This window comes from Bolinopsis microptera, chromosome 8 (assembly GCF_026151205.1).
Source record: "Bolinopsis microptera isolate Bmic1 chromosome 8, MBARI_Bmic_1.0, whole genome shotgun sequence".
NCBI classification, from domain to species: Eukaryota; Metazoa; Ctenophora; class Tentaculata; order Lobata; family Bolinopsidae; genus Bolinopsis; species Bolinopsis microptera.
The window spans coordinates 15,819,986-15,964,164 of NC_087079.1; the positions used below are offsets into that span (position 1 = coordinate 15,819,986).

Here is a 144,179-nt window from a genome sequence, read left to right on the forward strand (position 1 = left end):
AGTTTGGGCGTGTCCCCACGTGTGCAACTTTTCGATTTTTAACTTTAAAACTAGCCTATAACACAATTTACACCTTTAAGAAGCAAAATTGAGCTCCACAACCCAAGGGATGGCCCAACACCAGAGAATACTAATTCACAACTTTTGTGTTTTTATAAAATTATTCTTCAAAAAAGCACTAACTTCAATAGCAAATATCTTTATGAAGGAGCAAGGTAGAAAACTATTCCGGTTGATTTTCGGAATGCTTGAACAATTATCTAAGGTGAAAATGTCCTCAGATTTTGAATAAAATTACTTCTTAATAGTGTAAAATCGATTTGAAAAGTTGTTACTTTGTCAAAAGTCAAGTTTTAAAAACACTTAACTTGATGACGTCATCAAGTGATGATGATGAAGTTAAATTATTTTTCAATACAATGTAAACTAAAGCTTAAACGATTATCTTCAAAACCTGTGGTTCGAGATGACTGTATCGTTTATACTTTTGAATCTACGGACACTTAAATGTAGGCTACAATTGACTGCAAAAAGCGTCTATACATACATATATATATATATATATGTATATAATTATATATCTTCACGACAATCTGTTGTAAAACAGGGGTTCCAGAAAACCCACTTCCTTCACATAGCCATGTGCCTACGCGTACTGCGTGACGCGCTTGTTTCACAACGGCGGTCGCGCGCTACTGCAAGCGAGAGGGCTCTGGTTAGAGCAACCCACTTCCCGATACTCCTGAAACATGAATTTTTTTCTACAGTCGATTTGGACAAGGTCTAGACGCCCTGCAAAGTTTCATATCTCTAACTCAATTTTAACATGGTTTTTAAGGCACCTGAATATGGCGATTTTGGGTTTTTTACCTAATTTCGTATAACATGCTGGCGCGTATTTTGCGCAAATTTCTTAAAAACCTCCACATAACTATTTCTTATTCCTGTCATCTTTAACATTGAATTAGAATGTTTTAAACTTAAATATGCCTGCTGAACTACTTTCGATGAGTCTTAATGCCTGGAAAACAATAAAGGGGATATACTAGTATAGGGGGTAAATAGTATTGTGAATATAAGGGCGACGGTAATGCTTGCCAGCATTGTGATATGCTGGTAAAATCTCTAAAAAAGTGTGTTTCTAGAGCAAAACGCGCAGTTTTGCTAGTACCGTAGTTTAACTTTAAGTTAAGTTTTTCCAAATTGTCCAACATTCAAACGACTATCATTTGGCGTCGGCGGGGCCCTTTGTTGACGGATGTTACTCGTCCAAATTTCTTCGAAGTAGCGCGCCGTTTTCTTCCCGATGGCAAGTTGCAAGTGCTACGAAGTAGCGCGCCGGGCCAAATCATTAACAATGATCTGGCCCATCGATAGCCAGCGCAAAATGTTTGCGATATTACTCGTCAGCTAGCGCTGGCCAGCGCTATCCAGCGTAAAATTGGAAATATTTTTTTCAAATCCAAGTCCAACTCGGTGCGCATATATTTGTAAAGGTACAGTTATAAACCTACATTTACAATCGTCAGCTAGCGTTGGCTTACTAGCTGGGCGGAGCTCAACTTACCGGGCGGCGCTCAGCCTGTCATTCCGCCGAATCTCTATTCTAATACTAATAGTAATAGTAATATTGCAAGTATATAGTAATATCGCAAGTATTTGATTTTGATACATTGGCATTGCGCTGGCTAGCGCTGGTTTGACCATTGTTAATGGTCTGGCCCGGCTTGACGGATGTTACTCGTCTAAATTTCTTCGAAGTAGCGCGCGCCGCTCGCGCTTTCTTCTCGAAATGTTATGGCCCGTAGCAAGTGCTACGAAGTAGCGCGCGCCGGGCCAGATCATTAACAATTGACAATGGTCAAAGCCCGGCGCGCGCTACTTCGTAGCAATTGCCGTCGGGCAACATTTCGAGAAGAAAGCGGCGCGCGCTACTTCGAAGAAATTTAGAATTAGACGAGTAACATCCGTCAAAGCGCTGGTTAGCGCTGGATAGCGCTGGCCAGCGCTAGCTGACGAGTAATATCGCAAACATTTTGCGCTGGCTATCGATGGGCAGCACTGGCCAGCGCTGGCTATGGTTTAGCGCTGGCCAGCGCTGGCCAGCGCTAGTTGTCGCTATCCAGCGCTAGTTGTCACGACAATTATCGAAAATTTATCAAAAATTTGTATTTTGCGCTGGATAGCGACAACCAGCGCTGGATAGCGACAACTAGCGCTGGATGGCGACAACTAGCGCTGGCCAGCGCTAGTTGTCGCCATCCAGCGCTAGTTGTCGCTATCCAGCGCTATACTAGTTATCGAACTGTTTTCTGCGATGGCCAGTTGCGCTGGCCATCGCAAACTATCGCGTGCGAAAACTAGCGCTGGATAGCGACAACTAGCGCTGGATGGCGACAACTAGCGCTGGATGGCGACAACTAGCGCTGGATAGCGCTAGTTGTCGCCATCCAGCGCTAGTTGTCGCGTTTTGACTATCGCAAAAGAACCGAATGTTTAAATAGAACGCCAATTTTAAATGTCATACTCATAGTACCTTACGTCCTTTGGTCCTTAGTTTTATTTATCTAGTAGTAATAGTATAATATAGGTCCCAATTCTATTTAATATTATGGAAGGTAAATATTAAAACGAATTAGCCCTAGCACTTAGCAACACCCCGGAGGTGTTTATAAAACAAAACGCCAGCACGTTCAAGGTTATATCAAAATAACCCCTCGTGCTAAAGCACGTCGGCGTTATTTTCATAATAATCCTTCGTGCTTCGCACTCTTAAATGTAGGCTACAATTGACTGCAAAAAGCGTCTATACATACATATATATATATATATATATGTATATAATTATATATCTTCACGACAATCTGTTGTAAAACAGGGGTTCCAGAAAACCCACTTCCTTCACATAGCCATGTGCCTACGCGTACTGCGTGACGCGCTTGTTTCACAACGGCGGTCGCGCGCTACTGCAAGCGAGAGGGCTCTGGTTAGAGCAACCCACTTCCCGATACTCCTGAAACATGAATTTTTTTCTACAGTCGATTTGGACAAGGTCTAGACGCCCTGCAAAGTTTCATATCTCTAACTCAATTTTAACATGGTTTTTAAGGCACCTGAATATGGCGATTTTGGGTTTTTTACCTAATTTCGTATAACATGCTGGCGCGTATTTTGCGCAAATTTCTTAAAAACCTCCACATAACTATTTCTTATTCCTGTCATCTTTAACATTGAATTAGAATGTTTTAAACTTAAATATGCCTGCTGAACTACTTTCGATGAGTCTTAATGCCTGGAAAACAATAAAGGGGATATACTAGTATAGGGGGTAAATAGTATTGTGAATATAAGGGCGACGGTAATGCTTGCCAGCATTGTGATATGCTGGTAAAATCTCTAAAAAAGTGTGTTTCTAGAGCAAAACGCGCAGTTTTGCTAGTACCGTAGTTTAACTTTAAGTTAAGTTTTTCCAAATTGTCCAACATTCAAACGACTATCATTTGGCGTCGGCGGGGCCCTTTGTTGACGGATGTTACTCGTCCAAATTTCTTCGAAGTAGCGCGCCGTTTTCTTCCCGATGGCAAGTTGCAAGTGCTACGAAGTAGCGCGCCGGGCCAAATCATTAACAATGATCTGGCCCATCGATAGCCAGCGCAAAATGTTTGCGATATTACTCGTCAGCTAGCGCTGGCCAGCGCTATCCAGCGTAAAATTGGAAATATTTTTTTCAAATCCAAGTCCAACTCGGTGCGCATATATTTGTAAAGGTACAGTTATAAACCTACATTTACAATCGTCAGCTAGCGTTGGCTTACTAGCTGGGCGGAGCTCAACTTACCGGGCGGCGCTCAGCCTGTCATTCCGCCGAATCTCTATTCTAATACTAATAGTAATAGTAATATTGCAAGTATATAGTAATATCGCAAGTATTTGATTTTGATACATTGGCATTGCGCTGGCTAGCGCTGGTTTGACCATTGTTAATGGTCTGGCCCGGCTTGACGGATGTTACTCGTCTAAATTTCTTCGAAGTAGCGCGCGCCGCTCGCGCTTTCTTCTCGAAATGTTATGGCCCGTAGCAAGTGCTACGAAGTAGCGCGCGCCGGGCCAGATCATTAACAATTGACAATGGTCAAAGCCCGGCGCGCGCTACTTCGTAGCAATTGCCGTCGGGCAACATTTCGAGAAGAAAGCGGCGCGCGCTACTTCGAAGAAATTTAGAATTAGACGAGTAACATCCGTCAAAGCGCTGGTTAGCGCTGGATAGCGCTGGCCAGCGCTAGCTGACGAGTAATATCGCAAACATTTTGCGCTGGCTATCGATGGGCAGCACTGGCCAGCGCTGGCTATGGTTTAGCGCTGGCCAGCGCTGGCCAGCGCTAGTTGTCGCTATCCAGCGCTAGTTGTCACGACAATTATCGAAAATTTATCAAAAATTTGTATTTTGCGCTGGATAGCGACAACCAGCGCTGGATAGCGACAACTAGCGCTGGATGGCGACAACTAGCGCTGGCCAGCGCTAGTTGTCGCCATCCAGCGCTAGTTGTCGCTATCCAGCGCTATACTAGTTATCGAACTGTTTTCTGCGATGGCCAGTTGCGCTGGCCATCGCAAACTATCGCGTGCGAAAACTAGCGCTGGATAGCGACAACTAGCGCTGGATGGCGACAACTAGCGCTGGATGGCGACAACTAGCGCTGGATAGCGCTAGTTGTCGCCATCCAGCGCTAGTTGTCGCGTTTTGACTATCGCAAAAGAACCGAATGTTTAAATAGAACGCCAATTTTAAATGTCATACTCATAGTACCTTACGTCCTTTGGTCCTTAGTTTTATTTATCTAGTAGTAATAGTATAATATAGGTCCCAATTCTATTTAATATTATGGAAGGTAAATATTAAAACGAATTAGCCCTAGCACTTAGCAACACCCCGGAGGTGTTTATAAAACAAAACGCCAGCACGTTCAAGGTTATATCAAAATAACCCCTCGTGCTAAAGCACGTCGGCGTTATTTTCATAATAATCCTTCGTGCTTCGCACTCGAAATTATTATCATTATATTGAAACATAATCCCTGTTCGTGCCGGCGTAATGTGTGTTATAGTTCAAGTTGATCATTAGTTGATTTGGCTTTTTATTGATTTGGTAGAGACTTTGGTATAGACTTGAATGTCTAATTTTGTTTATTGAATAGCATTTTTTCCTTTAAGTGTATCAACAATCATTCAAAACTCTTCTCAGCAGCTGTTTAAACCAAAGAACTGATAACAGATAAAATTAAGCTGATCTAGAAGTCTAAATAACTGTGAAATTGGTGATAAGAACTTGGTGATAAGAGCTTGGTAGTAAGAGTATAGCTGATCAGAACAGGTGATAAAGGTGATGGGTGCAGAGCAGAGTCACACAAGGAAAAAGGTTAACCAGTCTGAACATAGCAGTGACTCGGAGTCTTACGGCTCAGGTAACTTTAACTTTAAGTCCTATGATTCAGATACGAGAACTTTGGGTCCCAGGAGGCGGGATTCATGTTGTTGTACGAGGAGAAGGACCCGTTGTCACATGAATTTGTTAATTGAAGATGTTAATATTTAGTGGTTCGAGGCGGCAAACAGCATTCCCGAATTTAGGTTGGTATTAGATTTTATGACTTGTTTCTTTTCTCACCATCACCAATGGTGGTTAACATTATCTGACTTCAGAGGACGGTTTCTCAGAGATGAGCTCAAGGAGGTCAGTGCCAGACTTTACCCTGGCTAAAAACGTGGCACCTCCCAGCTATACCCTCGATAACATCAAGGGCAACCTGGTGAATAGTTTTATACGCATAATTATCCATAATTATACACATAATTATCCAGCTTTTCGTTGGTTCTACTCTTATTTCACTGTCTAGGTTTTAGTTCGTGATAATTTGTTATAAAATGTAGACTGTACAATTTAGAATGTAGAATTTAGAGTTGTTGGACCAAGTGGTCCAGTTAATGGACTCTTTATTCTACAACATGATATTTTAAGAAAATAGCTGTATGATCTATCTCTGTATTTATAATTATGATGATTTGTTAGTTAGAGTTTCTTGTGAAACGTTTGTCCTGACCTCAACACAATGAGAACGGATCACTTAAACGGAGGTTCCCACGGCCACAATTTCACTGCAGTATAGCTAGGATTAGAAATATCTTAATTTCCGAGTAGTTGGGAAGAACACTAAGTTTAAATATTTCTTATTTCAGAGCAGTTTGGGAAGAACACTAAGTTTAAATATTTCTTATTTCAGAGCAGTTTGGGTCGGAAGCTCTCTACTGCTCACAACAGTGACTCTTACAACTCCCGTAAGTAAACCCTTTTAGTCTTAATCTTACTCTTTAGATAAAACACATGCAGATCTGAGGGCTGATGATAATATTCAGTAAATTTAGTTAGTAGCTGATGAGTGTGAAACTGTTGAAAATACTGTTGAAACTAGTGTTGAAACTGTTGAAACTAGTGTTGAAACTGTTGAAACTAGTGTTGAAACTGTTGAAACTGAAGCAGGCTGAAACTAGTTTTGAAACTGAAGCAGGCTGAAACTAGTTTTGAAACTGAAGCAGGCTGAAACTAGTTTTGAAACTGAAGCAGGCTGAAACTAGTTTCAGTAACTGTTATTTCATAAGAATACATCAGGTGTTGTTGATAGTTGCTGCTTCATTCTGATACTCTCTTGCTATTGGACTAACTCGGCAGCTGTCTGGTTATCTTACTGACAAAACACTGTTTAAAACACTCTATTGATATATCCAGATAGACAATATCAGGTTCCGTTTAGAGTTCCAGAAATTTTCGCAACCTTATAATATACTACCTTACAAGACATACTTATGGCGGCCTAATTTGCGACGACCGAAATTTTGGCGGTCCGAAAATATGGCGAAATTGAACGAAAACCGTCAAATTTCGGACGTCACAGAAAATAAGGGTATTTTTCATCATTTTTTGTGACAGTAAGCAGTAAGGAAATTTCTGAAATTCGGTAAAATCATGTTCAAACTTGCCTACCTGCCTGCCTAGGTCGGTCCAGATGAAATTCGTGTCAACGCATGTCTCCATTTATCTCTATCACTCATGAGCAGACGTATCATGTGGGGCTCTAAACCAGTATCTTCTTGAAGGACGTCCGGAAAGGTCTTGTGTGGTCGTCCTCGATACCTTTTGCTGTAAGATGGTTGCCAGAAAAGGAGTTGCTGAGCAGGTTGGTCCTGTAGACGGTAGACATGCCCTGCAAAACGAAGTCTTCGTGTTTTGATGGTATCAGTCACCGATGGGATATTTCCGTAGAGGACGGAGTTAGGTGTGTGGGATTTCCATGAGATACCAAAGACCCTTCGTAGCATTCGTGTGTAAACACCGTCTAGTGCTTTAGTGTCAGCTTTCTTCAAAGTCCATGTTTCTGCGCCATATAAAAGAACAGACTCGACTGCAGTTCTAAAAATTTTAGTCTTGATCTTTCTAGACATGTCAGATTTCCAGAAAACATCTAGACTTTCAAGTGCTTTCCATGCAAGGCCTTTCCTGACATTGATGTCTTTGCTGGTTGAAGCGATGTAGGATCCTAGATATTTAAAGTCGTGGACTTCTTCGAGAGGGTTGCTGTTAATGAAGACCCTATCATCCGAGTTAACAGGCCGTGGTAGGTTGTAGGACATGTATTTTGTCTTCTCGATGTTGATGAGTAAACCATACCGGACTGCAATATCATTATCAGAGATACTTTGACAGAGGCGGCTGTTATCGCTGAAGCTGGGTGTGATTGTAGCTAAGTCATCGGCGAAGTCCAAATCTGCTATGTAATCACAACCTACTTTAAGCCCATCGTGTGGACCTATTGCCAGTCTAAGAATGAAGTCCAGGACGATAATGAAGATAAGCGGAGCAAGAACATCGCCCTGTATTAAGACCAGGGGTGTAGGAATGATTTTCTTCATGGGGGGGCCAAGTTCTAAATATTTTTTGGCGCTTCGCGCCACAGCCTTAATTTTTTGGCGCTTCGCGCCAAAGCCTGAATTTCGAGGGTAAGGATAAAAGGAAATTGAAGCATGTGCGGTATCGCGATTTTTCACGTTTGCCGCAACAAATGGCGATTTTTCAGATCATGGCCTCACGACAAATCGCGATTTTTTCAGTTCTTCGTGTCAGATTGCGCATTTTCCTTTAAATCTGAGGACCAAATTTGCGTATTTTCCTTCAAATCTGTGGGCCAAATATTACGTTTTCTATAATTAGTACATGAAACCGATCAGTATCACATCCACAACCTTCCGAATGTAGGTACGGACTTCAAAAAATCCGAAAAATATATTTTCGGCCCAAAATGATCAGGGTAGCATGAAACATGAACAAAAGTAACTTCCAGAAAAACTTTGAAAAATTTTGACTTAGAAAATTTTTGGTCCGAGTCATTCTCGATACGTACCTCTGAAAGCAGAGCTCCCGCTTCCGAGCTCATATTGCGAAGGGGAGGCCTGCCTTCCGAGATCGCATTACAAAGGTGAACCCTGATCGAGTCCAAAATCGTATATCGAACTTCGAAAACCAAAAAAAAATATTTTTGGCTCATAATGATCAGGGTAGCATGAAACATGAACAAAAGTAGTTTCCAAGAAAACTTTGAAAATTTTCGACTTACAAAATTTGTTTCCCAAAAATTTGTAGAAACCTAAATTAAAAAATTGGCCCTTTTTGGCCCCTTGCCCAGATTTCATGGGGGGGGGGGGGGGGGGGGGGGGGGGCGATGGCCCCCCCTGCCCCCCCCGCTTCCTACACCCCTGATTAAGACTGTAAGACTTTCATGTTAGCACATACATGTATTTTAATGCAAATTTAAACTGTATTGCTTGAAATTCAATTCGTCATTGGTGTGGTAATAATTTGTCCCAAGATGCCAGAATTTATTTATTTATTTTACTTGATATTACTTTTTAGAAACAAAATAAAGCAGTGAAGGCTCAAGGCACAGTCATTGAAATAAGCTAAAAGATAATGCGACGGATTCTATTACGACGACCGAAATTTTGGCGGTCCGAAAATATGGCGAAATTTTCGGAAAACCGCCACATTTCGTACGTTATAAATATGTCTTGTAAGGTACCTAACTTTTTACGACACGAGACAGCTTTATGTTAGGAGACTGAAATGCAGCTCTCTGATTGGTTAGTTTGTGTCACGTGGTTGTCGACTAACTTTCTTATTTTCAGCTCCCAGTTCCTACACAAGACCGGTAAGTCTCTGCATTGTTTTCATCATTTTATACGCTCGATGTAACATTGCGTTCATTTTCATACTCATCATTGTTATCAACTTATTGACATGAAATTGCAGGCTCCATGCCAGCAGATCAATCTTTGATTAAAGTTGTGATATTTGCACGTTGTTGCATACCTTGTAGTTGTTAGCTCCCCGACAATGGCTAAAATGGCGTACAGAGATAATTTAGGAATTTGTGTTCCGAAAATTTCAATTTAATGACGAAAACGCAATCCCCTCCTCGGGGAATTTTGTCAAGAATATCCAATGAACAGTATCCAAGGAAGCTGTGATTTGGCAAACCGTTCAGCATTTCCCATCATACGACTGCATGGAGCTCGCTCATTTGTCGCTACTACTCCTTTATAAACACTATTTCCCACATGCAATATGAATACTATTGCCATGAACTTGTAATTAATCCAACTTAACGTTCATTAGATTTAAGATGTGAGTTGTCCTATTAGGTAACCCGTGTTAAGTTATTAAAGGTTAATTTCCTTTAAGACTTCTCACAAATATGTCATCCCAAGTCTCACTTCTGGACTTGTTGCGGTAATTTTTGTAATCAGGACAACAATTCTCCTTGATTTGTGAGCTTCCATTTGGTCCATATAGCTGTTAGTGCAGATACTTTGGGTTAAATTAGTTCAGACACCCTAACTCATAACTACAGCTACAGTTGTGTTCATATTGATATAGTCAGTAACTGCAGAACAGAACACTGACTATATCAAAATGGAAATATAGTCTAAGTTCCAGTACTAATGAGAGTATTGGAACTGCAAGAGAGTGTTACTTGAGAGTGTTAGTAGCGTGTTGTACCGGTGACGAGAGTACTACAGTACTGTATCAGTGTGTGTCTTATAGATCCTGGGATGTACTTTGTAACACACTTTGTTGGTCGTACAGCTGTCATGTGACTACAATACTGCTCTCTGATTGGCTAGTTGGTATCACGTGATTACTTTACAGATCTGTGATCGGTCAGTGGCTGTGATTGTAGTTTGGGGCTGATAACTCCTAGTGACACATTTTCAGTTGGTCGTTAACTACGTATTCGCACTACGTATTCGTATTTAATATCCCAAAAGCTTTACAGCTTCACCTCCACTCGACTTCCTGACTTTTCATTTCCAATCTACCAGGTGCAAAGACTACAGATGAGTTACGTGATATAAGATATTTCTTACTTTCTTACTTTCTTACTTGTAACTTTGTAACAATTTAATGGCGAAAATGACGAACGCGCAATCCCCTCCTCGGGGAATTTGTCAAGAATATCCATTATCCAATATGAACAGTATCCAAGGAAGCTGTGATTTGGCAAACCGTTCAGCATTTCCCATCATTCGACTGCATGGAGCTCGCTCATTTGTCGCTACTACTCCTTCATAAACACTATTTCCCAAATGCAATATGAATACTATTGCCATGAACTTGTAATTAATCCAACTTAACGTTCATTAGATTTAAGATGTAAGTTGTCCTATTAGATAACCCATGTTAAGTTATTAAAGGTTAATTTCCTTTAAGACTTCTCACAAATATGTCATCCCAAGTCTCACCTCTGGACTTGTTGCGGTAATTTTTGTAATCAGGACAACAATTCTCCTTGATTTGTGAGCTTCCATTTGGTCCATATAGCTGTTAGTGCAGATACTTTGGGTTAAATTAGTTCAGACACCCTAACTCATAACTACAGCTACAGTTGTGTTCATATTGATATAGTCAGTAACTGCAGAACACTGACTATATCAAAATTGAAATATAGTCTAAGTTCCAGTACTAATGAGAGTATCGGAACTGCAAGAGAGTGTTACTTGAGAGTGTTAGTAGGGTCTTGTACCGGTGACGTGAGTACTACAGTACTGTATCAGTGTGTGTCTAGGTCCGGGGATGTACTTTGTAACACACTTTGTCGGTCGTACAGCTGTCATGTGACTTCAATACAGCTCTCTGATTGGCTAGTTGGTATCACGTAATTACTTTACAGATCTGTGATCGGTCAGTGGCTGTGATTGTAGTTTGGGGCTGATAACTCCTAGTGACACATTTCCAGTTGGTCGTTAACTACGTATTCGCACTACGTATTCGTATTTAATATCCCAAAAGCTTTACAGCTTCACCTCCACTCGACTTCCTGACTTTTCATTTCCAATCTACCAGGTGCAAAGACTGCAGTTGAGTTATTACGTGATATAAGATATTTCTTACTTTCTTACTTGTAACTTTGTACGCTAAATTGTACACCAAGGTAATATTGCACACGTGACACATACTCTTAACCCTACAAGATTGTAGTGTGGTTTGTACTGATCTTGCGTGTTACAACTGGTGTTAGCCCGTTAGTTTTATAGCTCGCTGTGTTTATATATAATAGCTGTGTTTATATATAATATTATATAATCGTGTTTATAGAGTTGATAGAGTTTATAGCTCACTTTGTTTAGCCGTCATAGTGTTTGTAGCTGGCTGCTGTTCTGCTGAACTAGTCCCACACACACAATCTACGTGATGAAGAATGCAAGAGCTCAATATTCTAATAAGTTGTGCAGGTTTTAATTTTCATACGCTCAGCCGTACTATTGAGCTGTATGTGCACACAATTACTACGTCCAATCATCTTCCTGTCCAATCACGTGCCAGGTTCTTCGGTGCATGGTGGAAGTTCTCTACTACGTTCCAACTCTCGATATCTTCCTTAATTGCTGTGTGTTACTCCGTTATCTTGCCTTGATAAGAACACAGTATAAGTAACCTGATTACGGATAGTCCGCTAGTAGGTAGCAGATAGTAGCTATACTGCCTGATATTACCTGCCGTTGACAACTTGTCATAGTACACTCGCCTAATAAATTGATATTCTGCCTACTCCGAGAAGTTGGTCATTTTCTTGATGCACCGTACACATATTGGTCATGTGACATGATGCCACGTGGTGTGACGTCATATCAAGTGATGCGACGTCACACGATTGATCATGACGTCACATTTGTTATACTTTCTCATTCTAATCCATTTGAGGCGAACTCCTTGTATTTCAGTATTTGTTCCACCTACTGACTACTGAATGCCCAACTATGTTTCTCTTACCTGCTCCCCCACCTTTAGTACAGTGATCTCACTTTGTAAACATGACACATGTAACTCTTCTTTGAAGGTTATATTTTTGAATTTCATACCTTGAACCGCAACTGCTGCTATTAGTGGTGGTCCGTGAACTGTTGGTGAAAACCATCATTGATTAGGAACAGCTCTCTGATTGGTTTGTTTGTGTCACGTGAGAGGAGAGTATTTTTGTGGTAATTGTATTAACACCTATACTACTTGGGCAGTATTTGATGACGTCATCTTAGTTCTTACAGCAGGTCTCTGATTGGTTGGTGTGTCTCAGGAAGACTGCTGATTGGATGGTGACAATGTTTGTTGCTACTTGCCACCACAAGCACTGTCAGGTCCAATCCGTCGCAAAATTACATATTTAGTTTTGTCTGCCTTTGTCCGGTCCCCAACTTTCAAGCATACAATTTGAATTCTATGGTAATTGATTTGAATAACAAGCGATTTCCTGGATCTTTTAAATGTGTTAAGTAGTTCAAGCTTTTCTTTCATTGATTATGATGCGATGCAACATACTAACTTTTCGTTTTGTTGTGAGTGCTTGGTGCAACCACCGATTTGGCTCCCGATAATGATATTAGTAATCCGTTATACTTTTGAACAAATTATGATGCTGATATTATGTTGAACATAATTGTCGAGTGATTGATTTGTTATACGAAATGGATCATAAATGGATCATAAATGTCATTTAACTTTTTATATTTGAATAATTGACAATGGCAACCCCTCCATTTTGTGCTCCGTAGCGCCCCAAGAATGATGAATAAAGAACCAATATTTGATATTTTGACCAACATGAAACGATCGTTAATTGTAATTTTAAATTTTAAAAGGCATGGCAATCCCTACTATACGGTTGATGAAAATATAGCGTCCGCTAACCGGCGCAATTCTTTTTTATTACACTTATGTAATTTTACAAACTTACTGACCAGACTGCTGGTATAGTTGTCAGGATGTCTACTTTTGGGTTTTGGGACTTGTTCAACATTTCATCACTAACGGACCTGGTTAATATTCTGGTGAGTTCTCACGGAGTAATTATTGATCTAATCATCTATAAGTATGTGTGGCATGCTCAAAATATGTCTCCCTGCTTCTAAATTTATCGTGCTTTTTATTAATATTTCTTTTAACTACGCGTTAAAAAAGTCGAGTTTGTGGTTGCGCTGTTAATTGAGCCCGGAACAGGACCTATAAAATATAATGAATACTAATTAATTAGTTATGAAGCTATCCGTGCTGTAGTTACGTGCGAAACGTCTAGTTCTATTATCAGTTTCTAACCTTTGCTCTGATGTTTTTACTGCATATAAGACCATGAATAACATTAGATTTAGCGTGTTATGGATATGATTGTTATGTCCAGTAGAACAGTTTGTTCGCACTTTACGTCTGTTTAATAGTAAAACGAGTTTATCAAACATATTAAATCAAAATTACATTAGTTCAACGATCTTTTCCATTAGTTCAGCGATCTTTCACGTGCACAAACCATGACTCACGTGCACAAACCATGACTCACGTGCACAAACCATGACTCACGTGCACAAACCATGATTCACGTGCACAAACCATGACTCACGTGCACAAACCATGACTCACGTGCACAAACCATGACTCACGTGCACAAACCATGACTCACGTGCACAAACCATGACTCACGTGCACAAACCATGACTCACGTGCACAAACCATGACTCACGTGCACAAACCATGACTCACGTGCACAAACCATGACTCACGTGCACAAACCATGACTCACGTGCACAAACCATGACTCACCTGCACAAATCATGACTCACGTGCACAAACCATGACTCACGTGCACAAACCATGACTCACGTGCACAAACCATGACTCACGTGCACAAACCATGACTCACGTGCACAAACTATGACTCACGCGCACAAACCATGACTCTTAGTTTGGAAGAGCATCATGCGACCTAGTATTGAGGATTACTGCAGGTGACGTAGAATCAGGCATTTATTAGGTTTAGTCTACAAAAACCGACTAAAATTAACCCATATCAGCACTAACTTGTATTCTATAGACCTGATAAACATTAAACATACTATATAACCTAGTATATAACCTAGTATTTACACCGACTCTTCATTGCTCTAATTTGCTGCTTCCATCGCTTGGTCTTGTTGAGCTCGTTTTCTCATATCTCCTGGACAGTGGACTGTGCTCTGGTATCTCCTGGATTATATTCTGGTATCTTCTTGAGTTGAGCTGGAATTTCGGTGGACGTTGCTCTGAAATTGTGGACGTTACTCTGACTTCCCTTTGAAGTATGCCTGTGTTTGCAAGGGGTGTATTTCTCCGACGCGATAAGGTTTGTATTTTTAATTTGTAAGAATTTTTAATTTAAAACGTTTTACAACAACACATTTGAATTATCCTTATATCTTACTTTTTAAACTTTATGTTACTTTACTAACATATTATCCCAAATTTCAAAACGGAGGTTTCGTTTTTTGGCATTTATCCAAGTAATATATTTAACAACAAATATATTTGCGATTTATTTTATTTTTCACCTATTTGCCGTGGATGATGAAGATGGCACAAATGTTTGACCGTTTATCTCGAATATCTGAAAAATTGTGATGATAACCTTTTATTAGATATCGCGTACGCACATACATAATTTGCAAATTGTCTTCGAAAAGTAGACTCAACCTAACATACAGTAATAATATATCACTAATAACTTACGTCATAAGGTATCATTTATATTACCATTAGTATTGATTATAAATAGCATGGATAATAAAATATGATGGGAAACAAATTTAAAAGACAGTCCAATAAATCTTGCTACAAGTAAGTTTAAACAATCATTAATACGCAGTTAATCGTTTAATCTTCCTAATGATAACCAGCATGGTATTTAAGACCAATTTATTGACTATAATTCCAGTGCGAGTGTGTAGTACTCTTAAAAGTCTATATACGTCTACAGGATATTGTTGTGCTGTGTTTCATAATCCAATCTTGAATACTCTCACAATATACGCATTACAATATGCGCTCACAAGAGGTCTAGTTGGGCTGAGTGCAGCTGTAGCCAATGCTTTGTCGACACGGTCGGTCCGGAATTAAGGGAGTCTAAATTGCAGTAATGAGTGGTAGTTACCAGAATCACTCCCTCATACGCCTGATCTACGTCTGCAACAGTTCCCCGCCTTGATCAGTCTCCTGGTTCCGCAGTTCATCTTCTGGTTCCACATTCGATCTTATGGTTCAACACTCCGTCTCCTGGTTCAACACTCCATCTCCTGGTTCAACAATCCGTCTCCTGGTTCAACACTCCGTCTCCTGGTTCAACACTCCGTCTCCTGGTTCAACACTCCGTCTCCTGGTTCAACAATCCGTCTCCTGGTTCAACACTCCATCTCCTCGTTCAACATTCCGTCTTCTGGTTCAACAATCCGTCTTCTGGTTCAACATTCCATCTCCTGGTTCAACATTCCGTCTCCTGGTTCAACAATCCGTCTCCTGGTTCAACACTCCATCTCCTGGTTCAACATTCCGTCTCCTAGTTCAACACTCTGTCTTCTGGTTCAACACTCCGTCTCCTGGTTTAGCACTCCGTCTCCTGGTTCAACACTCCGTCTCCTGGCTCAGCATTCCGTCTCCTGGTTCAGCATTCCGTCTCCTGGTTCAACACTCCTTTCCCTGGTTCAACACTTCGTCTCCTGGTTCAATACTCTGTCTCCTGGTTCAACACTCCGTCTCCTGGTTTAGCACTCCGTCTCCTGGTTCAACACTCCATCTCCTGGTTCAACATTCCGTCTCCTCGTTCAACACTCCGTCTTCTGGTTCAACACTCCGTCTCCTGGTTCAACACTCCGTCTCCTGGTTCAGCATTCCGTCTCCTGGTTCAGCATTTCGTCTCCTGGTTCAACACTCCTTTCCCTGGTTCAACACTTCGTCTCCTGGTTCAACACTCTGTCTCCTGGTTCAACACTCCGTCTCCTGGTTTAGCACTCCGTCTCCTGGTTCAACACTCCATCTCCTGGTTCAACATTCCGTCTCCTCGTTCAACACTCCGTCTTCTGGTTCAACACTCCGTCTCCTCGTTCAACACTCCGTCTTCTGGTTCAACACTCCGTCTCCTGGTTCAACACTCCGTCTCCTGGTTCAGCATTCCGTCTCCTGGTTCAGCATTTCGTCTCCTGGTTCAACACTCCTTTCCCTGGTTCAACACTTCGTCTCCTGGTTCAACACTCTGTCTCCTGGTTCAACACTCCGTCTCCTGGTTTAGCACTCCGTCTCCTGGTTCAACACTCCATCTCCTGGTTCAACATTCCGTCTCCTCGTTCAACACTCCGTCTTCTGGTTCAACACTCCGTCTCCTGGTTCAACACTCCGTCTCCTGGTTCAGCATTCCGTCTCCTGGTTCAGCATTTCGTCTCCTGGTTCAACACTCCTTTCCCTGGTTCAACACTTCGTCTCCTGGTTCAACACTCTGTCTCCTGGTTCAACACTCCTTTCCCTGGTTCAACACTTCGTCTCCTGGTTCAACACTCTGTCTCCTGGTTCAACACTCCGTCTCCTGGTTCAACACTCCGTCTCCTGGTTCAACACTCCGTCTCCTGGTTCAACACTCCGTCTCCTGGTTCAACACTCCTTTTTCTGATGCTGTACCCCATCTATCGGTTCTGCACTCTCGGAAGAAATGTTTTCATAATTCAGTCTTAGTTTACTGATGCCGATGCTGAGGAAATTAATTGGGTAACAGTTCCCTAATTGGGACTAATTTGTCTAGTTATAAGAAGCTCGCTCTGGGGGCCGGGACGGAAGGGTCAATAAAAACTCTGCGGACTTACTATTAGTAATATACACCAATCAGAGCCTCGTGTTTCCTTAGAGGAAATTTGAAGAGCTGCCTGCTAGCTTTACTACAATATATCTTTTCTCCAGCCCACCTTGGATCTCCCTGAAATACGTTCCCGTTGCACTATATATTAAACTTTGTTCTGCAGCTTCCTCTAATTCTAAACTCATGCTTTTAAACTGCTGTCTGGCCTAACCAGCTAACCTAATCTATTAGATAACCTTATTTTATGGTTATCCATAGTATTAATTATTGCGTTAACTGTACATAACGTCAGCACAGCGTAAACAGCGGATGAAGTCCGTGCTTAGTCAGCTGTCTCTTATAGTTATGATGTTCTTGGGTCGTGTCTCTTCTGGTGTTCTTGGTTTGTGTTTCATGCCTCCGTTTCAGCAGATGTCTCTTTCGGTGTTCTTGGTTTGTGTTTCATGCAGCTCCGTTTCAGCAAATGTTTCCTCTGATGTTCTTGATTTGATACCCGTGCCTCCGTTCAATAATCTCTTTTTTGTGGTTTGTGCCACATGCCTCTTCTGATGTTCTTTGGTTGTGCCACATGCCTCTTCTGATGTTCTTTGGTTGTGCCTCGTGCCTTCGTTTTTTTAAGTACGCTATAACTTGACCTTACTTGTGAGTTCTGGGGAACCGGGAATGAACTTTTAATCGTCAATATTTTGCCACTCATCGTTTTAAATTAGCTGTTTGGATTGGGCGATATCTGTCCGACAGTGACATCTGTCCGACTCAGACAGATGTTATTCTGACAATAGTTTATGTCGGATCCTACAGTACGATTTTATTGAAACTTTCCATAAAGTATGGTGGTTATAGGATGAATAATTTGTGTAAGTTTGAGCGAGTTTCTATGTGCCAAATTTGAGATATCACCTTAAACTAGGGTTGCCATTATCGGTACAATTCTTTTTATCGCGATAATCGATAATTTTTTCGTAATTATCGCGATAATATCGGTTATCGGCGATAAATTTGGCAAGATAATTGAAGTTATATTTGTCTGCACTCTGCATACTAATTATGCTCCTATGCTATGTAACCTTGTAATATCATCATTATATAGTAACAAAATGGCATGAAATTAAAAAAAAATCAACAATCAGCAAATCTAACGAATATTCATTCAAGTTACAACATAGTTTATTCAAAAAAGTCTGCTGGCGTGGTACGAAATATAATGACTTAATGAACTGCGTATTTCTTAGATAGTCTCAGTTTCCTGCCTGTTAGTTGTGAATAGGTCAATCTCCCGAGCAAGGGTATCTATCCTTGGTACCGAGTTGTCTAATGGCCTGTAAGTCCTGATAACCAGTCGTCGTTTGTCTCTTACTACTTGAACAACCGCTGGTGCAGAGACTTTAAGTTACTTCGTGATAATTCTAGAACGTTAACAGCGATACGAAGTTAAGGTTCTTTCTCTTAACATATCGTGTACGTAGACTATTATAAACTTCAAGAAAAGATCGAGAAAGTAGCGATTCTATCTTTCCAGCTATCAATAAACTGAAAGACTGAAGAATCACTTCTGCTTGAGCGAGATTTTTGTCTCTTTTACACAGAACTGATAATGTCTTTAACTAACTCAGTCTTTTCAGCATCCAGTTTTAGATTACCTAGCTCCAAGTCAAATAAAACGTCGTTCACTGCATTGCAGTTATCACTCCAACATACTGCACCTAGTGAGCTCCAACGGTTTTTGCTGTCTTGTTGTAGTCTGAGTTCCTTTCTGTGCTTCAACAAACAACAATAACTACGTCTGAGCATAAAACCTTCAAGTTCAATCCACCTACTTACTTAGTTGCGATAACGCAACCTTTAAATTTTCATTGCCACAAATTCATACACAATACACACTACACAGCACGTCAGCATACCATTACACTGTAAATTATGCTAGCACTGGGGTTTTACTCTACAAACAAAGAAACAAATTAGAAAATCTGTGCCATTTTCCCCTAATAAAAGGTGGTTGATTATCGCGATAATCCTCGAAAATTATCGCGATAATCGATAACGATTTTTGGAGAATTATCGCCGATAATTATCGGCCGATAATATCGGCTGGCAACCCTACCTTAAACACAAAAAATATCTCCAATTCGGTGGTTTGCAGTGGATTGGGCGATATCTGTCCGACAGTGACATCTGTCCGACTCAGACAGATGTTATTCTGACAATAGTTTATGTCGGATCCTACAGTACGATTTTATTGAAACTTTCCATAAAGTATGGTGGTTATAGGATGAATAATTTGTGTAAGTTTGAGCGAGTTTCTATGTGCCAACTTTGAGATATCACCTTAAACACAAAAAATATCTCCAATTCGGTGGTTTGCAGTGGTTCCAAGGCATATATCTGGAGATATCACTTCAAACACAAGAAAATAGTGCTGTCAGACAGATGTGGCTGTCGGACAGATGTCGTGTTACCGCTGTTTGAGAATTGAATTAAGCTTAGTTACGGGTAAGATGAGGTTTGAGGCTGGTCATGACTATGGTTAGGACGTAAAGGATACGAAGTAGATTGAATACGTCAGTATGTGATTTAAACGTGGGAACGGTAGAAACTGGTAACATAAAACAGTGGACCATAACTTAACTTAGGTAGTCTGGTAGTTTGGAGATGTCGATCCTGATAAAAGCATTTCTTCAACACTTGGACACCTACTACAAGGACGAACTCCTGGATCTCATCCCCAAATGGCTCAGGAAAAGTCTAGGATGCCCCGTGAGTGAGCTGTTACCATGACTACTTATTACAAATGCTATCTTACTTTACTTATCAATTGTCCGAATGGCAGTTTGAAAATATTACGATGTTTTTCATTCCAATTTATTAACTCTTTCACCAGCAGTTCTAAAATTTCTCTTCATTAAATTTAATCAACTAACAAATAAGTTTCACAACCTCAATATATATATATATTTGATCTGTTAAAATAACGCCCAATCAAGGACTACGAAGCTTGATACTAGGGCTTGTTTTACCACAGCTGTATAACAGAGAGTCCATACAGCCATCACTAAGTTAACCGACCTAATTGTCAGCATTAGGCTCGGAACCTTATTTTGGTGCAAACAACCTAATTGTGCCTTGTTAGTCCTTTAATTCTGTTTACCAACTGAACGTCTGCAGTATAGACTATTTTATAAGCGGTAATTACATATAATATTATTATTAACGCAGCAAGGCAACGGTTGAGTCGAACTATGTGCAGTAAATCTGGGTTCTACTGTAGTTCTGATTAAAATGAGACTTAAATCTAACACGTGAAGTCATGTTGGCTCTGGGATGGAATAACGCTCACAATTAATACGCTGGTTTCTTTGATGCTCTTGAGCTGTACGGTTCAGGGGGGCCAATAATGGTTAATAATTTCTAAAATGTAGCTTTTAGAGGGTCTTGATGATTCTTCATTCTAGATTTACTTTGTAGTTAGCATTGTATCGTGTTTGTAGGTTAAATCAGCAGCCCGAGCTTTATCAGCCTATAAATATTTTACGCTACCACTCGCAACATATTAGATTTAATAATCAATAAAATTATCACCTGTCGAGAGATTATAATCGAATGTTTAGTGAACATCCATGAGAGTAATGCAGTAGACAACTGTATAAGCGCTTCATCCATACCTTCTGCTGGTTCAGGTATCAGTATTGATAGGTTTACAAGGTTTACAAGGTTGATATAGACATTGCTAAACTATCCCGGAGTTGTGAGTAGGTGAGATGTGTGCACAAGTGTCTCAATGAGAGAAGAGAGAGAGGGGGGGGGGGGGGGGGGGGGGGAGGGGTGATATCGACAAATTCGTATTTTTTTCCAAAAAATGCAAATGTTCGGGTAATTATATTATGGCCAATGGCGAGATGTACTAATGTACACTTTACGAGCGTGTTAAAGTATAAGTCACGTGATAGTTGAGTGGAGTGATTAATGGTCATCCTAAAGTTTAGCATTTATATCGCAAAAGCGAGACTGACTAAGAATCTTCTTGAGAATAAACACCCAAAAACAGCGATACCCGGTACCCCCATTGTTTGAAGTGTTGATACCACAAAACTATTGAGTTGTATGCCTTGCAGCTGGATGGTGTGATAGTATCAGTATGCACATGCCTGCAGCACTAGTCTGCAGAAACCTAGGATAACAACCCCCAACGTATCCGTCCTAACACCATCACAGTGATCATGGTAGCGTGTCTCTAGTGGTGTTACAAAGCTGGTCACGTGACAGTACCACGTGACCAGTACACTTCTGTTCTGACGATATAACCTAGCAGGCACACTTCACTGCACATTTGTGGTTTCAAGATGCGTTAAAGCATATATATAGTTATATATACAGTGATATATAGTGTTATTTTCCCTGCATTTTACAACATTATCTTGCTTCTTTTTATTGTACACTAATCCTTGTTTGTACTGAGTTCGCTTGTGAAACGTCCCCGGAAACTGCCAATGATGATATTTATAATCTGGATGATTGTTGATAACGTGGTGTAATAACGTTTCGATAATTAAGATTATACTGTCTCCCTCCAATTATCTCGTGTTTAGAATTTACGTGATTAGTTTGCACTGTGACGGGTCCTCTCTCTCTACTGTGATAATATGTAACTTTACTCGCTCCTTTTCTATTTTGTCAACTAATTTGTCACAGTTTGCTACTATCCTAGTTACCAATGTTCTCCTAATGACATTAGGAGAGTTCGGGCCACTTTCTGTCAGCAGTAATTCCTTGAATTATATTAATTAATTAGTAGTAATTACTTAAATTAGCTAAATTGGGCTACCGGACAACTGAACCCAATTTGGACTTTTCCTAGACAGGGTAGCTTGGGAAAATAATTATAAACCCAATCAGACTACCCAATTAACTTTGAAACGACAACTGAACCCAATCGTCACTAGAAATCACTAACAGTTTAACAGGTTTCCAAATACCGTTCTAGTTTAGCTGCTGCCTGGTTTCTAGTGCTATAATAATTTCGGTCTGTTGAGGTTGGTGCTTCGGAGTGGTTGGCAGATCCGGACTTATCTGCTCGTGATCGTTGGACAATTCTGGCGAGTGATTTTAGTTTAGGTAGTACCACGTTGATTTCGGATGGGCAATGGGCATGTAGATAAGGCTTCGGTGAGGAGGTTTTGTGTTGCTGGGAGGTGTTGGTCGGCAGCTTTCCGCTTCAATTCTGCTCTGAACTCTGCTTTCTCAGCTACTAGGTTGTCAGGGTATAACAAGCGTACTAATAGATGACAAGGTCTCAGGTGCCTTTCGATCGCGAGATCTGATCTAACAAGCTTACGTGTTCACGAAGCGTGCCGAAAAGGATACGATCCACTGCTCCTCAAGCATCGAGATCCGACCCAGGGCCCTCCCAAAGCATCAGGAGTCACGAGATCCGAGTCAAGTAACCTGAGCCAAGTATCCAGCGTGCTAATGGTGCGTTCCATCAGCTTTGGAAGACATGAAACAGTGGAACTATAAGAACGCCCATCAAGATCCGTATCTACAAGGCTAACTTTCAAAGCTAGACGGACACGTTGTCAGAATGCCAGAGACACAGTTTCCCAATTTTTTACTGGATTAGAAACCAAACTATGGGAAGAGACTGAGAGGACGACTCCGTTAAGGCTGGATGGCCTGTGTTCTCGAGGATGCGGCTGACAGGTGTCGATAACATCAGCAGAGACGCAGTAAAACAGTTAGCTCTTTAACTAGTGGAACACCGTAGAAGAGATGCGTGTGATGCAGGCCACTCCAACGACTAGGAGGAGACCTCTTCAATCTTCATGTAGCATGTATGTATTGATATTTTACCGGGGTAAGCACAGGGCTCCAATGCTCTAAATTACAGTGGTCATGATCTATCCTATAGTGATAATGACCACAGTCATATCACTGAAAATCCGATCGTTGGGTTCAGTTGTCGTATTTCCTTGGGTTCAGTTGTCGTATTTTCAATTTTGGTGCAGTTGTGATATGACCTGGGTTCAGTTGTCGTTTTGGGATTTAAGCTGATTGGTCACCCAATTAAGCTGATTGGGTGCCTGTTAACTGCGTGGGAACTAGGTTCAATTGGGTTCAGTTGTCTGCCACCCCTAAATTGATTATCTGCTGACATCGTCTTCTTGAACCCCACTGTATTCCTCATAGTGTCCCAAATATAAACTCCTGCTGGACTAGCAACAAGTCTCTCGTCGTGGCTAAGTTTCCATTCAAGTCCCTCTTTACCCGGGCCTCCAAACCAAACCAAGACCATGATGGGGTACGTGTTTTACTGTTTTAGTATGATGGGGTACGTGTTTAATTATCCATGCTACCTTATCGGACGTTATTTGACTGGACATTGTGTGAACGGACAAAATTTTGAACGGACATTAAAATGAACGCTCAAAGGCATTCGATTAATTTATTTATTTGAACTACCTTGTCGGACTTTATTTGAACGAACATTAAAATGAACGCTATAGGTCCTCCAGCGTCCAATTAATGCCCGTTCAAATAAAGTCCGGTACGGTATTTTGGCAATGCAGTGCCCCTCCTCCCCCTTTTGATAGGAGAAGAAAACATTACATTTGGCCATCCTATATCGCAGGATTCCTACACTCTGCGATACGAGTTTAAAGAACAGCTAGTATGTTTTACAGCCATTTTCCGCTCAAATGCAGCTTTCAGTTCTTTAGAAGCTGTAAAATCGCTGTATTTACTTTTAGGAGAAAGTATGATAATTTCGTTAACACACAATTTCATGCCCTGTAAATGGTCGGGTATGTATGCCAAAGGAAATAAGGAATGTTAGCTTATTGGACATTAGAATGTTATTGAACATTAAAATGTTATTGAACATTAAAATTTTATTGAACATTAAAAGCTATCACTATCAGAAATTGTAGCTAGGGGCTGAGGGCCTAGGTCCAGGCCATTAAAAATTATAAATCACTGGTAATCCAAAAACTTGAAAGTTGTACGCAGTATTTGGCGCGACGGACAAACTTAGAATAAACATGATAATTATAGAATATAGGTGATAATTAGGTGATCACTTAAAAGTTTATAAAATATATCTCTCTACATAGATTATAAAGAACGGTTCAACTGACATCATACACTGACTAACCAGCCAACATTCTAAATAAGTAGAGTTGTGACACTCTTAATTAACATATTGTATTTAATCTATTTGTAACATGTTGTTATTTCAGGCCCGGAGAAAGAGAGCAATGGGTCACACGAGCCCAGAAATGCACACACATGACGATTTAGTGCTCCTCAAGGTATTTTTACATGGAACCTAATGCTTATACTAATTAATGAGATAATCGGGAAATAGTGATTGATTAATGAGTAATTAATAACGTATTATAAACTTATGGATGTGACTGGTGGGATGGATTGCTTATTTTACCTCGCCACTTCACCAGTAGAGCTAGTCCATTACTACATTAAAATTACTACAAATGATATTGGGGGAACTAACTTTCCACTGTCAGCGAGTATTCAACTAATCAAATGTGGCCAGTGGAAGCCTACTAAAAGTTGCACGTGCAATAGCAAGTTGCACGTGCACTATGTGTGTTAAAGGAGCAAGTCATAGTGATAACAATGCTACATCTGTAACCTCCCTAACATCAGCTCTCTAGCAATATGCTGGTGAGTTACTGGGCGGCTCTCAGCCCTGTTATTCCGCAATATCTTCTTTCGGTGCTTATGAACACTGAAGCCTGAGATCCCCAGCTAGTGAGCTGATACTAGTGGGGACTCGGTGTTATAGGGAGGTTTACAGAAGTAGCTTTGTTATCAGTATAACTTGCTCCTTCATCACACATTGTGCAATAACAGCACTGATAACAGCACTGTCTACAGTTATAGTTACCCTGTCCCTTACTTTAACTATACGTGATATGTTATAACCAACCTTCTATTGAATAATACTCCATCCTTTACTAGCTATCGTTGTCATTTGAAATTAATTGGTGGTTCGTGGATCTAATATCTATTAATATAACATTTCTAGTAGTCTGTAGTGTGTGGTGCAGCTGTTGAGTGTCTCTAATAGTGGGCCCTCCACTTGTTGTTGTTATGATGTTACATTGCTGATATCAGAGTTATCGTAATCATGATAATATTATGTTGATATGTGATAGCATAATAATTGTCAGTATTATGCAACGCAAGGGATCTGTTTTTACAAACGCTCTCCAGAAATACGAAGCTAACAAGCTAGTGGAGAACACTTTTAAGATAAACTTATCGGTAAATCACAGATTGTAATTTGTAGACACTGCTCAGTTGAACTTTCTTAAGATCTGTCATGAGCGATACAAACTCCCGTTACCAGGACAATAAGATGTTAGCTGATAAGATAACAGATTCTTTATCACCAGGACAACAAGATGCTAGCTGATAAGATAACAACTACTTTATCACCAGGACAAAAAGATGCTAGCTGATAAGATAACAAATACTTTATCACCTGGACAATAAGACGCTAGCTGATAAGATAACAAATACTTTATCACCAGGACAACAAGATGTTAGCTGATAAGATAACAAAAACTTTATCACCAGGACAACAAGATGTTAGCTGATAAGATAACAAATACTTTATCACCAGGACAACAAGATGCTAGCTGATAAGATAACAACTACTTTATCACCAGGACAATAAGATGCTAGCTGATAAGATAACAACTACTTTATCACCAGTGCAATATAATGTTAGCTGATAAGATAACAAATACTTTATCACCAGGACAACAAGATGTTAGCTGATAAGATAACAGATGCTCACATAGAGGAGTTTAGACACGCCTTCACTATGTTTGACAAGGACGGCGACGGTAGCATATCAACAAAGGAGCTAGGTAAGTTAGCATCTTTATCAAGGAGCAAGGTTAGTTGTCTCTAACTCTATCATGACATTTAGGTAGAAGGTAGAAACGTTAGCTATCTCTTGCCATTAGAAGGTAGGTTAGTTGAATGTAATCATTAGCTTGCCCAATCCCCCCTTCTCCCTTCCCACCATTGTGAAAGTCATATTTCTGATTCTCAGGAACTGTTATGAGGAGTTTAGGACAGAACCCCACAGAGAAACGACTGCGAGCTATATGTAACGAGGTGAGTTGTCTTTACAGGTGATACAAGTAAGAACGTTAAGGTATTTTAATTGCAATTATCTATCTTGATCTCTGATTGTATAAAAGTCCTGAAACTGGAAGATCTCAGTATGATTAGTGTAATGTTCGCAGGTTGATGTGGACGGTAATGGTAAACTAGATTTCAAGGAGTTTATTTTACTGATGACGACACACTTTGATAGTATTAACGCTGAGTGCGAACTTAAAACTGCGTTCCAAGTAAGTTCCTACTTTGCGGATACTGATCTGTGATTGATAATTGTTCGAAATTTATTGTATTCATGTTGTTGAGACAAAAAATGTGCTTGTTAAAGGTAAATGATCGACGTTTCATTAAGAATTTATCTCTTGTCAGGTTTTCGACACTAAAGGTAAAGGTTGGATTGACGAGGCTGAATTGAGAAGATGTCTAACTACTATAGGAGACAGGCTGACTACTGAGGAGGTCAGTATTTTCTTTATTCTGATTGGTTAGTTTGTGTCACGTGACTAGAATTCAGCTCTATGATTACCTTACTCGGGATTATTACGACGGGTTTAGTAACGACCGGTTAAAATATGGTTCGGGAAAAATATGGCGAAATTGCTCAAAACCCACCACATTTTCCCGGTCGCCATTTTACCGGTGTCCAACCTTTCAATTTTAGATTCAAAAATTTTGTCTCAGATGTAAATTTCCTTATTAGAGATAAGCAAGTTTAGAAATTTTCGCATTGCTAAAACTTGTGAAACAAGTCGAATTATCAATAATTGTTGAAAGTAGACAGAAATAATGACTCGTGGTTAATCAAACTAGATGGAAAATAATTTTAAACATTTCAAGCGTAACAACCAGATCGATATTAAGATAAAGGGAGAGCTGTTTAGTCTTCCAATAAGTTGTAATCATCTTCGTTATCTTCATCTGGATCATCCCTTTCATCAGTTTTAATTAATTCAAGTTTTAATTTGACTGTTACTTTTACTTTGAGTCCTATTTCATTATGCATAGATAGTCAATACCTAAGAAATTAAAAATCGGCCTATTTAAATCAAATTTGACAATAAGGATATATGACAAGAATTGGGCAAAAAGGTGAATTTTTTGCAATTTTAGCCAAATGAAGTCGAAAAACCTACAACAAGTGTCCTAATAGTCTTCTTTAGTGAATATAAGACAACGATTAAAATATGAGCACCCATACCCCTTGGGTACCCTAAAAGCTGAGTAGGCGGGTTTATTAACGACCGGTGAAAATGTGGTTCGGGAAAAATATGGCGAAATTACCCTAAACCCACCACTTTATCCCGGTCATAATAATCCCGAGTAAGGTAGTTAGGGAGGGAGCCAAGTGGATATTTGTAGATATTTGGATAATGTCATCCACTTTTTTCGTGAATTATCCATTGAAATGAAATGAAATGAAAATGAAATGAAATGAAATAAAGCATTTTTATCCCGCTTATATCAACAATCCAAATAAAAATAAAGATTGCCGATGTCAAAGCGGCTGGCCTATGAATATACCCCAAACTAAGATATTCAGTTAATGAGTATGATATAAAAATCCAAAACTAAATTACTTATTGACATTAAAAGTTAGCATAGCAACGGTGAAAAAACAACTTAAGGATGTATATCATTAAACATTATTATAAATCGTTCACTCCACTATCTTGTCCTTACAACAAATTTTACCACTTCTGATATAATAATGTTTATCTGTGTCTTCTTTGGCAATCTGTTTCATCTCTAAGACCAACTGCTGATGGATAGTTCGTTCCTCAGGTGATCGGTCCGGAGAAATGAAAACAGTTTTATGACGTGAAATCAGTCTCAGTTCTTTGGCTTTCACTAATATCTGATGGACTGTACTTGAGTTTTCAAAAGAAACTTTAACTGGTCTAATCTTTTCAGCTGACTTCTTCCAACCGGCGCTCGAAGTCTAAGTGTGGCTTTTCTTCAATCTTGGCTGAAACATTCGCCCACTTCATGATTCAGATTCTCTTCACTAGTCTCCTTCGACCCAAATATTACACATCTTAGTTCGATCCGCTTCTGATAGAACATTCTGTACAAACCTTTTCAAGTCTCTTCTGTGGGTACAGGTGCGGCGGGGGATTTCGGAACAGCTTGACTGAATGTGATCTAATCCAGCTTGAACAGTTGTCCTGGACGGTGGCTGACGGTGGATGTGCACGGATTCCAATTGCTTTCGATTTGACTTTCCAGAAGTTCAGCTACAATAATCTAACAAATTCTACCATATATCTACAAAAAAACTGTACTATCTCATATATGTGCCCAGAAATTCTTATGAATTTTTGGAGATAAAATTTGTAGATTTGTTGAATTTTCGTGAAATTATCCATTGACAATAATCTACAAATATCTACATTTATCTACCAAATAAAATTTAATCTCAACTATTTGCCCAGAAATTCTACTGACTTTTTTGAAATAAATGTATATAAATTTGTAGAATGTCATCCCCTTTTTCGTGGATTATCATTCTACATAAAATCTACAAATATCTACCAAATACACTTGGCTCCCCCCTAGTTAGTTTGTGTCACGTGACTAGAATTCAGCTCTATTGATGGGTTGATTTACCTGATTCAACTTTCTATTGTTCAGGTGGACCGAGTTGCTGACATGAAGCAGACGGGATCACGCTGGCTGTATTAATTATCTAGAGTTTGTTAAAGATATGATCAAGAATCATTACAGGTCAGTTTCTTTTCACTTTCACTTTCACTTCACTCTGACAGCCATCACTTCAATACTTCCAGATCATTCCCAATGGGGGGGGGAATTTTGGTTTTTCGGAATTTCTAACTACCTTATTTAAATCCACTTTTGTTGTCACTATGATCAGAGTTCACTGACCCAGGGGGACAGTTATCTAAATTCTTTACCCAGGTTCAAATGCAACGCCAGAAGTTCTGGTAAACGAGAATGTGGATGTTACTAACTATCGGAGACAGACGAGTTAGCCCGCTATCATAGCAACACCACTAACTTGCATTTCATATCCATGGAAACAGACCAAACTCGCATTTTTTTCGGCAACAGAAGAATCTGCTTTTTATGTCCATGGGAAACGATCAACCATTTTTAGACTCCATCTGCTGACTGGCGAGATAACGGATTGTGTGATAAAACACAGAAGAAAGCTTTAATCCTGGAAACAGACAAATAGGGTCTGATAGAAGTTTATAACGGCTTCATCGGCGAAGAGCGATGGTTCTCCTACATATTTCATACTGTTATAGTTATACTGTTCAAGCTACTTGTGAAGTTAATTTGAAGATCGAAGCTGAACCAATATAGTCGTGAAGGAGAACAGTGCTAGTGATTAAAGACTGACACCTAATTATTTGTAGGATTTACAAACCTAGTTTTAGTAGTTCTTATTTATAAAGAAGAAGTTAAACTTTTAGGTGAAAACTTGTAAATTTATATTTAACAGTTGTGTTTAGGGATTTGTTCATGTTGGACCGAGAAAGAATTGCATCAAAGTGTTTTGTACAGAATTAACCGAAACAATGGAATTTAATTTAATCGTATTTTTATAGCCAAATATTGTAGCTATGGTGGCTACATTAATCTATACGTCATGTCATCATCTATGGGGTGGTTCGTAGATAGATCGACACAGGTTATTGAAAATACCGTTTATAATCCATCCAACCTACAACCCAAATAATCTTACCTGATGATATTACATAAATATAAGATTAAGGGCACTGCATACATACAAACTGTGGGACAGAAAGTCGGTATGGTACAACTGCAAGCTATTGACAGATATGTAGTATGTCTAAGTCGTTTGATATTGTTAGTCTATTGTCAATTAAAATGTTGGCCTAAAATGATGTTCTCTTAATTTGTACCGTTTAATTGGCCCCTACCAATTGAAGCAAACTTGAATCGGAAGTATTTTTGAACACTGAATCCGAATCATCCCGTATAAGATGGCTACTCACCCCCCGTAATAATGCTTAAAATGCCTTCTCTATGCTCGTGGACTGATCATTCTCACTGCCGCCATACTACACGAGCCAAAAGAAATTAGAATCGCGGCAGAAAACATTACAGGGCTTATTTTTCATTTATCAATTAATATTATTTATTAATTGGGACCCCCTCCCAAGATAGTTCATTACTATCAGGAACGTAATTCTATGGGGTCTCTCAAATAAAGTTGCTAGCATGTAAAGGGAGTAATCTCCAACCGTGTCGGCACCGTAAAATTGCAAAGGAATATAAGATTTAATGATCTGTGTTACTGTTGGAAATGAACACTCAAAAAATGATTGAACTATTTGCAAGCGATAACAACGAGCTACATAAAAAAGTTCGGGAAACTTTAGAATTTTTAGGTAAGTCTAAAATCGATTAGCTGACTTAACACTCGCAGTTCACAAAGAAGTTGCTGACTTCGCATATAATTTACGATGAGGAAAATTTCAGCGATGATCGATACATAATATCTATCCCTATTTACGCCACGGATCTGTATTTGTTACCTATTATTGTTATTTACCCAGGTATTGAAGATCCCAGTCCGACTCCAGTACCAAGATATCTATCAAAACAGCTGGAGTACCTAAACGAGCACGAAAAGTTGATACAAAGCTACGTTCCGAGACTTACACAATCTCAGAATACGCACGCTCTCAGAATACTAAGCGAGCAGTTGTTCCTACTAAAGGTTGGTCAGCTTACTGGCATTTTTAAAACTCTTTTCTTTCTAATCTATTGTTATTCGTTACTTTTTTGTTATTAACCATTAACATATAGATAAAGTGAAATTAACTGATGTCTTGTACCCACAGGAGCAGAGGAAGGGATTGAACGCCCAGTACCATCTAGTCCAGCGTTTTAACGCCTGTATTGCACCTCGGCCCCTCCTTCTAAACGGTACCTCACCCCGCACCAACGGACCCCTCCCTCCTCCCAACATGTCCAGTACCCGAGTACCCGGCACTTCACCATCCTTCTCCCCTGGTTATCATCCTCTACCTCCTAACTCATTCCTCGCTAACAACTCCGTTCTTAGTGCTCCCCCGCTGGGTGCTGCCCCCTTAGGTACCGTACCACTAGGTACCGTACCTCTAGGTACCGCACCTTCAGGACTTGGTCCCTCTCCCTCGCTGCTAGGACCCCTCCTGCCTACTAACCAGCAGAGTACGATACTAGGACAACTTAACAGTACCCCTCCAGCTAACAGTCACCACACTTCTCTGTCTCCTGTTTTCAACACTTCCACCAGCAGTGCAGGGCCTCCCCCTGGCTGGCCTACTTTCAACAGTGCTCCACCCTCCTTCGGGAGCAACTCTTCCAGCGCCTTTAGTACTATCAACAGTAAGTCCTCTCAGTTGTATCGTAGTTCTATTTATCAAAAGTTAGTTAGTACTTTCTGTTTGCCTTTGAAGCTCTGGCGGGCCCAGTAGTATTTGTAAACAAAATGTTACCCCTCTGGCTGGCGCCCATGATTTACAAATATTCTCAGTTTTCGGGTTCATTGTCAAATTATCAACTAACCCCAATTAATTAATTAAATAACTAATTATTTAATTTGCAGATACGAGGAGCAGTCCGATGAGTAGCAGTTTGTTTCCAAATGAACCCTCAGTTGGCAGCAGTGTGATAGGAGCTCCACTTTATAACAGTAATAACGATACTTCGCCTGAAACAACTGGTTTGTAGTGTTCAATCTGACTTTATAATTGTTCACATCACATTGAAGGTTTCAATGCTAATATTTCTAAAATAAGAAATTGTTCATGTAGAAAACTGCATTCCCACAGACTACGCGATGCGTTTGTTGCGTAACTTGTGGGCAACTCACGACTTACAAACGGACAGACAGACACACACACAAACTGCAGACCCTCTGTACAGATTACACTGTAGTGACACTGCTCGCGGCTCTTATTCTAGACAGGACAGCTTCTCAGAACTTTCTAGCGACATACTTAACATTCTTAACGAATTCCAAGACTGACTCTATATTTTTACCACGACATCCAATGTTATGTAAGTCATAATGTTACTCACTATCTGTGAAACAGATTGAACGGTGAGATTTAAAGTACATTTTCCGATCCTGATAAAAAATATGGTCGAATATTTTTGGATCGAAGGTCCTGACACGGAATTTTACAAAAAAGGCAGTGCAAATATTCACAACATTTAGTGTTCTTACCTAGTAAGCTGCTGACTGTTACTTTACTGTCACTGACCGACTATGTTTCTCCCTTCACCTCGATTATAGAACTGTAAAATATTCCCTAGATTGATCAATAACTATCTGATTTATTAATTACCGTAATTTCAGGGCCTGCAACGCCAACTACTGTACCTAACAGAAACCTGGGAGCAATTGGAGAGAAACACTTCTAACTCCTTCATCAAACTTACAGTTACATTGAAACTTTTCAATTTTTCTACGAATGGGTTGTATTTCCCACCACATCTGAAGGACATCTTCTCCTTGCCTCTAATAAATACCTTGTGTGATACTTGGTAGTTTTAACTGGTGGCAATGTGTGGACATTGTATGGTAACTCTTAGTAAACGATACCTATAATGCTAACATGTCTAGTATAAATGTTAGCAGCATCGTTTACAACCCAACTCCAACTTGTCATGTCATTTGTCGTGACAAAGTTCAAGTTGTCATGACAACAACAATATGTTGTCATGGTAACAGGGTAACATGCACTCTCTGTAGCAAGTTGTGGTTGTTGCTATTTTTCCCGTAATAACTTATATCGGGGTGAAAAAAGTCTGTTTCGCAGTACTGTGTACTGTGTTACTAATACTAAGGTAGCTGTGTACTAAAGGTGCTATTATTATAGTGCAGTAGTGTTACTGTACTATAATATATAACTTTTAGACTTCTACTACTGCTGCTGGTAGTGGTGGTATTCTGTATTATATAATGTTAAAAACGCAGCACGCTTTATTTTTTGGTTTAAATATTCGTATAAATCTGAAGATGTAACTAGTGGCGGCTAGTTTCTAATAGTAATAAGATGTAAGGGTTTAGATGTTCGTAATATTGTTAGAGACTAGAATCTAGATTTGTGTAAATATTAAAATATCGCCTGACACAGCTCTGCGTTTAATTTTGGTGGATTCATTTTCCTTAAATAATTGTAAAAAGTTAATATAGCAACTAAATTGAACGCAGAGTTGTTGAAGGTTGTTTAGTGTAACTGTAATATCAACAAACGAATTTTCGAAGTTTTATAGGTTAGTTTAGTCGTTTGTGTTTTGTTGTACTGGATGTAACCATTTTGTTACCATGGCAACAGTAAGGTTTGATAGCTAAACTACCCGGGAAATAATTATGTGAATATTTAGTCGAATCTAACTCATACTTTTCTTGTCACGTGACTCGAGCTCTCTGATTGACTAGTTTTTGTCTTGTGGGGTTGTCACTTCGTTAACTTTTTCTTATCTTAGTTATGGCTGTTAGCTATAAGATGTTGGCAGCTGAACGTATGAGAACTTTAAATAGTATTCATAGTCAGCTGGCACCTCGCCAGGAACTTACTTACTTACCTTTACTGTGATACTTACGAGTATTTTAAATTTGTTAATGGTGTGCCGAGAGATTTTTTAGAAAATTAAAGCAAGTACTCCAGTACCAGAGTGTAGTTAACCGGAGTAAAGCCAGTTTGGAAAAGAGCCGTGTGTTTGTGTGGGGTTCCGAGGATTAGATGAGATTCCAGTTATAAGCTCATCCCTCTGACTCTGCCAGTAATTCAAGATATTACTCGCGTAACCATGACAACAGATATTAGTCAGATTTTATCATTTTCCAACTTTGATTTCTTGAAAATGACGCGCGGTTCTTTGTGGCGCTTGCTGTGAAGTTTTTTATTTATTGCATTTTATCTTGTAAACTGTACAATAGTTCAAACTTCCACATAGTTACAATTTTGAAATTCGTGTTTTAATTGAAGAGTTTTACGTTTGGTATCATTCATATGTTACCTAAGCCAGCCTAGGGCCGGGGGAGGTATGAAAATGGTTACGCTAGTGTTATTTTTGTGGAACAGCTATGTGTAAAGTAACTCGTGAAGGAAGAGGGGGTCTGGAATTGCAACAAATGGCTTACGTAATATGTGAACAATCCCTTACTATAACACAGCTATATGATTGGTCAGTTTCTCTGGAGCATGACTAGAAGTAAGCTGTTCAATAAATAATAAACTCAATATGAACTGGGAATTGACAATCAATCAAACTGTATAACAGAGACACTACAATCTACATATGTAAAGAACTTTAATTTAAGGTCACAGGAAAAATAATTCATCTAGCAAAACTCTAGACTCAGAACTCAAGTAGGATTTAAGTTCAGAACATCAGCTTGTCAGTACAATAATCTCTAAAAGCAACTATTAGATTTTCTTGAGCTGCCAGACCAATGCACTGTCCTCACTACCACCCTCATACACAGCCATCACCCAGTTCCCTGTCGTATCTAACCCCATAGCAAAACCGGGCCAGTTCACGTTATTCAGCACAAACTGATCCCCATACTCCAGCACCCTCTTCCTGTAATCAGTGCTGTGTTTTAGAGTCCAGGAGCAGTAGGGCGGGTAAACGGAACTCAGACTCTTCCAGAACACACCGTAGTAGTTCCGTGCTAGACACATAACTTCTCCGGGGTAGTTAGGGGACTTTATGTAGACGGAACTGTACTGGTACTTGATGTCAGGTCCTGGGGTTGTGTTCTCCAGGTACATGGGAATGTGGTTGTGGGCGCTGGCTGTGGAGTAGCCCTCCCAGTTTTGGTAGGATATGGAGGTCAGGTGATCTGTGTTTATCAGGTACATCTTGTTTAGACTCTCGTATCTCCGCTCCCGCTGGAAATGGTGATTTCACATGAAAAAAGTCATCAAAATTATGAGTTTTGGGGCAGAAAGTCTAATTGTCCATGACATTCACAAAAGTAATCGTGGAAATGAGCTGAATTATTTGCATTTCTACTGACCTTGAGGACAGCCTCTATTTCTGTCTCCAGTTCGGAGCTGTTATTCTTGAACTCCTCGTACACTGAGTGAACTGAACTGACGTTAGCACTTACGAATCTCTTTGTCAGACTTCTCTTACATTTCTCCAAACAGACTCCGATTCCTTGAAGCTTGCCGTACCCCACATCTGGTTAAATATTAGTTGGATCATGTGACTAGAAGACAAATCTGATTGTTAAGTTTGAGTCACGTGATAAGTCGAGTGCATCCATCTGACTTAAAGTTAAACTATATATTAAATTAATTAACTTTAATTAAGTTAAACTGATGTTTGTATCTCACCTGAAAGCCAGCCTAACTCCTGATTCTTCTGCTGGGAGATGTCTTCTATCTCAGTTTCCACTTCCCTCAGGTCAGAGAAGATATCCATTATCTTTTCAGTTTCCTTTTGACGAGAGAATACAAACTGCTTGAAATTTCTGGGAACGTCCGGTAAGTTCCACAGAGCATTGAACTCTAAACTCCTCAAACCATCCTGACCGTACACGGTAGATGAGAACTTTATAACGTAGTCCAACACTGACTTTAGATCAGTCAGAGACCCACTGTAGGGTGTACCTCCCAAAGTGTACAGCTCCAGTTCGTATTGTCCCAGTTTGCTCATCTCAGATATTTTTCTCTTGAAGTCTTCAGCTCGCCCGATGTACCCGGCTGCTTGTTTTAGTTTCTTGTCCACTTTTTGTTTCTCTGACTTGTTCCTGCATGGTATTTTGAGGAGAAGTATGAGTTTACCTCCGTAGATCTTCTTGCGGAGATAGTGTGTTCCGAACAGCTCCACAAACCTGGACAAAAATATTATAACCTCACTGTAAAACTAGTATCAGATATATCGCTGATGTTCTAAGAAAACACCTGTCAGTTGATACTTAATTAAAAAGTAAGTTTGTTTTAATTTATAGGACGATATGTATCTGCCACTCACTTATCAAAGTCACCAGCGTCCAGTAGATCCTTGCCTTGCTTCCCCATCAGGACCTGTCCCATAATACTCTCAGTATCAGACACAATATCAATATCAACCGTCAAAACAGAGTCCAACAAGTTCACATTATCTGCCATCAGTACTTTGAGAAACTTTGACGTCCCACTCCCCATATATCCAACCAAACTTGTATCTCAGAGTCCCTCCCATACTCCTCCTTCGATCCTCCCTGTCCTCAAAGTATTTTATCTGGAATGTGTGGCTGATAAAGGCTGACTTCTCAGTGCTAGTTCGAGAGCTGATGCTCATGTTAGTCACGTTCACCGCAGCAGTGCCCGTTCTGGACACTGAGATGGAGTTGTAGCCGACACCGAAGTCTATGTTACTGTGAAGGGGATCGGGGAATACCTCCCGGACTATTTGCTTCCCTATCATACCCTCGGAGGCGCGGCAGTAAAAACAAGCTCACTATGAGACCAAACATTGCTCAGAACAGCTAGAAGATTATCAGACTCAATGCTCGCAGTAACACTGCTGTGGTATTTAACTTCGGAGCGGCAGTCAGGGTGATGTTTAGAACACCATCTGTCTTTCGTCGGATGGTAACTCAATTGAGCTGTGACCGCCGGTTTAAAATTCGGTTCATTAAATGGCCGTGGCCATCTGGCCGTCAACGTGGAGATTCAGAAATGAGCGTTTTGTAAAGAAGTTCATTTGATTATCACCGTGCAAGTCATATTACAAGTAGATGAAAGATTTTAGACATAGAAGTTAAATAGTAACAAAATGGAGTTTTAGTTTTAGTTTATCAAAGCAGAATCAAAAATATCAGTTAAACTTAATGTTAAAGTGGGACAATAATTTTGTGAAAATTATGATTGAAATTACTTTCCGCAATTATATAACAGTACAACACAGATCATTTAAATCTTATATTCCTTACGGTGCTGACACGGTTGGAGAACACTCCCTTTACATGCTGAGCAACTTATTTGAGAGACCACATAGAATTACGTTCCTGATATAATGACTATCTTGGGAGGGGTCCCTAATAAAAAATAATATTAATTGATAAATGTAAATAAGCCCTGTCTGTTCTGCCGCGATTCTAATTTCTTTTTGGCTCGTGTAGAATGGCGGCAGTGAGAATGGATCAGTCCACGAGTATAGAGAGGCATTTTAGCATTATTACGGGGGGTGATTAGCCATATTATTACGGGGGATGATTCGGAATTCGGATTCAGTGTTCAAAAATACGTCGATTCAAGTTTGCTTCAATTGGTAGGGGCCAATTAAATACTTGCATATCTTTCAATAGCTTGCAGTTGTACCATACCGACTTTCTGGTCACAGTTTGTATGTAGTTCAAGTGCCCTTATCCTTATATTATGTAAGTATGTAATATCATCGGTAGATTATTTGGGCTGTAGGTGGATGGATTATAAACGGTATTTTTCAATAACCTGTTCGATCTATCTATCGACCACCCAATAGATGATGACATGACGTTTAGATTAATGTAGCTACCATAGCTACAATAATTTGGCTATAAATATGCGATTAAATTAAATTCCATTGTTTCGGTTTAATTCTGTACAAAACACTTTAATGCAATTCCTTTCTCGGTCCAGCATCAACAAATCCCTAAACACAACTGATAAATATTAAATATACAAGTTTTCACTAAAAGTTTAACTTCTTCTTTATAAATATAAACTACTAAAACTAGGTTTGTAAATCCTACAAATAATTTAAGTGTCAGTTATATCACTAGCAGTTAGCACTGTTCACATTCTCCTTCACGACTGATATTGGCTTCAGGCTTGATCTTCAAATGAACTTCACAAGTGAGCTTGAACAGTATAACTATAACAGTATGAAATATGTAGGAGGAACCATCTCTCTTCGCCGATGAAGCCGTTATAAACTTCTATCAGACCCTATTTGTCTGTTTCCAGGATTAATAGCTTTCTGTGTTATCACACAATCCGTTATCTCGCCAGTCAGCATGATGGAGTCTAAAAATGGTTGATCGTTTTCATGGACATAAAAAGCAGATTTTTCTGTTGCCGAAATAAAATGCGAGTTGGTCTGTTTCCATGGATATGAAATGCAAGTTAGTGTGTTGCTATGGATACGTGGCTAACTCGTCTGTTTCCGATAGTTAGTAACATCCCACGATTTCTCGTTTACAGAACCCTCTGGCGTTGCATTTTGAACCTGGTAAAGAATTTAGATAACTGTCTGGTAAGTGAACTCTGATCATGTGACAACAAAAGTGGATTTAAATAGGGTAGTTAAAATTCCGAAAAACCATCCATTGGAATGATCTGGAAGTATTAAAGTGAATGCTGTCAGAGTGAAAGTGAAAGTGAAAGTGAAAGTGAAAGTGAAAGTGAACGTGAAAGTGAAAGTGAAAGTGAAAGTGAAAGAGACTGACCTGTAATGATTCTTGAGTCATAATCTTTACAAACTCTAGATAGTTAATACAGCCATCATGATCTCCGTCTGCTTCATGTAACAACTCGTTCACCTGAACATATAGAAAGTGAACCAGGTAAATCAATTCTAGTCACCTGACACAAACTAACTAATCATAGAGCTGAATTCTAGTCACGTGACACAAACTAACCAATCAGAATAAAGAAAATACTGACCTCCTCAGTAGTCAGCCTGTCCCCTATAGTAGTTAGACATCTTCTCAATTCAGCCTCGTCAATCCAACCTTTACCTTTAGTGTCGAAAACCTGACGAGAGATAAATTCTTAATGAATCGTCGATCATTTACCTTTAGCAAGCACATTTTTGTCTCAACAACATGAATACAATAAATTTCGAACAATTATCAATCACAGATCAGTATCCGCAAAGTAGGAACTTACTTGGAACGCAGTTTTAAGTTCGCACTCAGCGTTAATACTATCAAAGTGTGTCGTCATCAGTAAAATGAACTCCTTGAAATCTAGTTTACCATTACCATCCACATCAACCTGCGAAGTGCGAACATCACACAAATCATACTGAGAACTTCCAGTTTCGAGACTTATATAATAATATATACAATCAGAGATCAAGATAGATAATTGCAAATACCTTAACGTTCTTACTTGTATCACCTGTAAAGACAACTCACCTCGTTACATATAGCTCGCAGTCGTTTCTCTGTGGGGTTCTGTCCTAAACTCCTCATAACAGTTCCTGAGAATCAGAAATATGACTTTCACAATTTGGTGGGAAGGGAGAAGGGGGGATTGGCGAAGCTAATAATCACATTCAACTAACTTAACTTCTTGGCAAGAGATAACTAACTTTTTTACCTTCTACCTAAATTTCATGATAGAGTTAGAGACAACTAACCTAGCTCCTTGATAAATTGATAAAGATGATTACTTACCTAACTCCTTTGTTGATATGCTACCGTCACCGTCCTTGTCAAACATAGTGAAGGCGTGTCTAAACTCCTCTATGTGAGCATCTGTTATCTTATCAGCTAACATCTTGTTGTCCTGGTGATAAAGTATTTGTTATCTTATCAGCTAGCATCTTGTTGTCCTGGTGATAAAGTATTTGTTATCTTATCAGCTAGCATCTTGTTGTCCTGGTGATAAAGAATCTGTTATCTTATCAGCTAATATCTTGTTGCCCTGGTAATAAAGAATCTGTTATCTTATCAGCTAATATCTTGTTGTCCTGGTAACGGGAGTTTGTATCGCTCATGACAGATCTTAAGAAAGTTCAACTGAGCAGTGTCTACAAATTACAATCTGTGATTTACCGATAAGTTGATCTTAAAAGTGTTCTCCACTAGCTTGTTAGCTTCGTATTTCTGGAGAGCGTTTGTAAAAACAGATCCCTTGCGTTGCATAATACTGACAATTATTATGCTATCACATATCAACATAATATTATCATGATTACGATAACTCTGATATCAGCAATGTAACATCATAACAACAACAAGTGAAGGGCCCACTATTAGAGACACTCGACAGCTGCACCACACACTACAGACTACTAGAAATGTTATATTAATAGATATCAGATCCTCAAACCACCAATTAATTTCAAATGACAATGATAGCTAGTAAAGGATGGAGTATTATTCAATAGAATGTCGGTTATAACCTATCACGTATAGTTAAAGTAAGGGACAACTAGGGCAGGGACAAAAGGATTTCGCGGCATGTACGAAATCGCGAAATTTCCCATTCTCCGCGACAAATTTTATGTATAGTTTAATGTAATTGTATAGCCTGTTAAATTTCGCGGTACCGCGATTTTTGGTCAAAATAACCGCGAAATCCTTTTGTCCCTGAACTAGGGTAACTATACCGTAGACAGGCTTGTTGTCAGTGCTGATATTGCACAATGTTTGATGAAGGAGCAAGTTATACTGATAACAAAGCTACTTCTGTAAACCTCCCTATAACACCGAGTCCACTAATATCAGCTCACTAGCTTTAACCTGGGCATCTCAGCCTTCAGTGTTCATAAGTAAAGCACCAAATGAAGATATTGCGGAATAACAGGCTGAGAGCCGCCCAGTAACTCACCAGCATATTGCTAGAGAGCTGATGTTAGGGAGGTTACAGATGTAGCATTGTTATCACTATGACTTGCTCCTTTATCACACACGGTGCACGTGCAAATTGTTATTGCACGTGCAACTTTTAGTAGGCTTCCACTGCCCACATTTTGATTAGTTGATTACTCGCTGACAGTGGAAAGTTAGTTCCCCCAATATCATTTGTAGTAATTTTAATGTAGTAATAGACTAGCTCTACTGGTGAAGTGGCGAGGTAAAATAAGCAATCCATCCCACCATTCACATCCAGAAGTTTATAATACGTTATTAATTACTCATTAATCAATCACTATATATTTCCCAATTATCTCATTAATTAGTATAAGCATTAGGTTCCATGTAAAAATACCTTGAGGAGCACTAAATCGTCATGTGTGTGCATTTCTGGGCTCGTGTGACCCATTGCTCTCTTTCTCCGGGCCTGAAATAAGAACATGTTACAAATAGATTAAATACAATATGTTAATTAAGAGTGTCACAACTCTACTTATTTAGAATGTTGGCTGGTTAGTCAGTTGAACCGTTCTTTATAATCTATGTAGAGAGATATATTTTATAAACTTTTAAGCGATTGCACCTAATTATCACCTATATTCTATAATTATCATGTTTATTCTAAGTTCGTCCGTCGCGTCAAATACTGCGTAAAACTTTCAAGTTTTTGGATTAACCAGTGATTTATAATTTTTAATGGCCTGGACCCGGACCCTCAGCCCCTAGCTACAATTTCTGATAGCTTTTAATGTTCAATAACATTTTAATGTTCAATAACATTCTAATGTCCAATAAGCTAACATTCCTTTGGCATACATACCCGACCATTTACAGGGCATGAAATTGCGTGTTAAAGAAATTATCATACTTTCTCCTGAATACAGCTATTTTACAGCTTCTTAAGAACTGAAAGCTGCAATTGAGCGGAAAATGGCTGTAAAACATAATAGCTGTAATTTAAACTCGTATCGCAGAGTGTAGGAATTCTACAACATAGGATGGCCAAATATAACGTTTTCTTCTCCTATCAAAAGGGGGAGGAGGGGCACTGCATTGCCAAAATACCTAACCGTAATTTATTTGAAATGGCATTAATTGGACGCTGGAGGCCCTATAGCGTTCATTTTAATGTCCGTTCAAAATTTTGTCCGTTCACACGATGTCCAGTAAAATAACGTCCGATAAAGTAGCATGGATAAATATAATTAAACACGTACCCCATCATACTAAAACAGTAAAACACGTACCCCATCATACTAAAACAGTAAAACACGTACCCCATCATGGTCTTGGTTTGGTTTGGAGGCCCGGGTAAAGAGGGACTTGAATGGAAACTTAGCCACGACGAGAGACTTGTTGTTAGTCCAGCAGGAGTTTATTTTTGAGACACTATGAGAAATGCAGTGGGGTTCAAGAAGACGATGTCAGCAGATAATTAATTTAGCTAATTTAGGTAATTACTACTAATTAATTAATATAATTCAAGTAATTACTGCTGACAGAAAGTGGCCCGTGCTCTCCTAATGTCATTAGGAGAACATTGGTAACTAGGATAGTAGCAAACTGTGACAAATTAGTTGACAAAATAGAAAAGGAGCGAGTAAAGTTACATATTATTACAGTAGAGAGAAAGGACCCGTCACAGTGCAAACTAATCACGAAAATTCTAAACACGAGATAATTGGAGGGAGACAGTATAATCTTTAATTATCGAAACGTTATTACACCACGTTATCAACAATCATCCAGATTATAAATACGATCATTGGAAGTTTCCGGGGACGTTTCACAAGCGAACTCAGTACAAACAAGGATTAGTGTACAATAAAAAGAAGCAAGATAATGTTGTAAAGTGCAGGGAAAATAACACTATATATCACTGTATATATAACTATACATATGCTTTAACGCATCTTGAAACCACAAATGTGCAGTGAAGTGTGCCTGCTAGGTTATATCGTCAGAACAGAAGTGTACTGCAACTGGTCACGTGGTACTGTCACGTGACCCAGCTTTGTAACACCACTAGAGACACGCTACCATGATCACTGTGATGGTGTTAGGACGGATACGTTGGGGGTTGTTATCCTAGGTTTCTGCAGACTAGTGCTGCAGGCATGTGCATACTGATACTATCACACCATCCAGCTGCAAGGCATTATACAACTCAATAGTTTTGTGGTATCAACACTTCAAACAATGGGGGTATCGCTGTTTTTGGGTGTTTATTCTCAAGAAGATTCTTGGTCAGTCTCGCTTTTGTGATATAAATGCTAAACTGTAGGATGACCATTAATCACTCCACTCAACTATCACGTTACGTATACTTTAACACACTCGCAAAGTGTACATTAGTACATCTCGCCATTGGCCATAATATAATTAACCGAACATTTGCATTTTTTGGAAAAAAAATACGAATTTGTCGATATCACCCCCCCCCCCCCCCCCCCCCCCCCCCCTCTATTTCTCTTCTCTCATTGAGACACTTGTGCACACATCTCACCTACTCACAACTCCAGGATAGTTTAGCAATGTCTATATCAACCTTGTAAACCTTGTAAACCTATCAATACTGATACCTGAATCAGCAGAAGGTATGGATGAAACGCTTATACAGTTGTCTACTGCATTACTCTCATAGATGTTCACTAAACATTCGCTTATAATCTCTCGACAGGTGATAATTTTATTGATTATTAAATCTAATATGTTGCGAGTGGTAGCGTAAAATATTTATAGGCTGATAAAGCTCGAGCTGCTGATTTAACCTACAAACACGATACAATGCTAACTACAAAGTAAATATAGAATGAAGAATCATCAAGACCCTCTAAAAGCTACATTTTAGAAATTATTAACCATTATTGGCGCCCCTGAACCGTACAGCTCAAGAGCATCAAAGAAACCAGTGTAGTAATTGTGAGCGTTATTCCATCCCAGAGCCAACATGACTTCACGTGTTAGATTTAAGTCTCATTTTAATCAGAACTACAGTAGAACCCAAATTTACTGCACATAGTTCGACTCAACCGTTGCCTTGCTGCGTTAATAATAATATTATATGTAATTACCGCTTATAAAATAGTCTATACTGCAGACGTTCAGTTGGTAAACAGAATTAAAGGACTAACAAGGCACAATTAGGTTGTTTGCACCGAAATAAGGTCCCGAGCCTAATGCTGACAATTAGTCGGGTGCCGCGCACGAGGTCGGTTAACTTAGTGATGGCTGTATGGACTCTCTGTTATACAGCTGTGGTAAAACAAGCCCTAGTATCAAGCTTCGTAGTCCTTGATTGGGCGTTATTTTAACAGATCAAATATATATTGAGGTTGTGAAACTTATTTGTTAGTTGATTAAATTTAATGAAGAGAAATTTTAGAACTGCTGGTGAAAGAGATAATAAATTGGAATGAAAAACATCGTAATATTTTCAAACTGCCATTCGGACAATTGATAATTAAAGTAAGATAGCATTTGTATATTTTGTAATAAGTACTCAAAGTAGTCATGGTAACAGCTCACTCACGGGGCATCCTAGACTTTTCCTGAGCCATTTGGGAATGAGATCTAGGAGTTCATCCTTGTAGTAGGTGTCCAAGTGTTGAAGAAATGCTTTTATCAGGATCGACATCTCCAAACTACCAGACTACTTAAGTTAAGTTATGGTCCACTGTTTTATGTTACCAGTTTCTACCGTTCCCAATATTACCTAACCACGTTTAAATCAAATACTGCCTTATTGAGTTATTCAATCTGCTTCGTATCCTTTACGTCCTAACCATAGTCATGACCAGCCTCAAACCTCATCTTACCCGTAACTAAGCTTAATTCAAGTCTCAAACATCGGTAACACGACATCTGTCCGACAGCGACATCTGTCCGATAGCACTATTTTCTTGTGTTTGAAGTGATATCTCCAGATATATGCCTCGGGACCACTGTAAACCACAGAATTGGAGATATTTTTTGTGTTTAAGGTGATATCTCAAATTTGGCACATAGAAACTCGCTCAAACTTACACAGATTATCCGTCCTATAACCACCATACTTTATGGAAAGTTTCAAGAAAATCGTACGGTAGGATTCGACATAAACTATTGTCCGAATAACCTATTTTCTGAGTCGGACAAATGTCGCTGTCGGACAGATGTCGCCCAATCCAAACAGCTAATTTAAAACGACGAGTGGCAAAATATTGACGATTAAAAGTTCATTCCGGTTCCCCACAACTCACAAGTAAGGTCAAGTTATAACGTACTTACAAGTAAGGTCAACTTACAAGTAAGGTCAAGTTATAGCGTACTTAACAAAACGACGGCACGAGGCACAACATCAGAAGAGGGATGTGGCACAAACCACAAAAAAGAGATTCTTGAACGGAGGCACGGGTCACAAATCAAGAACATCAGAAGAAACATCTGCTAAAACGGAGGCATGAAACACAAACCAAGAACACCAAAAGAGACACGACCCAAGAACATCATAACTATAAGAGACAGCTGAATAGGCACGGACTTCATCCGCTGTTTACGCTGTGCTGACGTTATGGACAGTTAACGCAATAATTAATACTATGGATAACCATAAAATAAGGTTATCTAATAGATTAGGTTAGCTGGTTAGGCCAGACAGCAGTTTAAAAGCATGAGTTTAGAATTAGAGGAAGCTGCAGAACAAAGTTTAATATATAGTGCAACGGGAACGTATTTCAGGGAGATCCAAGGTGGGCTGGAGAAAAGATATATTGTAGTAAAGCTAGCAGGCAGCTCTTCAAATTTCCTCTAAGGAAATACGAGGCTCTGATTGGTGTATATTACTAATAGTAAGTCCGCAGAGTTTTTATTGACCCTTCCGTCCCGGCCCCCAGAGCGAGCTTCTTATAACTAGACAAATTAGTCCCAATTAGGGAACTGTTACCCAATTAATTTCCTCAGCATCGGCATCAGTAAACTAACACTGAATTATGAAAACATTTCTTCCGAGAGTACAGAACCGATAGATGGGGTACAGCATCAGAAAACGGAGTGTTAAACCAGGGAAAGGAGTGTTGAACCAGGAGACGGATTGCTGAACCAGGAGACGGAGTGTTGAACCAGGAGACGGATTGCTGAACCAGGAGACGGAGTGTTGAACTAGGAGACGGAGTGTTGAACCAGGGAAAGGAGTGTTGAACCAGGAGACGGATTGCTGAACCAGGAGACGGAGTGTTGAACTAGGAGACGGAATGTTGAACGAGGAGACGGAGTGCAGGACCAGGAGACGGAGTGTTGAACGAGGAGATGGAGTGTTGAACCAGAAGATCGAGTGTGGAACCAGGAGACGGAGTGTTGAACCAGGGAAAGGAGTGTTGAACCAGGAGATGAAGTGTTGAGCCAGGGAAAGGAGTGTTGAACCAGGATATGGAGTGCTGAACCAGGAGACGAAATGTTGAACTAGGAGACGGAGTGTTGAACCAGGGAAAGGAGTGTTGAACCAGGAGACGGAGTGTTGAACCAGGAGACGGAGTGCAGGACCAGGAGTCGAAGTGCAGGACCAGGAGACGGAGTGTTGAACGAGGAGATGGAGTGTTGAACCAGAAGATCGAGTGTGGAACCAGAAGATGAACTGCGGAACCAGGAGACTGATCAAGGAGGGGAACTGTTGCAGACGTAGATCAGGCGTATGAGTGAGTGATTCTGGTAACTACCACTCATTACTGCAATTTAGACTCCCTTAATTCCGGACCGACCATGTCGACAAAGCATTGGCTACAGCTGCACTCAGCCCAACTAGACCTCTTGTGAGCGTATATTGTAATGCGTATATTGTGAGAGTATTCAAGATTGGATTATGAAACACAGCACAACAATATCCTGTAGACGTATATAGACTTTTAAGAGTACTACACACTCGCACTGGAATTATAGTCAATAAATTGGTCTTAAATACCATGCTGGTTATCATTAGGAAGATTAAACGATTAACTGCGTATTAATGATTGTTTAAACTTACTTGTAAGCAAGATTTATTGGACTCTCTTTTAAATTTGTTTCCCATCATATTTTATTATCCATGCTATTTATAATCAATACTAATGGTAATATAAATGATACCTTATGACGTAAGTTATAAGTGATATATTATTACTGTATGTTAGGTTGAGTCTACTTTTCGAAGACAATTTGCAAATTATGTATGTGCGTACGCGATATCTAAGAAAAGGTTATCATATCATCACCATTTTTCAGATATTCGAGATAAACGGTCAAACATTTGTGCCATGTTCATCATCCACGGCAAATAGGTGAAAAATAAAATAAATCGCAAATATATTTGTTGCTAAATATATTACTTGGATAAACGCCAAAAAACGAAACCTCCGTTTTGAAATTTGGGATAATATGTTAGTAAAGTAACATAAAGTTTAAATAGTAAGATATAAGGATAATTCAAATGTGTTGTTGTAAAACGTTTTAAATTAAAAATTCTTACAAATTAAAAATACAAACCTTATCGCGTCGGAGAAATACACCCCTTGCAAACACAGGCATACTTCAAGGGGATTTCAGAGTAACGTCCACCGAAATTCAAACTCAACTCAAGAAGATACCAGAATATAATCCAGGAGATACCAGAGCACAGTCCACTGTCCAGGAGATATGAGAAAACGAGCTCAACAAGACCAAGCGATGGAAGCAGCAAATTAGAGCAATGAAGAGTCGGTGTAAATACTAGGTTATATACTAGGTTATATAGTCTGTTTAATGTTTATCAGGTCTATAGAATACAAGTTAGTGCTGATATGGGTTAATTTTAGTCGGTTTTTATAGACTAAACCTAATAAATGCCTGATTCTACGTCACCTGCAGTAATCCTCAATACTAGGTCGCACGATGCTCTTCCAAACTAAGAGTCATGGTTTGTGCACGTGAATCATGGTTTGTGCACGTGAATCAAGGTTCGTGCACGTGAGTCTTGGTTTGTGCACGTGAGTCATGGTTTGTGCACGTGAGTCTTGGTTTGTGCACGTGAATCATGGTTTTTGCACGTGAGTCATGGTTTGTGCACGTGAGTCATGCTTCGTGCACCTAACTCATGGTTTGTGCACGTGAGTCATGGTTTGTGCACGTGAGTCTTGGTTTGTGTACGTGAATCATGGTTTGTGCACGTGAGTCATGGTTTGTGCACGTGAATCAAGGTTTGTGCACGTGAGTCTTGGTTTGTGCACGTGAGTCATGGTTTGTGCACGTGAGTCATGCTTCGTGCACGTGAATCATGGTTTGTGCACGTAAGTCATGGTTTGTGCACGTGAGTCATGGTTTTTGCACGTGAATCATGGTTTGTGCACGTGAATCATGGTTTTTGCACGTGAATCATGGTTTGTGCACGTGAGTTATGCTTCGTGCACGTGAATCATGGTTTGTGCACGTGAGTCATGGTTTGTGCACGTGAAAGATCGCTGAACTAATGGAAAAGATCGTTGAACTAATGGAATTTTGATTTAATATGTTTGATAAACTCGTTTTACTATTAAACAGATGTAAAGTGCGAACAAACCGTTCTACTGGACATAACAATCATATCCATAACACGCTAAATGTTATTCATGGTCTTATACGCAGTAAAAACATCAGAGCAAAGGTTAGAAACTGATAATAGAACTAGTCGTTTCGCACGTAACTACAGCACGGATAGCTTCATAACTAATTAATTAGTATTCATTATATTTTATAGGTCCTGTTCCGGGCTCAATTAATAGCGTAACCACAAACTCGACTTTTTTAACGCGTAGTTAAAATAAATATTTATAAAAAGCACGATACATTTAGAAGCAGGGAGACATATTTTGAGCATGCCACACATACATATAGATGATTAGATCAATAATTACTCCGTGAGAACTCACCAGAATATTAACCAGGTCCGTTAATGATGAAATGTTGAACAAGTCCCAAAACCCAAAAGTAGACATCCTGACAACTATACCAGCAGTCCGGTCAGTAAGTTTGTAAAATTACATAAGTGTAATAAACAAGAATTGCGCCGGTTAGCGGACGCTAAATTTTCATCAACCGTAAAGTAGGGATCATTGCCATGCCTTTTAAAATTTAAAATTACAATTAACGATCGTTTCATGTTGTTCAAAATATCAAATAATGGTTCTTTATTCATCATTCTTGGGGCGCTACGGAGCACAAAATCAAAAATGGAGGGGTCGCCATTGTCAATTATTCAAATTTAAAAAGTTAAATGACATTTATGATCCATTTATGATCCATTTCGTATAACAAATCAATCACTCGACAATCATGTTCAACATAATATTAGCATCACAATTTGTTCAAAAGTATAATATATAAGTAGACATCCTGACAACTATACCAGCAGTCTGGTCAGTAAGTTTGTAAAATTACATAAGTGTAATAAAAAATTATATTAATGTAATTATCTAATTTAAATTATATAATTGGTTACGAGGCAATAATATTCGGACACTAGCCTGAAGAACCGAACGAGTAACAACACCCATCAAAAGACTGGAATCAAAGTTCTCGAAAGTTGGGGACCGGACAAAGGCAGACAAAACTAAATATGTAATTTTGCGACGGATTGGACCTGACAGTGCTTGTGGTGGCAAGTAGCAACAAACATTGTCACCATCCAATCAGCAGTCTTCCTGAAACACACCAACCAATCAGAGATCTGCTGTAAGATGACGTCATCAAATACTGCCCAAGTAGTATAGGTGTTAATACAATTACCACAAAAATACTCTCCTCTCACGTGACACAAACAAACCAATCAGAGAGCTGTTCCTAATCAATGATGGTTTTCACCAATAGTTCACGGACCACCACTAATAGCAGCAGTTGCGGTTCAAGGTATGAAATTCAAAAATATAACCTTCAAAGAAGAGTTACATGTGTCATGTTTACAAAGTGAGATCGCTGTGCTAAAGGTGGGGTAGCAGGTAAGAGAAACAAAGTTGGGCATTCAGTAGTCAGTAGGTGGAACAAACACTGAAATACAAGGAGTTCGCCTTAAATGGATTAGAATGAGAAAGTATAACAAATGTGACGTCATGATCAATCGTGTGACGTCACATCACTTGATATGACGTCACACCACGTGGCATCATGTCACATGACCAATATGTGTACGGTGCATCAAGAAAATGACGAACTTCTCGGAGTAGGCAGAATATCAATTTATTAGGCGAGTGTACTATGACAAGTTGTCAACGGCAGGTAATATCAGGCAGTATTATAGCTACTATCTGCTACCTACTACTATCCGTAATCAGGTTACTTATACTGTATTCTTATCAAGGCAAGATTACGGAGTAACACACAGCAATTAAGGAAGATATCGAGAGTTGGAACGTAGTAGAGCACTTCCACCAGCCCGAAGAACCTGGCACGTGATTGGACAGGAAGATGATTGGACGTAGTAATTGTGTGCACATACAGCTCAATAGTACGGCTGAGCGTATGAAAATTAAAACCTGCACAACTTATTAGAATATTGAGCTCTTGCATTCTTCATCACGTAGATTGTGTGTGTGGGACTAGTTCGACAGAACAGCAGCGAGCTACAAACACTATGAAGGCTAAACAAAGTGAGCTATAAACTCTATCAACTCTATCAACTCTATGAAACACTATTATATAATATTATATATAAACACAGCTATTATATATAAACACAGCGAGCTATAAAACTAACGGGCTAACACCAGTTGTAACACGCAAGATCAGTACAAACCATACTACAATCTTGTAGAGTTAAGAGTACGTGCTATATTACCTTGGTGAACAATTTAGCGTACAAAGTTACAAGTACAACAAGTAAGAAAGTAAGAAATATCTTATATCACGTAACTCAACTGCAGTCTTTGCACCTGGTAGATTGGAAATGAAAAGTCAGGAAGTCGAGTGGAGGTGAAGCTGTAAAGCTTTTAGGATATTAAATACGAATACGTAGTGCGCATACGTAGTTAACGACCAACTGAAAATGTGTCACTAGGAGTTATCAGCCCCAAACTACAATCACAGTCACTGACCGATCACAGATCTGTAAAGTAATCACGTGATACCAACTAGCCAATCAGAGAGCTGTATTGTAGTCACATGACAGGTGTACGACCGACAAAGTGTGTTACAAAGTACATCCCCGGACCTAGACACACACTGATACAGTACTGTAGTACTCACGTCACCGGTACAAGACACTACTAACACTTTCAAGTAACACTCTCTTGCAGTTCCAATACTCTCATTAGTACTGGAACTTAGACTATATTTTCATTTTGATATAGTCAGTGTTCTGCAGTTACTGACTATATCAATATGAACACAACTGTAGCTGTAGTTATGAGTTAGGGTGTCTGAACTAATTTAGCCCAAAGTATCTGCACTAACAGCTATGGACCAAATGGAAGCTCACAAATCAAGGAGAATTGTTGTCCTGATTACAAAAATTACCGCAACAAGTCCAGAGGTGAGACTTGGGATGACATGTTTGTGAGAAGTCTTAAAGGAAATTAACCTTTAATAACTTAACAGGGGTTACCTAATAGGACAACTCACATCTTAAATCTAATGAACGTTAAGTTGGATTAATTACAAGTTCATGGCAATAGTATTTATATTGCATGTGGGAAATAGTGTTTATGAAGGAGTAGTAGCGACAAATGAGCGAGCTCCGTGCAGTCGAATGATGGGAAATGCTGAACGGTTTGCAAAATCACAGCTTCCTTTGATACTGTTCATATTGGATAATGGATATTCTTGACAAATTCCCCGAGGAGGGGATTGCGTTTTCGTCATTTTCGCCATTAAATTTAAATGTTCGGAACACAAATTCCTAAATTATTTTACCACCTGCAAATGATCTCTGTACGCCATTTTAGCCATTGCCGGGGAGCTAACAACTACAAGGTATGCAGCAACGTGCACATATCAAAACTTTAATCAAAGATTGATCTGCCGGCATGGAGCCTGCAATTTCATGTCAATAAGTTGATAACAATGATGAGTATGAAAATGAACGCAACGTTACATCGAGCGTATAAAATGATGAAAACAATGCAGAGACTTACCGGTCTTGTGTAGGAACTGGGAGCTGAAAATAAGAAAGTTAGTTGACAACCACGTGACACAAACTAACCAATCAGAGAGCTGCATTTGATCAGTCTCCTAACAGAAACTCACCTCTCAGAGGGATGCTGTCTCAGGTCGTAAAAAAGTTAGGTAGTATATTCACTGGGAGACTTTGGGGCCGAAAACTGATCCGGCCCCCAAAGAGGAGTCAGATCACGTCACCAATTAGTGACGTATAATTAGTGATGTGATCCATCTGTAGAATTTAATTGGCCCAGAAATAGGCTAGATACTGGGTAGAGTTCACATGTCAATTCTGTACAACATAGCTGTTCATTAAGAAGTAAACATGATCTGACTGCTCGACTCGTAGATCACATAAGGGACGGGAGCTCTTGCTAAAGGGGGGTTCTCGTATCAAGGGATGTGAGACGTACGTGTCAAAGGCTTGCAAGGGGAGTGAGCCGATCTAGTGTTCTAGGTATAAATATTGGGTGATAGAAGGTAGTAGTATCGCATTTAATTCTATCAACAGTCATGCCTACCTTCTCCAAGTTCCTCAACGGTTTCAGAGGATGTAAACAGGTGCTTGATTCTGACGGATATATCTACAGCCGCAAGAAAAATGATGACACCGTCCTCTCCTCTGCTTGGCGTTGCCAGAAGAACAAATCCCTTAAATGTCCTGCCAAGTGCTATCTCGCTCTCACAGACAACAATCTTTCCCTTGGAAGTAAACCACACAACCACGATTCAGATCTGGCTACCCCACAGAGACTCGAACTCCTTCTCTTGAATTCGTTCTTCCTCCCAGCTGCACATCTACGAGAAGAGACGAACCATTTATCCTCTTTGATGGGAAGACTGACCGAGATGTGAGAATCATAGCCTTCGCCACCAACAGGAACCTTCACACCCTCGCAGAATACAACAATTGGATTGCTGACGGGACATTTTATGTCGCTCCGAAGATATTTCCCCAAATTTGTAGCTTCTGTGTGCAGAGTTGTCATATGAACTTTACCCCAGATCTAGCCCATTTCTAGGTCAATTATATTCAATCCATGGATCACATCACTAATTATACGCCACAAGCTTCAAGCTTGCATGTTAATTACTTGATGACGTATATGGTGGATCATATCACTTCGGCCCCAAAGTCTGGCAGCCAGTATATTATAAGGTTGCGAAAATTTCTGGAACTCTAATCGGAACCTGATATAGCTCGAAGAAAGATAGATATTGTCTATCTGGATATTTCAATAGTGTTCTAGACACTGTTTTGTCAGTAAGATAAGAAGACAGCTGCTGAGTTAGTCCAATAGCAAGAGAGTATCAGAATGAAGCATCAACTATAGCAGACACCTGATGTGCTCTTATGGAATAGCAGTTACTGAAACTAGTTTCAGCCTGCTTCAGTTTCAAAACTAGTTTCAGCCTGCTTCAGTTTCAACAGTTTCAACACTAGTTTCAAAAGTTTCACACTCATCGGCTACTAACTAAATTTACTGAATATTATCATCAGCCCTCCTTATCACTACAGATCTGCATGTGTCTTATCTAAAGAGTAAGATTAAGACTAAAAGGGTTTACTTACGGGAGTTGTAAGAGTCACTGTTGTGAGCGGTAGAGAGCTTCCGACCCAAACTGCTCTGAAATAAGAAATATTTAAACTTAGTGTTCTTCCCAAACTACTCGGAAATTAAGAGATTTCTAATCCTAGCTACTGCAGTGAAATTGTGGCCGTGGGAACCTCCGTTTAAGTGATCCGTTCTCATTGTGTTGAGGTCAGGACAAACGTTGCACAAGAAACTCTAACTAACAAATCATCATAAATACAGAGATAGATCATACAGCTATTTTCTTAAAATATCATGTTGTAGAATAAAGAGTCCATTAACTGGACCACTTGGTTCAACAACTCTAAATTCTACATTCTAAATTCTACAGTCTACATTTTATAACAAATTATCACGAACTAAAACCTAGACAGTGAAATAAGAGTAGAACCAACAAAAAGCTGGATAATTATGTGTATAATTATGGATAATTATGCGTATAACTATAAAACTATTCACCAGGTTGCCCTTGATGTTATCGAGGGTATAGCTGGGAGGTGCCACGTTCTTAGCCAGGGTAAAGTCTGGCACTGACCTCCTTGAGCTCATCTCTGAGAAACCGTCCTCTGAAGTTGCAGATAATGTTAACCACCATTGGTGGTGGTGAGAAAATAAACAAGTCATAAAATCTAATACCAACCTAAATTCGGGAATGCTGTTTGCCGCCTCGAACCACTAAATATTAACATCTTCAATTAACTAAATCATGAGACAACGGGTCCTTCTCCTCGTACAACAACATGAATCCCGCCTCCTGGGACCCAAAGTTCTCGTATCTGAATCATAGGACTTAAAGTTAAAGTTACCTGAGCCGTAAGACTCCGAGTCACTGCTATGTTCAGACTGGTTAACCTTTTTCCTTGTGTGACTCTGCTCTGCTCCCATCACCTTTATCACCTGATCTTATCAGATATACTCTTACTACCAAGCTCTTATCACCAAGTTCTTATCACCAATTTCACAGTTATTAAGACTTCTAGATCAGCTTAATTTTATCTCTTATCAGTTCTTTAGTTTAAACAGCTGCTGAGAAGAATTTTGGATGATTTTTGATACACTTAAAGGAGAAAATGCTATTCAATAACCAAAATTAGACGTTCAAGTCTATACCAAAGTCTCTACCGAATCAATAAAAATCCGAATCAACTAATGATCAACTTGAACTATAACACACATTACGCCGGCACGAACAGGGATTATATTTCAATATAATGATAATAATTTCGAGTGCGAAGCACGAAGGATTATTATGAAAATAACGCGGACGTGCTTTACTCGCCTTTAGCACGAGGGGTTATTTTGATATAACCTTGAGCGTGCTGGTGTTTTGTTTTATAAACACCTCCGGGGTGTTGCTAAGTGCTAAGTGCTAGGGCTAATTCGTTTTAATATTTACCTTTCATTCTAATATGAGACCAGTAATATTAAATAGAATTGGGACCTATATTATAGTTATACTACTAGATAAATAAAACTAAGGACCGAAGGACGTATTGGGGTCGTTCACATATTACGTAATCAGCCGAGGGGGGGTTTCAAATGCTTACGGTTGATTACGGGGGGGGGGGGGGGGGGGTTTGGTCGTTGATTAATTTTAATTTTTTACCGATTTTCGAAATACCAATTGGACAATTTTAGTTAATTAATGTAATCAAAATTTTCTTTTTTAAACGATTTATTTGAGATATTACAAAAATCTTTTCAAGTCTCAGACAGCAATGAATAATGTGTATTTCTTGTATCTCTACAAGTACATCAATATTTAACTCAAAAATGGGGGCCGGGGGTGTCTAATCTTGATTACGTAATATAGGAGGGGGGTCGGGTCTTTATTACGGGGGGGGGGATGGTCAAACCTTGATTACGTAATATAGGGGGGTTCGGTCTTGATTACGGAGGGGGGGGGGTAAAAATTGCCAAAATATTGATTACGTAATATGGGGTCGTTCACATATTACGTAATCAGCCGACGGGGGGGGGGGGGGGGGGTTCAAATACTTACGGTTGATTACGGGGGGGGGGGGGGGTTTGGTCGTTGATTACGTAATCAAAATTTTAATTTTTTACCGATTTTCGAAATACCAATTGGACAATTTTCGTTAATTATGTAATCAAAATTTTCGTTTTTTAAACCAATTTTCGTTTAGTAAGTGCTTTGCGATTATTTCATTCATTAATCCGTTGTGATACATGATAGCTTTTAATAAATAAAATGGGGGGTGTCTAATCTTGATTACGTAATGTAGGAGGGGGTTGGGTCTTGATTACGGGCGGGGGGGTCAAACCTTGATTACGTAATATAGGGGGGGGGAGGGGGTTCGGTCTTAATCAGGGTTGATTACGGAGGGGGGCCGGGGGGTAAAAATTGCCAAAATATTGATTACGTAATATGTGAACGACCCCTATGTGAACGACCCCTAATATGTTATAGAAGCTGTACCGGGCCGCCGGGGTTATTAATATTAATATTCATATTGTTTTGTGTTTATCGAGCGGGAAAAAACTAACACTAACAGCGGGAGCTAGGATTATCAGAATCTACCCAGATCCTGCCCGCCCGGCTAATTATTCATTTTCAACCCGGAGGTCAGTGGCGTAACTAAGGGCCCCGCGCGCCGACGCCAAATGATCGTCGTTTGAATGTGGGACAATTTGGAAAAAGTTAACTACGGTACTAGCAAAACTGCGCGTTTTGCTCTAGAAACATACCGGCATATCCTCTAAAATCATTTAATCTGTCCAATTTTAAGGAGGGGCGCGCCAACAGGGGTCGCTTTTTCAGCGGGGGGGGGGGGGGGGGGGGGGCTCCAACAGACAACATTACGCCACTGTGCACTGCCGGAGGTGTTTATAAAGCAATAGTGATACTATCTAAATTACAGCCGACTAAGTTGTGTTCACAATTGCATTTGCAGTACAGTCAATCGAATCTAAACCGATATTCTTGATCACGAATAGAAAAAAAAGAGGCCTGGTTATTTAAAACGATAGCTCAGTAAACCGGAACCTGTTAATCTACTAAATAAAATAACATTAAAAAAGTATAAATATAAAATAGTAACAGTGTAGTGGGTTTGCAGAAGCAGAAAAATAAGATCAGTAGGTCTAAATGCTAAACTGAAATTAAACTTGTTGACTCCGACTAGAAGGGAGTTTAAAGATGTGGTTTAAAGATGTGGTAAACAGAGAGAGAGAGAGAGAGAGAGAGAGAGAGTGGTAAACTTTGTACCGTGCTTATGATTAAGAAGTTAAACCACCAAACAAGACATTCTAACCTCTAGTAACTGTAAAGTGTTTAGCAGGGTCTACATTTACAAATCTGAATATCACTGTCACGTTTCAAAACAAATGTGATTTTTATTTTCCTTGTAGGTTTACAACCTACCAGGACGCGCGCCGAGTTGGACTCGTCGACGGTCCAATATATCAATATGGAACAGATATTTTACGAGTATCACCCGTTAATATTTTCCCCACAAGTCTCCAGAAATAGTAGAATCTATAGTACAACCTGAAACCAGAAGTAGAACTACCTTTTTCTCTTCACTGACTTCAGACTTGGCCTCAGATATTTAATTTTACGGTTACCGATTTCAACTGATAGTGATATATATCTCACTTTGAGGCACAATATATCAAAAGTCGCATCCCGAGGAATTATAACATAAGGTTCCTTATAGTACATAGTATAACTATAAAGTAAGATCTGCAGACGGACCAACTAAAACAAAAAAGCTCCTTAAAATCTGAATTAGCTCCATACCATCCTTACGACGATCCGGCTGCGAGTCAATTATATGCTAGTATTTCTTTATAATTGCGTATATCAATTATCTGACCCTTCATTATCTTTTTACTTTTAGCTGTTTTTTACATCTAAAAGTAAAGCAGGGGCAAGGGTTTCATTACAACACACAAATAAAATTGGGAATGATATTTCAAATTAGGTTATTTTTGACATTATTCAGAAATATCAAATTGGTATTCCTGAGCTGAAAGTGAAAGTGAATAATGTCAACATTAACAATAAGTTCAAAGTTTAAAACTTGAATTCATTTTCATACAGTTTAATTATAGTATTTCATTTTGATAAGTTAACTGAAGAAACTCTGGGCTTTAATTATTGATTATACTTCGATTTATAGTCTGTGATCGGCCGGTTGGACAGTGTCAGAATATCAATATGGGCAATGGCTGTCGAGTGTCGGATCACCGATGTACAACTACAAGTACAATGTACTGGTACATTAATGATTAAACCTAAAATGTAATGTTGCCCCCAATGTTTATTCAAATGTAACTCCAAGATCGACCCTCGCTATAAGTATAACTATAACTATAGACCCTCGCTATAAGTATAACAATAAAAACCGCGTTATACTTTAACGAGGTCGGCGTTATACTTATAGTATAGATTATGACAAATGGGTATCAGTAAGGAACACTTTGGACCTATTAAAACTTGTCTCCTACTTGTGCATCATGAATCCCGCTATATCGGTCATCAATGAGTCTACCATTACTTGGCTCGTCATGCCTGGAGGTATCCGTAAATTGATCACAGACACAACATGCACCAAATGTGAAATCTAGGCAGAGGCGGCCACTTTGAAGAAATGTAAGTGGTCATGCTAATACTTAATAGTAATAGTACCACCTATTACAGATTCATTTGATATATTAGAGTCTCAGTCAGGGATAAAGACTCGATTTTTGAAGTTCGCTGGCAGACTTGGCACTGAATGTTCAAAAAGATTTCGCAACGGAATATGGTACTTTTATTAAGTGTTTAGGCCTGTACCACCAGTACCAATGAAGCTGAATTTTTCGCCAATTTTGAGAGAACCCGTTTTTATCGATAACATTACAGCCTTTTGTTTCTATTAGCAATAGCAGAAGATGGACATTATATTTGTAACGTATGATTATCAAGTACAGCCTCAAAGTCAAACGGTCTGACATAGAAACATTCCTCGACACCACTCAAATTTCAAACTTTTTTAATAGCCCCTAGTTGTGGGACGTGGGTAGTAAACCTAGTAGTCATGAATTTGCTCTGAACATTGTTTTTTTCGGTAGCTATAATTCTGAATTCTGAATTAAGTCTGCCATTAAACCTTAGAACTACCAAAACCCCTAGCAGGAAGATAACCCGATACAAATCACAAATAAATGCAAAGTTACTCCAAAACTAAAAGTAAATCCCTGCAACTCTTGAAACACCCTGTACACTGTATTAACTAAGCCGTATAAAAGTTACCATACGAAAAGAGTCTTAAAGTGACAAATAAACAGTACCGCTGAAGATATGCAGAGTACAAGTACCGATAATAACTGACGGTGAAGAACCAATCCTCCCACAATAACAAGAGCTGGGGAGTGAGGTAGTAATAGCGAGGTAGTAATAGTACTTAGTGTCAGGAGAATGTTCAGGAGAAGGTGTTCCGAGGCTGGCACACGAGTTGGAGGTAATTTGCAGCGGGCACTAGACAGTTACTGATAGAAGAGCATTATAAATGGGAGGGAGACATGTTACTTAAATTAGACATCAGGGTTGACAATACCATAACATCTGCTGCTCCTCTCACAAAAACAAGGTATTGTGGGACGGGGTTTTGTGGGGGAATGGTATAGGGTTTCCTTGCAAATGCTTCTTTGGTGTGAAGGGGTGCAACCCTGTAAAGGGTTGCTCAGGACAAGGGAGCTAACCTTTTAGCGTCAATTACAGCGCCTAACTGGAGGTTGCAGCTGTTGTTTTACTAGGCACAGATATTACTTTAAGGGAACCCAACAAACCCCGACAGTTTCAACTTCATCAGATAAACACTAAGTACAAGGTACGAGGTGGTAGCAGGTTAGCAGGTTAACAGGTTCCCTTGAACACTTCTGGGAAATAAACTATAAGCAGAACAGGGGTTATAGCACCTTCATTTCTAGAGAACTGTGGGGTAGTTAGTTGACTACTTCGTGTGAAGTTCAGGTTGGTACCAACAGTCAGTTCTACCACCTCTAACTTAGGACTAACACTGCAGAGGTTTGAACCTTTGTCAAGGCTGTGAGGGGTCATAATTTACTATATTTAAAATTGGATTGATAGCGTCCTTTAAATCTGAACTAGATACCACCTCTAATTTAGAGGTGGTCACGGATGGCAATATTTTTGGGTGATGTCATGAATTTTTAAACGGCCCTGTTTTTTGGGTAAAGGGACCTCCAAAATGAAAAAATAACTTGGTTTGGGGTCAAAAAAGCCCAAAATAAATATTTCCCGCCCCGTTTTCGGTTAGCGGGAGGGTCATTTTTGACGTTTTTGACTAAAATTGGCTTTATTTAATTCATTTTCACCTTTTACACCTCATTGTTTCCCATGATTGTGAATCATTATTGACAAACCAGGTAGGGTGAATGATTTCAGCCATCTAAAAATTTTCTGAAGACCCCCAGGGTGCCCGTATCCATGGAAACGGGTCGTTTTGAAAAACATTTAAGCGAAATTTAGCCAAAATGTTTGTTTTTACCCCTTTTTGCCATTCTAAGACTTTTAACATGGCCAAAAGTATCCAGAAAGACCATAATTGTACATTGTAACTTGTATATCAACTATAATAGGTATAAAAACATGATGTTAGGTGTTTTAGTGATATTTTTGGGCCTTAGCAACGCCTAGCAACGGGGCGTTTTAGGCATTTTAGAGGTTAATACATGTCATTTTAATATCTTACACTCTATTGTTACTAATGAATGTTGATTATTATTAACATACCAGGTAGGGTTGATGATTTCAAGCTTCCAGAGCTCATCTGGAGGCATATTGGGTGCCCGTAACCATGGAAACTCGTCTTTTTTACGAAAAATTGAGATTTCAGTGAAAATTAGGGTTTTTTATAACTTTATCCATAAATATTATACTAGTTATCCTTTATAAACCCTATGACAGTTGTGTATTGGGAGATAAAATGGTAACTAATGTCTAACACTTCAGGGAGATAAGTTTTCCCACTATTTAGGCCCCTAGCAACCCATAGCAACGACGATTTACATGCAAAATAAGGCATAAAATACCACTATTTGACCCAAAACTGCTGAAAATTGACCTGGGTCATGGTAACAACGGTTTAAAACAGTAAAGTGATTACAATTAAACTATTGATGTTAGGGTTCCTCACTATGTAGGCCCCTAGCAACCCATAGCAACACCTAGTTACGTGAGTCTTTCGTACCTTCATATCAATACTGATTGTCTCTGTAAGGTCTGGGTGCCTTTCCTAACTTGCCAAATCCTGGCAAATCCAGTAACGTGTAGATCCTTTAATAGAACTCATGAAAGTTATGGTTGCAGAATCCCCATTCACACTGAGGACCTCCCTTGGGTATAATGTATCCTCAAACAGCCCTATTACACAGTTGTTCTTCTTACATGGCAAACTCTCATCAGTATTACCAAACTGAACTTGATCTGGATTACCTTATTTACCATGACCAATAGAATGGGGCTGTAAGGGTTCTCACTGCTCTTCAACAACTCTGGGGCTTTTCTGTTACCGGTTTAGCTAGCCAATTGTTTAAACAAGATCTTGTAGAACGTGTGAAGCTTTACATTTTGTAATAACTTCCACCACCTTGGTTTCTTCACACAGCAAGTCAGCTTCCTGCTGGAACACACTCTTGAGTGACTGCTTCTGTTCCAGTAACGTGTAAGTTAATAGGTCATGATATAGGCCAGGAAGGATATGAAGTAGACGATCTGGAGGCTGCTATCATTGGCTATCAGGGTAAAAGTATTGCCCCAGTAAGTGTAGAGGATCTCCAAGTTACCAAGTCAAGCCCCAGAGTTGTTGAAGAGCAGTTAGAACCCTTACAGCCCCATTCTATTGGTCATAGTTATCCAGATCAAGTTTAGTGTGGTGGAACTGATGAGAGTTCGCCTCCTAAGAAGAACAACTGTGTAATAGGGCTGTTTGAGGATACATTATACCCAAGGGAGGTCCTCAGTGTGAATGGGGATTCTGCAACCATAACTTTCATGAGTTCTATTAAAGGATCTACACGTTACTGGATTTGCCAGGATTTGGCAAGTTAGGAAAGGCACCCAGACCTTACAGAGACAATCAGTATTGATATGAAGGTACGACCAAGACTCACGTAACTAGGTGTTGCTATGGGTTGCTAGGGGCCTACATAGTGAGGAACCCTAACATCAATAGTTTAATTGTAATCACTTTACTGTTTTAAACCGTTGTTACCATGACCCAGGTCAATTTTCGGCAGTTTTGGGTCAAATAGTGGTATTTTATGCCTTATTTTGCATGTAAATCGTCGTTGCTATGGGTTGCTAGGGGCCTAAATAGTGGGAAAACTTATCTCCCTGAAGTGTTAGACATTAGTTACCATTTTATCTCCCAATACACAACTGTCATAGGGTTTATAAAGGATAACTAGTATAATATTTATGGATAAAGTTATAAAAAACCCTAATTTTCACTGAAATCTCAATTTTTCGTAAAAAAGACGAGTTTCCATGGTTACGGGCACCCAATATGCCTCCAGATGAGCTCTGGAAGCTTGAAATCATCAACCCTACCTGGTATGTTAATAATAATCAACATTCATTAGTAACAATAGAGTGTAAGATATTAAAATGACATGTATTAACCTCTAAAATGCCTAAAACGCCCCGTTGCTAGGCGTTGCTAAGGCCCAAAAATACCACTAAAACACCTAACATCATGTTTTTATACCTATTATAGTTGGCATACAAGTTACAATATACAATAATGGTCTTTCTGGATACTTTTGGCCATGTTAAAAGTCTTTGAATGGCAAAAAGGGGTAAAAACAAACATTTTGGCTGATTTCGCTTAAATGTTTTTCAAAACGACCCGTTTCCATGGATACGGGCACCCTGGGGGTCTTCAGAAAATTTTTAGATGGCTGAAATCATTCACCCTACCTGGTTTGTCAATAATGATTCACAATCATGGGTAACAATGAGGTGTAAAAGGTGAAAATGAATTAAATAAAGCCAATTTTAGTCAAAAACGTAAAAAATGACCCTCCCGCTAACCGAAAACGGGGCGGGAAATATTTATTTTGGGCTTTTTTGACCCCAAACCAAGTTATTTTTTCATTTTGGAGGTCCCTTTACCCAAAAAACAGGGCCGTTTAAAAATTTGGAAAATTTGCATTTTCGTGCCCACCCCTACTCTAAACTAAGCAATTAGAACTAAAACTTGATTTAAAGTATCTGAGTTAGTACTAAACAGAATGAACAATAACATGAGCATGGATAATAAGACTCACAATAAAACAACACACTATCTTTATAGCAGTTGTATAATCTGTTACGTACCCAAACCAACCCTTCCTACGTCAGCATTAGAACTGGACTAACAACTGTGACGAACATTAACGTAATAGGTATTACAAGACAACAACAGAATAAACAAAGGAAACTGGTTTGGAATGCCCCGTTTTAATTAGATACGCAGTCAGCATACCACAGTAATTACTAAACGATTTGTGAAGCGGTCTGGAAGATTTACAACCCACTGTCAGAGTGAAATGTTTGTGTAGCAGCCTGGAAGATTCACAACCCACTGTCAGAGTGGAATGTTTGTGTAGCAGCCTGGAAGATTCATAACCCACTGTCAGAGTGAAATGTTTGTGTAGCAGCCTGGAAGATTCACAACCCACTGTCAGAGTGAAATGTTTGTGTAGCAGCCTGGAAGATTCACAACCCACTGTCAGAGTGAAATGTTTGTGTAGCAGCCTGGAAGATTCATAACCCACTGTCAGAGTGAAATGTTTGTGTAGCAGCCTGGAAGATTCACAACCCACTGTCAGAGTGAAATGTTGGGGGGGGGGCCAATGGCATAAAATGGCATAAAATGGCATAAAATGGAGACTTTTTCTATGGAGAAAATGGAAAAACCCATGAGTAATTCTCCATTTTCTCCATTTTATGCCATGAATTTTGTCTTCGAAATTTCATCTTTAACACCATTTAACACCTAAATTGGACATCCTAACATGTTTATTTACGCTTACTAGGGGCGTAACAAGCTTATGAAAGCTCATAGTAGGCTACTAGATGCTTATACTAGGTTAGTAGAGGCACACTTCAGGCAGACTTCGATAAACCGAAAAACCGAAAAACCAAAAAAATATTTTCGGCTTATAATGAAGAGGGTAGCATGAAACGTGGAGAAAAGTGGTTTTTAGAAAAACTTTGGAAAATTTTGACTTAGAAAATTTTCGGCCCGAGTCGTTCTCGATACGTACCTCTCGTATCGAGAGCTCCGATTCCGAGCTCGTATCGCAAAGGGGAGGCCTGCCTTCCGAGATCGCATTACCAGGGGGAAGCCTCGAGTCCAAAATTGTGTACCGAGGGGTAATTTTCTAAGTTAAAATTTTTCAAAGTTTTTCTGAAAAACACTTTTCTCCACGTTTCATGCTACCTTGTTCATTTTAAGCCGAAAATATTTTTTCGGTCAAAATTTTTCAAATTTTTTCTCTGAAAACCGCTATTCTCCACGTTTCATGCTTACCCTGTTCATAGCTACCCTGTTCATTATTTGCCGAAAATATTTTTTCGGTTTTTCGAAGTCCACACCTTCCCCTCGATACACAATTTTGGACTCGAGGTAATGCGATCTCGGAAGGCAGGCCTCCCCTTTGCAACACGAGCTCGGAATCAGGAGCTCTCGATACGGGAGGTACGTATCGAAAATGACTCGGACCGAACATTTTCTGTCAAAACTTTTCAAAGTTTTTCTGAAAACCACTTTTCTCCATGTTATGTTTCATGATACCCTGTTCATTATTGGCCGAAAATATCTTTTTTTTAAATAATTTTTCTTGAGATTCTAAATTTTTCAGGTTTTCAATGGCATAAAATGGCATAAAATGGCATAAAATGGAGACTATTTCTATGGAGAAAATGGAAAAACCCATGAGTAATTCTCCATTTTCTCCATTTATGCCATTGGCCCCCCCCCCCCCCCCCCCCCCCCCCCCCCCCCCCCCCCCCCCCCCCCCCCCCCACCCCCCCCCCCCCCCCCCCCCCCCCCCCCCGAAATGTTTGTGAAGCAGTCTGGAAGATTCACAACCCACTGTCAGAGAGAAATGTTTGTGTAGCAGCCTGGAAGATTTACAACCCACTGTCAGAGAGAAATGTTTGTGTAGCAGCCTGGAAGATTCACAACCCACTGTCAGAGTGAAATGTTTGTGAAGCAGTCTGGAAGATTCACAACCCACTGTCAGAGAGAAATGTTTGTGTAGCAGCCTGGAAGATTCACAACCCACTGTCAGAGTGAAATGTTTGTGAAGCAGTCTGGAAGGTTCACAACCCACTGTCAGAGTGAAATGTTTGTGAAGCAGTCTGGAAGATTCACAACCCTCTGTCAGAGTGAAATGTTTGTGAAGCGGCCTGGAAGAGTTACAACCCACTGTCAGAGTGAAATGTTTGTGTAGAAGCCTGGAAGATTCACAACCCTCTGTCAGAGTGAAATGTTTGTGAAGCAGCCTGGAAGATTCACAACCCACTGTCAGAGTGAAATGTTTGTGTAGAAGCCTGGAAGATTGACAACCCACTGTCAGAGTGAAATGTTTGTGTAGCAGTCTGGAAGATTTACAACCCACTGTCAGATTGAAATGTTTGTGAAGCAGCCTGGAAGATTCACAACCCACTGAACAAGAGAGTGATATGTCCGCAAACATTTCACTACAGAAAAATGGGTGAAACGTCTCACAATATACAAAACACACGTACCGAACAAGGTCACAATTGAAATTAAACGGGGCTAGCCACACTGATTAACTAAATTAACACCCAAAATGTTTTTCAAGCCAACCCAAGGCAAATATGATAACTGTTAAAACACAATGCTGCTTCCCAAAACACGATGTGTGTTATGTCGAGAAAATTAGGACATGCAGTAAAATTTCATTAAACAGCATAATACATCAAATTACCATGGTAACAAACACATGCAAGGTATCACACTTCTACGATACCGGAACTGTGTTTTGGTATTTAGAATGAAGCCTTGTTCAATGGTATGTAGTAAAGTACGTGGTGAGGAAAAGGTAAATTATTATGAAATCTGCGTTGAAACAAAATTACATTTTCTGGTTTTCCATGACGTCTCAATTATTTACAAAACAAATTTACAAAACTAATTCTCATTCAATAATTTATACCCATATCCAAAAACCCGCATTCTCGCATTCTAAGAATGTAGGAAATTTTTAAAAGTAGGAAATTTTTGACAAAAAGTAGGAAATTCGAGAGCCAACTCTGAGAATTTTCGATAATATTTCAGTAGGAATTTAAGTGAAAGAGCAGACTAAAAGTTGCTGGACCGTTATTTAAATGTCCTCAGTCAGGGATCCACTGATCCAGTCTATCAAATTTCGTTTCACAGACCAAAGTTTGTTGCTATTAGCTACAAAATCTGTGCATCAAGTAACCACTAACCAGATGCTAATTATTGGTGCATTTTCGCGTACACGACATAAATAGTTGTCATTATTACTTTATTAACATTTTACTATCTACTTATCTAGTCTATGAAACGGGCTTGAAAGCAGAAAGTGATGGTAGTAGATGAGAAAACATTTTTGCCAAAATTATAAACTCTTGATACTTCATGCTGTCTCCTATTTCGTGCTTTAGTTAAGCCAAGTGTTTAGGGATTCTAGAATCCAGACAATTTATCCCAATAAAAATTGAAATCAGAAAATAGTATGCTAAAATCGTTCTCCATTGTCAGATTCGTTCCAGGAGGCCAAATCTAGTTTAAATTTCCAAAATTTTCGGGGGCTTCGCCCCCAAAAGTAACCTAGGATTATCTATTAAAAAGCATTCCGGGCCAGGCACGTAGACAGGGGGGGGGGGCTAGGGGGGCGGCAGCCCCCCCCCCCCGAAAAAAATCGAACCCCAGAAAAAAGATAAGCCCCCTAGTTCCCATGGTCGCCTGGTAACTGGGCTGTGTTTATGACTGCAGTCAGTCAAAGATTTGAACTGTGGATTAGTAAATATCTGTCATTAAATCCAAGCAAACATTCTAGAAGACTTCTATAAATAGTCAGTAGTGTCCCCTAGACCGTAGGAAATGTAAAAATCTTAAGACGATGAGGCCTGAGTAAGTCGTAAATTCTGATTGGAGAATGCAGATTGCTGTTGTGAAGTTACCAAATTTACGTGAGTACTTGATTCTTTTCAATCCCAGTTTATTGCTGTCCTACAAATTTCTTTAATGCCAAATGTCGTCTAAAACACCCTGTTTCGCAAAAATTTTCCGGGGGGCTGCGCCCCCCTAGCCCCTGCCAAGGGGCTCCGCCCCTGGACCCGGCTGGGGGCTGCGCCCCCAGACCCCTGCCACAGCTTGCTCGCTTCGCTCGCTGCGCAGCTGGATTGGACGCGTCGAATCGTTTCGCTCGCCAGCAGCCCCCCTCAAAGAAAAATCATGGCTACGTCCCTGTTCCGGGCCCTAAAAAAGTAAAATTGAGAATCTGGAATCCGCCATGGAAAATCTTTGAACCACGCGAATACAAAGACTTTTTATGCGAGCGAAGCGAGCGGCCCACAGAAAACGAAAAAATTGAGAATGTAGGAAATTAAAATTTTTTTGGATATGGGAATTTATAACGACGAAAGGAAGGGCTTAAAACCAAACTAGCGGAGCGCTAGAAAAATGTATCATAATATGTGTCAAGAATATGTACTGAGATAAAATATGCAATTTTTAACCTGACCCGACCATTACGATGTAAAAAATCATTCCAAGAAACTTCATGATGACGAACGTCTGATTCTCGAGGGCTTTGTTACTAAATTTAGATCTATGTTGAGAAATGACACAACCAATTTTTCTCTCACACAAGTCCTGCCATCGTACTTCCTTTATCTGTATCAAAACCTCCTCAGACTCGATCTGTTTCTCCCACATTTAGCCTACTTCGTATCTTATCTTCCAATATCTATTTAGGTCCGAGCATAAGTTCGGGTCTGACCCACTCCTTGAACTGTTCCTCAGTGAGCAGTTCCAGAGCCAGAGCTGACTGGAGCAGGGTTGTGCCGTCTTTGTGAGCTTTCTTGGCAATCTTAGTGGCGTTATCGTAACCTGAGTGAGATACATAATCAAGTAATGACAATGAGTTTCCTGTTATCAAATAATATGGGTGTGACAACTGATATGTCTACAGTTTACATGAACTTCATGTCATGAAGTGAAAAGATAAGGAGATGTAAAAGAGAAAGTGAAAGTGAAATTACCAATGTGAGGGTTGAGAGCGGTCACCAGCATCAGAGACTCGTTCAGAAGTCTATCTATCGTATCTCTGTTAGCCACAATACCTTCCACACAGTTCTTAGAGAAACTTACACACGAGTCACCTGAAAACATAATTTACTTTAATTAAATATTTATTATGAAAACAAGTACCACTGAGAGCAGTCTTTTGAGATTCAATAAATCAACTAACACCGTATTACATTATTTCAACTACACTCCCTCTACTAAAGTGTTGTCAGTTGAAATTTGCTACTGAGATTACTGCAGACGTCAGTAAAAACAAGGTTGCGATTCCACAGAAAAACAGTGAACAGTGAACACACGTACCTAGGAGACGAGTAGAGCGGAGAACGTTAGCTACCATCATGGGTTTAAAGACGTTGAGTTCGAAGTGTCCGTTACTTCCGCCTACTGTTACTGCCACGTGGTTACCCATAACCTGCAAAATATTTGTAACTTAGAGATAGTATTAATCTGCCACAAGCATTGTAAGACGCGAAATATGATCTCAATAAAAATGCCTGACCCAGAATATTTAAACTTTCTTAAAACCCTGGTTAACCATTATCCTCACCTGAGCCGCGACCATGGTAATAGCCTCGCACTGTGTGGGGTTAATCTTGCCGGGCATAATGCTGCTACCAGGCTCGTTTTCAGGCAGAGACAATTCTCCCAGACCACAACGAGGTCCTGACCCCAGGAATCTGATATCATTAGCTATCTTCATTATACTACATGATATCGTGTTCAGTGCGCCAGACAGTTCCACCTGTAAAACAGGGGTGTTAACAATAGTTAGCTCACAGAGGCTGTCTTATTTATTTCACCCTAGGTTATTTAAGAGAAAAATAATCCCAAATAATGGCTCTGCGAGGAATCGAAATAAAAGGAAATTAACGAGTTAAATTTACCATGGCATCGTGAGCAGCAAGAGCTTCGAACTTGTTGGGGGCTGACACGAAAGGGAGTTTAGTCTTCTCAGACAGAACAGCCGCTACGTCCTCAGAATACCCCTTGTAAGTGTTCAAGCCAGTACCCACAGCTGTACCGCCTATGAGAGGATTAGGATAAGCTTTTGTGTGGTTTAAGTACTCTGTTTCATACCAGCTCTGTTTACTCTCATCCTTGTCATAAATTGTGAGGATCATTTAAAATTAAGGTTTTCAACCTTTTTACGTGTACAACTGTGTTTAAATTAAAAAAGTAAGCTTAGCAGACAGTGAAGAAACAAACCAATAGCGAGTTGGTAGACTCTTGGTAAAGCATCATTGACACGATCAATAGCATACTCCATTTGAGTTACATATCCACTAAACTCTTGTCCCAGCGTAAGGGGAGTGGCGTCCTGGGAAGGACTTGTTCAGGAGCTAGACTGGAGTGCCGAAAGTATATTTTAGATGCTCTAGTATCACTTAGTCAGATCGTTCAGCAAATATATCGCTTGCGCAGTTTTCGGCGGGATTTAAGTCGTTACGAATATTCACTGTACCTGGGTATGCGTTCGTCCGATCTTGATAATATCAGCGAATTCATCAGCTTTCTCCTTCAGTGCCTTGTGCAGAACTTTCAATCCAGGTAGGAGGCAAGTGTGACACTCCTGAAACACGGTTAGGTCAGCCGTGTTTCTCTGTTATATAGATTGGTGTCTGATAGCCGATTTGAGTACGTGCGCGCCGCAAAATTTTTTGGCGTAATGCGACCTGTCTCTGAGTTGAAACGTAATCTAGTCTTTGCGCCGTACGCAAAGTTGAGATTTTGTTGGAATTTGCCACTTTTAAGTGGGTTTTATCATTTGTTATATGTAAAATCGAGGAGACAATGAAACAACCCGGTTAGGATAAATTAAAAAATTATCAATAATTTACATTTCCTTGGCCTTAGCTGCAAGTTTTCTGTCCCTCTCTTCTGCGATACTCAGTCTGACTCCCTTGCCTCTTGGTAGTGAGATCCAGGCTTGCTTGCCTTTGCCGATGGGGAACACGTTACTGAGTCGAGTAGCGAAACTGTGACCTACTGAGTCCTTGACGTGCACAATGTCGAAACTTCCAGGATGTTTCTCCTTGTGGGTGATAATTCCGATACGTCCACAATTCTGACCTCCAGTGATGTAGGCAAGGTTGCCGGGCTCGAATTTGATGTGGTCGAGGATCTTACCAGATTCAATGTCCAACTTGATGGTGTCGTGAACCTTGCAGTCTGGGTCTGGATACCTGATAGTACGTCCGTCGTGGGTGATGAGTACTGGGATTCCCTTAGCAGCAGTTGAAAGTTTCTTTACAACGCAGAGCTTGTAAGCAGCCTCTTCTTTCTTTATTCTGTGAATCAGGAAACGTCCTTTTACGTCAAACAGCATTCTGAAGTGCTCGCCAGTCTTGTCGATGGTGATAACATCTTGGAATCCAACAGGGAAGCCAATGTCAGTTCGGACTCTGTTATCAACTTTGATGGCACGAGACATGGTGACTTTCTTAGTCTCGCTGTAGGTAAGTGCGTACTTCAGCTTGTTCCTGATGATAACGATCAGAGGCATTGACTCCCTCAGTTTATGGGGTCCTGCGCTGGGTCGAGGTGCGAACTTTCCGGAAAGCTTGTCCAACATCCATTTCTTGGGTGCGTTCAGACGCTTCAAATGCTTCTTGGGACCTCTAGCCATGCTTGCTATAGAAGAAAAGATGGTTAGTTAGTGAATTATCAAATTGCTAAATATATTGAAATTATTGATGGGAATGGTTTGGTCGGTAAGAGCCACCAAATGCTTCTTAAACCTTCTTAAACAATTGTAGCAGTAAATTGTAATGAGAGGTTTAAATCAAAGGGAGGGGGATGCAACGACAAATTTTAACTATTACTCATTGGTCATCTTTTTTCTTCACAGTCGTTGCATCCCACTTGGTTTAGATAGCTGTAATGTTGTTTATAAATACTTAAACTTAAATCTTTAAAAATTGAACATAAGAAAAGCAAAAAATTACAAATATTTACATTCCACTTGAAAATTCTACAGTACATTTTCGAAACTCCGAAAATTGGGAGAGTTTAAAATTATAGTAAGGGGAAAAGTGGTCGATTTAAGGGTTCCGTTGGATTTGAATGTTCACAAGGATTTCTCAACGGAATATGGTAGTTAGGACCCCTACGAACATAATTAGACTTGTTGCCAATTTTGTATCTCAACAGAAACACCACTTTTACCACTTTTTACCACCTTTGTACCACTTTTCTGGTTTGCCAAATATCTTTAGTTGTGAACGTCGTAGAAGGCTGAAAATTAACCTAGAATGTTTATCTTATCAAGGAGTAAAACTTTTGCATCAAAAATTTTTACATTGGACAATCAGCTAATTGGATAATTACCAATTAGTTAATCACCAAAAAAAGTGAAAATTTTTTATTGGCTCAAAATGATTGAAATCGTTTGAAACACGGAGAAATGTAGTTTTTAGAAAAACTTCAAAAATTTTTCACTTAAAATTTTTTTTCGAGACTTCAAAAAAAAAGTTTGAAAATTTGAAAATATTTTTTTCCGCCAAAAGTGATCGAATTGCATGAAACGTGGATAAAAATGCTTTGCAGAAAAACTTCGAAGATTTTTAGATTGGGGAATACTAAAATCATCAATATTTGAAGTTGGAGTTCAGTAAATCTCGACATATTTTAGTAATTAGGAATAGCTTAGCGGAAAGGGCTGGACCTGAAAAAGGTTAACCACACAATATTAGAGTTTCGTAACTAATTACAATACAGCTTTATCAAATTCCACATAAAGAAACAGCACAAAAGGACCATTTAAGATCGAACCGATTTTACCTGCTGTACTATCATTTTATTGATTTCAATGATCAAAACCTCTGTCAATCTTGCCAATCTATACCGGGTATCTGAATGTACCGGACCTCTTATTTACCTCCATAATTAGACCCAGTTGTGCAAGAAATGCGATTTCTCACAGGGGTTTCTTTAAACTGTGCACTTTTTATCACTCTCGCAACTCGCAAGAGGCCTGGTATTATAGGGGGGGCTGGGTGGTGCTAGCATGGATGTAGCAGAACGTAGCTACACGGGGTTTCATTGGAGTTGGTTATTTTAATGGCCAAAGAGTGCCGGAACTAAAGTTACTTAAGATTGCAGTTTAGGGGCAGTGTAAACCACGGTGTAGTCAGGTACACAGAGCTACAGTGCAGGAGTACTGCAATAGAACAGTGCAAGTGATACAGTCTGCAACAGTAAAACGCCGACGAAGCTAGACTTAGAGTGAACTGATGGAAGCTGGGTGGTGCTAAAATGGAGGTAGCAGAACGTACTACATGATGAAAACAGGAAAACTAAGGCTGGTTGAGACCTAAAAAGATGTGAATCTGTCCTGATAGATCCAGTGAAGAGCGAGTAGCGAAGAGTTTGATCACTAACCTAAAGCTCTAAAGAAGAAGAGGGCTAAAGAGACTCACTTTGATCAATAAATCCGGTACGGCAAGGTCTGTAGCCTTGATAAGAAGATACCATGAAGTAATTCATGCAGAAAAGTCGATTTATATAAAGGGTTTCGTTGGATCTAAAAAGGGTGGGTCAGTCTCTCTGTTTTCATAAGATTCTGATGAAATGCTGTTAAGCTCAGGACGGTGATCTTAATAGGTCGGATAGCTGTATCTGGTTGCTTCCAGCCCACCCTTGTCGCTTGAAAATAAGTTCTCACCCCACCTCTTCCAAAAATACAGTTACCAGAGCAGGAAACTCTTCTTCCTCCTCTTCTTTCAACACAAACACAATCAGGTTCCAGCTACTCTCCTCCTCTGCAGCCACAATCTTATCTCCTTCTTCGGAGTTTTACTGTTGCAGACTGTATCACTTGCACTGTTCTTTTGCAGTACTCCTGCACTGTAGCTCTGTGTCCCTGACTACACCGTGGTTTACACTGCCCCTAAACTGCAATCTTAAGTAACTTTAGTTCCGGCACTCTTTGGCCATTAAAATAACCAACTCCAATGAAACCCCGTGTAGCTACGTTCTGCTACATCCATGCTAGCACCACCCAGCTACCACCAGTTTACTCTAAATCTAGCTATTTCTAGCAACTTTTCAATGCTATCTCCAGCTCTATCCCGACCCTGGCAATGACATATGGGGGTTATTCGAGGTATATGGCATAGCAAACGAAGCGGCATGCGCATTCACAATACAAAAAAGCCACAATGGATGATGGAAGGTATATTTACACTCGCTTCCTATACCCCCCCCCCCCCCCCCTATAATACCAGGCCTCTTGCGAGTTGCGAGAGTGACAAAAAGTGCACAGTTTAAAGAAACCCCTGTGAGAAATCGCATTTCTTGCACAACTGGGTCTAATTATAGAGGTAAATAAGAGGTCCGGTACATTCAGATACCCGGTATAGATTGGCAAGATTGACAGAGGTTTTGATCATTGAAATCAATAAAATGATAGTACAGCAGGTAAAATCGGTTCGATCTTAAATGGTCCTTTTGTGCTGTTTCTTTATGTGGAATTTGATAAAGCTGTATTGTAATTAGTTATGAAACTCTAATATTGTGTGGTTAACCTTTTTCAGGTCCAGCCCTTTCCGCTAAGCTATTCCTAATTACTAAAATATGTCGAGATTTACTGAACTCCAACTTCAAATATTGATGATTTTAGTATTCCCCAATCTAAAAATCTTCGAAGTTTTTCTGCAAAGCATTTTTATCCACGTTTCATGCAATTCGATCACTTTTGGCGGAAAAAAATATTTTCAAATTTTCAAACTTTTTTTCAAGTCTCGAAAAAAAATTGTAAGTGAAAAATTTTTGAAGTTTTTCTAAAAACTACATTTCTCCGTGTTTCAAACGATTTAAATCATTTTAAGCCAATAAAAAAATTTTCACTTTTTTTGGTGATTAACTAATTGGTAATTATCCAATTAGCTGATTGTCCGATGTAAAAATTTTTGATACAAAAGTTTTACTCCTTGATAAGATAAACATTCTAGGTTAATTTGCAGCCTTCTATGATGTTCACAACTAAAGATATTTGGCAAACCAGAAAGGTGGTACAAAGGTGGTAAAAAGTGGTAAAAGTGGTGTTTCCGTTGAGATACAAAATTGGCAACAAGTCTAATTATGTTCGTAGGGGTCCTAACTACCATATTCCGTTGAGAAATCCTTGTGAACATTCGAATCCAACGGAATGCCACTTTTCCCCTTACTATTACTCCGAAAAGCCGTAACACAAACTACCACCACTTTTTAGAAATATCCTGCTTATCAAGATAAGAATTATTGAAGACTTTGAGCGGCTCAACAATAGCTGCTATCATATCATCCTGGCTAAACTCATACCCAACCAGTTCATCTAACGAAGATTTAAAATCAGTACCAGACCCACGTCTCAGAAACTCCTTCAACTTTTCCCCAGCTTTCTCATTGAACGGATCATCATGGAACAAATTGTAGAATATAAGATTAGCAATGGACTGTGACCAAAGATAACTGTAATATCTAGCCCCGTAGAAGTAGAGATGAGCAAAGCGGTGATGCCACGCAGTGCCCTCTAACGGTGATAAGTGCGAGTATTTACTGAACAGTTTGTTTGCTATCTCGTTAGTGGAGGTGGGTAGGGTATCTGAGTGTAACTCCTGGTCTAACAGAGAGTAAAGTATACTGGTCTCAGTTTTCAGGGCGCTGTAAGGAGTGTTAAATAGGTTCTTCCTGCCTAACTTAAAATCTGAGTCGCTGTAGATGGCAAAGGGGTTGACCACTGCGTAGTAGATCTCAGGATGGGATATAAAGTTTTCGAAAAGCATGCTAGGAATTTCAGAGAAATCAGTGGGACCCCTGGTGCCACTGGTAGCTTGGTATGTGGTCCTCCCAAGAATGGCATGCAAAGCATGTCCAAACTCGTGAAACAGAGTCTGCACCTGGTCTAGATTGATCCTATGGTAGTGGTATTGGCCCATTTCCTGCTTCCTAGGATTCATTAAGAAACTGCACTGTAGAACAACAACAGGAAGCTGAGTCTTAGTGCCACATGTGATGGTATGGAGACAAGTGCGGGGTGTTTTGTTGTCTCTTTCAAACAGATCTAGGTAAATGTAGCCTATCAGTCCTTCCTTATCATCAAATACACCAACTTTTACAACGTTAGTGTTTATTAGCTCTCCCTGCATTGGTACCTCCGTAACAAGGGATATTTTCAGCACATCTTCACAGAAAACATTCAAACCCTCTATAACATTCTCAAACTCTAGCATGTCTAGGAACATATCTTGCTTATGGTTGTCAACTAAACACCGCTCATTTAGTACCCGAGAATAATACTGACCATCTCCAGGGTATATCTTAGGCACACCGAAATCATGTCTGTTCTCTTCTGCTTTTGCGAACTTGATGTGCTCAAACTCAAGGTCAACCAGAGGTTTGAGCTCGCTGTGAAGATTGTTCAGAAAGTTAGACACGTTTTCAGGTGAACCTGCCATTGTGTTTCTCAACTCACGCTCACTAAAACTCTTGAATCCTACGCTGCGTGCCATCTTGTGTCGTGCTCCCAATAAATTCATTAGTTCATTCTCTTTGTCCTGATCGAAGGCGTGGTAGTTCCTGAATGCAAACTCTCTAACATCTGTCATAACATGGTCAGAACCTGGACCATGCAACTCTATAAATTCTACTTTCTTGTTATGATTCTCTTTCATTATTGACTTGTAGTTGTGCAATGCTCTCGGAGCGTCATCAAATTTAATCAAAACAGGCTTCTGACCTAGTTGCAGGAAGTTGTTTCCGGCTGTTGCGATTTCTGACATATGCTGGACGTAACTGTGACGTATTTCATCAGGGAGATGGATTCCTGAGAGGTCCATGTCATGAAGAAATGACATAAGAGCTGTGACATCTTCAGAGTTTAATGAAGAAAATGTCTCAGAGCTGTCTGCAACTGCTTTTATTGCCCGGTAGAGATCCACATTTGTGTTTAATTTCTCAACAAACTCATGCGCGTTACTGTTACAAACAATTGCTGCACGTGCAATTTTATCATTAGGTGCATTTTCAGCGATAAACTTGATACAGTCAGCGTAAACACAGATTGCATTAGAAAGATCGTCAAACAGTTTGAGAGTATTGATTCCTGGGGGCTCTGACAAGATTTGTTTAACCAACTCATTACAATGGGCCTCACAAAGAAACCAACAATGAAAGAAGCCCTGGTGTGAAGAGAAGAGGGGGTAACCTAACAAACCAGTCTGTTGTCTGCTCGTACCACTGGAGGGGATGTTCCCACTGAACACTGTCTTTAACGTAGCTTGAGGGTACTGCTTGTTGGCGCAGGACCCAGCGCCGTGCTGCGCATGTTGTGCAAAAGAGGTGATCTCTTGGACTTTCTCCCGGCGGAGAAGACTGAGCAAGCGATCAGGGATTGTGCCATGATTTCTAACAAATAATCTCATCCTTCAAAGAGGGGGTTAGTAAAATCAAAATATGAATGTAGGTTAAATTTGTGTCATAAAAATCAACAAAATATGTTCATTGTAATCAATTTCCTTTTTGTTTCACATTTTCAACTGATCGTTTATGTCGTTTATGGCCGAGATGCCAATTGTTGACTTGATATTAAAGTAATTTTGTGCGGCTACCAGACACTTACATATAATAATTAGCACAGTAAATAAATGGCTAGATTGGGCTGAGGGCACCAAGTTCCTCATCTTTAAATCTGCCCACAATTAAAATTAACGTGTTAATTTATAACTAGCAAGTTGAATAGGTAAGTTGAACTTAGATAAGAAAGATACCTGAGCTACGGCGATGTGCATTGCAGTGGGGAAGGTATCATTGGAACTCTGTCCTTTGTTGACATGATCATTAGGATGCACTGGTGTCTTGCTACCAATCTCACCTCCCAACATCTCGATTGATCGGTTAGAGATGACCTCATTGACGTTCATGTTGCTCTGAGTACCAGAACCTGTCTGCCAAATAACAAGAGGAAAGTGGTCATCCAGATCTCCTTTTATCAACTGCAGGGAAGAGGTGGGTCAGATCACCCTACAACTTTGGATCACCTTACAACTTTAAAAGTTATTTATGTTTATTTTGACCTGCGGGGTGTAGATTTTTTTCTACCTTCACTTATCTCATTATGTCTGCAGTTTCATCATGATGATGATGAAAATCTTAAAATAACTGGCTACAATGAGCAGTTTCATCAAAACATAAGATAACAATAATCTTTCCTTGAACTCCATTACCTCATCAGTAGCCTTGACTATAGTGTCTCCAACTGTCTTGTCGAGTCCATACTTCATGTTGACTATAGCACATGCTTGCTTCAGTTGTCCAAACGCTCTTATCAATGGCACCTGAACAGACGTTATAATATCTGAAGTTATTTTATATCTGTAATACAACTCTCAGCATTCACTTCATTACTTTGGCCTGCTTATCACTCATGTTCCTTTTCAGAGGTTTCTATTATCTTACCGGCATTTGTTCAGTTGGGCCTCCTATTTTGAAGTTCATTGCAGATCGGGCTGTTTGAGCTCCATAATATTTCTCAGCCGGCACATCAATTGGGCCAAAACTGTCTGTTTCAGAGCGGGTGGCCATGTACCTACAGCATGTTTGGAGGATTTTATTGGACTTGGTCACTCCGCGCCGCAACATCTACAATGAAAAGCGAACATTAAATAAGTGCATGCGTGAGGCATTTGTGATTTCATGAAATGTAGACAACAATCAAATCAAATCATGTAAGAGGGGAGGTACTTAAATGAAATTTAGATTTTCATTTCACAGCTACTTTACTGACATCCTACGAGCCAGGGTTGTGGAATAACTAGATTTTTCTGGAATAACTAGATAGTGTGAAATTAACAGGCGATTTTTCAATAGGTTCAAGAGGAATTCGAATTTTCCACAAGAACATGTACAACAGGAAATTAAACATGACAGTAACAAATCATTCATAGCATTGTAATGAACTGGGAAATGCTGTGGTGTACCTTAAAGAACAACTGTGGTGGACCATTGAATATCTGCTGTACTGGGCCAGTGAAGTCTTGAAATTGACAAAGCATTCGATCCAAGTTAAAAATTTAATAATTGAATTCAGAAAATTTCAAAATGTTTGAAATCTAGCTTTACAAATTACTTTTTAAATGCCCATAATTAAGACTAATTAAGACTTCACGAGCGGAAAAGTGATAAGCAATTGTGTCCTTTAACTTAACACGTGAGCTGAACTGTTTTCATTCATTCGTTTGATTTCTAATTTATGTAGGGTATGTAAATGAGTCTTTTAAGTCGATTATGTCAAACTTATTTGTTCTTAATGATGAAAACTGTGAATTGTTCAAAGTTAAGGACAAAAGTTGATTTATTTGACCATTTCGGTGGCTGATTACGACTTCAGAGTTTCGGGCCATGTCTGATGAACTTGAAATATTTTAAGTTACATAACTTTTCCTGAATGCTTTTAATCAAATTTATCAGTCATGTTTGAATATTAATTTAAATACGAGCCACACATAGATCGAGCCTTGCAAGGTGCAAATTGAGTTCAATAATTTGAAATTACGGCATGATTAAAATTTGATTATTTAAGTTACTGTTGTTTGTTGACAACAGACGAAATGACATGAAAATTATCAATCCAATCGAACAGTATGTTGCAACTGGCAGAGCACAGTGCATGGGTAACGGAAATGGTCCGTTGCTATCAAGAGGAAAGAAAAATTTTTTAGGAAAGAAAAATTTTTATTTACCACAAATAATCAATACATAATGTTATATTCATAAATAAATTCAAATTTCAATTTCGAACACATATACAGTACGCCGCGCACACAGCCACAATTTAAAATTGTTCAGAAATTCGTAGGTCAGCTGTAGGCGCCGCGCACAGGATCTATTTAATTTGTAATTGTTAACTTACAATTACATGTCACATTTCTTAATTACTAGAGCCAAAATTTCAGAAGCAAAATAATTTAAAAGATATTTCTGTCGTTCACGCAGTACAGGCCGTGAGCACTGCGATCTAATTAATATAATAATGGAGAGATTCCAAAAAACCGCGCGCTCGTTATTTATTGTGATTAAATTGAGTGCGCGCCACTGTGAACAGCAGTACCGCTCAAGCATGAATTAGTACTGAGCGGTACGCAGTTCTGCGTGAGGCGTAGACATTTGTAGCACACGTTTCATTCAACTAATCCATTAATCCATGTGACATGTACAATGTAATTATATTAAAGCAAAAAGAATATTAATTTTAGTAATAATTGACGTAAACATATGTGTTTAAATAACATCTATAATCTAGCGAGTTACTAATACCGTTCGCGTTTGTTTGTATTCTTGATTATATATCTTTACACTAGCCTATATTATGATGGAGATATACATTATATAATTGCTCCAATATTCAACACTGCTAAACAACGAATACCTACTCGCCCATCGATGAAGCAGTCGCCAAAACAAAGCTCAAAGTTAATATATCTTCGTACTTCGTTTTGGAAACTGTAGAATTCCAATAAATAATTAGTGTTTCAATCGTGTATTCGATGGGCAAGCACTCGCCACTTGAGGCCGAGACAAACGGCACCAGCTCCGCCCCGCAACCGTGAAGTAAGGCGGGGCGGTAGTGTGCGCCGTTTATACGGCCCACAGCACGAGACATTTTGAGCTCCAAGACTTAAGACTATAAAAGTCCCGAATTAAACGTAGCGACTTACCATCGTCAGCCGTCAAAAATTTAGAATTTGTATGTTATAAACTCTACACCTGCTATCAGTCTAACATGTAATTTAGTTTGTTATTGGCTAAATTTTCAACTCGATTAAGCGATGCAGACGGATGAACTAGGCTTCTCCTCTGCAAAAACACAATGAGAGGGGATTGTGGAAGGACGCGAACACTATTCGTTAACTCGTACCCCGGGTACCCCCTAGAACTGTGTCCCATCAGAGAGAGCCCATCACCCGTCAGATCGAAAACAGTGTTTTAGTTTTGATGTATGCTGTACCAATTACAATAAATGGTAAGTCAAGGCTGACGTTGGTAGCAAAGTATAAAGTGACACGTCACAACAAAATAACCACTACACACTACACACACTATACGCTATAACTATTGTACACAGTACACAGTATAACTAAAATATAAAATATAAACAAGTTACAAGAGACAAAAGAGTTTACAGAAGAGTTTTACATCGGCTCAGCACCGCCAGGACATTGGCTATACACGTGGGTCAATTAGTTTGATTTGGTATGGCTCGACCGGGAAAGTGGTCGAAATTAGTGCTCTTAATGAGTCATCACTGTCGTCTGAATATTAGAGCGGGAACTTCCCAAGTTTCGGCCGACATGACAATGCGCACAGCATGGGCGCGCAATGCTATGCGCGGTCTCATATTACTGTGTCATTCGGCGGTTGCGCTCAGCGTTACTGGGAATGAGTTGTATGTTGTTTACCTAAATTCAAGCATGGTATTCATAGATAAGCTTGTCAGTCAGTAAGTGCTTAAGTGGGAATAACAGGCAAATGAATATCACTTCATAATCAGAATTCAGTGAAATTTCTGTCACACCACTCAGTTCCATACCGGTTTTGAGCTCTTAGAAGTGACTGTTTAAGTAAATTCTTGACAGATCCGCATAAGGAGGTGAAATTTAACGGGCCAACTTTACGGAATTCGTTCCACAGCCATGCAGATTTATAAATAAATTGATTAGTTGGAGAGGGTGTAATGAACAGATTATCTTTCCTATTTGATATGTTGAATAAGTAGTATTTAACGAAATTGGTACTCGTGACTTAATGATCTTAAAAGGTCCATTAAACAACGGTATCGGTACAGGTTCTCTGTAACAAGTAATTCATGTTTTGTGAATAGAGGCTTAGTGGACTCTTTAACATAGAATTCAGATCCTAGACGTTGAGAATTAATTGGTCTTGCTCTAGCACATGTCTTGAATTTGTCTACATAAGCTTCATAGTCTCCAAATAGAATCCTGATACACTTCTTTTGAGTAATAAATAGTGGTTTTAACTGATTATTGGGAATACCTCCCCAGACAGAAATAGCATAACCTAGGTGTGATTCAAAGAGAGAATGATATATTTGTTTATATAGTGATTCTGGTAAGCATTTCTTAATACGGTAGATACGTCCACAAGCACTTCTTAGTTTCTTGTTGAGGGATGATATATGTGGTTTCCAGCTCAATTTATCATCCATGATTACTCCGAGAAACTTTGTCTGACTTACACGTTTAATTATTTTGTTATTAATGGACAAGTTTTGGCTATCTATATCGGCATCTAATTTGTTATTATTACGTTTAGAGGGAGAAAAATACATGTAACAACACTTCTTTACATTAATGTGCAGTAGGTTAACTCCCATATACTTGTTTACGGCCTGTAGTACTTCATTAGCCAATTCATATGCTTTATTTCTCGAATCGGCAGCGACAAATATATTAGTATCGTCTGCAAATAAGACAAATTTACCCTTTTTAGTTATATTGCATATGTCATTGATGTACAGTAGGAAAAGTAGAGGTCCTAATACACTACCCTGAGGGACCCCGAATTCAACCGGTAATTCATCAGATTTGGTATCCAAAACGTTTACAAATTGTTTCCTATTAGACAAATAACTAGAGATAAGATTCAGAGCATTTCCTCTTATGCCATAGTTGTTTAATTTTGTAGTTAGTTTACAGTGGTCTAGAGTGTCAAAGGCTTTTGAGAGATCGATAAAGACCCCTAGGACATGTTGCTTTTTACTAATTAACGATTCTATATGTTCTACAGAGTAGTTCAGTGCATGGCTGGTGGAGTGTCCTTTTCTAAAGCCGAACTGGTTTTCATGTATTATACCCTTGGAAGTAAGGAAACTATAGAGCCGCTTATATATTAACTTTTCTAGAATTTTCCCGAATACAGGTAGAGTTGATACTGGTCTATAGTTTTCTAAAAGCTGTTCATCTTCTTTTTTGTAAATGGGGCTGATTCTCCCAGTTTTTAATTCATCGGGAAAGTGGCCTTCTTGCATGCATTTATTAAAGTATCTAGCTAAGTACGGTGCAGTAATTTGACACGACTTCTTGATCACATGAATAGGTATGTCACTAGATTTCCCGTTTTTTAGTTCGTTTATGATCTCTTTAATCTCAATACAGTCACAATCACAAAGAAAAATACTGGACGTAACTGATGTGGGCAGGTAATCAGTAAATGACGGCAGGGAATTTATTCTTAAGAAGTCACCAGAGTATGCTTCGTTCAAGTTAGCTGCAATAGAGGCAAAGTATTTATTGAACTCATTTGCAATTACACGCCGATTAATCACACGCTCGTTATTTATCACAAAGTTAGGTTTAATCTCACGTCTCTTCTTACCACGCAGTTCATTAATTATCTGCCAAGTTTTCTTACTATCTCCAGCGCATTCTGTAATCTTAACACCATGATACTTACGTTTTGCAGAATTAATAAGGTGGTTTAATAACTTCCGGTGTGCCTTAAATTCTTCATGACGTGTTACTTTATTTGTACAATTAAAACAAAGGGTAAGACAGTCTGCATGGTTGGTTGAAGAGGCGTTGAGGCATTTCTTCTTAACTGCCTTTTTCCACAGGTCATAAAGCTCATGTTTTCTATTTATAGAGGCAATCAGGCCAGATGTAATCCATGGATTATTCTTAGCAGTACGTTTAGAACACTTAGGCTGGCTTAGTTTACATGCACTGTCTAGTTGATGATTAAATACAGTGAAAAAATTACTGAAGTCTTCTGGTGGATCACTAGTTAATTCATTGTCTAGTACTTCCACAAATTTGTCCACATTTTTTGCACAGTAGTCATAGTACTGGAAATAGTTTTGTTCATGAACCTCAGTACTGACTAGGGGTGAGTTGAATATATGGAATACAGCATGATGGTGACTGATGCAGGTACTAATTGTTCCAGAGCAGATAGAGTTTTCTATGTTGTTGGTGAGTATGTTGTCAATACACGATTCGTTACATCCTGGTTTATGATGCGTGGAAGTAGAAATAAGTGGTGATAAACCTAGACCTAGAATAAGGTTTTCAAAGTCTTGAATAAGTTTACTGTTTTCATCATGGAGATTAATGTTAAAGTCACCTAGTATGTAAGCATTCTTTTTTGGGCATGATTCAATAATTTTTCTAAGTTCATTTAGTGCCTCTGAGGAGTCCCCACTAGGAGGACGGTACAGTACTCCTACATGTACAGGTTCATCATGTTGAATAGTAATAAATAGGGTTTCAAGATTTTTGGTTACCCATGATAATTCTTCGTTTACAACTCCATTAAGTTCGTCCTTTAAGTACAATGCTACTCCACTTCCCTTACTTAAGGCTGAAAGTAGTAGAGATCTCTATATTTTCATATGAGCCCTTAAACAAATATATAGTTCTACCCTCAATGTCCGAGCATTTAATTAATAAATTTTATAAAATGGTCACAACTTGAAAAATCCTAGTAAAATCTCAATTAAAAAATACAACCGTATGAAATGTTTACATCTGTAAATTCACCACACTACAACTTTTCGACAAATATTGTCTGCTGGTTCCTTAATTCTCGGTCGTAGATTTAAGTAAATGAACTAATTACATGGTTGGCTGGATGTAAATAATAGACGCCTCCGTCAAAAAAGTAACTCATGGAGACATTTAACAGACTTTAAGCAGCGATTTCAGGACTGAAAGAGAAGATCACATGAGTAAAGGTGCAACAGGATTCCGTGATTTAAACCAATGGGTGACAGTAATTATGGGAATTATTTTCAAATCAGATGCAAAAGTGGTGCAACAATACAATTCCACAGCAACGTAACACGGTTATAACCTACAGTAAAATTTTCAAAAAATTTGAAATTGTGACAATTGACTTCGCTTCAGGAGATCAGTCAAAACTTTGGGCTTTTGAAAATGAGAAGCTCTGCCACACTCAGGATAACAAGCATTGTCAACATTTTGACACACTTGTCTGTTATGTTGTGGTGAATTCTGAATTCATTAAGGAAAACAAAATTGAAAAAAGTTAATTTTAAAGCAAACATAGTGAATTTAAATGGGACCACAGCAAGCTTCCCCCGTCGATTCAAGTAAACTATTGTATTTCGTGTTTTAATGATTTAAAATTTTTTATATAGCTTGGCCGGTGTGCGAAATTTGAAACTAAAGCACCGGGTAGAGAGAACTGTAGGAAAATTAACTTTGTTCGTCGCGCTACTGAGTCTTTCAACTGCTATGCGCGTGTGGGGTTCGACATTTGACTACATACTAGTTACTATATTTATTTGTTATTGCAGGATTTAAAATTTATCTAATATGCAATGTAATATGCAATTTTAATACTAATCTGTTCATGTTAAATTAACAATACGTGTAACAAGCGAACAAAATCGAAACATGAATTAACGGGTGATACTCGTAAAATATTTGTTGACGAGTCCAACTCGGCGCGCGTCCTGGTAGGTTGTAAACCTACAAAACATGAACAATATTTTTGCATTTTGCGCAGTTTATATTTTTTTCGCGAAAGCACTCTGATCCTTAAATAGCGCGCATTGTAATTACAACTTTTTTCAACCTTTATTAATTGAAAATCTTTTGCAATATTGTATTTAAAATCAATATATATGCACTTATATAAATTTTTTGCATAGATTTAAAAAAGAATAACAAGCTCAACGATGCTATAATTGTTTATTTTTTATAAAAACATGAATATAAAAGCGTAAGTACCTTTTTTCGAAGTGACTTTAAGTAATTTTACATGTTAAACGATTTCCTGTTCAATTTTGGTCGACACATGCGTTAACTTAGTGCAAAATAAAGCAAATCATCGATTGTCTCACGTCGTGATCTTGTAGCGCGATGCACTACTGGGTCGCGCGCGCATCAAATAATGCTTCTCGCAACCACATGCAGATCGGCGAGATGCGAAGGATTGACATCATGAATCAAGTCGTGATCCTTACTGGGCCGCGCTCAGCCTGTCATTCCGCCTAATCTCTATTCATTGTTTACCAACATTAAAGCCTGGGGTCCTCAGGTAACGTGATCCTCATTGTCATTTTATTTACTGTGGCTACAATTGTATCATGGTCTGACCCCCATTGTCGTTTCAATAAGCTGTATAGTTTCATGCTAGCTTTCTTTATTTTTGTAAAGTCGCGTCGGCTTTACCTGGGGACCCCAGGCTATTATGTTCATAAACATTAAAATAAAGATTTGGCGGAATGACAGGCTGAGCGCGGCCCAGTAACTGCAAGCGAGAGGGCTCTGGTTAAAGCAACTGCGGCGGGATGACAGGCTGAGCGCCGCCCAGTAATGATTACTTGTATTATATCACGTTGTGACCCCCACGGTCGTTTTACTATCATCCTGACTCGATACAGGGGGAGCCGCGCACTCCGTGCGCGGCGGGTGATACAACGTATGACAAATGATTACATAGATAATGTAATAATGATGACTTCACATGGTGTTGTTATGTCATAATATGATGTTCACTTGATGTCCTTGTCATGATGCAAAAGCAAGTAATAAATGTTACAATTTATCTTTATAATACGAAAAGTCAAAGATACCACGCGGTGTGATTATATTTTTATACTGTTTTTCCTTGTTTGATCACGCATTCGACCCTCATAAATAATCTAAGCTTCTCTTTTCTTTCTATATCCCACAAAAGTTAAGTTGCAATTGTGCTGCATACAAAAGCAATTAGCCAGAGTGCCCTTTTACCCCGTTAACTATTGACTATCAGTCTATCTGCATCAATTTTATACATTAATATTTGAAATCTTTACAAATAAAAGCAATTTAGATTAACTTTTGCATACCAGTCCTAGACTGCAAAAAACTTTGTTTTACTGATAACAGATAACTTTGGTTTACTGAAAACGCAGAAAGCGATTTGATTTCCTTCGAACGTGTATAATCTGAAAACGTTTCTTTTTAAACGTGCTTATGATATTAATTAATTTATTATTTTTTCAATGTTTCTATTGTTAAGTGCATACCCTTTACCATGTAGTTTAGTGTATCAAGTCTTTACAATTTTCTTCGCGCTTGTAGGTTTACAACCTACCAGGACGCGCGCCGAGTTGGACTCGTCGACGGTCCAATATATGGAACAGATATTTTACGAGTATCACCCGTTAACTTCGCGCGCGAAAAGTGGCATGCAACGTAGGATACAAGGATACAAGGATACAAAAGTGATAATTACTTTATTGAGTACACAATAGTTGTAATTCTGAAATAATTTAAGTTACACAATTCTAATTATTTACAAGTGTGTAGGGATAATTTAGAAATGTTATATAATGCTAGTTTTAGAAAAATAGATAAATCGAGTTTGTATGGTTCAATCTTATTTTAAGGTCCTATAGCATTATGCACTTGCCAGTATTTGAGTGGAAATCTGGGCTCTTATAATAGGCTGTATAATTTTCGTTCACAGAGAGAATTGAATGGATTGCTCTTGCTGTGGCAGTGAGTGTGGTAGGATCTAGAGTTTTGTTGGAGAGCAAACCGACTAGGTCAGTAATGTTTAGGGGATGGAAATTGAATTTTTCCCTAACTGAGGAGTAGAGCAAACAGTCAATCAATACGTGACTTTCGTCCTCAATAGGCTTTAGCCCTTTGCTGAAAAAGCAGTAGGTGCACCAACGTTCTTCTCTTGGTACAAGGGGGGTTTCATATCTGCCCCTTTCGATGTAGAGGTTGTGGCAGCTGATACGAAACCTTGTCAGACTTTTTCGAACATCCGGTATTTTGATAATTCGTAGGTATGCCTCTGGTTCGAAATCATGTTTAATTAAGTTATAGAATTCTAGTTTTGACGAGGAGGCCTTGGCAGCTTTCCAGGTATTCACGAATTCTTCCCTCATGTTATGACTGATTTGGGTGGAGAGCTTAGATTTTGAGGAAGATGAGGGGGTGAAGTTGTATTTGGTGAGAAGCTTTGAGATGTTGGTATACCAAGGAAGTCCCAACATGATTTGTTCGTGAAATGCAGCACAGAGTAGTTCGTTTTCAGTGTTTTCGTATGTCAACAATTTTCTATGGTTTGGAACCTAAATGTGGATTGCTTCTCATGTTTTCTTGTATCCTGACTTGTTTTCGTTGCACACCTGTGCATTTTAAGTTGTTGTGCCACTATAATCTATAAGTTTAAATTATTATTATTATTTTGTAATATCTATTAGAAAATGCAGCTTGGTCCCAAAACTTTGCTACCCACAGCAATATGTGATTTGGACCAGTGGCATAACATTGCCTGTTGGCGCCCTCGCCGAAAATGCGCCCCCTTGCTTTTGTTGCCCCCTGCACAGCAGGGTTAGTGGGGTCCTTTGTTATGCCACTGATTTGGACCCTAACCTTATAAATAAAACACCCCTAGATCATAAATGCTTAGTGCAAGGTTTTTTTGTTGGACTGCTTGCAGTGATGTGAGCATTTGTATTTTACTTAAAAAATCGTATTTTACTTTGAAATATGCTGTAAAATAACATGGAAAGTAATTTAAAAAATGTTTACTGTTTTATTAAATTTATTGGATCGTTGTACTATGTACATTGTAAAGGTGTCTAACCTTTCAGCTGGACAATGACTATCGTCGAAATTATTATTATGTACATATTGTTTGACCTAAAATAATTTTAAATCAGAATAAGGTAAATGAATAAGGTAGACCCCTCTATCAGAAGTCTGGCACAACCTCATCCCTGCCCCAATAATGGAGTAGATGATGTGTTTTGAAAATTTGTGTGTATATTTGATTGCATCTTGATTTAATTAAACTTATATACTGTTTTTAGCTCAAAAGGTAGACATCATAAGGTTGTGAGTTTCTATGTCAGTTGATTTTTTGATTGGGAATCGAGCAGTTTACTCGATTAATGTTTACTCAAAATTATAATACATGGAAAGTATGTTATACATACTACTGTAATACAAACAGTAATAGATAGAAAATTGTAACGTTAAAGAATTCTTTTTAAAAAAACCCTCTGGAAAGGGCACTGCACACTGTTATCAAAAAGTACACTGTGATCATGAAGTACTATGAACTACAGATTTAAAAACACGACGCTTCACGCTACACATGATATTACACATCTATAATATCGATCCTATAGGTTAAGAAGTTTAGACTTGCACTGAACAGCTTGGACTATTGTTTTTAAAATTTTGTGCAAAATTTTACCATCAGTGATTAATGATTTTGGCCGGTAACTCAGCGCTTACAGTAATTATGAGCGCGCGATTGAGATAAATGTATGGAAAAGGAATTTAGCGGCAGTGAAATGCTTGCTTATCTACGCTAAGTGGGGGTAGTTATGCGAGCGGTTATTATATTGGTAGTCAGTAATTGCAAGTTGTTATTTAAATTCGTGTCATTTAGTGTAGTTTCTATGTGCTGGGTTGTGTGATTTTCATACTGCTCCCTGTTGCATGCGATTAATTAGACAATCTAGACTTAATTTAAACTTAGATTATATTCGTTTCAGTTGAAATTCGATTCAGGTTAAATGTTATAAGTTTAAATTTCACGTCTAGTCTGTCTTAGGCCAGGAACATTGTGCAGTAGGAATGGTTGCCACTCGTTAACATCACCATCACTTTGAAGATTAAGTAGCATTTTCTTGGCACTAGTCTTGAACAGATTTATCGAAAATAATGTCGGAAGTGTAGTAACGTCTGCTTTGTCTGCGAAGACAGAGAGCAGTGGTCCCTTGTAGAAAATACTGTTTTGAAAGTGTCTTTTCCCGTATAACTGGAGCCAGGAGCAGGCTGACGTGTGATCAGAAAGTTTTGTGGGTATGTCGGCGGGAAAAGCTTGAGAGATGTTTTTGGGGACTAATTGTGGCATGTTTTTAACTTTATGCATCAAGATAATTGAGTTGTAAACGATAAGACCATGCACAGTGAGAATTTCATGTTCACTGAAAAATGGCTTTGTGTGTTGTGGTAAGGCACCTTCCTTAAAGTAGTAGTTTACGAAGCCAGGCATAATAGCCCTTATTCCTTGCTTCTGTTAGCTGAATAAAGCATCTATATGGCTTTTTGCAGCAAAACCCCATATCAATGAACAATAGTTTATATGAGACTGTACAAAGCTTTGGTATATCTGGAGTCTAACTTTAATCGGCAGCCGACTTTTTATTTTGTACATAATACCAATATACCGCATCATTTTCGCTTTAAGAGCAGTTATGTGACTGGTCCAGGTCAATTTTTCGTCAACAATTACGCCAAGAAATCGGGCCTCAGTTTTTCGCTCAATAGTGGTGCCTGCAATTTGAATATTTACGTCAGGTGTTGAGGTTCTGTTGGGTGAGAGGAGCATGTAGCACGTTTTCTTAAGGTTTAACGAAAGACCATTTTGATCTACCCAGTTTATCAATAAAGGTGAAAATTCTGTCATCTTTTGTCGTATTTCTTGATGATTTTTACCTGATATAATTATGTTTGCGTCATTAGCATATAAAACAAATTTAGCGTACGATTTGATTTTTGGCATGTCATTGATATATATTATGAAAGTAAAGGTCCTAGAATACTGCCTTGCGGCACTCCGTGTCTCATGGACTGTGAGGAAGAATTTGTGCCCCCTATTGAAACATGCCTCAGCCTCCATCAAAAACAATTTTAGTTTTCAGTCCTTCTAGTTTCCAAAAATCTACCGAGCTAGTGTTCTGGTGTGCACAAAAGCCCCTAAGCCCGTGCATTCCTTGCCCCGCTAGCTGCCAGTCCTTGACAAACTTCCAATAGCAAAGATCAACTAGTCATTTACAAATTGAGCACTATACAATTTTAATTGTTTTAAATATTTGACTTTGTAAAATGAGCTAAAACATTGATTTATTAGTTTCATTGATTTATTAGTTTCATTGAAACATACTGACTCCTGGAACTTAGATAAGACTTGAACCATTGGTGTGCTAGTCCTCTTATACCATAATGATACAGTTTGTCTAAGAGAATATCGTGGGAAATTACATCAAACGCTTTGCTAAAATCAAGTAGGAGGAGTAGAGAGACCTCTTTTTTGGAGAGGTTGTGTCTAATCGTGTTGGTTGCATCAAGCCTAGATGCCAATTGGCTATCATCAGTCATCTAACATTATACATGAAGATACTAGATCAAAGTAGATACTTTTAGCTCCATATTAATCTGCCTCTTTCTAATCTCTTGACTCTTTTGAGCTTGAACTGTTTCTTAATATGTTGCCATTTCTGACTGTATTCTGAAAATATTAGCATTCACGTTATATATATATTATGTATAATGTTTAATGTTTAATCCATTTTCAACCTTCCCAATTTCAATTGAATGCTGGTAACGTAATGATCTTTAATCATAAATGACTATAGATAGTATGTAGGTATTAACTATTAAGAATTGATGAATATTAGGGAATTTATGATTTCGTACTTGTTGAGTTGTTAGCACCAATGTTTGAACAGAGTTGATTGATTTAATCCATCCCATGGAAAATACATACACAAGGCATGTGTAACAACCTAATTCAATTAGTTCGAACTTAGTACATTTGTTTAAAAATAAAATCATTTAATTTTTTTTGAAAATTTTTATAAAATTTTTTATAAAAATATTTTGTTGCTGTAGAAAGCAATTTTCAACAAAAATTATAGGTCAACATTTCAAAAAGGGGGCGGCGACCACCTGCATCGCCGCCCCCCTGGGCATGCCCCTGCTCTGGAAGTGAAAATTAATGAAATTTCTGATTGATATCTGTCCAAGCACCTTCTTAACTATTTACTATAGCCGGATATCCGATCGATTTCTAAATTGTATCACTATCATAGTGAAATTGAGTGGAATTTGAATCACAAAATAGTCAAATTAATCTTGGCGTCTGCCGTCTAGTAGCCTGGTATGTGTCTCTAGTAGCCTGGTATGAGCCTCAGCTCTAGTAGCTTGGTATGAGCTTTGAGTAGCCTGGTATGTAAAAGTAAACATGCTAGAGTGTCCAAGTAAGCTGCCACATACGTAATTCGATGATCAAAATTCATGGCATAAAATGGAGAATTATCCAAGGGTTTTTTCCATTTTATGCCATTTTATGCCATTTTATGCCATTGGCCCACCCCCTCTATGTCAGTTGATAAATACTTCATCGTCATTTGATAAATACTTCATTTTTAAACTTATTGAAACTTAAATGTTATTTCTTATTATCATTGAAATCCTTAATCAATCTCTCACATAATAGTATGCCAAACAGGTCTTCAGGCATGTTTGGGAGACCAAACACTGGTCATTCATTATTTGGTTCTATACCTCAAAATAAATTGGTTACACAAAAAAATGATGACCCCAAAGAAATAAAGGGATGGGAAAAGAAAACCTTAACACGTTTAACATCGTTGTATCTTGATGAAGAAACATCAGATGTGGACATTCGTGTTGGCGAACTAATAATTCCAGCTCATAAAGTTATCCTGAAGTTGAACAGCCAGTTATTGACGGTTGGTGAAATTAGTCACAACTCAGGAACTAAGAAAATGGAAGTTGAACTATTGCCTGAGTTCACTGAACTTACTGGTGTTGTCTCCGAAATTGTGGAAAGCTTTTACTCCGGAAAGATTTTTCTTACTGATAAGAATGCTAAGGCTGTGTATAAATTTGCTAAAAGTTATGATGTCCCATTGCTTCTCAAAAAGACTTACCCTTACCTAGTAAAAATGATAACTGAAGAAGGCTTCCCAAGTATGTTTGACTTTTCTCAAACTGTCAACTGCTCTAAGTTGATGAAATGTTGTCTGAGGAAGTTTGATAATAGCCTATCAAAAGTTTTGAGAGAGTCAGAGGAGTTTCTTGAACTTGATTACTATCGCATCAAGCTTCTAACTTCCTCCTCACATATCAAAGTCCATGAAGGAAAACTGTTCAAAGTAATTTGCAAATGGTTAGATCACAAACCAATGGAAAGGGGTACTTTTGCTAAGACTTTACTGTCAAACATTCGCTATGATCTTATTGGACACTGGAATTTGGTAAGCAGCGTTTATGTATGGATCGGAGAATCTCAGTCTATTGATGACGAAGCAAGAATGTTTTTACTGAAAACAGTGATTGCAGGGTGTAAGTCAAATGATGATGGCTGGGCACAAAGTGACGAAGCAAACAGACCAAGTTCAGGTTCATCCTCTGAAACTAGCTCAGATTAACTGAAAGAGGCAGGAAACTTGGAGTCTGGAGAGAATGAATCATGGAAATCATCTTGCAACAACAGAGCACCTTTTGATGTTACTAATTTATCATTCAATATCAATTTCTTGGAGATATTATAGTATGTTGTCTTTTAATGTTACACTTACCTGATTAATTTTCTTTTAGAGCATGTGGCTCAAGAGTATAATTTTTTACTTATAAAAAATCTATGATTTTTTTAATAAATTGTTGATTATTTCTTTTGATTTAAATTATTGTGGAATCCAGATTTTACTACTTATGTTGCATGTTATATTTTTATCTTGAATGCATTATTTCTGATCTGGTTAGGATCAATGGTTTGTTTTAATGCTCCCTGCAACTCTCAATTTTTTGCTATCACATTGCATAATACGCCCATTGCATCTTGTGCAATTGACATCTAGTTTAACCCATTGCATTACGTGTAAGCAAGGATGTATATTGTATATTGTATAATTGTTTAATCATACTTGAGTTTTATATCAACATAATATGTTATACCTTTATACAAACAATTGTTCCATACTTACCAATCATTCAACAAAGCTTATAAAACTATATACATAGCATCATAACAGCCCTATATTTTACAATTTACACCTTAAATGTTTTCATTTCAGTAATCACAAAATAATCATATTCTTAAAACAGTCATTAAATCAGCAATTGTCTATACTCAACATCTGAAATATAAACTACTTTTTGTACAGTTCACTGTTTGTCCAGATGTTTGAGGTACTCCTTAAAATCGTCACTGTCGAGCATCATTTGTGCTGCATTTGATTCTGCCACCTTCTTTTTAGGGTGCATTTCTCCCTGAAAATAGTGCTGCTGTAGGAATTGATGACATTGAATCTCTCAACATTACAGTCACAGTTCTATTCCATATCTCAGAAATGGTTTTATGTCTAGAATTGTGAAGGACATTACCGTAACAGATATAGTTTTATGTCTAGAAATATGTAGAATATTACCTTAACAGATATAGTTTTATGTCTAGAAATGTGTAGAATATTACCTTAACAGATATAGTTTTATGTCTAGAAATGTGTAGAATATTACCTTAACAGATATAGTTTTATGTCTAGAAATATGTAGAATATTACCTTAACAGATATAGTTTTATGTCTAGAAATATGTAGAATATTACCTTAACAGATATAGTCTTATGTCTAGAAATATGTAGAATATTACCTTAACAGATATAGTTTTATGTCTAGAAATGTGTAGAATATTACCTTAACAGATATAGTTTTATGTCTAGAAATGTGTAGAATATTACCTTAACAGATATAGTTTTATGTCTAGAAATATGTAGAATATTACCTTAACAGATCTATAGTTTTATGTCTAGAAATATGTAGAATATTACCTTAACAGATATAGTTTTATGTCTAGAAATGTGTAGAATATTACCATAACAGATATAGTGTTATGTCTAGAAATATGTAGAATATTACCTTAACAGATATAGTTTTATGTCTAGAAATATGTAGAATATTACCTTAACAGATATAGTTTTATGTCTAGAAATGTGTAGAATATTACCTTAACAGATATAGTTTTATGTCTAGAAATGTGTAGAATATTACCTTAACAGATATAGTCTTATGTCGAGAAATATGTAAAATATTACCTTAACAGATATAGTTTTATGTCTAGAAATATGTAGAATATTACCTTAACAGATATAGTTTTATGTCGAGAAATATGTAAAATATTACCTTAACAGATATATAGTCTTATGTCGAGAAATATGTAAAATATTACCTTAACAGATATAGTTTTATGTCTAGAAATATGTAGAATATTACCTTAACAGATATAGTTTTATGTCTAGAAATATGTAGAATATTACCTTAACAGATATAGTTTTATGTCTAGAAATGTGTAGAATATTACCTTAACAGATATAGTTTTATGTCTAGAAATGTGTAGAATATTACCTTAACAGATATAGTTTTATGTCTAGAAATATGTAGAATATTACCTTAACAGATATAGTTTTATGTCTAGAAATATGTAGAATATTACCTTAACAGATATAGTTTTATGTCTAGAAATGTGTAGAATATTACCTTAACAGATATAGTTTTATGTCTAGAAATATGTAGAATATTACCTTAACAGATCTATAGTTTTATGTCTAGAAATGTGTAGAATATTACCTTAACAGATATAGTTTTATGTCTAGAAATATGTAGAATATTACCTTAACAGATATAGTTTTATGTCTAGAAATGTGTAGAATATTACCTTAACAGATATAGTTTTATGTCTAGAAATATGTAGAATATTACCTTAACAGATATAGTCTTATGTCTAGAAATATGTAGAATATTACCTTAACAGATATAGTCTTATGTCTAGAAATATGTAGAATATTACCTTAACAGATATAGTTTTATGTCTAGAAATATGTAGAATATTACCTTAACAGATATAGTCTTATGTCTAGAAATATGTAGAATATTACCTTAACAGATATAGTCTTATGTCTAGAAATATGTAGAATATTACCTTAACAGATATAGTTTTATGTCTAGAAATATGTAGAATATTACCTTAACAGATATAGTTTTATGTCTAGAAATGTGTAGAATAGCAGTTGCTGTCCAGTTTGACTCTCCATCCCTGACTGATGAATATTCAGGTAGTCTGTGTCCCCTCACTTGCAAGATATGATGCAGGGCGTTCTTTGGACCATCTGGTATAAACTCAGGTTCTCTTTCACAGTCCGTCCCTGATACTATCACGTAGTCGTTTTCATCTGAAGTTTCAGTTTTGTTATTATATTGTCAGTTACAATTAGTACAAATAAGAATAGGTGATACAATAATCAAATTGACTTATAATGTATGTAGTATACTTTTGGTATAAGTAAGTTAATATATTGATCTACTGTACTTCTGCTAACCTCTAGTAGATAACGGCACTAAAAAGCTCTTCAGCAGCTCTGAAAAATAAATAATGTTTTAAAGTCCGATTTAGATCAGGTCAGTGTGCGTTATGGAGTGTTTTAAGTAGTTACCTAATATTAAAATTGCTGTTATAAATAATAAAGGCTTACATTACAGAAGGAAAAGTAGAAGCACCAGAACTGCATGAAAAAGTGTTAAATCATAAAACCAAACTGAGGACTTACGTTTATCTGATTGCATAACACATATAACTATATAACGCTGAATGTTAATGTTTTAAGTAATTTTATAAGCTATTTTAGTAGTATTATGATTAAATAATCCAGAGTTCTGATAATCCAGAGTTCTGTAGAATAAGTATAACAGTTTCACAGTCAACATTTACAGTTGCACTTGCATTTAACGAGCTTCTGAGAAGCTTCTGGGTTAATACAATATGTAGTGTAATATTCACCCTTAACAAACCAATGATTATCAGATCAAATTAGAACGAAGTAATAATGCGTTAACATGAGACTTTTAAATAATACATCTCTACTGAGCAGTGTTGTAAAAAGCAACTTCTAGTATTTACAAGTTAAAACAAAGTCAAAAATATTCGTGCTATTTGCGTTCAGTGTGATGATGTGATGGTTTAAGCGACTGTTAATCGTGTGGAGGTATTGTTTTGGCCATTTGTATTGACTGCCATTATAATGACAATAACTAGATAGTGTGACCAGAGTTTAGAGTAAAACGGGTAGTTATAAACATAAACCAAACTTAATGGTTGATAGTAAGTTGATGTTGTCTAAGTTGTATACCAATGTACGTGTAGTACCTAGTGGACAGTAGCAGAGTTATAAACAAGTCTCTACAAGTGTAGAACTAAGAGAAAGAAAGTGTCTACGAAAGGAGAGATAGAGTTATTAAGAAAAGAATCAGGAAACTGTATACAAGTGAAGATATGTGCATAGTTCTGTACTGCAAGTGAAGACGTATCAAGCGAAGAGCTTCTGTGAGTCGTGGCAGTGTTGTAGGCGTGGCGTGTACTAAACTCCTACAATGTGACTAGTCAGTGATGCTTCGTGACATACTAGTGACGACATGTTGTACTGGTGTTGGATTACAGTCAACGTACTACAACAACTATACAAACTCTCAGTAAGTTCAAATAGATATCTAGAGATAGCGGCTCTAAACTATGGTAAGTTACTAAAATTGTACTAGCAAAATTTCAGAAGTGAACTGAAATACAGATGTAGCTCATAATATATCAAAAACAAAAGAACATGAAGATATTGAAACAAAAGAACGGCGAAACAAATACAATCTAGTTCATTAAACAAAAGGCTGTAATGTAGTTCCGTGCACTATACAATTTATACACAGTTGAGAGTGCGCTACCATGGCTACAGTACAGCTGACAGTGCAATACTGCGATGCCATGGTTACAGCTGACATTGTGTTATAAATTGCATTTGTGTGTCGTACCGGTAACTGGTTAGCAGCTATATTTAGTCTACACCGTTACATCAATACAGGCTGTATATAATATATGTTGTTACTTGTACTTTTTACCGTAAACTAGTGAAAATAGCGGAAGAAACAAGAAAGAAGGAGAGTTAGAAATAACGGCAGCTATAGTAGCTGCTCTATACTAGTAGCTGTACTCGCGGTTGCAACTATACAATTTGTACCCAGGTCACAGCCAATGAAATGAGAGCTGGGAGTGCGGCTGACCATTCAGCGAACAGTATTAGTATCACGTGATTTCGTAGGGCAGGAGGAAGTGACCTATTAGTATACCTTGGTGTACATGTATAATACTCAGATCTTAATTTAACTACTCTATTTATCTATTTAAAACCCACTGAACAAACTCAACCGTCCAATTATTATTTCCCTTTTCGAATATCTAAATGTTTTTCATTAAGCCTAGCTACTACGCATTGATATTTAGATCCACAGGTATCAAAACACGAGCTAATTTTAGCAAACTGCATAAATATAAGCGTCAAAACATAGATATATCAAACAAGCTAAAGTGTTGAAATGAGCTGTACAATTGAACCCTTAGATATCTCCTGAGTCCTGGGTTTAGTTGACAAACTACATTCTAGTGCTAATAACATTCCATTGTACTAATTAGTAATGAAAATTATGAGTGTTAAAAAGTATAAACAAAACAACCAATATACAATGAGTTGTTTGTATTGTGCTGTGCTAACAGATTTAACTATTAATGATTCAATGACTGCAATACTGCCACACATAGATTCTTCAACGGTCCAATTTAGTCAGTGTCATGCCAATCGCTGAAGGCGTTCAAATCACAATGGCCAATGCAATACTGAAGCTGCAGAAGGGGGTTGATAATGTAAATGAGTGGTCCACGATTAAATTTCTCATCCACGAAATCAGCGGCTTCCGTAAGTCCAATAGAAATAGAAATTCGTAATTGTTTTTGCTGTTAATTGGGGTTAAATCCAATCACTCTTTTACCAAACCAAATCAATGCCATGTTTATAAACTGTAATTTTAAAATAATCTGTTTTTCATACAGTGGAATTAATTTGAAACTTAAACCAATTGTAAATGTGATTTGTGAACAACACTTTTGCTTGACTTTTGTTACATTTTTTATAATTTGCTGCGTGCCATTAAATAACGAATTCAAAATGTATATTCCATTAATTGCAGTTTGTTACGATTTATTACATTTGACCTCACTTTTCTATTTAGTTTTGATATATTTTCTACTAGTTATGTTTTCAGGAGTGCCCATTGGGGTTTTTATGTTTAACTGATTATGATGTAAACAATAAATTAGTCCATTAGAGACAATCCCCATACGAGGGGCTTTCAATCAATCATCTAATTATGGATACCGTGCATATATATTTACTGTCTACGTGTAACGTGTACGATAACGTGCCAAATATTTGATGATATTAGCCTGTCCTGAATTGACGGTCTACATTCTAAGGCATAGTCTACATTCTAAGGCATATTACTATTATATTACTATTACTATATAATAGTATATATATGCAGTAAAGTTAATGAATGATAATGTGATGGATAGCTGCAGATACAGGGTGATTCAAAACTAGGAATCCACAATTCAGAACTTCTATTTCATAAAACTGTTTACAGAAATGAATTATATTGCACTGTCTAGGAATTATTCAAAAATCAAATATTTTGGATCACCCTGTTGATTTGATTACGCAAACTAGCAATATCTGAAGCAGTAGTTAGCACAATAAGCGATAAAATGAAAGGTCAAACGAACAATAAAAAGCGATTTGTGCAGTGATTCGCCTTCACTCGGGAATGAAATTGCTGACTCCTTTATAAAATATACTTGACTTGTACTGCAATCCTGTGCTTCATGACAAATTTATCGATTCCATGTTAATTGTTAACAGTTCAAGTTTTTACATGCTATTTATAGTGCATAGTTACAGTTGATTGTCCAGAAAACTATTTATACAATTTTGTATAGTTGCTAATTAGATTGACATTTGAGAATATTTCTACTATTAATTATGTTATATGTATATTATAGTAATCTATTATATCATACTTAAAGAGTACTTCAGTAATAAAGGGAAGAGGTATTTTATGGCAACAAATAATTGTTTGAACATTATATAAAGCTACGTAAAATTCAATTTGTTATCATAATAATATTTACAAACCATTAACTCAATATGCTCAATAAAGTTCTACCTTCTGTAGCAAGATGGCACTTGGTGTTTCCAGACAGTTGGCAGCACGCCTCAATCTGCTTCTCAGCAGGGCAGCCAGTAGTGTTGCCAGTGTACCCTATATCCCTGAAACTGTAGTTACTCCGGAGGATGGGAGACCTATCTACCTGGACATTCAGGTAACTACTATATATTCCATGCTACTGTAATAACTATATTATGTAGCTTGAATTAAAGTAGGTACTTGCAAGAACTCTTTCGCAAAATGGGATGTTTTCATAATGAACAAGGTCGATTTCTCGGTTAATTTCGAGCTCTCGTTTAGAAAATATTTCTACAGGGGGTAAAAAATATGCCTCACCTCCCCACCAGAATCCACATGCATCTATACTTCTATAATCTTTAAGTCGTGTATTTAGTGTGTTATTTAATGTAACTGAGCTACCCCACTAGGCAACAACACCAGTAGACCCACGTGTATTAGACGCAATGTTGCCCTACCAGATGGGCGCGTACGGTAACCCTCACTCGCGTACTCACGCGTACGGCTGGGAGAGTGAGGAGGGTGTGGAGATAGCACGCGAGCAAGTCGCTCAACTCATCGGTAATATTCCTATCTGCTAAATACAGACATCAACATATTCATACTATGTATATTATATTGTATATAAAATGAGTATTGAGTAGTATAATAATACAAGTCATAATGTTTTTTTAACGCTGTATATTGAAGTTTTACCATGGTGATACCTGTAACACAAATGATAACGGGCAGAACCATGATAACACTAACTGTATGTGTTTACAGGAGCTAACCCTAAAGAGATAATATTTACTTCGGGAGCTACGGAAAGTAACAACATTGCAGTAAAAGGAGTTGCTAAGTTCTACCGTAAGAGGAAACAGCACGTGATTACTGCAGCAACTGAACACAAATGTGTGTTGGACAGTTGTAGATACTTGGAAAAAGAGGGATTTGAGGTTAGCGATACTATTAGTTGTATTTTTAACCATCATATCATTGTAAATATCTGTACTTTAACGTTATATTGAGGGATATTTTAGTTATGGATAATGTATCTTAATTCTTATGTAACTTAGTACATCTTATATAACTGATGTACCAGGTGACGTATCTACCAGTCCAAAAGAACGGAGTTATTGACATGGACCTATTCAAAGCGAGCATCAGACCCAACACTGGTACACGACAACACTTGTGAAAGTGTGAAGGAGTGGGGTGGGGTTTGGGGGTGTGGTGGGGTGTTGTTTGGGGGTGGGGTGGGGTGGGGTGGGGGGATTGTTCAATTCTCTACTATACAGTTGCTTAATTATCCTGTTTAATCCTGTTATACGTCTCACATATATTAACTGATAATTCCCTGTGCAGGTTTAGTATCGTTTATGTATGTTAACAATGAGATCGGAGTAACTCAGCCAGTCAAAGAGATTGGTGAGATTTGCAGACAAAACAAAATCTTCTTCCACACTGACGCAGCGCAGGTAAAGACTCCAGGAGTGTAGCTTCTCTTCACTGTTATCAGCTGCTGCATTTTAATCAGTGGCAGTGTTTGTCTATTAAGAAGATTGTGTAATTAATTACACAATTAGTATACATATAATTAGTTCTACTCTCTCATATTCCTGTATTACTTCCAGGCTGTTGGTAAGATTCCAGTGGACGTGAATGAGAATAATATCGACCTTATGTCAATAAGTGGACACAAGATATACGGGCCTAAAGGAGTGGGTGCTCTCTACGTTAGGAGACGACCTAGAGTGCGACTAGAACCTCTGCAAAGTGGAGGTTAGTTACCATGTAGTTACCATGACAACAACAGAGTGGAGGTTAGTTACCATGTAGTTACCATTACAACAACAGATTGGAGGTTAGTTACCATTACAGTTAGTTACCATGACAACAACAGAGTGGAGGTAAGTTACCATTACAGTTAGTTACCATGACAACAACAGATTGGAGGTTAGTTACCATTACAGTTAGTTACCATGAGAACAACAGAGTGGAGGTTAGTTACCATTACAGTTAGTTACCATGACAACAACAGAGTGGAGGTTAGTTACCATTACAGTTAGTAACCATGACAACAACAGATTGGAGGTTAGTTACCATGTAGTTACCATGACAACAACAGAGTGGAGGTTAGTTACCATTACAGTTAGTTACCATGACAACAACAGAGTGGAGGTTAGTTACCATTACAGTTAGTTACCATGACAACAACAGAGTGGAGGTTAGTTACCATTACAGTTAGTTACCATGACAACATCAGAGTGGAGGTTAGTTACCATGTAGTTACCATGACAACAACAGATTGGAGGTAAGTTACCATTACAGTTAGTTACCATGAGAACAACAGAGTGGAGGTTAGTTACCATTACAGTTAGTTACCATGACAACAACAGAGTGGAGGTTAGTTACAATTACAGTTAGTTACCATGACAACAACAGAGTGGAGGTTAGTTACCATTACAGTTAGTTACCATGACAACAACAGAGTGGAGGTTAGTTACCATTACAGTTAGTTACCATGACAACAACAGATTGGAGGTAAGTTACCATTACAGTTAGTTACCATGAGAACAACAGAGTGGAGGTTAGTTACCATTACAGTTAGTTACCATGACAACAACAGATTGGAGGTTAGTTACCATTACAGTTAGTTACCATGACAACAACAGAGTGGAGGTTAGTTACAATTACAGTTAGTAACCACTACAGTTACCATGACAACAACAGAGTGAATGTAAATGTAACAGTGAAACTGTTCAGGTGGTCAGGAGCGAGGAATGAGGAGTGGCACAGTTCCCACTCATCTCTGTGTGGGACTCGGGGCAGCCTGCTCACTTGCTCAACAAGAGATCAGGTTAACATTTCACTTCATTTTACTTTATTTTAACAGATATATTCATATGTTTTAATTCAAACAATGTAACTGATTTAAAACTTAATTCCGAGCCCTCTTAAATTCGTTATTAAATAATCTATTGGAGGTAGAAGGCTCGTGATGAGTGATCGCAATCATTATGAATAACAGCCAAAGAAAAGAATTACCCCAAAGGTTTCAAATGCTGAGAAAGTGTTTCGATAATGACCTAATATCGAATAACCATTTTAGTTACGACCACGATTACGTGAAGATGCTTAGTGACAGGTTTGTGGAGAAAGTCACCTCGGAACTAACACATGTGGAGCGGAATGGAGACCCAGAGAGGGGGTACCCTGGCTGTGTTAACCTCTCATTTGCTTATGTTGAGGGGGAGAGTTTACTAATGGCTCTCAAAGATATCGCTCTCTCCTCAGGTTTGTATCTTTCTTTGCTTGTTTAAGTTTAAGAACATTTAAAATTTGAGATTGAATGTTTTTATGATAATATCTTGTTTACGTTGTTATCAGGTTGTGAGATTTGGGAATGTTCACCAGTACATATCTCCTTCTCTCCTTTTTATTGTGCTGATCTGTGTTTCTAACTTTCTTTAGCTACCTACTAGCTTTCTAGTAGTTATGTTTTCAGGAGTGCCCATTGGGGTCTTTATTTTTAACTTATTATGACTGTAATCAATAAATTAGTCCATTAGAGACGACCCCCTTACGAGGGGCTTTCAATCAATCAATCAATCAATCTGACTGTTGTCCTCCCTCAGGTTCAGCTTGTACTTCTGCCTCTCTGGAACCGAGTTATGTGCTGAGAGCGCTGGGGGCAGATGATGACATGGCTCACTCCTCTATCAGGTAATGAATAAACAGACTTTAAGGGGAATTTGAGAGAATACTCACTGGTCAATATCTGTCCACATTGCACCTAACAAGTAACTGTGTCACAGAGTTTTAAATTGGTAAATTCTCGTATCATCATAGCCTGAATCATAGCCTGCATAATATCATAGCCTGAATCATAGCCTGAATCATAGCCTGAGTAAATAAAACTGGACATTAATTACCCGATTTATATGGTTTATAGCTCTAGCGATTACCTTCAATGAGAAAACCTCAAGTAGAGCTCAAAACAATCAAATCGTAGCTATTAATCTATGCTTGAATACTGTGACAAAATCTGTGACAAACTCATATTAGTTCAAAAGGGTCTACTGAAACTTTTAGCGCCAGCGGCGCTTAATTTAAAATTTGAACTCTGCGCTTTGCGCGGAATTAACGAGTGTCACGTTAGATCATGTCACGTACAAAACCTCGCGTAACGTATCATGTGCTATTCCATTCGGTGAATAATTCATATATTAGGACGCAATGAAACTATATGCAATATTCCAAGAAAAGCCGTCAGAAGTTAATTCATGAGTAATGATCGTTTCTAAAAGCTTGGGTAAGCTAAAATTTTACGCAAAATTGTCTACGCGCCAATAATTATGACACTTTAGCCGCATGTTATGAAATAATGTTCAGTAAGTATTACTGTGTTAACCATGGTAAACGTGTTCAGGTTCGGGTTTGGACGTTACTCGACAGTAGAGGAGGTAGATTACACAGCTGAGAGGTGTATTAAACACGTGACTAGGCTTCGGGAAATGTCCCCCCTCTGGGAGATGGTGCAGGTAAACATTCTCCTTTTTTACTTCATAAACATTAACTATTTACTATCATATTATCGCTACCTTGTCGCTCACTTATAATCATTACATGGATTTCTCTGTTTTCAACCTTTTTGAAGGCTCACACAGTTAATAATTAATGTCTAGAAGATTATTAGTTGAACATATTTCGAGTTGATGAATCCAGATTTTTGGAACATTTTTGGAACATTTTTGGAACATGTCCCAAAATTGTCCCAAAAGTGTCCCATGCATTTATTTGCCCTAATAAGCTCTAAATAGTGCCAAAAATAATTGTAAATGATGGATATAGGTAAAAACTAGGCCTAAGAGCCATCAAAACTCAAATAACATTACCCAGGTTCATGTAATGAACGAAAATGAACAAAAATGAATATTGTCCTAAATATGCTCAGAACGGTTTAAAATTGGTCGGAAAGTGTTTATATTGGTCCTATGACCACTCAAACCAAGTTTGGGAATCACTGCATGTCTAGAACCGATGTTACCTATGTTCCAAAATGTTCCAATTTTGGGACAATAATCCTCCTGAGAATCCAGATTTTTGGAACATGGGCACATCGAAGTATTGGCTGTATTTAAGTGCTGGGAAGCCTCAATTCGGTTTTCTAAGATGAATATAGGTAAAGACTAGGCCTCAGAGCCATCAAAACTCAAATAACATTACCCAGGTTCATGTAATGAACGAAAATGAACAAAAATGAATATTGTCCTAAAAATGCTCAGAACGGTTTAAAATTAGTCGGAAAGTGTTTATATTGTCCTATGACACTCCAATACAAGTTGGGAATCACTGCAGTGTCTAGACCGATTGTGACCTATGTTCCAAATGTTTCCAAATTTGGGACAATAAATCCTCCTGAGAATCCAGATTTTGGATCATGGGCACATCGAAGTATTCCGCTGTATTTAAGTGCTGGGAATGCATCAATTCGGTTTTCTAAGATGGAGTAGGTAAAGGACTAGGCCTAGAGCCAATCAAAAACTCAAATAAACATTACCAGGTTCATGGAATGAACGAAATGATCAAAATGAATATTAGCCTAAAAATGCTCAGAACGGTTTAACATTGGTCGAAAAGAGTTTATATTGGTCTATGGACCACTCAAACCATGTTTGGGAATCACTGCAAGTCTAGAACCGATGTGACCTATGTTTCCAATACATGTTCCTATTTTGGGACAAGATAATCCTCCTGAGAATCCAGATTTTTGAACTGGGCACATCGAAGTATTTGGTGTATTTAAATGCTGGGAAGCCTTCAATTCGGGTTTTCTACGATGGATTTAGTAAAAATCTAGGCCTAAGAAGCCATCAAAAACTCAAATAACATTACCCAGGTTTCATGAATGAACGAAAATGAAACAAAAATGAATATATGTCCTTAAAATGCTTCAGAAGGTTTATTAAAATTGGTCGGAAAAGTGGTTTATATTGGTCCTGGACCACCCAAATAGCAAGTTTGGGAATATCTGCATGTCTAGAACCGATGTTACCAATGTTCAAAAGTTCAATTTTGGGACAATATCCTCCTGAGAATCCAGAGTTTTAGGAACATGGGCAACATCGAAGATTGGCTCTGTATTTTAGTGCTGGGAAGCATCATTCGGTTTTCTAAGATTGGATATAGGTAAAATTAAGCCTAAGTGCCATCAAAACTCAAAATAACATTACCCAGGTTCATGGAAAATGAATCGAAAATGAACCAAAAAATGAATCTTGTCCTAAAAATGCTCAGAACGGTTTAAAATGGTCGGAAAGTTTGGGAATCACTCATGTCTAAGACCCGATGTTACCAAATGTTGTCCACAATAATCCGCCTGAGCATCAAGATTTTTGGAACATGGGGACATCGAAAGTGCTGGGAAGCCTCAATTGGTTTTCTAAGATGGTTATAAAAAAAACTAGGCCTTTTTAGAGAGCCTTCCAAAAAGTCGTATAATATTCCCATCAAGATTATGGATGAACAACGAACATGAAAATTTTCCTCAAGAACCTCAGAAATGGTTAAAAAATGGTGGCAAAGAGTCAATATTGTGTCCAACAGGGTCTTAAAAGTTGCATTCAGAATTATGTACAATTAAACAGAATTATTTTATTGGGCAAATATTTTTGTTTAATAATCCTCCAATTTTTGATTTAAATGCTTCCCAGCTCTTAAATACAGCCCAATACTGCGATGTGCCCATGTTCAAAAATCTGGATTCTCAGGAGATTTATTGTCCCAAATTGGAAATTTTTGGAAATAGGTAACATCGGTTCTAGTCATTGCAGTGATTCCCCAAACTTGGTTTGAGTGGTCCTAGGACAATATAAACACTTTCCGAAACAATTTTAAACCGTTCTGAGCATTTTTAGGACAATATTCATTTTTGTTCCATTTTCGTTCCATTACATGAACTGTGTAATTGTTATTTGAGTTTTGATGGCTCTTTGCCATAGTAGTTTTTTACCTATTTCCAGCTTAGAAAATTCGAATTGAGGCTTACCAGCATTAAAGTACAGCCAATACTTCGATAGTGCACATGTTCCAAAAAATCTGGATTCTCAGGAGGATTATTGTCCCAAAATTGGAACATTTTGGAACATAAGGTAAACATCGGTTTGACATTGCAGTGATTCCCAAACTTGGTTTGAGTGGTCCCAGGACCAATATAAACACTTTCCGGACCATTTTAACCGTTCTGAGCATATTAGGACATTATTCATTTTTTGTTCATTTTCGTTCATTACATGAACCTGGGTAATGTTATTGAGTTTGATGGCTCTTAGGATAGTTTTACATTTTATCCATCTTAGAGAAAATTCGAAATGAGGCTTCCCAGCACTTAATTACAAGCCAATACTTCGATGTGCCCATGTTTCCAAAATCTGGATTTTCAGGAGGATTATTGATCCCAAAATTGATCATTTGGGAACCTAGGTAACATCGGGTCTAGACTGCAGTGATTCCCAAAAACTTGGTTTGAGTCGTCCAGGACCAATATAAACCACTTTCCGACCAATTTTAAACCGTTCTGAGCATATTTAGGAACAAGATTCATTTTTGTTCATTTTCGTACATTCCATGTAACCTGGTAATGTTATTTGAGTTTTGATGGCTCTTAGGTGGGTATAGTTTTTACTATTATCCATCTTAGGAAACCGAATTGAGGCTTCCCAGCACTTCTGATGTCACCCATGTTCCATAAATCGGATGCTCAGGAGGATTATTGTGACAACATTGGTAACATCGGGTTCTAGACATGAAGTGATTCCCTAACTTTCCGACCAATTTTAAAACCGTTTGAGCATTTTTAGGCATATTCATTTTTTGTCATTTCGTTCATTCCATGAACCCTGGTAATGTTTTTTGAGTTTTGATGGCTATTGCTTTGTTTTTTACCTATATCCATTCTTAGAAACCGAATTGAGGCTTCCCAGAAACTTTAAATTTAGGCCATTACTTCGATGTGCCATAGGTTCCAAAAATCTGGACTTCTCAGGAGGATTATAGTCCCAATTATTTGGAACATTTTGGAAACATTGGTACCATCGGTTCTAGACATGCAGTGATTCCCAAACTTGTCTTTGGGTGGTCCTAGGACCAATATAAACACTTTTCCGACCAATTTTTAACCGTTGAGCGATTTTAAGACAATATTCATTCTTTTGTTCATTTTCTTCATTCCATGAACCTGGGTAATGTTATTTGAGTCTTTGTTGGCTTTAGGCCTAGTTTTATACCTATATCCATCTTAGTAAAAACCGAAATTTGAGGGCTTCCCAGCACTTAAATACAGCCAATACTTCGATAGTGCCCATGTTCCCAAAAATCTGGATTTCAGGAGGATTAATTGTCCAAATTTGGAACTTGTGGAACTTAGGTAAACATCGGTCTAGTCATGCAGTGATTCCCAACTGGTTGAGTGGTCCCAGGACCAATATAAAAACACTTTCCGACCCAATTTTTAACCGTTCTGGGTTACCCCCCCCCCCCCCCCCCCCCCCCTTGCAAATTTAGGACATATTCATTTTTGTTCATTTTCGATCATTACATGATAACCTGGGTAATGTTAATTTGTGTTTTGATGGCTTTAGCCTAGTTTGTACTATATCCATCTTAGAAAAAATTCGATTTGAGGCTTCCCAGCACTTAAATACAGCAATACTGCGATGTGCCCATGTTCCAAAAATCTGGATTCTCAGGGGATATTGTACCAAAATTGGAACATTTTGGAACATAGGTAACATCGTTCTAGACATCCAGTGATTCCATAACTTGGGTTGAGTTGGTCACAGGACCATATAAACACTTTCTGACCAATTTTAAACCTTTCTGTGCATTTTTAGGACAATATTCATTTTTGCTTCATTTTCGTTTTTTCCATGAAACCTGGGTAAATGTTATTTGAGTTTTGAAGGCTCTTAGGCCAGGTTTTACTATATCCATCTTAGAAAACAAATTGAGCTTCCCAGCACTTAAATACAGCAATACTTCGAAGTGCCATGTTCCAAAAATCTGGATTATCAGGAGGGATTTATTTGTGCCATAATTGGAACATTTTGGAACATTGGTAAACAATCGAGTTCTAGACATGCAGTGATTCTCAAACTTGGTTTGGCGTGGTCCTAGGACAAATATAAACCTCTTTCCGACCAATTTTAAACCATTCTGAGCATTTTTAGGACAATATTCTTTTTTGTTCATTTTCGTTCATTCCAATGATACTGGGTAATTTGATTGAGTTTTTGATGGCTCTTAAGCCTAGTTTTTTTACTAATATCCATCTTAGAAAGACGAAATTGAGGCTTCCCCTGCACTTAAATACAGCATTACTTCGATGTGCCCTGTTCCAAAAAGCTGGATTCTCAGGAGGATTATTGTGCAAAATTGGAATAATTTTGGAACATGCGTAACATCGGTTCTAAACTGCAGTGTATTCCCAAACTTTGTTTGACTGGTCCTAGGACTAATATAAACACTTTCCGACCAAATTTTAAACCATTCTGAGCATTTTTAGGACCATATTATTTCTCGTTTTCATTTGTTCATTCCATGAACCTGGGTAAATATTATTTCCAAGTTTTGATGGATCTTAGCCTAGTTTTTACCTATATCCATCTTAGACAAACCGAATTGAGGCTTCACAGCAATTTAACATACAGCCAATACTTCGATGTGCCCATGTTCAAAAAATCGGGATTATCAGGAGGATTATTGTCAAAAATTGGAACATTTTGGAACATAGGTAACATCGGTTCTAGAATGCAGTGATTCCCATACTTTGGTTTGAGTGGTCCCAGGACCAATTTAAACACTTCCGACCAATTCTAAACCGTTTCTGAGCATATTTAGGACAATATTCATTTTTGTTCATTTTCGTTCAGTACATGATCCTGGGGGAATGTTATTTGAGTTTTGATGGCTCTTAGGCCTAGTTTTTACTTCATATCCATCTTAGAAAATTCGAATGATGGGCTTCCCAGCACTTAAATACGCCAATACTTCGATGTGCCCATGTTCCAAAAATCTGGATTCTCAGGTGGATTATTGTCCAATAATTGGAACATTTTGGAACATAGGTAACATCGGTTCTACGACATGCAGTGATTCCCAATACTTTGGTTTGAGTGGTCCAGGACCATATAAAACACTTTCTGACAATTTTAAACCATTCTTAGCATTTTTAGGGACAATATTCACTTTTTGTTCATTTTCGTCCATTTCTTCCATGAACCGGGGTAATGTTATTTGAGTTTTGATGGCTCTTAGCCTAGTTTTTAACCTATAACCATCCTTAGGAAAAAACAAATTGAGGCTTCCCGCACTTAAATACAGCCAATACTTCGAAGTGCCCATGTTCAAAAATCTGGATTCCTCAGGTGGATTATTGTGCCAAAAATTGCGAACATTTTGGAACATTGGTAAAACACTCGGTTTAGACAATGCAGTGATTCTTCAAACTTGGTTTGAGTGGTCCTAGGACTATTATAAAAACACTTTCCGCCAATGTTAAAACCATTCTGAGCATTTTTAGGACAATATTCATTTTTGATTCATTTTCGTTCATTCATGAACCGGGGTATGATGGATTTGAGTTTTGATGGCTCTTAAAGCACTAGTTTTTACCTATATCCATCTTAGAAAGACGAAGTGAGGCTTCACAGCACTTACAATACATCCAATACTTCGATGTGCCCTGTTCCAAAAAATTGGATTTCTCAGGAGGATTATTGTGCCAAAATTGGAACATTTTGGCAACATTTGGTAACAATCGGTTTAAAACATGCAGTGATTCCCAAAACTTTGTTTGACTGTCTAGGACTAATATAAACACGTTCGACCATTTAAACCATTCTGAGCATTTTTAGGACAATATTCATTTCTGTTCATTTTCGTTCATTCCATGAACCTGGGTAATATTATTTCAGTTTTGATGGATCTTAGGCCTAGTTTTTACCTATATCCTCTTAGAAAGAAAAACGAATTGAGGCTTCCCAGCCACTTAAATACAGCCAATACTTCGATGTCCCCAGTTCCCAAAATGGTTACAAAAATCAAAATTGGAACCACCTTCCATCGGTTCTAGACATGCAGTGATTCCCAAACTTGGTTTGAGTGTCATAGGACAATGTAAACATTTTTGGACCCATTCGTTAAACCGTTCTGAGCATTTTTAGGAACAATATTCATTTTTGTTATTTTCTGTTCACGTCCATGAACCTGGGTATGTTATTTGAGTTTTGATGGCTTTAGGCCCTAGCTTTTACTATATCACATCTTAGAAAACCGAATTGAGCTTCCCAGCACTTAAATACATGCCATTACTTCGATGTGCCAATGTTTCCAAAAATCTGGATTATCAGGAGAATTATTGAACTTTTGGAACCTTGGTAACATCGGTTTCTAGCAAGCGGGATTCCCAAACTTGGTTTGAGTGCGTGGCTAGGAACATAATATAAACACTCTTTCCCGACCAATTTTAATCCATTCTGAGCATTTTTAGGACAATATTCATTTTTGTTCATTTTTCGTTTCTTCCAGGAACCTGGGTATGTTATTTGAGTTTTGATGGCTCTTCGGCCTAGGTTTTACCTATATCCATCTTAGAAATCCGATTGGAAGGCTTCTCAGCACTTAATACAGCCAATACTTCGATGTCCCCATGTTCCCAAAATGGTTACAAAATCAAAATTGGGAACACCTTCACATCGGTTCTAGACATGCAGTGATGTCCCAAAACTTGGTTCTGAGTGGTCCTAGGACCAATGTATAAAACTTTCGACCCTTTCTTAAACCGTTCTGTGGCATTATTAGGGACAATATTCATTTTTGTTATTTTTCGTTCATTCCATGAACCATGGGGTATTGTTTTTTGAGTTTTGATGGCTCTTAGGCCTAGCCTTTTACCTATATCATCTTAGAAACCGAAAATTGAGGCTTCCCAGCACTTAAATACAGCCAATACTTCGTGTGCCAATGTTCCAAAATCTAGGATTCTAGGAGGGATTATTTGTGACAAATTGGATACATTTTGGAAAATTAGGTAACATCGGTTTCTAGACTTGCAGTGTTTCCAAACTTGGTTTGAGTGGTCCTAAGACCAATGTAATACACTTTCCGACCCATTTTAAACGTTTTGTGCGATTTTTTGGACAATATTCATTGTTGTTCATTTTCGTTCATTCCATGAACTGGGTAAGTTATTATGAGTTTTGATGGCTCTTAGGCCTAGTTTTTACCTATATCCATCTTAGAAACACCGAATTGAGGCTTCGCACTTAAATACAGCAATACTTCGATGTTCCCATGGATCCCAAAATGGTTACAAAAATAAAATTGGAAACCACCTTCACAATTGGTTCTAGACATGCAGTGTCATTCTCAAACTTGGTTTGAGTTGTCCTAGGACCAAATGTTAAAAACACTTTCCCGACCCATTTTAAAACCCATTTTGAAGCACTATGAGAAGAATGTTCAGTTTCGTCATTTCTGGTCATTCCATGGTAACTTTTTATACGACTTTGATGGCTCCTAGGCCTAGCTTACGGCTTTTAATCCATCTTAGAAAACGAATGAGCCTTCCCAGCACTCAAATACGGCCAATACTGCGATGTGCCCATGTTCCAAATTTCTGGATTCATCTACTGCATATTTCAGGAAGGGATCGACATCAAGACGATTCAGTGGTCTCAGCACTAAAAAACTCCACCAAGCTGAGGATTTACTTTCAGCTGTTATTCTCAACAATCTCAGTTTACAAATGAGAAGATGAAGATTTCAGTTGGGTGTGGTCCCTCGAGAAGCCACCGAACACAATTCAAAGTGACTTGATTGTGTTGTCTCCTAAAAACAAGTTGTCTCCATGGACACTTGTCTCCTAACAGTATTTGTTTTACGTGTGCAGAACCTTATTTATTGACGCCTCGACTTGAACAAATTTGGGTGTTTGGGTGTGTCTTTTGAAACTAGCCTGGTTCACTGTTGGATAAACATCGTTGCACTTCAATATTTCAATGACGATATCTTTAAGGTTATTTATTCATTGTTGGGTGTTGGGAAATCGTCGCCGCTTGCCAAATTATACGGATTTTTTTTTTTCCGCCATAGGCTAAATTGCAAAGTTTTTTGTTCTTTAAATGTTGTTTTTGCCATTATGATTGAGGAAGATGGATTACCAAATTTCGCACAAATCCGCCAAAAAAATGGTTGCAAAAAAATGACGACGACATTATACAATGACCCTTATTAATAAATTAATTTTAGTATACCTACCATGTAGAAGAGTTTTAATTGATAAAAACCTGAAAGTTCGAAATGTTTTTAACTAATGTTTTTATAGAGAAAAATATTTACATACATCTATCGTATAATTTGTTTAATTTCATTTGTTATTTAATCGTACGAAAGAATTGGGACTGGAAAATTCATGAAATTTTCCAAGTCCCAATTCTTTTCACAATATAAAATGTTTGAAAAGTATCTGAAATTTAATGAAATTAAATTTCGATCACTTCAACTCTTCAACATTGGACGTATAATACATTGTATACATTGTATACATTGTAAATCATTTTCACAGAAGGTCAAGAACATTCAAATTCATTGCTAATGTTATGAAAAGAGCTTCGGAGAAAAAAAAACTGATAATTACTTATAGAATATGTGCTGAGTAATAGCAACAACAAGAAAGATAGAAGATAAAGGAAATCGGACGTGAACAGCGTTTTGTTTTAGTGTTTGATGACAGGATTCCTGCTGTGGCCGGGCGTGAGCCGTTCTGATACATTAGATTTGTTGGTGAGTATCATTCTATGAGAGTTTGATTCGTTGTACTTAAAACTAAAGTTTGTCTAATCGTTCTGTACCTAATGTAGCGTATAACCGTCTTGTTCATCTAAATTAAGCAACTTGATTAACAGTGAGAGATAAGGGTCGTTCACATATTACGTAATCATTTTTTGGAAAACATTTTTTACCCCCCCCCCCCCCCCCTCGTAAACCAGTTTTTCACATAGCTATTGGTGTCAAAACTACCACTTAGGTAATCATTCGAATTCTCCCCAAGCCCACCCCATTTACAGTTGGGTTGATAGAAACGTAATATGGTCTGTTAGAAACGAGCGTGCAGTTTGATTCCATGTGGTGCTTAGAGCTGGACTAACCTCTCATCCTGGTAAGCGGCCCTCACATGTTACGTCACTTTGTTACGTCAAATGTTACGTCACATGTTACGTCCATGTTACGTCTCATGTTACGTCACTATGTTACGTCACATGTTACGTCACATGTTACGTCACATGTTACGTCACATTGTTAAGTAACATGTTAAGTCACATGTTACGTACATGTTACGTCACATGTTCGTCACATGTTACGGTCCACTGTTACGTCACCTTGTACGTCACATGTTCGTCATGTTACGTACATGTTACGTCAACATGTTACGTCACATGTTACGTCCTCACATGTTTAGTCACATGTTAAGTCACATGTTACGTCCACATGTTACGTCACATGTTTACGTCACATGTTACGTCACCTGTTTAGTCAAATGTTACGCAATGTTAACGTCACATTTTACGTACATGTGACGTACATGTTTACCGTCACATGTTACGACACTGTTACGTCTGTGCGAATTTGCATATTAAAACCCACCTCTTCTCCGTTAGCCGGATTACTCATGGCCATTGTTGAAAATTACCCAATAGGTCACCATTTCTGCCTAATTTCGCCGCTCTAGGTTGTTGACGTAATATGTGGATCGGCCAACTATTATGTTGTTTGGACAAATATAATATAGCATTTGTTAAATGTTATTATATTTGTTAATGGACCACATGCATGTTATTGGTGTCTCACCACTCACGATTCCTCCATGAATGAGGGGCGACCGCCGACATGCAGGCAATTATTATGACGCTTAGACGTCCCTTAGCTGTTTTGATAATAATGGAATCATGCCACGAAATAATTTGGTTTTTCACAAATCCGCTCCTAAGGTGCGTTGCTGCGTACGGACCCTTTTAATAATGCCCAATTAATTTATTAATGCTTTTACTATGATAAGAAAATTTACTATGATAAGATAAAAAATACTGCACAGACTTTCCTGTAACGCATATAAACAAGTTCTTTGGTGTTGATGGTGTACTGGTTTTCCTTAGTACCTGTGATATGAGCATATGGCTGGACTTAACTATTAATGGGCGGCGCTCAAGCTGTCATTCCGCCCGAATCTCTATTCTATCTATGTTCCGAATCTTATTCTATTTATGTTTATGAACATAATAGACTGGGATCCAGGTAAGACTTAACTTGGAGTTGTTTGAATGTTGATGTGGCTGGAGTACTGGTTTTTAATCGTTGCCTGTGAATTGGGCATTCTGGCTAGGACTTGGAGTTGGTTGAATGTTGATTGTGGCTGTTTGGGCTTGAAGGTTTATAACCTACCAGGATGCGCGCCGAGTTGGACTCGTCGACGGTCTAAGATAGGGAACCAAATATTTTACGAGTATCACCCGTTAAATTGATGCGAAAATGAAATGTGTACACGATGTACTGTAAAGGTTTAAAAAAAAATTATTTTCACAGGATTTTAGATGTCTGAGTTAAATCCCCAACGGAGGGTGTATTTCTAAACTTATGGCGAAGAAAACTGGGTGCTGTTAGCGGCGGATTTTCTATTTTAAACTCAGTGGTCCTTTCACCTTGTAGCTTCGTAAGTATTCGTCAATAAATGATTGGTGGAAACCGGAAAATTTTAAACAGGTTTTAAGGCTCTCGCTTCCTTCATGCTATTCGATCGTAGTCTGGGAAATCGCAGTCTGGGGAAAATCGTAGTCTGGGAATTCTGTAAGCCTTCAAAGGTGTTTCCTGGGCCGGTTGATTCTTCCTGATCGAATTGAAGCAGAATTGGGTATTGCAGATTGTAAGTGTCGAGTTTCTAATTTATCTCAGCCCTCTTTACACTGTCTAGCCTCCGGCTCGTGTTCGTCAATCGATGTAGTAAAAAATCACAGCTGGACAAATGGATACCACCTGTAGGGAAGGATTCTACCTTTTTGTTGTACAAAGAATCTTGAAAATAACTGTGTTTGCTATGTATTTATGATAGTGTTCTATTGTTATTAAAGTTATAACAGTGCTCCAGTATTGCAGTGCTCCAGTTGCTCCTCTGCTATTCACATACTGTATTAGTATAACACTCGACCTGGTCTTCTTGAGAGAATATTATCTGGCCCTCAATAGTTTTACCATCCATCTGTTCGGGGGTTGGGTATACGACCTTCAAGGACTGAACTCTGATATCAATCCCACTCCCGTTCTTAGTCCCCTGATAAGCTGCCCTAGCTTAGCGGTTCAGTCTGTATAGTACGTTATGTTGGATATAATGATAATTGCACGCAGTTCACGCTGCCTTGTTATGGACACATGTTTAAAAGTACTGTCTTCTATAATTTGTGTGTCCTACAAACTAACACAGCTCAGTAGAGAACTACTCTCGTGCACTGCCACACGGACGGCCGGTAGCGACTTTAAATTAGCTGTGTTTGTTAGAAGACTCGTTTAATTTGCCGGATGAGTTAAACATATTGCCGTGGAGTCCTCCACTTTACTCACTGCAATAAGGCCCTCGCGAGCAGACTGTTAGGGTTTTTTGTATTTTAGTGTGAGTCTATTTTTTTGTACGTAGTGTTGTTCCCAGGTAGCGAATGTTTTAACGACGAGCTCTGCAAAGTTGTTGAGTAAGGTCACGTGACACGTGCTTTTATTTGAATTGTGAACAGAAAAGGAGGTTTTTTACTTCCTTTTCTTTAAACGTTTTCCAGTAAAAATTTCCAGTCATTTTGACATCCCCGCGGAGAAAGGACGCTTACTAATTGCCAAAAATTTCCATCATTAATAGTCAAATTCTGCCTATAATCTATACTGGGAAACATCACTCCAGAACAGATCATTTATAAGATCTGAGGAATTTTGACATGAACAGAAGGCTATTTATAGCTCTCAGATTGCTTGTTTCTATAATGTAAGGTGTAATCGATAACAATCGTGAAAAGTTATTCGTTATAATCATAAAGTTGCCTATAGGGTCAACGTTTCATTTTCAATAGTTCCACATATCGGATTTTTAAGTAGATTCACCCAATTAATTAGATTCTTGACATGCCATTGTACTTTGTTTTAACATTTACTGATGATTGTTACCGATGTAGATGACATATTTAACATTTTTGGATGATTGAGTTTATCATTTGCTGCAAACATTTTGTGGTCTTTTACGCGATCATGAAAATTATTCTTGTTTGTTCGTCTGTTTTCTAAGGAGTTTTTTGCTTAGTGTGTTAATTAGTGGACGAACTGTTTTTACTTTAGGTACTTAAATTAGTCACAGCGATGAATCCTGATTCCTGATACTACAAAGGGTCGATTCTCGGATTCTCGATTTAGGTCGCAACGAGTTGCATAACTACTCCTGATTACCAGAGTACTCTATTTGATGACCAAAATTGAAAACTATCCTGTTTTTGATTCCATAATAATAAGCGATGGACGCTCGAAAACTTTTACCACCCAAACTTATTATTAAAGACTAGGATCTGAACTGCTGGTTAAATCCATTAGGTTAGTACAGATTAGTTGCTATTGTTGGTACTAATAAAGGTTTAGTAACCTGGCAATTGGGTTAGTAGTGCATTGGTATGGTAGTAGACGGTAATTGTTAACCAGTTAAACTAAACTCTTTATCAGATAAATATGGTAGGGATCTGTATATATCATATCAGTGGCTAACCACCTGTGACGATATCTGTGTTCTACTGTCATATCCAACCTACCAACTTGTTATCTTCCCATCAAATGTGACCTTGTTATTATTATGTGACCTTGTTATTGATGTTCATCAGTTTTCTGGTGCCTGAAACTTGTTATAGTTATAGTTACCCAATCAGTTGTAGTTACAGTCACAAGTTACCGTTACAGTTACTTATATGTGTTACAGTAACAGTTACCAGATGTGTTACAGTAACAGTTACCAGATGTGTTACAGTAACAGTTACCAGATGTGTTACAGTAACAGTTAACTATATGTGTTACAGTAACAGTTACCAGATGTGTTACAGTAACAGTTACCAGATGTGTTACAGTAACAGTTACCAGTACAGGCACCATCCCTCTAAATAGTTCTAGAACAGGTTCTGTTAATTCTAGACTGTAACAAAGTCTTTATATTCCCAACTTGACATGATCACTAGAGCGTACCCTGTAGTATTTTAGTATTTTACCTCCACAGCAGCAGCCTGGGAACTGTGTTTCAAATCTGCTGCCAGTTTTATAAAAGTCTAATTTACTGGTTGCGTTTATGTCTCTGGATCGATTAAAAGGTTGGCTCTGGATCGATTAAAAGGTTGGCTGAAAAGTCGGTTGAAATGATCTAATACCATATTTGGTCGATACTATCTATTTATTTTCCTCTTGCTAAGTATAGACTATAAGTTTACTTTTTAAATAACCATTATCAGGTGGAAAAGAGAGTCCACCGCTTTTATTGACCAAATAAGTTATCGTTCAATAGTCTGTCAACCGAGTTTTGAACCGACTTTTCAATCGAGAGATGAAGACACTCATAAGACACAGCGAGTTCCAGACTCGTCAACCTAGAATTCGTCGCATAGAATTAAGGGTCAGGGTGTGATAGTTTTTTTTCTCACCCTAACCCTAATATTTTCTCGCCGACAAGTCAGAAACACGAGGGGGGGGAGTTTGGATGATATTTTACAATACTGATTACTGTAAAACAATTACCACTTGTCAGGTGTTAATTGTTCAGATTAATCCGCCCTAACTACGTCTTCTAAATGTAGTAGAGGAGAATTTCTTTAGGATTATGTTTTGGGACGGTCTAATTTACATGTGTACGTACGACTCATCACAATTCATTATGATAATAAATACCAATTAATTATGTTATTTAATACTACTATTCTAACTGCACGTAATGTTTATACTGTATAATAGTGGATATCATGAAATACGGATTTATCAACTATAATTTGTTAAAGTTAGAATTATCGTATGATAAGTGTTAATTTGTTAGAGTTAAAGTTAACAGTCTGTTAATTCGTTAACGTTAAAGTTAATAGCCTGTTAATTTGCTATGACAGTTACTTTCGTGTGTAGATACGTCTGATATCATTTAGAATATCGAGCTGTTTCGCTGTCACGTTCCTACAAACTAATTGATATTTCCTGCTGGGCCTGCATGTATAATAGGTATTTGTTTTCAAGTTAATTACCATGATAGCATGTTAACAGCCACTTCATTCTTATTAATAATTACTTTTGATATCTTGATAACTTGTTGCTGATGTATTGTAATATTTCAGCCCACTTTCGTCCATTAGCTGTTACTTTTCAAACTACATAGTTTCTCAAAAACTGTAGTCAGTATTATTTTAGGTTATCTGTATTCTCTCAAAATATTTACAATAAAACTGGTTGTCATGACAAAGTGTAATTAAAAACTCGCACTCTTCACAAAAGAGCACGATGTTTGCCGTGAAGCTGGCATTTAATCGAGATGGGAGCCTGTATTCAATAAAACTGTGATTATTACGGTATTATTTGAAATTTTACTGCGGCCTAGTATCACATTTGCATTTTAGAATACGTTACACTTTAGTCGCTCTGCAACTGTTTATTCTTACACGCGTTTTACACGAATACTCGTTTAAACGACTACACGGTTAACGGCCTGTTTCTGTAGTTTTATACACTGGGTGATATTGTCGTGTATACATTATCGTGTATAATATACATTACAAATGGAAAAAGAAAAATTATTCATTGGCAAAGTGAAGGCCCTTACACCTGTTACGGAAGTCAAGGAATTCTTTGACACATACATCCCTGAAGAAAGCTTTGAGAAAAATGTTGCACTCCTGAAATCGGCAAAAATCAAAGCTGATACTCTCAAGTTAGCTTCTGAACTTCTCTCCAGTATGAATGCTGACTTCCCCCAACCTGCAAAGGAGATATCCGCGTCTAAGGCTACAACTAAAGAGGCTATCGCTAGAGATATCGTCCGATTCATCCACAGATGCCGGGAGATGACCTGTCTGAAGTGTAGCACTGATTATGTCCCATTTTCCTCTACCAACACCGGGAGTGTAGTCACGTGCCACTTTTGCCATACACCCAGTCATCTTGGGTGCTACACAGACTCGGAATTAGATCCCGAAGCCGGGGTAGTCTTTGTCTGTCCCCCCTGCTTAGGATCTCAAATCCCTCCAATACATGTTGCTCCTCCTCCAGAACCAGAACAGACAGCTGCCCCTAATTCTCCCGCAGCTGACCAACTTTCCTCTCAGTCTAACACGGAGGCGGTCCGTGAACCAGTGGTTGAACGCCACAAAAGTAAAAAAACACTTCTATATGATCGCTCCAAGGCCGTGTGTCCCTTACTCCTCGAAGGGAACTGCCCCCACGGTATATCTGGGAAAGGCTGCGCCAACTACCATCCCCCATGGTGCTTCAAGTTCCAGAACAACGGCAGAGGTGGCGAACGGGGTTGCCACATTGCCGATGACAGATGCACATATTTCCACCCACAGCTGTGCCAGAACGCTGTGAAACAGGGTATCTGTCTTAACAAACCGTGCAAGAGGGTACATATCAGGGGTACCATCACCAACGAGAAGAACCTCAAGTACGCCAAGAGAGGACGCCAGACATCATCCTCATCCTCATCCTCTTCCAAGCAAAACCGCCACCCTCCCAAATCTAACGAGAATAGAGAAAGATCCCAGACTAGGGACAACAGTGGATACAGTTCAGGTAGGAAAAGGACGGAGAGTAACTCCTCAACTTCATCCAACACTACCGGGGCGAACCGTAATCGGACAGTTAGCTTCAATGAAGCCCACGTTTCTGAACCCAGCCAGGATTTTCGGAATCACTACTCCTCGATGAAAGCGGACTTGACCAAAGACATTGCTGCAATGATCCAGTCTTCTCTCCGCGATCTCCTACGATCTCCACAGGTACTCCAGAACCTTCAGCACCAGGACCTGCTGTATCCCCCACAACCTTCAGCTTCCCTAAACCATCACCTCTCCTCCCAGCAGCGCCAGTATCACCCAACACCTCCTGTCCCAGACTACCTCGATCAGGTCGCCACTCACGCCTGTGAAGAGTAATCTTCCGATCTCCAACGCATTCCTCCTTAACATTCAAGGAATGAATCCTGGCATCACCAACCAGCGATGGAAAGTGAAAGCCCTCCAAGAGTCTATCAGCTCCAACCCGATCCACACTCCTTTCTTCACCTTGACGGAAACCCACCTCAAGTCCTATCACTTAGATGCGGAGGTTCACATCCCAGGTTATACCTGCTACCGAGCGGATCGTACCAGTTAAGCTTGTGGTGGAGCCGCTACCTATCTCCACAACTCCATCACAGTAGAAGAAACAAAGTCCTTCTCAAACTCCTACTGTGAACTCGTCGCCATCTACAGTAAAGAAGCTAACATCGTGATAGCGGGCATTTACCGGCCCCCTTCAGCTCCTTTTGACAAGTTTGATGAATGCCTCTCTACCCTCCAACAGTTCATCAACGGAATTCAACGCACCCCTGTACTGCACATTACAGGAGATTTCAACCTACCCTTCATCAACTGGACGAATTCTTCTATCGACACAGGATGCAGTATCTCCCTTTCAGACCGTCAATCAGCCCTAGCACTTCTGAACTTCAATGAAGAATGCCTGCTCCAACAAGAGGTCTTCGAGCCAACTCGCAAGAACAACATCTTAGATCTCGTTTTCTCAAACGACTCTGACTCGATCCATAGTATCTCTGTTACCAAGACAGAGTTATCAGATCATGACATTGTGAGCTGCACTCTCCTCAATCCTGAACTCCTCCTCCCCTCGCAGACTCAGGAACGGCCAGTCTTCACCCCCTCCTGCCTCCTTGATGACATTAACTTAAACTCTGCAGACTGGGATGCTATTAATGCAGAACTGCTAGAAGTAGACTGGGCTTCTATCACTGACCCAAGCAACGATCAGGATACAGCTTGGACATTGTTTGAAGACAAGGTAGCGTTCATATGCTCTAAGCACGCTCCCTCGCACAGCACTAACATCCAATTGTCCTCACAATCCTCCATTCCCAAGCCCAGAAGGGAACTTATTCGTAAGAAGCGCCGCCTTAATGCCAGGATCAATGCTATAAAGCATGGTGTTAGAACTCCACGGAACAGCACTAAACTCGATAACCTCAACAACGAACGTGCTAACATCGAAATTCTTATGAAGGAAGACATCAAACAAGAACGGCTCCGACAGGAAATTGCTGCGCTAGCTAAGATGAAGATCAATCCCAAGGCGTTTTATTCTTACGCTAAGAAATCGGCTAAGTTCAAGGCGCCTGTTGGACCTCTCGCCGATGATGCTAACAACCTGCAGTGCGATCCCACTGTTATGGGCAACATCCTCCAGAAGCAGTACCAGAAAGCCTTCAGTAACCCTGAAAACGTCAACCCCGATAACACCCCTGACGAAAAAGGGCATACAGAAGAACTCTCCGACATCACCTTCTCGGTTGACGACGTCCTTAGTGCTATCAAGGAAACAGGGAGGTTCTCCGCTCCAGGACCAGACAAGTTCCCTGCTCTCATCTTGCGGGAATGCAAGGACGCTCTAGCTCCCACTATAGCCAAGCTCTGGCAGCTATCTTTTGATACTTCGGACATCGCTGAGATGTTCCGCTCCCAGAGTATCATCCCTATCTTCAAGAAGGGGAGCAAGGCTGTAGCCGCTAACTACAGGCCGGTTTCACTGACTTCTCACCTCATCAAACTCTGTGAACGCATCATGCGCAACCAGATGGTCAGCTTCCTTGAACGCAACAACATGTTCAACCCTGATCAGCACGGTTTCCAAAAAGGCAAGAACTGCCTCACCCAGCTTCTCCATCACATCGAGGATATAATCTGCGATCTCAACCTCGACAAAAATGCTGACGTGCTCTACCTCGACTTCAGCAAAGCCTTTGATAAGGTTGACCACAAGATACTCCTCAAGAAGATTCAGGCCTTTGGTATCCGTGGTAAGCTCTACGACTGGATAGCCAGCTTTCTTACTGGCAGAAAGCAGCATGTTATCGTGGATGGGGTCATGTCCACGATCATCGACGTCATCAGTGGGGTTCCTCAGGGTACTGTCCTAGGTCCCCTTCTCTTCCTCATCTACATTGACGACATCTTCTCCGTAGTCAAGCACAGCAAGATCAAAGTGTTTGCAGATGACTCGAAGCTCCACAAAGATATATCTTCCCATATCGATCGCATCCTTCTCCAAGAAGATCTTCTCTCGGTTGTGCATTGGGCTGATGCTAACAACATGGAGCTTAACGAGGAAAAGTTCCAGCTTCTACAACACGGCAAACTACCGGACTTGAAGCAGCCCTACATCTTACCATCTGGAGAGACTCTTAAGGGCTCTGACCACGTGAAGGACCTGGGTGTCTATATCGACCCAGACCTCAACTGGCGCACTCACATAGCGATGAAGTCTGCCAAAGCCAGAAACATGGCTAGTTGGGTGCTACGCACCTTCATCTCCAGGGATGTAGCGACCATGATGCTCCTGTACAAGTCCTACGTACGATCTCATCTTGAATACTGCTGTCCTCTGTGGTCTCCTCACATGCAGTGCGAAATTATTAAACTCGAAGCAGTTCAACGATCCTTCACTGCTAAAATCCAGGGTCTTGGAAATCTCAACTACTGGGAACGCCTCCGTCGCCTGTCTATGTACTCCCTTCAAAGGCGGCGTGAGAGATACACTATCATCCTAGTTTGGAAGATCTATAACAATCTCGCTCCAAACAGCATGAACATCAACTTCCGCGAGACCTCACGATACGGAACTACGTGTATACGACCACTAGGGTCCTCCAAGTACACAAGTGTCAATAACCTGAGGTTCAACTCCTTTGCCTCTAGAGCCTCTGCACTGTACAACGTGGTCCCTCCCGCCATCAAGTCCCTCCTGACCTTGACCACTTTCAAACCCGCTCTTGATGCTTTCCTCAATGAATTCCCTGACACTCCACCAACACCTGGGTACACTGGACAGAACAGGAACTCAATGCTGGAGTGGGCCGGTGGCACGTGTCTCTGACACGCTACTACATGGCGGTGGAGATGCAAGACATTCTTGGCCTGGTAGCACTCTAGCTCGGATCCCAACCCAAGTAACCCAAGTAAGTAGCCTTTGAAACTTACCGTTCAGTTGATTACTCCTTTATAAATTCTCTGATTGGTTTGGTAACTCGATGTGAGTGTTAGAGCCTTAGAGGTTCCAATAACAAATTTAACAATCACAAAAGTAGTTTGATTGGAAGTCGTTTTGATAGTTTGGCATATGATATAAAATTAATGTTATATCCTCCGGCCCCCATAATACGTATGAGTAATACTCAACCAGATGCCATATGGTTGAGTATTGGTTAACATACTGCCTGGCAGCTGTGTAACAATGAGTAATACTCAACCAGATGCCATATGGTTGAGTATTGGTTAACATACTGCCTGGCAGCTGTGTAACAATGAGTAATACTCAACCAGATGCCATATGGTTGAGTATTGGTTAACATACTGCATGGCAGCTGTGTTACAATGAGTAATACTCAACCAGATGCCATATGGTTGAGTATTGGTTAACATACTGCATGGCAGCTGTGTTACAATGAGTAATACTCAACCAGATGCCATATGGTTGAGTATTGGTTAACATACTGCATGGCAGCTGTGTTACAATACACGTGACATGTCTTACTCAAGTACCCGCAAGTTTTATTTACTATTTTAACTAAGTGTTGAATCATCAATCAATGATTGGCAGCTGCTGATGGCAGCCATTTCTCCAGGCGATGGTCAGAATGTGCTGTGAAGTGTAATACTACACAAATCTAGCTAATGGTATGCTAATTAGTGCACTAAATATCTCTTAATATCGGTACTAACGCTGCTATTTGTATCGTCTGTATCTGTGATCAGAAAATCAACAACTTTATTTACTATAATTACGAACTTTGAATAATGTTTCCAGGTTTTGACTAACTGGTGTCATGGCGTAGGAATCTTGTTAGATAAGTAGATACCTAGTGCCTGGTACATTTACGTACGCTGAGAGCTATAAGTGTACATATATAGTGCGTTCACCAGAATCCTGTTCTTTCAATATACAGCTTTTTATTTTCATTGCCCTGATTTGACGGAAATAAATACTTTACGATAAGTTACGTTTACGAGATAAGTCACGTTTAGTATTTATATTGTTAGAAACGTGGCTACTCACTGATACATAACGTAACTTTCCAGTTTTCAACCCAATTCTTGCAAAAAACGACATTGTTTTATTTTAATAAGCTTGAGTTTAAATGTTGGTAACTTTTTGTTTACTTCTTCAATTCATGTATTCACAATGATTCAAGTAATGCTATATATTGTGCCAGTATTAGTTGAGTTTGGTATTGTTCTCGACAATACCAGATACTTAGACAACACTAAATACATTCTATTAGTATACTAGGAGCATAGTTAATCATTAATCAATGTGCTATAATCAATAGGAGATTAGTCCAGCTGTCACAACAAGCTCAATAACTTGTTCATATGATTATTGTACACTGCTATCTTCAAAGTTTATTAAATACTGAGTCAATTAACTCTGTGCTATTAATAAGCAAAGCTAGGAAGATGGACCATGTTTGTGTCACGTGTTAGTATGTACCCCTGCATATTCTACTCCAACGCTTCATTTGACTTATGAGTTTAATAATAGGAAAGATAAATGTATTTAACTTATAAATATGCGTCTTTAATTCTAGTAATTTAAGCTTACGAAATGTAGAGCAACTTTTCAAACTGAGAGATCAAGCCACGAAAGGAAAAATGACACATGTGGTGTCACATGACACATGTGGTAAGTTCTTGCTATTATTTAGGTAACTTATTGGTTTAGTATCTGGGAATTGGGAGTCATCTTAATTATAGTATGCCTTTATATGGATAAACTAGACCTGTTTGAGCCAGGGAACGGCCTAGCAGGATAATCAGGATGGCCCGGTACCCAAAGATACCAATACTATACCAATAGAAGATGGATAGGACAGATGTATCAAACGGGTTGTTCCTTCTGTAATATAAGTTTGTGTTAGGTTTCTAAACTTTTGCGAAGTGTCGCTGTAAAGTAAAGTTAAGGGTGTGGCTTGTATGTATCTCTTTGGTCTTTGGAGATAAATGGTGAGTAGTATACCGTATACTAATGTATGGGGTATGTATAATAGGTTTAGAGAGCTGGATCTCATTGAGTGTCTTAGCCCGGTGGACCTGAATACGTGTTGGATTGGTTATGTAGTGGGGGGGGGGGGGGGGGGGGGGGGGGCGGGGGCAAAGTCAGTGTACAAACGTTGGATCTTATACCTCCGCCGTGTTTTATATTTGAGAGTTGTTGCTTTGCAGATGGCATACTAGACTACTAGTTCTTCTTCTTATGTTTTTATTGGCCTTTTGATCTATACCTCTTTACACACGGTTAGCAAGCTGTTTCCACCTCACCTTCCTTAATTAGGCTTAATTGTCACCTCTTTTGTTTACTCTACAGATTGACATGTTAAGTTGTACCCTATTTTGGATGATATTAGTTTAAGATCTTATCACGTGACCGGCATATGAGTCATGTGACTAGTAGTAGTTAGAGGCAGTCAGAGAGACTGTCGGGACTCTTTCGGTTGTACGGATTCTTCCTGTATTACTCTCTATACGTTTAAGATTTCTTATTTTAACCACTGGTTTCATTTGTACCTACCTTATCATTTTCTTTAGTATCTAAGATAGCTGCACCCTGTAAGGAGGTGGGTAAGGACTAAGGATTCTAGTGTTTTCTCTGATCTGTTGTTTGGTGTCAAGGTGTCGGTCGAAGATACTAATGTCAATGATCTTCTTGTGGTGAATGTCTGGGGATTTGAACTTTTTTTAAAAGATGCTTTTATTTATGTCTTTAATTATATTATGCCTTGATGTTAGAACATCAAGGTTAATTCGTCCAACAGTCAAGCTGCTAGAATTAGAAGAAACAGTTATAATCAACTAATAAACAACTAATAAACAATCTCCCAATTATTCAACGGCAATTCGGTAATCTGTCGATGGTCACTTAACGCACGGTTAAAAGCACGGTTAAAGCACGGTTAACGCACAATGGTTAGTTAAGGCACGGTCAAGGAACGGACACTTAATGTAAGGTTAAGGCACGGTTAAGGCACACAGTTGAACGAAACGCACGGTTAATAAAACAATTATTTATTTTGACGGCACAATCAAACAATATCATTTATCTTGGGATTTGAGAGTGACCTGTGCTTGAAACCCCTCAACCATCAACTTCGTCAATATATTTACTATACAAATATAGAAAAATATCATAATCAAGAAAAATATCATAATTAAATAAATCTAATTTTGAGAATATCTATACTTTAACAACTTTTCACAATGTAACAATTATATAAGAGATTTTATTTTTCAAATATAGGTGATAATTATAGGTGATTTTATTTTGCAATAATAGCTCTGATAAACGATAATGCAATATTCTCTATCATACTAACAATGTGAACTTTAATCTCTGAAATATTAAATATGTTCACACAAAAAAATCGTATAATCTAGTATCACTCCTTAGGGCTTATTTTGTATTCAATTTTACTAACGATTTGGATCAGAATGTTAACCGTGGTTACCCCTGCCATCCAACCTTCAGCTCCTACTCCACCTCCTACTATACAGACTGCTGCATCTTCAACTCAGCTGCAGCCTCCTCCTCAACTCAGCTGCATCCTCAACTCAGCTGCAGCCTCCTCCACCCTATGGAGCCCCACCCCCCTATTCTGCAAATCCAGCTACAGGACCAGTGCGATCCAGAAGACAGATCTTCTCTCTACCGGCGTTGCTATCAGAATATGATTCTATAAAGGAAGCTGTTAATTCTGGATTATCACTGACCCTAATCCAGCACGGAGTGTCAAGAACCCACTTTACCAGGAAACGATGCATTTCCGAAGCTGCAAAAGTGGACCAGGCTGCTCTTGAAGTCTTGAGTAAGCAATGCTGCAACTAGGAAAGCTGACGCTCCCAAACCTGTATGTTTTAGAATAGTTTCACTACTTGTGCATTAACCGTGCGTTAACCGTGCCTTAAGTTTTTCATAATTAGTCCTTAATCAAAAAAAATATACAAAATAGCAGTCTACGCACTAATAACTAGATTGATTACATAAATAAAAGTTCCTTACATTAATTTCCAAGTTTATGTAATCCAATCTCTTTCACTTATAGACTCGGATAACTGTGTGTTTATTTCCGGATTTTCGTGTTTGATAGGCACTGACCAGGGACAACAGGAAATCGCGGCATGTACGGACTACGGAATCGCGATTTTTCCCATTATTTGCGACTAATTTTATGTATAATTTAATGTATAATCTGTTAAAATTCGCGGTATCGCGATTTTTGGCCAAAATAATCGCGAAATCCTTTTGTCCCTGGTACTGACCGCCACAACTGTCACTGTCAGTCCACGTTATAGTCTTTGCATTTTTCTGCGTACTGTAAACTGGAAAGGTATGTTTGGGCGTGAGATATCTGCATGTTCCTTTAGGTAATGTTTTCCCATGGCTGTTGATTTGTCGCCATTATATCCCTCACAGATTTGTAGTGTTCCCAGGTTATCTGGTATACCTGACATTTAAGTTGGTAGCAGATATTCTTCAGACCAGGTCATCCGTTTTTTAAGTTACGATGTAGATTATTTTGTCCATTTTCTTCACTCCTACTGTTGTTCCTTTTATAATTTGTTTCATGGTATTGCTATTAATATTTGAATCGTATAGAATTTTGTAAATTAGGAGATATTTCACGTTATTGCTTGTCATTTTTAATTCTATAAATTTTTGTAAAATTTGTAGGCCAGGAAATGCAATAATAATAAAAGGTTGTGTCGCTAGCATAGTGCTCCTAAATATAGAACACGGGTTTGATTCGGTGAAGTGTTAACTCTTGAACCCCCGTTTAGTAAAACGCAGCAGATCATTGTCTTGGCGAGAGAATAATACTGTACAGAATATGTGGTTTATATCAGTCGTTACTCTGTTTTATTATTAGAAGTTTTGTACGTGCCTAAGGTTTACACACCCTCTGAAATACTTACAAACAATATGCTCATATTACTCATAACACATGATACCCCTGACACTATATATTCTCTTCTCCTCCTCTCCCTTTACTACCTTCATACACTGTCTATCAGCAAATGAGCCATATAAATATAACAACATGATAATGACAATATAATATTACAATGTGATAGCAAGGTTATAAACTATAAAGCTTAGCTAATTTCACAACGGCGGGGTAAATTGGGGGAAATGTGACTGTATCCGATGTAATGTGCGTATAAGCTAGGCTCTACGTACCAACTACCAACGACGAGGGTTGATAATTATCAGTTTAGAGGGATCAACTTGACGACAACACCAACAATTACTCTTTTTAAGTGTCCAACTCTTAAAATAACTCTTTTGAAGTGTCCAACTGTCGGGGGGACCAAGCCATCTGCAGCGTACTGAGATCAATACTCGTATAGTACCGTACAGATATGCTGTAATCTGTGTCCTTCTGAAAAACTTTTTATCGTTATCTGCATCCATACTGTTTTGTCGGTAAACTAAATAAGATAGTTTAATCTTTATTATTGATATGTTAACTCACAAAGGAGCGGTTCTGATGAAGGGGGTTCGTGTTTAGTTCATATTAGGAAACTTGGTACTGATTTATCTTGTGAAACTCTTTATAGTTTGCGGAATTATAATTAGTTAATTGTTTAGAAGTTGCAGTGCGTACACTGTATAATGTATATGAGTATATTTGTATATGTGTATATGGATATTTCAGTGAATAATGGGTTAAGGACTGTATGACTGGATTAATTAATCTACTCCGTCCGTTTGTAACTTTCCAATCCTGCTTTGATTTAGGAATTGTAAACACATCTCATTTTTTCTGCGGCAAATATTCAGCCTAACGCAGTTTCATTTTTCACTTATCTACAAAACTTCGGCTAGTATAGATTCTTTTCCGTTACAGTTTTGGTTTCGTTCATATTTTATCTGTAAAGGACTGTAACGATGCTTATAAGCTAAAGAGCTAATTTATCAACAGTTACTGCCCGATATCTAAGTAAACTGCCTGACTTTGACAAAACAAATCTGCGGTGGCGAAGAGAACTGTCATATTAGTTAGAGACTAAAGTTCAACTTAAAGGTTGAACGTTCAACTTGACAGGTCTAGTGACTGCTCTGGATAAACATCAAACATCCCCCCTCAAAAGTCCGGTCCTAGTTTGTTGGTCAACTGCTATCTCGAAACCAAGTTTCACAAAAAAATCAGGGTGAACCCCCCCCCCCCCCCCCCCCCCTTAAATATCGGTAATTTTACAATTGTTTTACAGGATTGTTATCAGCTCAGTCAAACAAAACTTTTGGTACCAAATTAACAATATTTGAGGGTACAACCTTATTTAAAACTTGTTTCGGGGATTTAGCATATTATTTCTTTAAATCTGACAATATCAGGTTCCTAAAGTTTCGTCTCGCCAAGTTGATAACGGCCCTATAAAAAGTGTTTTAGAATAACTGATACTATGGAAGTAACAGGCCAAAAACTTTGTTTAAACTGTAAATTTTGCATGCGGCAACCAAAAACCGTGTAGCATTTTTTGCTTTCTGGTAAATTTATGTTATTCACATTTTAAACAACTTTATCAAAATCGGAAAGAAAAAAAATTATGCTCCAACTCTTAGAGCTTATTACTATTAGATACATAAACTAAACGTAAAATGTTATTATCAAACTGGTTTAAATTGTAGTGTTGAACTTTGAACTTGGAGTTTACAAATTAATAATAGTGCTCTGTGGAGGGCGAACATTTGTTTTATAACCTAGTTAGTAAATATAATTAGAGGCAGGGAACAATGATCGGACTGTTCAAACGATATGGTAATGTCATTGAAATTCTCCTTAATTAGTGAGCAAACAAAAACTTGCCGGGTAACATTTTGTCTTCGGCCTGGACTAAATGGGCTATTATGTTTCTATTAGTATTATGAAGGCTTTAGGGCATTGTTGGCTACAAAAAGGGTTGTGTTGATGATGAAAGTGAAATAGAACTTGGTATGGGGAAGCTGTTTACTCCACTCAGTAACAGCATCTTTGAGGGTTTGTTGTTTTAAAACATATAAGTAAAACGGCCACGGAATTTGTATCTATATTAAGCAGGAGCCTTCCGAATACATTTGTAAATCGTCTACAGTATCTTGTTTAATTTTAAACAGTAAACACATTGTTTGGATAATGGTTTATGTTGCTTGGTACAGGAAGTGGTATTTACACCACTTTGCTACTAACCTGCAATTACTATATTCTCTTGGAAGCCTTAAAGTGATTTTATATTTACAAACGATTTCTTTTATTAAATTTTCCGGTACAGAATATGTCAAAGCTTGCAATTTTTTTTCTTCATAAATCTCAAATTTAGATTCTACGTTTTTCAGCTGTAGGGGTTTAACGTTGAGTGTATTGCGTTTTATACTTTGAAATATATCTTATTTGTACAATCCAGCTGTGTCCATCTATATAATTATAAAGTAAATACTGCTAATCGTTTGCCAAGCCGTTAAAAGGCCAAAATTTCTATCGAATTATACTATAAACAGGTTGACATTCAGAAAGCAGCTTTAGCGTCCTTAGTTTTGTTTTTTTCCATCTTGCGCCTTTCACTTAAAATAAATGGTGTTATCGAAAACTTTAATCACATCAAAATCAGATTAGAAAGCAATTCTGGATTCGATGCGAAAAAATAGCATTTAAAAGATCTTCGTAATGTGTCTGTGAAGGTAAGAAAGTATTTAATAAAATAACGGAGATACCTACGTTATTAACAACTCCCTCAGTTTTTGCAATATAAAATGTGTCAGTTACTTATTACATTAGTCTGGCAGCCGTTATTACACATAAAAACGAAAGGAGGAGGAGGAATCCGTCACGTACACTGGTAGAGGAGGCTGAACGAGTGAACTGCCTCTCATCGTAGTGCTGAAGGCGCTAACCAATGCTTACCAATGCTAACCAATGCTAACCAATGCTAACCAATGCTTACCAATGCTAACCAGTGCAAGTAGTAACCAATGAATATTTGTATCACTAATGATAGTTTGACAGCTCCTAGCATCTTGTATCTGGTATACGCCTCTCCTCAGCAGCGAGTGAAAAGTAAAATAAAGAAGCTCCGGATGAACCGAGCTGAGTCTCTTCTCTAACGTAGTACTACTACTATTAATCTGGTGGATTCGTGTAGTGTTATTGAGTCTCATTTTGATAGTTCTTTTATTGAAATTTCTGATTGTTTCTGAATAGACTCAGTGAAGAGTGAAGACAGATTCTAATGGAAACAAATAGCTGAATAACGTATCGACATTTCTACGTCATACTCATATTCTCAAATTATTTGTTATATAGTAGTGTTTAAAGTATTAAAACTGGTAGTACTAGTAGTCTCATATGATGAGTTCTCATAGTCACGTGATGGTGGAGATTGTCTGATAGCTGCAATAAATCTGCTGTTTTATTGTTACATCGTAAGTTTGTTATTGTATCTAGAGTAGCATAGAATATTGTAATATTGGCTCCTTATTATATCCATAGCACCAACAGTGATCAGTATTAGATGTATTATAATTTGCTGATTGATGCCGATAGTGGAGGGGAGCATCGCAACCCTTGTGGTTTTATTGGCCCCGCGCTGCGTCATTATTCGTTTGTCAAGCTCCTCTTCTTCTTGATTATGGATATGACTTAGCAACTGTTTACTTCCATTAGGCTCTAAAAATACCCGTCACGTGATATCATGACGTCATCTAGTGCACTTGTCACCTCTTAATGGAATTATTTTCCTTTTTAATGGTATTTTTATGCTCACGTTATTTTTACCCCCTCTAGATTGGTAGCTAGTACAGACCTTTATCGTATGGGAATTAGAGACTTTGAAGTTTGATCCCGAAAATATCAAAAGTAATGGTGTAAGTGGTGGTCAGGGGGAGAGAGTTGTCAGGCACCCACTTTACATGGTTCCTTTGTCGTCCGCAAGCAAAGTTTCTCGATTTGGTCACTCCTGGTATATTTGCGTTGGTACGGTCTCCCTATTTCTTTCTAAAGGACTATACCAGTTGAATGGAGTTGGGTTAGAAACATATAAGAAATACGATGGTTTAACTTGTAGAAGCTTTCAATAAACATGTGTTAATCGTCGTCAGCTGTTTGGTTTACCAGTTGTTTGGTTTGTACGTCGCCGTACCAAGAGCCTTAACCGGAACTCAAACCCTGTCCCAAACATAACCTGAACCCCAACCAGAACCTTTATCACTTATATGGTTAATGGTATTGATCTTTTCAAATAGCATTGATCTTTTCGGTAACACGACATCTGTTCGACAGCGACTCTTGTTGCCAGAAAAAAACGACATCTGTCCGAAATTGTGATCTGATTTCAATACGACACATTTCCAATTAGAGACATGATCTGAACTGTTACTTACTACTTTGTATACGTATACAATCGATCTTTTCAAACAGCTTTTCATCCAATCTTTCAATCGACCGATGAAGAGTGAAGACATATACGAAACGTTCGTTTAGAGGAGTTAGCTGATTTTCTTACGGTCAATCGCTATGTCGAGAAGGCCTCTGGTAAGATAAAAGTACCCACGTGCATAAACTATGAGCCATGTGACCTGCTCTAATGAGCTCCACTCCAGTTGCCCAATTTGTGGATTCTAACGTCGAATAAATGTCATAATTGAAAGCCCTACTTTTGTAAAGCAATTCTATAGAAAAATCGTGCCCAGTGCGGATATAAAAATAACTGCACTGAATCGGACTTTTTGACTAATTATTTGACCAAAACCCATAATCATGGGTAGAGTGGACCGCTGCCAGTGTCTCTCTTTCCCAAACAAAAAGAAATGATATTAATTTGATTGACCGTTCTCAAATGCAAAATGATACCGAGAATGAAATAGGTCGCTCGCTTTTCCCATTCATTCACGGCTTACGAATTGTAATAAGTTTCGATTGATTAGGTACATCAATCAGATGCTGTAAAAATCTCTTTGGGTTGCGTTCGGGTCGATACCTAGTATTTCGGGGTAAGGGTGGTAGTTATTACTTATTGAATTAGCTGAAGTTTATTGAATCTTTATTGCCGAGTACAGCTGCCTTTGGGTAGTTCTTCTTATTCTTAATCTATTACAATTGTAAATGAATGGGAAAAGCGAGCGACCGATTCCATTCTCGGTATCATTTTGCATTTGAGAACGGTCAATCAAATTAATATCATTTCTTTTTGTTTGGGAAAGAGAGACACTGGCAGCGGTCCACTCTACCCATGATTATGGGTTTTGGTCAAATATCATCTCTTTTTGATTATAATGTCAAGGTACTTTATAAAGTCGAAATATAAACTGATATCTTCATTAATAAGGAGGAAGTTTCAACAATTTCGAAATTTTTCCTTTAAAAACATTTCCTTGTGTTTAGGTAAGCATATCGGTTGATCACTGACTGAATATGCCACTTAATACTCATTCAAGTTGGCATTAAATTCATTTATAATGACATTAAACTGTCGTGGCAAAGCAGAATTTGTTGGAAATCACGAATGAGCAAAATTCTCACCTTTCGCACGTGCAAACTTTGAGCGGACGTTGCGTGCGCATCCAATATTGAATCGCCGTAAATTTTTGCATGTACTTGTTTTATATATAGCTTGATAAGCACGCAAAGTTTCAAAGTATTTCAAGAAGAACTGTAATCACAACGGCACTCTAAAGTTGACAGAAAATGACGAAAACAGCAATTTTCAGTGATTTTAGCAATTTTCTATCAATTTGGGCGTGTCCCCACGTGTGCAACTTTTCGATTTTTAACTTTAAAACTAGCCTAATGCACAATTTATACCTATAGGAAGCAGAACTGAGCTCCACAACCCAAGGCATGGCCCAACACCAGAGAATACTAAATCGCAAAATTGACGTTTTTATAAAATAATTCTTCAAAAAAGCACAAACTTCAATGACGAATATCTTTATGAAGGAGCAAGCTAGAAAAACTTTCCGGTAGATTTTCAGAATGCTTGAACAATTATCTAAGATAAAATTTCCTCAGATTTTGAATACAATTACTTTTTAATGGTGTAAAATCATTTTTAAAAGTTATTACTTTGTCAAAAATCAACTTTTTAAAACGGTTAACTTGATGACGTCATCAAGGGGTGTTCATGACGTCAAATAATTTGTTTATACAATGTAAACTAAAGTGTAAACAATTATTTTCAAGACCTGTGGTCGGAAATGGCTGTATCTTTTATACTTTTGAATCTATGGACAATTAAATACAGGCTACAATTGACTGGCAAAGCGTCTATCCCTGAATATATATGTATATGTATATTTGACCAAAACCCATAATCATGGGTAGAGTGGACCGCTGCCAGTGTCTCTCTTTCCCAAACAAAAGGAAATGATATTAATTTGATTGACCGTTCTCAAATGCAAAATGATACCGAGAATGAAATCGGTCGCTCGCTTTTCCCATTCATTCACGGCTTACGAATTGTAATAAGTTTCGATTGATTAGGTACATCAATCAGATGCTGTAAAAATCTCTTTGGGTTGCGTTCGGGTCGATACCTAGTATTTCGGGGTAAGGGTGGTAGTTATTACTTATTGAATTAGCTGAAGTTTATTGAATCTTCATTGCCGAGTACAGCTGCCTTTGGGTAGTTCTTCTTAATCTATTACAATTGTAAATGAATGGGAAAAGCGAGCGACCGATTTCATTCTCGGTATCATTTTGCATTTGAGAACGGTCAATCAAATTAATATCATTTCCTTTTGTTTGGGAAAGAGAGACACTGGCAGCGGTCCACTCTACCCATGATTATGGGTTTTGGTCAAATATCATCTCTTTTTGATTATAATGTCAGGGTACTTTATAAAGTCGAAATATAAACTGATATCTTCATTAATATGGAGGAAGTTTCAACAATTTCGAAATTTTTTCTTTAAAAACATTTCCTTGTGTTTAGGTAAGCATATCGGTCGATCACTGACTGAATATGCCACTTATTACTCATTCAAGTTGGCATTAAATTCATTTATAATGACATTAAACTGTCGTGGCAAAGCAGAATTTGTTGGAAATCACGAATGAGCAAAATTCTCACCTTTCGCACGTGCAAACTTTGAGCGGACGTTGCGTGCGCATCCAATATTGAATCGCCGTAAATTTTTGCATGTACTTGTTTTATATATAGCTTGATAAGCACGCAAAGTTTCAAAGTATTTCAAGAAGAACTGTAATCACAACGGCACTCTAAAGTTGACAGAAAATGACGAAAACAGCAATTTTCAGTGATTTTAGCAATTTTCTATCAATTTGGGCGTGTCCCCACGTGTGCAACTTTTCGATTTTTAACTTTAAAACTAGCCTAATGCACAATTTATACCTATAGAAAGCAGAACTGAGCTCCACAACCCAAGGCATGGCCCAACACCAGAGAATACTAAATCGCAAAATTGACGTTTTTATAAAATAATTCTTCAAAAAAGCACAAACTTCAATGACGAATATCTTTATGAAGGAGCAAGCTAGAAAAACTTTCCGGTAGATTTTCAGAATGCTTGAACAATTATCTGAGATAAAAATTACTTCAGATTTTGAATAAAATTACTCCTTAATGGTTTAAAATTAGTTTTAAAAGTTATTACTTTGTCAAAAATCAAGTTTTAAAAACGGTTAACTTGATGACGTCATCAAGGGGTGTTCATGACGTCAAATAATTTGTTTATACAATGTAAACTAAAGTGTAAACAATTATTTTCAAGACCTGTGGTCGGAAATGGCTGTATCTTTTATACTTTTGAATCTATGGACAATTAAATACAGGCTACAATTGACTGGCAAAGCGTCTATCCCTGAATATATATATATATGTATATAGAAAACCCATAATAGGTAGAGTATCCGACTCAGTGCTCGTCAACAAAAGGTTTATTAAAACCGATTCTCAACGATGTTCCTGAAACCTGCTTTTTTTGCAGTCGATTTATGTCAACGTTAGACGCCACTGAAAAATTTGGTTGCGTTCTCTAACCTCGATTTTAAAAGGTGGGTTTTTTGAAAGTGATTACTGAATTATGCGAGTATTTTGGGTTTTTTAACATCAATTTATGTAAAACAGCGACCGATTTTATTTGTATATTTTCTTAAAACGTCAACAATAATATATTTTTTATTCTTGGCACTTGACGTCAAACTTCCCGATATGGTTTTGTAAAAATACATCTCTTTTTAATATAATCAGGTGATTATAATGTCGAAAAACTTTCCTTTATGGAGGCGGGTTCCTTCGAATTCTCTTGACACATTTCCTGGCTGAGGGAAGCACGGTCGCATGACGAATAGCACTTTACGATTACCAAAGGGCATAAATTATAAAGGTATAATTAAAGTGGGAAAAAATTGTAAACACGGATGACAAAATTCACCCCACCAATAATGGCATCGTCGTGCTTTGCATGCCTGTGCATATGTTTATAATATTGTAAGGGACGCACAATTTCAAAACTTTAAAACTGTAACATAACGCCATATTTGCAAAAGGTACAAAACAGCTTTCAGGGTTGAATCAATGGGGTGTCCCTCTTGAACTTTTTTTTTGAACTTTTAGTAATGAAATTTAAAAAAAGTAAATTTGATCTCCAAACCCAAGGCATCCAACACAAAAAATACCAAATTGACGCTTTTAAATAATTTATAAAAAAAATGGTAATCTGACGAATACACCTTTCAAGGAAAACTTTTATTTCGATCTAAAATCTGGTATAAAATTACTCAGATTTTATAGACATTACACCTAATGGTTTCTCAAAATTATTTTCAAAATTATTTACTTTGTAAAATAGTAAGAAAAAATGGTAATTATACGTGAAGGTATACCAATTTGTTAACAATTCTAAGTTGTAAACAATTATTTTAAAACGGGGTGAAATCCTAGATCTTTTAACTCAGAAATATGGCAATTCCAAACATCAAGACAGGCAAACCGTTTTGAATATTGTATATATATATATAGATATCACGACAATCTGTCGTAAAACAGGGGTTCTAGAAAACCCACTTCCCGATGTTCCTGAAACCTGAAACTTTTTTTGCAGTCGATTTGGTCAACGTCTAGACGCCCTGAAAAATTTCAGATCTCTAACTCGATTTTAACATGGTTTTTAAGGCACCTGAATATGGCGATTTTGGGTTTTTTACCGAATTTCGTATAACAGTGCTGGCGAGTATTTTATGCAAATTTCTTGAAAATCTCAACATAACTATTTTTTATTCCTGTCATCTTTGACATCAAATTAGAATGTTTTGAACTAAAAATAAATCTGCTGAACGACTTCCGATGAGTCTTAATGCCTGAAAAACTCCTGCCGGAGGCGGCGGCCTTCGGCCGCCGCCTCCGGCCGGAGTGCACGCTTCGCGTGCACGAAAGAGGCTTGTAACGTGTACCAAAGGGGGTATAATAGTAAAGGGGGTATAATAGTAAATGTGGTATAATAGTAAAGGGGGTACATAGTATACCCACAATAAATGCACCGGTCGTGCTTGCCAGCACTGTGATTGCAAGACCGCTAACGGGACGGACTGGTTCTGAAATATTATTCTTATATCTAGGAACCATAAACAAGCATTCGATTATCCTGGTCCGCTTAACCCACGTGCAGACAACATCAACACGAGGTCATGTGCCATGTCAGCTGCCAGGGTGGTAACGCTATCCGGCTATCCAGCAACACAATCAACCAATAGAACTAAACTTGCGATTTTCTCGTAAACCATGATGGTTGAAACCACCATTTTGTTGATGTCTGATGTCGTACAACTCTATCCAAATTGATCGGGAATACGACCTGAAAATTTGGGCTTCACAGCCCTATAATTTCCAAGTGAATAGCCATACTTTACATTTAGATACATAAATACTATAATTATATTTCTAAATCGAAGAGGTCTATGCTTTTGTAACGTGTGTTATATAACGTGTGTTTATGCCAAGAATTTGTGGTATATTTATCATTTACGTGTCGCTCGATGTTACGAACTTATTGACAGGATCTCTCGTTGACAAGGCCCGTATTAAGCCGCGTCTCCCTGCTTCATGAACAACAGAGATAACATGCTTCGTGCGAGCAACAATTCAAATTGTCATTCAAATAGCTGGCATATTTCTTGACCTACAGTTTCGGAGAATTTCTTACGAGATAAATATCTCTTACTGATTAAAGCTCGTTTGACGAGCAGGATTTGGATATAGTTAAGCTTGTTTTCGTGCCAGGCTATATATTCCTGAGTTGACTTCTTAATGACTTTAACTTTTACAATAATTTCTCCTTGAAAGTGAGAACAGAGCTCTCCCGAATGTTACAAGCGAGAACTTTAATGATTTGAATTTGTAGCCAGAGCTCTCCCGAATATTTCTCATCTTTTGGAACGAACCAAATAAGTTCTCTTCTTTATAGTGGAGCGTACCCGGGGATTTCTCGTATTTATTGGAGTGTACTTGAGTAATCCAATTTTATTTTTGGGCGTACTCAGTTATTTTTCTTTCATTTTGGAGCGATAAGAGCTCTATCAGACAAATCTCCAACCATCCCCCTATATTCACATCTATTGAAACTTTCCCCTGACTCTGTGCCAACACCTATTCATCAGACAAAAATGACTATACACTACGACTATAGTTGAATGCTAACTTAGAGAAGCTCTGTCTGAAATATGAAAACGAATAGATAGAATCCACCAACAGCTGTAACACATTTGACTCTATCGTGCAGTTATTTCAAAAAAGATAGAAATGACTTGCAAACTTCTAAACTCCTTAACCAACGAAACGTAACACATAACCACTTGCTCCACCCAGGCCTTCTTAAACTCCATCGACAAGAAAGCTAGTGTTGTATTTCGAAGTGAAGAAGACTTTACATTAATACAACCTGATTGGGATCCAAACAAGCCGACATATACAACAATAATTCGACAGTTTTTCTCAAGAGCTCAATTAAATGGCAAAGGCATGTGCTATACTCAAAACATATCTAGAGTACAGCTATTGAACTCAACAAAGACCGTGGGAAATTATAAATGAACTCGTGGCAAAAAATATATCTAGATGTAAAGACGATTTTGTCATAGATGGGCCATAGAGTACGTGCAGAACAATAATTGTGCTAACAAAATTCTGGAATATTTGTACATCTCTTGCAAGTATTCTCATAAAAAAGTACTGTCAAACAATAGTATTTCCACTGGAACCAGTAGAAAATTTCTCAGTTTATTTCTAATATCGGTAATCTGACTACATAATGACCTGTAAGAAAACTAATGCAAAGAAAATTATATATGAGGTGATCCAGATGTTTTCAAAATGGAAAGGCCATTGACATTACTGTAGTTGTTGAAAGAAAACCGTCAAAACTCATTGCAGATAAATTTGGCTAGGCTTTACAACCACATTTATACAAAGTGGTCATTTCCCAAGTATTTTAAAACTGGTAAAAGTTATTCAATTATACCTAGAAAGACAATAAAGAATGCATTGAAATTATCGCCTGTAACATATTATACTTTATTTGGAAAGATCTTCGAGCAGGATAATTATATAAACCCTCTATAATTTCTTCACATCTAAAAGGTGGTAACTAACAACCACAGTTGTGGATTAAGAAAGCCAATTCAACCACGCCAAGCTCTACACAATCATAACCCGTTACTAAGTCCTCTGCAAGCAATAAACATGTCCTACGTTTGGATATTCATTTGACTCGACAAAGCCTTCTGACACCCTTGATCACGATAGATCTTTTAATGCAAATTAAATTCCACGGTATTAGGGCACAGCTCTACCTTACTAAAAACTATTTGTGACTAACATAAAGTGTCAGTAAGAATGTATGCACTATGTACCATCAGAAAACAATGGAACGTAAATTTGGAGTACCACAAGGGTCCAATTCTAGGGCCGTACTCATCCTATTGTAATGAACGATATATTAAACTGCTTTTCAGACAGTGAGAATAAATTTGTACTTTATGCTGCTGACAACTAGATATCTTCTATATCAGACCATCTAGAGAACATCATACAAAAAAGCCAAACTAGTACTTAAACAAGTCCCTCGATTTACATGAAATGTAATCTAATTCATATCAAACAGGTCCAAATGCTGCTACAAACAATTTTAAACGCAGCCTCTGGAGAAATGATGACACCTGTGCACAGACCAGACCATTTGCTATCCGCAATGAATCTAGATCATATTCAATCAATGGTAAAGTTTATTACTAGAAGTCAAGGATACCAATTCGTAGGTGTTGTTAATAAATAGTAAGCTAAACTGGATTGCCCCATCACTAACATCCGTAAAAAACTGCGATCTATGACTGGTGCAATCTGCAGAATTCGGCACTCGCTACCTTTCTGAACTATATTTGAAATAAATAATGCTCCTTATTGAATCACATCTCAGTTACGGTATAAGTGTGTGGGTGTTGTCCTCAAAGAACGTCCAATGATATCTTTAGTAATCACACAGAATCACTGTATAAGGAAACCATTGCGTCCTTGACACATATTAATAAACACCACAATTCACCTACATACATATCGGATGCACAAACAATACCATAAACACTTTGAAATATGAACATACAAAAAAACCCATTTTTAAATAGATTATAAATACTTACGGCTCAAAACTTGTTACAAATATCACTGCAGTCATAAATTTTCTAAGATTAACAAGTACCACTTCCATACTCCCTTATGAGACAGATCACATTTTCATAACCGGCACGATTGCTCACGTTATTCTCCTACATAAATCAAATACCTTTTGTTTAAGCAGCCAAGCTTTAGGAACGCTGTTCTATAAAAAAATTTTAACTTCAAGCAATTGCTTCGAAACGTCCCTTAGCATGATAATAACTGGAGAACACAAATGCACTATTCATACAAGAACAGCCAGCTACTCAAAAAGAACTTGACTCCAAACAAATTTTAAATTGCGTAATCAAGTCTAATTGCAGCGGCGCACACTTTACTATTACTTTCAATGATTGTACTATCACAGAAATCTTTCAATCGATTTTGGGTGGCGCTTTTTAACCATCTGTGTGGGAAACCTTGTCAGGTTTTACTGGTTCTTCAGGCTCATTTCTGTCGCCTCAGTGTCACTTTGTGGCGAGGCAGCATTCGTGTCTAATAAAAGAATCATGTCCTATCGAGGACTCGCAATGCCATGGTGGCTATGAATACAACCAGTTGAACTACACAGGCAACTCGCAAAACCATGTGGCCATGATACGCCAGCTCCTCGGTTACTAAGAGCGACAGCGCTAGTGGTGGCCCCCTTCTGTACCAGGACGTCAACCGGACAAAAAACGATCGACTAACCCCAAAATAAGCAAAGATTGGCGCGCAGTCATAAACACGGTGTGCGCGCAACAGAACTTGCTTCCCCAAGTAACCAATGAACACTCACCGACATTCCCACAGTGACCACTAACCTCACGCCGCAGTGGCGGTATTTCGGATCATGACAAGCCAAACCGATTAAACCAAGTTGTTAATATAGCCAATCTGCTTGCCAGTCTCTAACAATAATTATGCCCCCAAGGGTTTGCTGCTCTCCCCTGTTTGTCAAATTTGCCGCCCCCTCGAGAGTGTAATGGGAGTATTCGCTAACAATGTGTTAGTGTAATGGAGTATCGCTACAATAAGGGAGTGTAATTGGGGGAGTACGCTACAATGTGGGAGTGATAATGGATATCCTCAATATGGTGAGTGTAATTGTGAGTTTATCTCTACATGTGGGCGTAGTACGGGATATCGCTACAATATGGAGTGTAATGGAGTAAATCGCGACAACAATGGGATGTAATGGGAGTACCGCTACAAATTGGGAGTGTAAATGGAGTATGCGCTACATGTGGGATTATAATTGGAGTATCGCTACAATATGGGAGGTAATGGGAATATCGGCTACAATGTGGGAAGTGTAATTGAGTATCTCTACAATATGGGAGGTGAAACGGGAGTATCGCTAATTTGGAGTGTCATGGAGTAACGCACAAATGTGGAGTGGTATGGGAGTATCGCACATGTGGAGTGTATATGGTATATCGCTACAATGGGTAGTGCAATGGGAGTATCTGCTAACATTGTGGAGTGTTATGTGGAGTAATGTATAGTGTTACCACACCAGTTTCCACACTCAACGTGGTAATGTGTGTAATTACATAAATGAGACCCTGGATCAAACCTGTATTTCCTGGTGCTACAATATGATCCCTGCTCCAGTTAAACTGGACAGATGTGAGAGTCCTCCTCATCGTGACGTCACAAACTCACGTTTAGCTCAGCCACCAAAGAGGAAAAAGTATACAATACATTTCCCACCACCAACAAACACACTATCCAAACGTAAGCACATCCCTCAACGCCATTATCAACCTAAGTCTCACCAAGTCTCGAAGACCACATTACTCAGACACGGGCGTCATCTTTCATGGTGTTTTTAAGACGCCAGGGTAAACCACCCAGAACTGACCTAGGGACCAGTTTAGTAACATCTCCCGGAGGTCAACCCCGATTCGGCTGATACCTTGGCAGGTATTATCATCCATGTCCCTCATGGGCAATGGTGCAAAATGCAGATGGATGGACTCCAGTATGACGCTGCCCCCAATGGAAGTGTCGCCACCTCTATATGACTGTGGTCATTGGTGATGTATCGCGACAAAAAAAAAAAAAAAAAAAAAAAAAAAAAAAAAAAAAAAAAAAAAAAAAAAAAAAACCATCTTTTGTAATGTTTTTTAGATCTAAATCTCTAAATTTAATAAAATTTTTTATCGGAATATTTAAATTGATTGATATTTACTAATTTATTCGGTAGGTTTATCTGGTAAAGATATTGATTATATAGATATTGTTATTATTGAACGAAGCTAAACTCTAGACCATATTTAATACTACTTTCTTTTAAGAATGGGACTGAGTATAAACGACCAAGTTTGCTTAAATTCTATCCAACCAAAGAACTCAGGAGCAAAGGAGGGTGCGAAACTTTTGTCTGCACTCTCCGACCTGTATCACCCATGGATTCTTCTCGACTATAACATTGTAAAAGGTATATACCATTCTAATCAATCTCTTGCTACGCAAATCCCTATAGATAACTGATCTAAATTTCGGTGCAAGTTATATTAATAGAAGAATATACTTTGTCTGCTTTATTGATACTAAATAAAATGTTGTTTATACTTGATTGTTGATTCCTTTCTTCTTATTTGGATCATCCATTTAAGCTTTTCGTCAATAATAACACCGAAAAACTGTCTATCTAACTTGCTTTATTACCGTATTTATTCAGATTATATATTATTCTGATTCGTTAACTGCCTCAATATACAGTGCTGTACGTGACAGATTGATGTAAGTATCAGCATTCTTTATATTTATATGTAATAATGTGCATTCATGAACTCTGGTGTAACAAACCGGAGAATTTCCGTTTCGCTCTTTCATACAGTTTTTTTCTACAATCAATCTACTACGAATTTGTTTGGTGTCATCTTCAAATATATGACTTGCCCAGAAATCAGTTGTTCTAAATAAGTCGGTTAACATATTATTAAAAATAGCAAGGGTCCGAGACAAGGAGCCACAATGGAACTCCAAAGAGAACAGGGCACCCCAAAAAGCCTTTTTTTTATGGGGGTCAGACTCTTCGCCCCTTACAGAGACATATTGATATCTATTAAGAGAGATAACACGATGATCTATTGGCGTTTCCCACGTTATTCCATAGTTGTCTAGTTTATTAAGTAGTTTTTCATGTGAGATCTTGTCAAACGCTTTAGATAGATCAATGAAATGTTCCAATTACATGCAGTTTTTTGCTAAGACAGGGAATTCTATTTGTAATTCACTGAGGATTGAGGGCATGGCTTCGAACTGATTGGCAAAATAA

The 144,179-nt window shown here is 38.4% G+C and overlaps 10 protein-coding genes across 10 annotated transcripts; 4 read left to right on the forward strand and 6 right to left on the reverse strand.

Moving 5' to 3' along the window:
• Nucleotides 1-15,656: 15,656 nt before the first annotated feature.
• Nucleotides 15,657-16,685, forward strand: LOC134820192 (uncharacterized). The gene has a single exon (XM_063830415.1). It carries the CDS (start codon nt 15,657-15,659, stop codon nt 16,683-16,685), a length of 1,029 nt encoding a protein of 342 aa, XP_063686485.1.
• Nucleotides 16,686-23,427: 6,742 nt separating this feature from the next.
• LOC134820193 (calmodulin-alpha-like) lies at nt 23,428-29,075 on the forward strand. The gene is made up of 7 exons (XM_063830416.1): nt 23,428-23,535; nt 24,473-24,544; nt 26,023-26,134; nt 26,323-26,387; nt 26,519-26,626; nt 26,763-26,852; nt 29,025-29,075. The coding sequence occupies exons 2-7, from the start codon at nt 24,491-24,493 to the stop codon at nt 29,073-29,075; spliced, it is 480 nt and encodes a 159-aa protein (XP_063686486.1). The 5' UTR covers nt 23,428-23,535; nt 24,473-24,490.
• Nucleotides 29,076-30,688: 1,613 nt separating this feature from the next.
• LOC134819112 (uncharacterized) lies at nt 30,689-34,361 on the forward strand. The gene is made up of 5 exons (XM_063828885.1): nt 30,689-30,772; nt 30,941-31,104; nt 31,229-31,757; nt 31,978-32,094; nt 32,734-34,361. Exons 1-5 carry the CDS (start codon nt 30,703-30,705, stop codon nt 32,796-32,798), a joined length of 945 nt encoding a protein of 314 aa, XP_063684955.1. The 5' UTR covers nt 30,689-30,702; the 3' UTR covers nt 32,799-34,361.
• Nucleotides 34,362-34,529: 168 nt separating this feature from the next.
• Nucleotides 34,530-36,971, reverse strand: LOC134819487 (uncharacterized). The gene is made up of 4 exons (XM_063829441.1): nt 36,369-36,971; nt 35,729-36,228; nt 35,407-35,573; nt 34,530-35,278 (listed from the first exon to the last, which is right to left on the reverse strand). The coding sequence occupies exons 1-4, from the start codon at nt 36,539-36,541 to the stop codon at nt 34,811-34,813; spliced, it is 1,308 nt and encodes a 435-aa protein (XP_063685511.1). The 5' UTR covers nt 36,542-36,971; the 3' UTR covers nt 34,530-34,810.
• Nucleotides 36,972-37,734: 763 nt separating this feature from the next.
• Nucleotides 37,735-52,051, reverse strand: LOC134819096 (calmodulin-like). The gene is made up of 8 exons (XM_063828862.1): nt 52,035-52,051; nt 41,303-41,374; nt 39,763-39,874; nt 39,502-39,566; nt 39,251-39,358; nt 39,026-39,115; nt 38,809-38,901; nt 37,735-38,588 (listed from the first exon to the last, which is right to left on the reverse strand). Exons 2-8 carry the CDS (start codon nt 41,354-41,356, stop codon nt 38,511-38,513), a joined length of 600 nt encoding a protein of 199 aa, XP_063684932.1. The 5' UTR covers nt 41,357-41,374; nt 52,035-52,051; the 3' UTR covers nt 37,735-38,510.
• Nucleotides 52,052-67,364: 15,313 nt separating this feature from the next.
• On the reverse strand, nt 67,365-77,597 carry LOC134819121 (probable fumarate hydratase, mitochondrial). Its single transcript, XM_063828893.1, has 10 exons — nt 77,414-77,597; nt 77,182-77,292; nt 76,726-76,950; nt 69,441-69,548; nt 69,185-69,296; nt 68,863-69,002; nt 68,526-68,720; nt 68,279-68,390; nt 67,933-68,052; nt 67,365-67,780 (listed from the first exon to the last, which is right to left on the reverse strand). Exons 1-10 carry the CDS (start codon nt 77,594-77,596, stop codon nt 67,638-67,640), a joined length of 1,449 nt encoding a protein of 482 aa, XP_063684963.1. The 5' UTR covers nt 77,597; the 3' UTR covers nt 67,365-67,637.
• Nucleotides 69,784-70,642, reverse strand: LOC134819742 (small ribosomal subunit protein eS4-like). The gene has a single exon (XM_063829860.1). It carries the CDS (start codon nt 70,602-70,604, stop codon nt 69,813-69,815), a length of 792 nt encoding a protein of 263 aa, XP_063685930.1. The 5' UTR covers nt 70,605-70,642; the 3' UTR covers nt 69,784-69,812.
• Nucleotides 74,153-76,694, reverse strand: LOC134819743 (mitochondrial intermediate peptidase-like). The gene has a single exon (XM_063829861.1). It carries the CDS (start codon nt 76,378-76,380, stop codon nt 74,173-74,175), a length of 2,208 nt encoding a protein of 735 aa, XP_063685931.1. The 5' UTR covers nt 76,381-76,694; the 3' UTR covers nt 74,153-74,172.
• A 15,160-nt stretch (nt 77,598-92,757) lies between the features above and the next one.
• Nucleotides 92,758-131,558, reverse strand: LOC134820230 (uncharacterized). The gene is made up of 5 exons (XM_063830453.1): nt 131,533-131,558; nt 95,363-95,399; nt 95,135-95,173; nt 94,782-94,987; nt 92,758-93,033 (listed from the first exon to the last, which is right to left on the reverse strand). Exons 2-5 carry the CDS (start codon nt 95,376-95,378, stop codon nt 92,929-92,931), a joined length of 366 nt encoding a protein of 121 aa, XP_063686523.1. The 5' UTR covers nt 95,379-95,399; nt 131,533-131,558; the 3' UTR covers nt 92,758-92,928.
• Nucleotides 98,869-111,605, forward strand: LOC134819126 (cysteine desulfurase-like). The gene is made up of 11 exons (XM_063828897.1): nt 98,869-99,012; nt 99,287-99,437; nt 99,642-99,814; nt 99,961-100,036; nt 100,224-100,336; nt 100,493-100,640; nt 101,625-101,718; nt 101,971-102,155; nt 102,497-102,584; nt 103,291-103,402; nt 111,564-111,605. Exons 1-11 carry the CDS (start codon nt 98,869-98,871, stop codon nt 111,603-111,605), a joined length of 1,326 nt encoding a protein of 441 aa, XP_063684967.1.
• Nucleotides 131,559-144,179: the final 12,621 nt, after the last annotated feature.

What these genes read in the sequence shown, in the direction of transcription:
- LOC134819112 (XM_063828885.1), top strand. Translation starts at nt 30,703, where the DNA reads ATGATTGAACTATTTGCAAGCGATAACAACGAGCTACATAAAAAAGTT. An exon ending in AGCAGTTGTTCCTACTAAAG is followed by an intron (nt 31,105 to 31,228) that starts GTTGGTCAGCTT and finishes TTGTACCCACAG; the next exon opens with GAGCAGAGGAAGGGATTGAA. An exon ending in CGCCTTTAGTACTATCAACA is followed by an intron (nt 31,758 to 31,977) that starts GTAAGTCCTCTC and finishes TTTAATTTGCAG; the next exon opens with ATACGAGGAGCAGTCCGATG.
- LOC134820230 (XM_063830453.1), bottom strand. An exon ending in AGTGCCGTTATCTACTAGAG is followed by an intron (nt 94,988 to 95,134) that starts GTTAGCAGAAGT and finishes CTGAAACTTCAG; the next exon opens with ATGAAAACGACTACGTGATA. An exon ending in ATAAAACTATATCTGTTAAG is followed by an intron (nt 93,034 to 94,781) that starts GTAATATTCTAC and finishes CACTATTTTCAG; the next exon opens with GGAGAAATGCACCCTAAAAA.
- LOC134819126 (XM_063828897.1), top strand. Translation starts at nt 98,869, where the DNA reads ATGGCACTTGGTGTTTCCAGACAGTTGGCAGCACGCCTCAATCTGCTT. An exon ending in GCAAGTCGCTCAACTCATCG is followed by an intron (nt 99,438 to 99,641) that starts GTAATATTCCTA and finishes ATGTGTTTACAG; the next exon opens with GAGCTAACCCTAAAGAGATA. An exon ending in AGATATCGCTCTCTCCTCAG is followed by an intron (nt 102,156 to 102,496) that starts GTTTGTATCTTT and finishes GTCCTCCCTCAG; the next exon opens with GTTCAGCTTGTACTTCTGCC.
- LOC134820192 (XM_063830415.1), top strand. Translation starts at nt 15,657, where the DNA reads ATGGTTCAACACTCCGTCTCCTGGTTCAACACTCCATCTCCTGGTTCA.
- LOC134819096 (XM_063828862.1), bottom strand. Translation starts at nt 41,356, where the DNA reads ATGGGTCACACGAGCCCAGAAATGCACACACATGACGATTTAGTGCTC. An exon ending in ACGATTTAGTGCTCCTCAAG is followed by an intron (nt 39,875 to 41,302) that starts GTATTTTTACAT and finishes CTTTATCACCAG; the next exon opens with GACAACAAGATGTTAGCTGA. An exon ending in TGCGAGCTATATGTAACGAG is followed by an intron (nt 39,359 to 39,501) that starts GTGAGTTGTCTT and finishes CGCACTTCGCAG; the next exon opens with GTTGATGTGGATGGTAATGG.
- LOC134819743 (XM_063829861.1), bottom strand. Translation starts at nt 76,380, where the DNA reads ATGAGATTATTTGTTAGAAATCATGGCACAATCCCTGATCGCTTGCTC.
- LOC134820193 (XM_063830416.1), top strand. Translation starts at nt 24,491, where the DNA reads ATGGGTCACACGAGCCCAGAAATGCACACACATGACGATTTAGTGCTC. An exon ending in TGCGAGCTATATGTAACGAG is followed by an intron (nt 26,388 to 26,518) that starts GTGAGTTGTCTT and finishes TAATGTTCGCAG; the next exon opens with GTTGATGTGGACGGTAATGG. An exon ending in AACTTAAAACTGCGTTCCAA is followed by an intron (nt 26,627 to 26,762) that starts GTAAGTTCCTAC and finishes ATCTCTTGTCAG; the next exon opens with GTTTTCGACACTAAAGGTAA.
- LOC134819487 (XM_063829441.1), bottom strand. Translation starts at nt 36,541, where the DNA reads ATGGGGAGTGGGACGTCAAAGTTTCTCAAAGTACTGATGGCAGATAAT. An exon ending in GGAGTTAGGCTGGCTTTCAG is followed by an intron (nt 35,574 to 35,728) that starts GTGAGATACAAA and finishes ATATTTAACCAG; the next exon opens with ATGTGGGGTACGGCAAGCTT. An exon ending in AAATAGAGGCTGTCCTCAAG is followed by an intron (nt 35,279 to 35,406) that starts GTCAGTAGAAAT and finishes CACCATTTCCAG; the next exon opens with CGGGAGCGGAGATACGAGAG.
- LOC134819742 (XM_063829860.1), bottom strand. Translation starts at nt 70,604, where the DNA reads ATGGCTAGAGGTCCCAAGAAGCATTTGAAGCGTCTGAACGCACCCAAG.
- LOC134819121 (XM_063828893.1), bottom strand. Translation starts at nt 77,596, where the DNA reads ATGTTGCGGCGCGGAGTGACCAAGTCCAATAAAATCCTCCAAACATGC. An exon ending in TAGTCAAGGCTACTGATGAG is followed by an intron (nt 76,951 to 77,181) that starts GTAATGGAGTTC and finishes TCTTCCCTGCAG; the next exon opens with TTGATAAAAGGAGATCTGGA. An exon ending in TTGCTGCTCACGATGCCATG is followed by an intron (nt 68,721 to 68,862) that starts GTAAATTTAACT and finishes CCTGTTTTACAG; the next exon opens with GTGGAACTGTCTGGCGCACT.